The 144,179-nt window shown below is 40.1% G+C and overlaps 3 protein-coding genes across 3 annotated transcripts; 2 read left to right on the forward strand and 1 right to left on the reverse strand.

Annotated features, from left to right (window-relative positions):
• Positions 1-24,036: 24,036 nt before the first annotated feature.
• Positions 24,037-86,538, forward strand: LOC149287574 (neurobeachin-like protein 1). The gene is made up of 55 exons (XM_089492768.1): positions 24,037-24,087; positions 37,620-37,711; positions 38,158-38,319; positions 40,265-40,346; positions 41,138-41,265; positions 41,822-41,904; positions 42,013-42,098; positions 43,242-43,548; positions 44,138-44,244; positions 45,280-45,366; positions 50,712-50,795; positions 50,891-50,989; positions 51,212-51,777; positions 51,995-52,127; positions 52,287-52,406; positions 54,290-54,593; positions 56,473-56,558; positions 57,025-57,114; positions 60,027-60,189; positions 60,437-60,570; positions 60,991-61,150; positions 61,893-61,995; positions 62,308-62,455; positions 62,689-62,847; positions 63,602-63,761; positions 64,412-64,500; positions 64,625-65,206; positions 65,587-65,762; positions 65,949-66,102; positions 66,333-66,461; positions 67,135-67,440; positions 68,064-68,213; positions 68,980-69,137; positions 69,485-69,609; positions 69,797-69,917; positions 71,569-71,717; positions 72,277-72,410; positions 72,631-72,732; positions 75,231-75,326; positions 76,113-76,237; positions 76,697-76,837; positions 78,577-78,707; positions 79,038-79,147; positions 79,244-79,361; positions 79,475-79,572; positions 81,285-81,401; positions 81,685-81,774; positions 82,075-82,181; positions 82,689-82,861; positions 83,220-83,314; positions 84,647-84,763; positions 85,160-85,321; positions 85,513-85,661; positions 86,008-86,143; positions 86,440-86,538. Exons 1-55 carry the CDS (start codon positions 24,037-24,039, stop codon positions 86,536-86,538), a joined length of 8,133 nt encoding a protein of 2,710 aa, XP_089348894.1.
• Positions 86,539-93,755: 7,217 nt separating this feature from the next.
• On the reverse strand, positions 93,756-101,865 carry LOC149287575 (alpha-aspartyl dipeptidase-like). Its single transcript, XM_089492790.1, has 8 exons — positions 101,762-101,865; positions 101,304-101,392; positions 99,216-99,290; positions 98,512-98,591; positions 98,147-98,320; positions 97,511-97,570; positions 94,595-94,677; positions 93,756-93,819 (listed from the first exon to the last, which is right to left on the reverse strand). Exons 1-8 carry the CDS (start codon positions 101,863-101,865, stop codon positions 93,756-93,758), a joined length of 729 nt encoding a protein of 242 aa, XP_089348916.1.
• Positions 101,866-103,359: 1,494 nt separating this feature from the next.
• LOC149287576 (cytochrome P450 20A1-like) lies at positions 103,360-118,454 on the forward strand. Its single transcript, XM_089492769.1, has 13 exons — positions 103,360-103,431; positions 106,677-106,726; positions 107,209-107,375; positions 108,027-108,172; positions 108,998-109,165; positions 109,644-109,722; positions 110,849-110,964; positions 111,982-112,036; positions 112,317-112,437; positions 112,733-112,844; positions 117,123-117,187; positions 117,448-117,537; positions 118,295-118,454. The coding sequence occupies exons 1-13, from the start codon at positions 103,360-103,362 to the stop codon at positions 118,452-118,454; spliced, it is 1,401 nt and encodes a 466-aa protein (XP_089348895.1).
• The last annotated feature ends 25,725 nt before the right edge of the window (positions 118,455-144,179 follow it).

Here is a 144,179-nt window from a genome sequence, read left to right on the forward strand (position 1 = left end):
TCCCTTGTATATTATTTATATATATATATATTAAACAAACACCTCTCTGAGTAAAAAAAAAATGGTCATAGTTATTTGCACTAAAATAGTTGAAACTTGAAATTTTAAAAAGAAAAAGTGTCTTGAATTTAAAAATACATCATTTACATATACTTCTGACAGTATTAGAGAGTATAGATTTTTCTTTCAAAGTTGTAAGGTGTTTTTTTTTTTTTACCTTTTAATATACCCGGTTTGTGACATTAATAACATATGAAATATCTGCAATGATGAATAATTTTGGGTAGCAGATGTTCCAGAGTATTTTCCTAGGAACATTTAGGCACTTGTTATTTAACCATTTCCCGTCAATTTCTGCCTAACTTTGCCGTAATATTAATTTTCTGTGCCCCCCCCAGTGTTTCTTGCACAGGTTAAATGCAACTGCAGATTACAGAAATGCCCCATATGCATAGGTTGTTTCATGATATTTGGGCTACGCAGGCCAAAAAATCAGAAGCACCTGAGTGCGGGATATTTTTGGTACCCGACAGCATAGGTGAGCATGACTAGCAAATATATGATTGTAAATATAAATATGCACACATTATAATTTGGCAATATACCTTGGATGTGGCTACTGTCCACATTTGTTATTAACCTGTATACACCCCTAAGGATCTACCAGTAAGTCCTTAAAAGGATTTTGATGCAAAATTGGTTGCAGCGGCAGGAATGCCACTGTCTTTGCTGCTCCTTCATGTTTCCCATTCTGAAATGTATATCTATTACATTGCCCACCTATCTTAACTGCCACCTTCTTCTCATATATTGTTTTAGGGTATTTAAAAACATTTCTCACCCATGTGACATGGAGAAACAAGCTATGTTACTCACATCTAATCCTTGGCACAATTTTATGAAACAAGTACTGTCCAGGAACAAAGAAAGTATCCTTAGTGAGTTGAAAACAAAAACAAAAACAAAAATTGTCATACCTGCCAACTATTGATACCTTTATTTTCATATCCTGCAGACAGGTTGTAGTCACCCACAGCACTGTTGTACTAGTTTGAGCTATTGAAGTGTTCAACTGGAATCAAGTTCACTGGAGCTTACTGAAGAATATCTGATGGCTTGGTGGCTGAAGAGAAAAGAAAAAATATATGAAATGCACCGTTCGAAATCTTGGGGCTCGAACCACCCACATTATAGGGTCACTAGGCCATAAAGCTCACAAGGACCCAGTCCTGGCTAGTAGGTTGTAAGGGCCAAAGAGGGAGGAGAGTGACCGACCTGGGACATCAAGAACTCCTGCACGCCCGGGCCCCATACATAGGTATTAGTTTTATCAATTCTCAGTTTATTGCATAAGTGGTAACAAACGCAGGGCACAAAATAAGAAGTACAGAGTAACAGCAAGAGATCAGATTACCAAACAGCATAGGAGGATACTGCACACGGTACAAACAAAAGTAGAACCACGCAGGTACATCAGCGGGAAAGAGCCATCCCCCAGGGAGACAGCACAGTGTAATACATGGATAAAACAGGGTACCCAAAATCACAGTGCCACAATGCATTACATGAGAAAGAAACCAAAACAAAATAAAACATGTCCGTCCCAAGGTCTATCGGGTAGCTCCAATACACAGTCGCCCAATGAAGGATACCGAGAGCCAACACAAAAGATGAGAGAACGACCCAGAGAGAGTGAGTCACAACCCCCTAAATGGAAATAGGTAAAGGGCGGTGTTCCAGGGACGTGACAAACGTCCTCCAGTGAAACCACCGAAGCTCAACCCTGTGCCCCGCACCCCTAGCCGACCCCACCAAAACCTCCATCTGGTAAACGAATTCGACCTGGTTCACCCAGGCCAGAAAGGGGGGAGGAGTGGCTGACTTCCAGTGGCGGGGGAGAACCACATTGGCAGCATTAATCAGGTGAAATGTCAAGGACCGCTTATAACAGGAATAAGAAAGCTGTGTGTGGTGGAGCAGAATGGACTCAGGAGAAGCCTGAAAGTCGGGATCGGCCACATCACGGATCACCGCAGTAACGGAATCCCAGAAGGGCCTAATAGCGGGGCAGGACCACCAAATATGTAACAAGGAGCCCGGGTGGGTCCCACACCTCCAGCAGCAAGGGGAAACCTGGGGAGCGAACCTATGAATATCCAAGGGAACCCTATACCATCTAGTAAGAATCTTAAAAGACGTCTCCTGCATCCGGCTAGACACCGTTCCCTTGTGGACAACAGAGAGGATCTTAGACCAATCCTCCGGATCGAACGAGCAGGCCAAATCCCTCTCCCATAGGCTAAAATAATACGGCTTAGCGACCGACTCAGGGGAGAGCAAAAGTAAATACAGCTTAGACAAAAGATGGGGGGATTCCTTCGAATCCAAACAAAGCCTCTCCAGAGGAGAGAGAGGCTGGTCCATGCGCGACAGGACCGCCAAGGACGAGACAAAATGACTAAGCTGATGATAAAGGAACCGGAGGGAGAAAGAACAGGGTCCCGGACCCGACAGGGCCTCCAGAGGCTTCAAGGCTGTCCCAGCGACCACGTGACACAGACGCAGAGTGCGAATCCCCGGAGGGAGGAAAGCTTGTATGCCCCTCCCCGCCAAACCCAGGGGAAAGTCCGGGTTACCAACCAAGGGGGTCAATGGGCCGGGGACCCTAGCCACCACGCCAGCACCCAGCAATCTACGAAGAACCCGTAGGGTGGGGAGAAGGAAAGGATGGGCGGAAAACGTGACACACCTCGCGGGGACACGGATCCACGGTAACACGGACACCGGACACGTCAGGAAAGACCCCTCCACTAATACCCATTGCTTAACAGAATCTACGGACCATTCAACAACGCGGCGCAGGTGAGACGCCTGCCAGTACAGTTCCAAATTTGGAAGACCCATCCCCCCCTGTAGCCTTGGCCGAGTCAGATAGGAAAACGCCAGGCGGGACTGCTTACCCCTCCAAACGTATCGCAGGAAGACCCTCCTGCATCTCTGGAAAAAGGATCTCGGGAGAGCGATGGGAAGCGTCTGAAAAAGGTATAAGAATCTGGGCAATAGGTTCATCTTTATAACTCCCACCCTCCCAAACCATGAAACATGAGGAAACGCCCATTTACGCAAGTCCGATTCCAACGCGGAGAGTAAGGGCTCAAAATTAAGAACTCGCAGCCTCGAGAGGTCCCCAGGGATAAACAAACCAAGGTACTTGATAGAGTCCTCCCTCCACTTAAAAGGGAACTCAGTCCGAATGCGGTCACGAAGACGCGCCGGAATGCGAAACCCTAGAATCTCGGATTTGGACAAATTAATTTTGTAATTGGACAATTCCTGAAACCTGTCAAGCTCCGACAGGACAGTCGAGAGGGACCGAATAGGATGGGTGAGAGTCATGAGGATATCATCCGCAAACAACGATAAGGCATAAGACCGGGGTCCAATCTGAACCCCCGTGATATCCGGATGGGCTCGGACGGCGTTCGCAAAGGGCTCAAGTACTAGAAGAAACAAGAGAGGGGAAAGGGGGCACCCCTGTCGCGTGCCGTTCGCCAGCGTGAACGGGTCCGACAACAAGCCATTAACGGTCACCCGAGCGGTCGGAGAATCATATAATGCCTGGACACAAGTCAAAAAGTTAAAACCGACACCAATCCCGGACAACACCCCAAAAAGAAAGGACCAGGACACCCGATCGAACGCCTTCTCGGCATCCATCGAAGCCACGACCAACGGAAGGTCACAGGACTGGGCATGAGCTATTATGTTGATCACCTTAATTGTATTATCCCTGGCCTCGCGTCCAGGAACGAAACCCACCTGGTCGGAATGGATAAGATGGGGTAAAAAAGGTAATAGGCGATTGGCTAAAATTTTGGAAAACAGCTTCAAATCAACATTAATCAAAGAGATAGGGCGAAAACTACTACAGAGATCTAAATTTTTGTCGGGTTTAGGGATGACCGCAATATGCGCGGACAAAGCCTGCGGGGCAAACGGAACACCCTGCGCGATTGCATTAAAGCACGAAACCATATGAGGGCCCAGAACAGAAAAAAATTTCTTATAATATAAAACGGTAAAACCATCTGGACCAGGGCTCTTGCCAGCGGGAGAAGACTTCACAACCTCGGCTACCTCAGCCAAAGAAAACGGTTGGTCAAGGAGAGCTCTGGCCTCGGGCGGTAGGGTAGTGGAAATAAATTCAGATAAATAAGCCGCAGTGGCCGCTTCCGACTCAGAGGAGGGAGATCCCGGACCCGGCAAATTATACAAGGAGGCATAGTACCGTCTGAAACAGTCGGCAATGTCCTCCGAACGAAAGCGAAGACGGCCAGCAGAGTCTCTAATACGCGGAACATAAGTTTGAGCTCGCTTCGCCCGCAGCGCCCGAGCCAGGAGCCTGCCAGGTTTGTCACCAAATTCGTAAAACTGACGCCGTACCAGAAGATAATTACGCCTAGTCCTATCATCCAGAAGCGCCGCCAATCTCGTACGCAATGCAGAGAGCTCCACCTGGGCGGAGGGGAGGAGGGTCAGCTTATGGCGGGCCTCCAGACGCGCAATTTGCTGCGTAAGGTTTAAAATAGTTGCCGCCCGGGACCGTTTAACTGAAGCACCCAACTTGATCAAATGACCTCGCAAAACTGCCTTATGGGCTTCCCATAGAGTCGGCTTCGAGACGTCCGGGGTGGCATTCTCCGCGAAATATTGGTTAATATGAGAAGTCAATTGGGTAACGTGGTGAGGGTCGCTCAACAAATTCTCGTTGAGACGCCAATGCCAAGAAGACCTAGGGAGACCAGAGAGGGCGAGCTTCAGAAAAATCGGGGCGTGGTCACTAATCGTTGCCACACCGATGCTAGCCGAACGCAGGACCGACAAATGAAAGTGAGACAGGAAAAAAGCGTCAATACGCGAATATTTACAGTGGCTAGGGGAAAAGTAGGTGTAATCCCGCACCGTAGGATGGAGGGCCCTCCATACATCAACCAGCTGGTTCAAGCGCAAATGGTGGGATACTTTACGGATCATAGAAAAGGGGATATGGGAACTCCCAGAGGAGGTGTCCATTTTAGGGTCCAAAACCATATTAAAATCTCCCCCCAAGATGGTGATACCCTCCTGGAAATCAGCCAATTTAGATAGGGTCGAGACAACAAAGCGGGCTTGGTTACTATTAGGAGCATATATATTCGCCAAGGTGACTTTATGAGAGCCCACAAAGCCCTTAACAAACACAGCTCGCCCCTCGTCATCTTTCCACGTCGCAGAGGGACGAAAGCGGATACACTTATGTATGAGGATAGCTACCCCTTTGGTTTTAGAGGAAGGAGAGCTGGACAGAAAGGAGTGGGTAAAGTGCCTATTTAAAAGAGGAAATTCCCTGTTAGTAGAAAAATGCGTTTCCTGCACGAAGGCGATATGCGTCTTAAAGGAGTGAAAAAACGCTAAGAGTTTAGAACGCTGTTGAGGTTTATTAAGGCCCCTAATATTCAAGGAGACCAAGTTAAGAGACTGAGGAGCCATACAAAAAAAGTAGAGAGCACCAGAAAGAGTACAACCTGTACCCGGGACCCTTGGGACATGCAAAAAACATAAGAAAACAAAACATAAACCAAACTGTGTGAAATGTGTGTAAGGTGTGGTGCGATGCAAGGGAAAACATCCCTAGTAATATTGCTGTAGCAATATGAAGGGTGAGCACGGGGACTGCAAGCAGGCCCAAATCAACTGTCCACCTACGGACAGGAAAGCTCTGGGGGGGGGGTGCCAAAAAGAGCACAAAGGAAAGGACCGTATCGGTCACAGGGAACAAAGGTGGCGGGAGCCAAACCAAACGTCCCCATCTACGGGACAGGAGCTAAATTAAATGAACCGCGCAGAGGAAGAGAGACCTAAGAGCTATAGCGTCCACTGACGGTCGCCGAAGGCAATAAGCGCTCAGCAGGTAAGTATTGCAGTATATATGAAAGTAAAAGGCAAAAAAGGTGAGAAAAAAAAACAAACAAAGTGAAGAGCAGCAGAGAAATCACAAGGCCATGAGACAGCAAACCTCCCATAGAACAAGGGACCTGACAATGCAAAAATACGGAGACTGCAGAGTCACGGCGCAACGGACAACAATAGTGTAATGTGGTGCACGAGGGACGGCGAGTGCACAGCGAAGAACCGGAACGAAACGGGCGGGCGCGAAAGAAAAAGAACTGAAAAAACAAAACAAAAGTGCCGAAGTCCGAAAAGTCCGAAGAATAGCGTCCAAAGTTCTCCATCCGGAGGGGCGAACAGGAGCACAAACACCAATGCCCGCAACTCCACCAACTCACCACCCAAACCGGCGAAAAGTCTTAGGCAAGGGAGACCGCCAACCAAGACGCAGGAACCAACGAGGGACGGAACGTCGCAAGCGGGGCCAATCCATCAGGCATCTCCCTCCGGCAGTGGCGCGGCAGACGCGGCCCGCCGAGACCTCTTCCTACGCTGCACCGGAGCCGTCCAGGACATAGCAGGGTTGGAGAGTTGTTTCGGAACCTCCAGAGAGAGTTCCCAATCCGGAAGGCGAATGGCTGGAAGGTCAAGGTGAGTAAGGAAGTCCTCCAAATCGCCGTGGTGCCTAAGGGTAAAGACATCCTTGTCCTTACGAGCAATAAGGACGAACGGGAAACCCCACTGGTAGGGGATACCCGCCTCCCGAAGCGCGGCAGTAACGGGTTTGAGGGCCCGGCGTTTCTGAAGGGTGATCGGGGACAAGTCCTGGAAAATCTTGACCTGTTCCCCCTCGTAATCCAAGTCGCCCGAGAGGCGACATGCCTTGAGCACAGCCTCCTTGACGGAATAGTCATGTAGACAGCAGACCACGTCCCTCGGTGGAGCCGAGGGAGGGCCTCTCGGACGAAGCGCCCGATGGGCTCGATCAAACTTTATCGGGGTATCGTCGGGCTGTTGAAGGAGCCGATTAAACAGGGTCTGTAGCGTCATACGGACATCATCGGCCAACACTGATTCGGGTAGGCCCCGGACGCGCATGTTGTTACGGCGTCCCCTGTTATCCAGGTCCTCAAGCTGTCTGCGTAGGGCAAGGAAAAGTTCAGAGTGATCCCGGTGCATCGCGGATAAAGCATCCACCGTTTCACAGGTCTTAGCATGGTCCTCCTCCAGCGTTGCAACCCGATCACCAATATGCTGGACGTCTTGCTTAATCGCCGTAAGATCAGCACGAACTCCCTGCAAGGCCTGGTCCAGGGCGGCGTCAATCACGGAGACGAGATCTGCCTTCGTGGGAAGCTGCTTCAAAGCGTCCTGCCAGGTAAGTGACACCGCCGGAGGATCCGAAAGCGTGGTATCCTGGTCGAGCGAGGCGTCGTCAGAGCACTCGCTCGCACGGCTCGATGGAGACGGCGCCATCTTGGACACATGGCCGCGAGTCTCGGAGTCTTGAGAGCCCCGAAAGAAGTGGCGTACCGACGACGCCGGAGGTCTCTCCCGAGTGCCAGGAGCTTTAGGGGTACCGGCAGCGCGGTTCGACTTCCCCATGATCGCGGGAGCGTAAAAAAGGCTAATAGTCCCGAGACGGTAGACGGAGCTGCGAGCTTATGCAGCCATCTTGGTTCAGCGCCGGCCCCGCCCCCCCATACATAGGTATTAGTTGTATCCTACTGATGGCAGACCTCATCAAATAATTGGGTACACAATAATCAGACTACTAACTGCAGTATAGAAACATAATAATAACAAAATATGGGTGTATAAAGAAATACAGAAGTTGATGGATGGACCATCTAGTCTAGTATCTTTCGCACAATTCTTTATATGCATCTAAGAGGGAGATAAACACAACATTCTGGAATAAGGAGAAAGCCTATACATATGTACAAAACCTGGATAAAGCTGTGCTTACATGCTTCTTTAAGACCACCCCAGCCTGTGATGTAGCAGTCGGTCATTTTGCTTAGAACCGCTTGTTTGACAGGAAGGCAACCTGGCTGACTGTATTCATCATACAGTATATGATTGGCTTATTTAGCCTGAGCAAGGTGATGTTATTGCGTTCAGTTTCAGGGCTTTATTTCTCGTGTTGAACCTTTTCTTGTATAGTTCATACCTGAGTCATTGTTTCCATATTTGATAGTTGGTTGGCGCCAAACACAAGCCTCCAGGTATAATATTCACTGAATAAGTGAACTAAGTAAATTTTAAGATCTAAGTGATCCATGTTGATTGAGATGTTTCTTTTGTCTCAAAAGGACATACCCCTATTAGCTATTTATTTTATCCAAACCTGGTATTTATTGACATGTAGGCATGTCTGAGTTTCCCTAAAAAAAATAAAAACAGGAAACAAACATACTAGTGTTTTCTACTATAGTATGAATGACTATGGTTCTAAAAGATCCCAATTTGTTGTAATACACAATTCATAGTTGCACAGTCTCCTAAGCTACCCTGTACATTGTTTGTCACGTAAAGATTTGGTTACTTGTTGCAATTTCCTGCAATGTGCAGCTGTCAAAACCCACAAATTGTTCTGGACAACACCTCCACATAAGTGAAAATAAGCATCTTCACTGTACTCTGAATACTGAAGATCCATAGCTAGTTTCCAGGCTCCGCAACCTTTACCCCCCTACAATGTGGGAGCCAAAGGATATCCACCACTAGTGGTCTGTTTCCACTAAAAAAAGGCATTTGAGAAACAAGCGGCTTTGCTTTGAAGTGAAAATACACATGCTGGTAAAAAGTAGGAAGAGAGAATTTTATGAAATACTAGGAAGCAAAACAATGTGTAGAGGGATAGATATAACAATACTTGTTTTCATCTTTTCATCTTTGCATTTTCACAAAATACATATACAATGTCCCTCTTTTCATAAAAGGTCAATTGTAAAATTATATCAGACAGATGCCTAGGATCATCTTTGAAAATACCATAGTTCTAACAATATAATTCCCGGTGGTGACTTGGAGAAGTGGCACTTCACCTGGAGTCTCTAGGCAAAACCAGAAGATATCCCAGGTGTGGTATACAATGATCTATGGCCTATATGTTAATTAAAGAAGCACATTCAAAAACCTTGTTATATTAATAAGAATAACATGTCTTTCTATTCTATTTACCCCATTGGAAAAAATATGAATATAGAATAGACTTGTGCATCCAGATTCGTAGGAACATTTTAATGAAAATTGTATGTTTCGGGTGTTTGTACAAATCTCTGGATAACAAGGAGGGAACCAATAAAACAAAGGAAAATTAATGGCAAAATCGTTGTTTCCCATGCTATAGATTAATCATCTCTCCCGGTCACATTGTCTGGGACGGTTGCCAATAATTACAATATGTTGCTTTATCTGTGGTCATCCAGCCCTAAACAAGCATGTTTGCAGCAGTATTCCTTGAAAAAGTGGTTAAGATTGAAAGTGGGTACATGTGGTGCCAGATCAGCGAGTCGCGATGCAGGCACAGGATAAGGCCCAGAGCATGGCTGAACACCAACAGATGGTGATGTATCCGAATCAGGGCAGCTGCCTGCTATAGCCTTAGTCTTCCGTTTAGGAGCAATCTCTGGGAAATATGGAAACAGGCAGGATACAGACTGTAGCTAAGGCACACGGCTTGGAAAGTCCTCAGGCAGGACGCTGTGGCTGGACTGGCGTGGGCCCGTCCTCAGCAAATAAGTATCAGAATTCAAGCAAGGTGGATAACTCAGGCAGGGCTCCAGACACACCACAGGAAAGCTCTCATGGAGGGCACTGGACATGCTGCAGCGGAGGCTTGCTGAAACGTTGGCAGACAGCAGCATACCAGCAGGTGGTAGCAGGCTGTAGTGGACTGTGACAGCAAATCCTGGCAGGAAACTGCCAGATGAAACCAATGCACAGTACTGAGAATGGTTTTAGTCCAAGCCAAAGGTCGGAAACCAGAATATCATGGCCAGCAGGGTATAAAAGGACAAAAACTAGAACAAGGTCATAGTCCAAAGCAAGAGGTCACACGCAGAAGACAAATCAGATGCAGCAAATCACAAGATTCGTATTCAAATAAAAATACAAATCTCAGGGGTCCTGTGGACCTCAAGCTTCTCCTGCTGGCAAACTGTTCCACATATCCACCACCCGCTTAGTAAAGTAAATATTCCTTACATTAAGTTAGACTATTCCATTAAAGAAAAGTTGTCAGGTGGACCTAAGCTTCTTCTATTAGGAGGCTGTTTCACATATCCACTACCCCCTTAGTAAAATAAATCTTCCTTACAAGTAAAACCTTAAAACCTTTTACATTAAATAAAAGTAAAAATCTCAGGAGGAGCACAATTAATATGCAGATGATATGAACCATTTCCCTGCCTGTAGGGAAAGCTGTGCATTAATTTAGCTCTGCAGACAAGCAAGGACTATATTATAACTCAGAGTAACCAAATTTTGTAAAGTTGATGCCTTATTTGGGTAAGTGGTATTTATAGGGTGGCAAGCTTTCAAGACTATCTAGGTCTCTTCTTCCCTTCCCATAGAGTACTGCGGTACGTCCACTGTGCAATACGATGCGCACGTAAGTTTTGCAGTAGTCAGGCAGCCGTGACAAGGCCAAATTAATTCATTGTTTAGCATGCACCGGCAGGTGGCGATTTTTCGTTGTGCCCAGGGGAGGGCTGGATGCCTAAGGCCTGGGGGGCAAGTCTAGTCAAGTGGTCCCTTGCGCTACCGAATCAGCCCACCATCCATGCCCATCTTTTCCTGATTTTCTAACACATATTGATGTAATGTGATGGTGTTAGGGACCAGGAACCAGACGGACACAAAACGTAAAATGCAATCACCTTTATTGTAATGACAATAGTGAACAAAGCCAAATCGTGATCCAAAAGCATATACCAAAAGACAAGCCGGGGTCAGGAACCAAGACGGGTACTCAGACAAGCCGGGGTCAGGAATACAGAGATCAGCGAAGTCAGGAACAAGCCAGGAATCAGGAGCTGGGATGGACGTCAGAGAAAGCCAGGTCATACACAGGAACACAGGAACACAGGAACACAGGAACACAGGAACACAGGAATAGCACTTGCAGCCGGAAACAACACAAGGGCCAGGAGGAAGTGAAGTTTAGCTGCTTAAATAGCCAAAAGGGGTTGGCTGTGGGCTGGACAATGGGCTGAGTCACAGGAGTGACAGGAGTGTAGCCATGGCAACCCAGCCAGGCTGTAAGCCTCCAGCAATGCAGCAGAAAAGCAGCTAGACCATAACAGATGGTATTGGGAGTTCATCAGTACACTAAAAAAAGCCATCATACATGGTGCCACTATATAGTAAATAGCCTTTTGAAATGACTACAAATTCAGGAGGGCGTTTTATCTCTGGATAAGTAAAAATCAACTAGTTCAATTTATCCCTAGAGTAAGGAAGTGTCAGGAAACAGATGACCAAATACATACCAGGACAGGCTGTGCCACACCGACCCCCAAACACACGTCAGAACAGGCTCTGCCACATCGACACCCAAACATACACACAAGGACTGATGCGGCCACACTGACACCCACATCAGTACAGGTTAATCTACACAAAGCATAAAAAATGCTTCCCACACTGGTTTGTGTGTTTTCCCCCCTTATATATTGATGCCCCAGCCAGGGGCCCCTTTAGTTTTAATGTATTCCCCCCACACCCCTGTGTATTGCCCCATGTGTATTCGTGCCCTGACACCCTTGTGTATTGATTTATGTGATGTCCTCAGCCAGCCCCCCCCTTGTGTATTGATGCCCCCTTTTGTACTGGTTTATATACCCATGTGTATTGCCCCCAGCCACCCACCCCTCTTTGTGTATTGATTTATGTGATGCCCCAACCACCCTGTTGTGTACTTATACTCCTCAGCCACCCCCTTTTTGTATTTATTGTCCCAAGGCACCCCGCCCCCTTTGAATTGGTACTTAGGGGCCCAAAACGTGCCAAGAAAATGTCCCCCACACCACTACACCCCCAACACCAGCCTGAACCGGTAATACAAAGCAGGATGGATCCATGCTTTCATGTTGTTTACTCCAAAGTCTGACCCTGCCATCTGAATGTCGCAGCTGGAATTGAGACTCATCAGACCAAGTAACGTTTCTCCAGTCTTCCATTGTCCAATTTTGGTGAGCCTGTGTGAATTGAAGCCTCAGTTTCCTGTTCTTAGCTCACAGGGGTGGTTTGGTCTTCTGCTGCTGTAGCCCATCTGCTTCAAGGTTCAGCGTGTTGTGTGTTCAAAGATAGTATTTTGCATAGCTTGGTTGTAATGAGTGGTTATTTGAGTTACTGTTGCCTTTCTGTCATGGCAACAGCGGCGCCTGCCCAGGACTTAAAGTAAAGAATCGGTGTATTTTTTTTTAAAACTTTATTTAACATCCTTTATGTTAAATAAAGTTTTAGAAAAACCAAACGGCAGGGGCGCCGAGCGGTTGCTCGTGAAGTTTTCAACAACCGCTTGGCGCCCCTCACTCTCCGTGACTCCGTCGCTGTGCAGGCATTTCATGTTGAGCGCCGGCATATGACATCATATTCCGGCGCTCAACATGAAATGTCCGCCCGGCGGCAGAGCAGGAAGACGGATGCCTCCCGCTCCCACCGCAGGACTCCGGCAACAAGGTAAGTGAGGATAATGAGAAGTAGGGAGAGGGAGTAGATAGTTAGAAGGGGGAGGGGAAGATAGTGAGAAGGGGGCTGTAGTGAGAAGGGGCAAAGGGGGGGTAGTGAGAAGAGGCAAAGGAAGGGGTAGTGAGAAGGGGCAGATAGGGGTTTACTGAGAAGGGGCAGATAGGGGGGTAGTGAGAAGGGGCAGAGGAGGGGAGGTAGTGACATGGGGCGGGGGGGTAGTGAGAAGGGGGTGCCAGATGAGTAGTCCACACAGGGCGCCAGAACCCTTAAGGCCGGCTCTGTCCATGTGTACCGGATAAAGAGAACATCAGTGCGAGGCAGATAGTATAAGATGTGATAGGATTGGGAGTTAATCAGTACACGGGACGCCTGAAGCCACAATTTAGTGCCACTAATCCTTTTTAATAAAAAATATGCAGCTTGAAATAGATTAAATAACACACTTTTTCTCTCACTGATTGCTGGGCCTAGAAAGTTTTGTCCTCTGAAGTGAGAACAAATTTAAGAGTGCGTTTTAGCTCTAGATAAGTAGTTAAATTTATTCCTACAGTAAGTAAAGTGCCAGGAAACAGATAACCAAATGCACACACCAGGACGGCTCTACCACACCCAAACACACACACCGACACCCAAACACACACATATACACACCGACACCCAAACACACACCGCAACAGGCTCTGCCACACCAACACCGCAACAAGACAGGCTAAGCTAACAATATTTTTTTTTCCACACTACTTATGTCTTTTGTGTTTTTGCCCTCTTCTGTATTGCCCCCAGCCAGCCCTATGTGTATTTATGCACCCAGCCTGCCTCTCCCTTTGGTATTAATTTATGTGACCTAGCTCCCCCCTTGTGTATTGATGCAGCCAGCCCCCACATTTATTTGTGTACTCCAGTGAGCCACCCATTTTGTATTTATGCCCCCCCCGGCAGCACCACCTTTAGTATTGATTTATGTGATGCCCCAGCCAGCACCCTTTGTGAATTAATGCCCCCACATCCTTGCGTATTGCCCCCAGCCAGCCCCGCATTGTGTATTTATGCCACACAGCCAGCCCTCCCTTTAGTATCAATTTAGCCCGGGCATCCAAATTGCATCCACAGGACCTGCCTAGCACCCAGATAGGACTTGCCATCTTTGCCCCCCACAAACAGCCTTCTTGTGGCATATTTGCCCCAAAACAGCCTCCCTGTGCCATGCCCCTCCACACATCACACACATATTCATTCACTCACAGATATTCATTCATTCACAGATACTCATTGGTTCCCTCATTTAGATACTCATTCACCTATACTCAGTCACAAATATTCATTCACTCCTTTATAGATACTCATTCATTCCCTAACTCAGATACTCATGAATTCACTCATTTATTCACTCAATCTCACATACTCATTTACATGGCCTCCCCCACCCCCTTACCTGAACTGCAGATGTCTCTGTACCACTCACAGACTTCTGCAGGGGCCCACTGCTTCCTTCTGTGTTGCTTGTTTTTACAAATGTATGATGAGTTGTACTGTGTAAAACTGACACTTCTGTGTTACCTGGTGGGTCAGAAGCCTGTGAATATCCAAGCGCGTGCTACCCAGAGCCCTCTCTTTTTGGGGTGGGGGCGGAGTATACCACTGACATTGTGGGCAGTCTTCTGACATCACTGGGCTAACCCCACAAGCAGGAAATCATTGTGGTTGGAGAAGAAGTGGGTGGCGCACCGCTCTGTGATCTGTAGTTTCTCCATTGTGACCCAGAGAAGCAGTGCTTCATCTGGAGTCTCCAGGCAAAACCTGGAGAGTACTCAGGTATGCTGGCTATTCCGACCAGGTTACCTGAATAGCCACCCATGATGCTGCTACCTAAGTAGTAAAAGAGGGGATGGTACCTGGAATAGTGGGACAATGCCCAAAAATGATTAACACTATAGTGAGGTGACCACATTTTATTTCTGCCATTCAGGGACACACTATTAAGCGCACGAGACTACACACACAGGTGTGTGTGTATATATATATAAATATATATTTTCACCCTTCGCTGTCTGGGCTTGTTTAAACTTTGTGCTGCTCGTTTTCATTACCAACCTCTAGTGGCCACCCTTGTCACTCTGAACCACTCAGAGTGATTATCATGTCCAGCTGCACTTTATTACCTGATCAAGACAGCCTAGATAAACCTGCCCAGCCCTTCAATCTGGGCCTTGACATTGACATTATAGGACTTCCTGCTTTGGTTTCTGATCTGTTCCTGAGTTACGGCCAGCGCCCCACAAGTGGACTCCAGAGCCGTGTGCCCTGCAAGTGGGATATCTGCCGTGTGTGCCCCATCCAGAGGGCTTCCTGCCGTGTGTGCCCCATCCAGAGGGCTTCCAGCCGTGTGTGCCCCATCCAGAGGGCTTCCAGCCAAGAGACTTTCCTTGTTTATATGTTGTTGTACCATCATCTGCAATACAACTATTATCAGCATCTTCTGTCTGTGATTTATTTCCTGCTCCTGTCTGTACCAACCCCAAGCCATCATGCATCGTGGGGTACAGACAGAGCCCCTCGTATCCCCTGCACCTGGGCTCCTATCAGACCTGATAACCCTGTCCGTGACAGAATGTCAAGGCCATTACAAGGAGTCCGTGGGGATACCTGCAGTATTGGAATTGTTGGCGGAATGTGTACTCCAGTTATGCAAGTCAGTAAGGACTGTGTTAGAAGCTGATTGCATGGACACCAAGACCAAGTCACAGACACAAAGAAAGGCTGCTAAAAATAGCTTTAAGAGAGAGACGCTCACCAAAAAGGAAATACAGAGAAGGCAAGAGGACGACCTGTGCTTCTATTGCGGAGGGACTGGCCACAGGATAACATATTGTCCGCACAGACCGGTCAAGCCGTCTGCAACCCACATTGAGAAACCCCATGCCCAGGAACCTGCATATGACATCAGCAACGCCACAAAGCAGGAGCATACCCTGTCGCATCCACAGACAGGTAATGCAGGGGTTAACCAGTCCTCAGCACCTGAGAATCCTATGCCCTCCATCGTAATGTCAGAGGACCTCCAGACCTTGTCTGACGCCCCCGAGTGGTCTGATATGGACAGTGCATCATCTGAAGCAGGTGTAAGGGACACATCCATGGATATCAACCCCCCGGCTGTTTGTGCGGTCAGGAACACCACTCCTACCACTCACAGGAGGAGGAATAGGACACTCCAAACTGCACGACACTCCCTAGGGGCTCCTGGCAACGTCCTTGCATCAGATGGAAAGATTGTACACAGAACAGAACTGATACAGTACGAACAACGTCTCCATGACCAAAGGTCCAGTAAGCGTTCCTCCACCACACCTGCAACCCAGCCCTGTCTTGGTGCTATTCAACACTGATCGGAGGAACTCTGTGCATAGGGCGAATACCTAACACCCTGACTAATTCACGAGTAGGACAAGAAAAGCACTTGCCGGTACTCATGCACCTATTCATCCGGTATCTGGGGTCTATGCAGCCCAACACAGCACAACAGAGGCACCGCCACCAGATCTTGTAGTGACTTCTAACGGTAATGTTATATGTCGTGAAGATCTGCATGTTTTTGAGAAAGCGCTACGTGCTAGAGAGAAAAGGTCTCACTGCAGATGCTGAGACCACCACTCCAGTTTTGTGAGCATCCGGAGGCTTCTCCTTGCGGTGGGGGTATGTAAAGTTTCACCCTTCGCTGTCTGGACTTGTTTAAACTTCGTGCTGTTCATTTTCATTACCAACCACTAGTGGCCACCCTTGTCACTCTGAACCACTCAGAGTGATTATCATGTCCAGCTGCACTTTATTACCTGATCAAGACAGCCTATATAAACCTGCCCAGCCCTTCAGTCTGGGTCTTGACATTGACGTTATAGGACTTCCTGCTTTGGTTCCTGAGTTATGGCCAGCGCCCCACAAGTGGACTCCAAAGCCGTGTGCCCTGCAAGTGGGATATCTGCCGTATGTGCCCCATCCAGAGGGCTTCCGGCCGTGTGTGCCCCATCCAGAGGGCTTCCAGCCAAGAGACTTTCCTTGTTTATATGTTGTTGTACCATCATCTGCAATACAACTATTATCAGCATCTTCTGTCTGTGATTTATTTCCTGCGCCTGTCTGTACTAACCCCAAGCCATCATGCATCGTGGGGTACAGACAGAGCCCCTCGTATCCCCCTGCACCTGGGCTCCTATCAGACCTGATAACCCATGACATATATATATATGCGTTAGACATGCATTTGTAACTACATTATCTCTTCAGACCCTGCTGCTGATATATATTAATAGTAGCCCCTGCTGTTATATATATATATATATATATATATATAATATACATAAATATTAGACCCTGCTTCCAACACATTTTATATTGAAAAAATTGGACCCTGCACAAGCATATAATTGGGCCCTCACTCCACGCTCCCTAGCATGCAATCACTCCCTCCGCTGCCGCACCAAAAAATATTTGCCACACTGACTAGTCAGTGCAGTCTTTCCTCCTTCTGACCCTACCATGACATTGAGAGGTCCTCTCCCCCGTAATCATCCCAGTGTCCCCTCATTCACTAAGCCATTCCTCTCTTTTACTTACTCCCTGTAGTTCAGGTATAGATCAAATAAACAACACATGAAACAGCACTTGCATGTATAGATCAACTGAATAAGACACACAAACCCTGTATTTGCAGGTAAACATAAATAATGTATGGAAACATAGCATAGCAGGTATAGATCAACACATTAACACACAAAACACAGCTTTGTATTTATAGATCATTTGGAATTCACATGTGAACTCAGCACAGAAGGTATAGATCAAATAAACAGAATCAGACATACAAATCATGTATTTACCGGTATGCAATAATAATGTATGGAAACATAGCATTGTAGGTATAGATCAACAGAACACACAAACCCAGTATTTCAGGTATAGATTAACTGGAAATCATGTGCACAGCACTGAGGATATAGCTCAAATAAACAACACATGGAAACAGCACTGCAGGTATTGATCAACTTAATAAGACATACAAACCCTGTATTTGCAGGCATACATAAATGATGTATGGACACATAGCATAACATATATAAGTCAACAGAATAACACACAAACCCAGCTTTTCATATATAAATCAATTGGAATTCACATATAAAACTCGGCATTAAAGGTATAGATAAAACCTTAAATTGCAGGCATAAATCACAGGTTGCACACCCCAAAGCCAGTCCTGGCGTCCACACTGCCCACAAAGATCCTGACCAGCACCCAAATTACACATACAGGGCTTGCCATCTTTGTCCCCAAACAGCCCAGCATTAGTCAACTTTGTCCCCAAACATCCCGTCCTATGCCATCTTTGTCCCATAAACACCCTGCCTGTGCCATCTTGGTTCCCAAGGCTCAAACACCCTGCTTGTGCCATCATTGCCTTTCTACAAATCAGTTACACATCTATGATACATACAAATACTTTTATAGTCACCCACTAATTCACAAAATTCATTCACACAATCACTTATTCTCACTCATTCACACATTCATTAATGCATTCTCAAAAATTAATCCACACATTAATTCATACTCACTCATTCAGACAATCCACCCACACACATGGGCGTAGGAACCCCTAAAAATCTGGGGGGACAGTATTTTCCCCCATCAGATGCCCAGTTTCTCCCCATCACTTTTTTTGCAAACACGTACAAGAAAAAAATAACTTGAACCACTGGTAAAAATAATGTATGTTTAATACATTAAATATACGAAAAAACAGCTAATCTTTTTATCAAAAAAAATTTTTTTAAATATTGAAAAATTGGACCCTAGACAAGCATTTCCTTTGGCCGTGCTCTCTCATGCAATCACTCCCTCCGCTTCCACACCGAAAAAAAAATATGTGCCACACTGACCACAGATTAGTGTCAGTGCTGTCTTCCCTCCTTCTGACTACTGCGTGACATTACATCCAAAATAGAGAAGCAGAGGCTCAGCACTGAAATGGTAAGGTGAGTTTATTTCACACAGGCAATGTTTCGACACATAGGTCTTTTACGTTGCCTGTGTGAAATAAACTCACCTTACCATTTACCCCCTTCTCACACTATCTACCCCCTCAACCCCCTTCTCACACTATCTACCCCCTCAACGCCCTTCTCACACTATCTACCCCCTCAACCCCTTTTCTCACACTATCTACCCCCTTCTCGCACTATCTAAGCCCTCTCACACTATCTACCCCCTCCCTTCTCACACTATCTACCCCCTCCCTACCCCCCTTCTCACTAGCTACCCTCTCCCTACCCCCTTTGGTCACTTACCCTGCAGTCCTGTGATGGGAGCGCGAGGCCTCTGTCTCGCTGCTCTGCCGCGATACGTACAGCTTCACTGCTGAGCGCCGGCATATGACCGTGACAGACGCCTTACGCTCCCAACACTGCAGTCATCTGTGATAAAGAGCGGGGTACCGCTTGAAACGCGTCAGATTTGGGGTTTCCTGTGTACTGGATGCACAGGTGTGAACTATGCTTTTTAATCATTAAGTAAAATAAAGCTGGAAGTTTTTTTTTTTCAAATGCTGGATCGATCCCTTTGTTTTTTTTGGGGCAGCGTTGAGGCAGGCGGCGGAGGCACCCCTCTCTTTCCTCCTGTGGTGTTTCTATTGGGGGGGGGGTTCCTACGGCCCTGGCGGGGATTTCTAAATTATCGGTCCCCCTGTATGAGTTACTGGGGGATCTGCCCCCCCCCGGTTCCTACGCCCATGCCCACACATTAATCCATACTCTCACTCATTCAGACAATTCACCCACACATTAATTCAGACTCACTCATTCACACAATTCATCCACATATTAATTCATTCATTTTCTCACTCCTTATTCATTTCAATACTCTTACTGCCCCCTTCCTTACTATCTCCCCTCTCCTTTCTCACTAGCATACTTACCTTGTAGAGGTCCTACGGTGGGAGCGGTGCGCGCTGCTTCACTGCTGAGCACCAGAATATGACGTCATATTCCAGCGCTCAGCATGAAATGCCGACACCAAGACCAAGTTAGAGACGTCGCGGAGGAGAGTGAGGGGCGCCGAGTGGTTGCTGAAAACTTAATGAGCGAGCGATTGGCGCCCCTCTCTCTCTCTTCTGCGTCAAAAAACTAAAACTACGGCATTTCAATTCCGGGACAATGCATTGTCCCGGAATGAGGCTGCCCGGGACATAGTGTCCCATTGCGGGACTTCCCGGGCAACATGTGGTCACCCTACACTATAGTTTTGACCTAAATAAATTTTTCAAAGAAGGCATAACTGGCTAGTACATATGCAGTTCAGTAACATGGGGAAATCACCGATGCAATCATCCTACTCTCCCCATGAAAACAATCTAGTGTGAAAATCTTGGGCACGGCCACTTTATTAACCTGAGACAGGTCGGCTGCTTGGCACGCATGCGCTGAGGGAACAATTTCATGAGAAATGGTGGGCGGGTGTCATGGGGTTGCATCACAGGGGGTGGGAACGGCCGCCTGCTGCGCGCTCCCGAAGTGACAAGTCGTAAGTGTGCACGCGGAGGTGACGGTGCCGCCCCGGATACACCGAGTGACGGTGCCCTGGGAAACAGGAGATACTACGGTGATAGGGAGAACCACAGAACGGGTGAGGAGTTATTCGGAATGAGACGGCTTCCGGGAGAACCAGGCCTGCAGGATGATGTGAAAGTTAGAAGAGTAGCGACTGTCGCTATGACTGTGGGATTAACACATATACAGGGAATCTAATGGAAAGTGAGTGAGTATGAGAGACGTCCCTGGGGGTCACACTAAGTGGGTCACAGACACATACATGACCTGTGCGTGAGAGAGACTGACTGTGTGAGTGGGGCTCTATTCGGATAATTACCAAAGTAACCCTCGGATACTGCGTGCGCTGCAAGAGCCTCGGGGAAGGAATATGGATTTATGGTGCGCTCACTGAAAATATGAGGCAGAAAAGTTCTTGCAGAATGAGACAGCCAAGAGTGACTTTAACTCTTCACGTACAAAGTTGTGAGTGTGACACACTTTCAAAGATTGTTAGGTGGTTGAATAGGACGGACTCACAATCTCAAGTAATGGTTGTAGGGTCACAATGTAGCCAGACTTTAGTGATTATTAATATAATGCTTGTGCAAAATGGTGCACCATAAGAACCAGTGTTTTATTTAATGTTCTAAGACATTTTGGAGTTGTGTGTACAAAAAAAGTCTAGTTCAAGGTTCAAAAGTTATTCTATCACTGTAGCAGCCAATGAAATGGTCCTGCTGATTGGATCACTGAGTTGCCATGGTAATGGATTTATTTTTGAAGGTGACACCTTTTATTGAACCAACAGAGAAGAAGATCTAGAGTGGAATCTGTTGGCCCAATAAAAAGGTATCACCTTTATCACCTTTTGTCTTGGACTACCACGGCTACAATCATTTTAAGGGTTACAGGACCGTAATAGAATGGCAGGGTCTTGGGGGAAAAGATTGTCGAAAGTCACAGGGGAAATGTAAGTATGGCAGCAGTGGACATATTTAAAAAGCAAGGCGCGGGAGCAGAAGTTTATAGACGTAAAAGAAAAAAAACAAAAAACATGCAGCCCTTGACTGTACTGTATGTATGTTCAGCTGCTTTGCAGTAAGGATGGTTTACTCAATAACTAGTGGACAGTATCTGCTGAGCTAAAGTGTTCAGTCAGAATGGCAGATTAGTTTAGAATACATGTTCAAAGCCTCATTACCCATGGCGTGATCCGAACTTTGCTCCTTAATTTGTAGAGCAGCTTTCTGGTGTCAAAATAATTATTCAGTTAAAACATATTAATACGCTGACGAAAGAAGTGCTTAATTCCCTTTATTAGCAACTTGAATGTTCTATGCATGTGACAAGTTTTCTTCTAGAATGTACAGGCGAATTAAGAGTTAAAAGTGGAAGTTTCACTGTTCTAATTACCCCCATCTCCCAGTGCCTGCCATGCTCTCAGCTGATGCAAAGGAATTTACTGGGTGTTACAAATATTTTTCAGTCTTTGTCTGTAAAAGTTTCTGGCTGGCAGTTTTTTTACTTAACTAACGCTATTTTCCATGTTTATTATGAGGCTCTCAGAATCAATGATGTCATTTGTCTAAAACACTGACTTTTTTGTAGCTTAAAGGCCATTGGTAAACTCTGTTGCTCATCCATCAGAAGCGCTATAGCAAGTAGACACAAATAGGTCGATAGACTGGACGTTTGGATTGCGTGGAAGGACTTGCTCCAGGGCTATGATGTTAACGGTTTAAGAAATATGAAAGGCCCCTTGTTACATTTAGTAAACCTCTTCTGAAGGCCAGTTTTTCTTGCATCATGTTTTACATTTTCATCTTGTTATTCTCAGAGTTATTTCTCTGCAGTGAATAATGCAGGGAACACATTATACCAAAAAACAAATACCGTATTTGCTCGATTATAAGACGAGGTTTTTTTCAGAGCAAATGCTCTGAAAAATACCCCTCGTCTTCTAATCGGGGTCGTCTTCTAATCAGACCTCAAATAGAGGTCTGATTATGAGACTAAGATCCAGATCCCCCGCACCGCTGCAGGGGACCTGGATCCTCCTGTCTCCCCCCCCCACACTTACTTACCGGTGCTTCCTGCTGTATTGCCGGGGCAGCGGGTTGACGTCTACGCGATCCGCGTAGACAACGTCCGCTGCAGCCGGAAGGAGGTGTGGCTAGCAGCGGGGGTTGTCTGCGTATGTCGCGGATACCTTCCCCGACTGTCAGAAATCAGAGTTCCCCGCACAGGTGCCGGAACTCTGATCTCTGACAGCCGGGAAAGGTATCCGCGACGGACGCAGACAACCCCCCGCTGCCAACTCCACCTCCTTCCGGCTGCAGCGGAAGGAGACGTCAACCCGCTGCCCCGGCAATACAGCAGGAATTTGGAAGCACCGGTAAGTGTGTGTGCGTGTGTGTGTTAAATGGGGGACAAAGGGCATTTCTGGAATGCCTTATACCCCTATATGCCGCTCTGGCACTTAGGGGGTTAAAAGGCATATTATGGGGCAGAGTGGCATATAGGGAGTTATAAGGCATTTCAGGAAGCAGAGTGGCGTTAAGGGGGCATTTAATAGAGCACTCTGCCTCCTGAAATGCCTTATAGAGTGCTCTATACAATGCCTTTTAACTCCCTTAATGCCACTGCCTCCTGGAATGCCTTATACCTCCCTATATGCCACTCTGCCCCATAATATGCATTTTAACCCCCTAAATGCCAGAATGGGATATAGGGGTATAAGGCATTTCTGGAGGCAGAGTGGCACATAGGGGGTCAAAAGGCATACCATGGGGCACAGTGGCATATAGAGGGTTAAAAGGCATATCATGGGCCACAGTGCCATATTGGTGTGGCAAGCCTGGGGGCAGATGTGCGTAACTGGGGGACAGGTTGGAAAATACAAGGAAATAAAAACAAAAAAAATATTTTTCTCAATCATAGCTTTTATTTAAAAAAATAGTTTACATGAATTAACATTTACTGGTAAAACTTTTTTCCTTTAGGGTCGTCTTATATTCAGGCTTTTTCTTTTTTTCCTAAGTTAATATTCAGATTTTGGGGGGTCGTCTTATAATCAGGGTCGTCTTATAATCGAGCAAATACGGTATATATTAAGGTTTAATGCTAAAGATATTTAATCGGTACATGAATAAAAAATACATTTTTGGCAAATACATGTTTTTTTTGCTGTACATAAGTATTGAGCAACAATGTTCCAGAATATGGGAAGAAGCCAGAGATTAATAAACGTACCCTTGAAAGAACTTTGTGCTACTATGTTGGCAATGAGTGAAAGTACAGAACCAATTGCTTGTTTTTTTTTTATTCTTGCATCCAGGTGTATACTTCCTTAAATAATTGATGTCTCTTTCTGTAGGTGACTCGCCATTTAATCCTCATCCCAAACTTGGAGATCTTCCTGATGCTATTGTCAAAATTTTCATTGGTGGATATTTCAGCCAACCTTTCATCATACTGCTGCAGCTGAAGTGTTGGAATTGGAAACAATTAAAATGAGTTGGCTTTGAAAATTAAGTCTCATGAATGTTGCCGGTTTTAAAAAAAACAAAATATAAATTCTTTTGCTCGTACTCTGAGGATTCTAAAAGCGTATCAACCTTGCCCAGCTTTTCAGTGTCCTGTTGAGCTGGTTTTGCACTGGTTTGATCTGCAGGAGACTCGCCTTTTGTGCCTCTCTGCATTGTTTGTTTTGTGCAAGGCTCCCTGTACATTTGCAGGATCTTTAATGTAAATGACCGAAGGCGTGAAGGCAATGGTTACTGACACAGTCTGAAGTATTCCCCTGGAATTGTGGAGAGAGGATCAAGATATGGCGTCCCGAGAGAGGCTCTATGAATTGTGGATGCTATATTGCAGTAAGGTAAGTGTTCCTGAACCAACTAGTAAAGTACTAAAAGTAGTAGTAGAAAATCTTGCATTCTAGTTCACATAAATTATTATTAACCCCTTAATGACAATTGACTGTCCGGGCACGTCACCTGAAAACAAAGGGTTAACGACAATTGACTTGCCAGGACTGTCATGACTTCAAACGCATTGAGCAACACCACGATCAGCATCAGGGGCCACCTCCATGGGGCATCAACGTCTGCCAAACACTGTATGGCGGCGGACGGCTGTTTTAAAAGAGTTCAACTTCAATGGTGTCGACTAAGTGCCCCGGTCACGGTCTGTGAGCAGGATTGAAAGTGGGCGTTGTGCAGCCGCCGGCGCCTTATGAAATTAAAGGCTTGCACGCGCCGCCCAATGGCCGTGCCTCAGTACTTCGTCCCACGTCTTTAATTTCATGAACGCCGGCCTCCACCCGCTGCCCCCACCAGACACCAGGGAGTCAGAAGCAGTGTCAGAGTGCCCCATGAAATGCCTCTTAACCCCCTTTATTCCAGTCTGCCTCCAGAAATGCCCTTTAACCTCCTATATGCCACTGTCCCATGATATGCCTTTTAACCCCCTATATGCCACAGTGGCATATAGTGGTATAAGGCATTTCTGGAGGCAGTGGCATATAGGGGGTTAAAAGGCATATCATGGGGCAGAGTGGCATATAGGAGGGTATAAGGCATATCAGGGAGGCAGAGTGGCATATATGGGGTATAAGGCATCGCTGTTGAAGGAAGGAGAGACACCAAACGTGGGAGCGAAAATGGTGTTTCAGAGACCAGCTTTTTTCATCGAATTAAAGTGTGGCTGGTGCTGCAATCATGTGAACACCATACTTAACAGTTCATATATTGTTGCAAAAACTCTCCAGTGGAGACTTAAGCAACTGAGGAGGTATTCCCTGTGTCTGCTGCTGTTTTTAGAAAAGGATGCTGGGATTGCAGAAAGCAGAAACCCTGTTGCATCTCCCTAACATCTTTGTAGTTGTGCTAAGCCAATGCAGAAATATGGTGCTGTTCTAGAATATTGGTCTAGAATTGTTTATACCCGACTAAGTTTCTTGATTCCAACTCCCTACTTGACCCTCTTCAATCTGATTTTCGCCCTCTACACTCTACTGAGACCGCCCTTACTAAAGTTACGTATGACTCACTGCTAATCAAAATAGAAAAAGGCTCCAGGCACTCAAGGGTTCCACTTAGGCAGGTTTTTTGAGGGAGGAAGGTTGTCCTTCTCCCTCAATAAACCTGCCTGAGTGGAACCCTTGAGGGCCTGGAGCCTTTTTCTATTTTGATTTACTGGGGAGCTGGCCCTTCCTGGCACAGCTAAGCACCTGAGTTCCTGTGGTGTGTGTGCAGATTCCTGATTCTGGTGACTTACTCACTGCTAAATCCAAGGGTCACGACTCCATGCTAATCCTACTGGACCTTTCTGCTGCTTTTGACACTGTGGACCACCCTTTTCTCCTTAAAACTCTTCATGCTCTTGGTCTCCGTGACACTGTTGTCTCATGGCTCACTTCCTCTCTGATCGTACCTTCAGCGTCTCTTTCTCCAGTGACACTTCCCCTCCCCCTCTCAGTCCTAGGACCCCTTCTGTTCTCTCTGTACACTTTCACACTTGGCAAATTAATCTTATCCTTTGGCTTTCAATACCACCTGTATGCTGATGACACCCAGATCTATCCATTATCTCCTGATCTCTCTCCCTCTGTCTTAGATCGTGCAACTAACTCGCCTCTGTCTCTACCTGGATGTCTGCACGTTTCCTGAAACTCAATCTCTCCAAAACCAAACTTCTCATCTTCCCTCCCTCCAACGCTAAGATTACCCCATCATTTTCCCTCAATGTTAATGGTGCTATCATCTCCCCGTCTCCTCATGCCCGCTCTGTTGGTGTCACCCTGGAATCCGACCTTTCGTTCACCCCCCACATTGTCTGTCTCTAAAAACCGTCACCATCTTAAAAACATTGCCGGCATCCGTCATTTTCTAACACAGCATGCCACTAAGGCTCTTGTCCATGCCCTTATTATCTCCCGCCTTTATTATTGTAATTCTGTTTTAGCTGGTCTCCCTCTCAAGCGTCTCACCCCTCTACAATCCACCATGAATGCTGCTGCCAGGCTTATCTTCCTGTCCCATCGCTTCACAAACACCTCTCCCCTCTGTCAGTCTCTTAACTGGCTGCCCTACACTGTATTTGGCACAATACAGAAGTTGAATTATTGTTCAAAGAGTACAAACATTGTTTAAGATTTAAATCCGTTCATACAATAACATTGATGGGGTTGGTACTAAATACATGCCATTGCAATGCCACTGGTATTTAGTGCCACGCGCTTGGATACAGCTGAAATCTTTTCTTAGGTTTCAGGCACAATGTTTATATATTGTGGTAAGCTTGCTACATACCAACTGGAAAATGCTTAGCATTGCTATCATATTATCTGGTGTTGTAAAGATTTCGTTTTTTCTTTCAGTTCGATTGTTGTGATTATCTCTATTTCACCTAAACAGAGATCTCCATTGTTGTTTATTGGCTTTTACTAGGTCAGATTCAAGATGCTTCTGGTCTGTTTCCCAGATTACCAAATTATATGACTGATTTTTGTGCAGAAAATGTAATATAATTTAAATGCTTATTTCAATTTATAGTAATAGATTATTTCATTTTGGAGAGACTATGATCTGTATCAATAGGTGCAAAATTAGCTTAGCAGCTTCTTCTCTTTCATTCCTAACATGCCTGGTGTAGACATTCACAGTGGGGCTTGGTAAATTAGCATAGACTTACAATTTGTATGTTTAAGGAACAGGCATGTAAGAAAAAATTAATGTGAGTATTCATTTGATAGATTGTGATGCAATCTGCATATCCAAAAACTTGGGCTGCTGGTTTTCCTGGAGAACTGGTTTGAAAACCACTGCTCTAATGTGTTTGATAAATTATATTTTATCAACAAGAAACAGGAGAAACAATTTAACCAATATATTAATTGTTACACTAGCAAGGTAAAAATAACTTGCTTACATAAATATTTTATAAGTGCATTTCTATGTAATTTATAGGATACAATTTTACGCTATACATCTCATACTTGGGTTGACATGCATTTAGGGTAAATCAAATTTTTATTGTATTTTTCAAACAATAGAGGGAGGGATACAGAAAAGATAAAAGGGAGGGGGGGACATAGGTAGCATCACAGTAGGTTACAGGAGTAGTTCCCAGCATGCCGAAGCGTAACAAAAGAAGGGCAATAATGAAATGCAATAACAATATCACACGAAATGACATATGTAATACCAACGGAACAGGGGACCAGGCACATGTCCAGCAAAGAGAGGATACAACAATGAGGAATCCAAAGGCACGCAGGTGAATGTTCTAGAACAGCAGAGCAGGTGGACACCATGTAGTAGCGCCGCCCGGCCACGGTGTAAAGAGAGCATCATGTAACGTGTAAGTGGCAAATGGGTGAGAGAAAGAAAATGAAAATAGCAATCCTTAGGGTCGCACAAACGGACCATGAGACAAGGCCCAGGACCAGCGGGTCAAACGTGCGATAGACGTGCATTTATATGCCATAAGCATCCAAGAAAAAGTTAGGAAACTTAGATGCTGGATCTCGAATAATAGGTGCACCCGTCATGATACGTTTATAAGTTTAAACTAAATTAGCTGCCCTTGCATTTCGGGGCTTCTTGCTAGTATTTTGTTTTTGTATCCTTGTTTTTTTTAAATGTCCCATCACCAGTGCAGTGTGCATTAAAATCAGTTTCTTACCCACTGTTCAACCTTCATATGTAACTTCAATCCCATTTGTCATTTATGGAGCTAGCGTACTTATAAATGTGTAGGATGCCCCGAAACATTTCCACAGGGCAGCTTGTTAAAAGGGTGGCAGGACCTCTGGAGCTGCCTGTGTTTTTGGTGTGTGTGTGTGTTTATGTATGTATGTATGTATTTATGTGTGTGTATATATGTATATGTGTGTGTGTGTGTATATATATATCACACACACACATGTTTCTTTTTATGGTGTTCTTTTTATCAGAAAAAAAGTTTGATATCCTAACAATAACATATGTTAGGTGAACTGGGAAGAGGAATTATTTTTAATTATTAGCTTAGTTACTGATGGCTCAGTTGTTCCTTGTAGACGGTTGCACAAAAAACAAAGCAGGCGCGTAATATCTGTGAAACAGGGTCAACAGGTAACTCCATCTACCTAGCAATTAACAGTGGTTAATATATAATCCTTCTTTTCGTTGCCAAAAAAGCAACAGTAGTCTATGGGAGAGAGTGCATTGTTCTCTCCTACCAGATATTTTTTTCATGTACCTCTTTCACATGACTCTCAGAGACATTGTTTACAACAGTCATATGTTTCTTGTTTTAGGAAATTGACCTACATATGCAAATGATTGAGTTCACTTTGTGTGCACATTACACACAGTAGGAGCTTAGACGGTGGGAGGCTATTTTATAGGGTAGCCTTTTAGCCTCCAGATTCTGTTTGAGACCGATTGCTCTCCTAGTGGCTTAGTGGAAATGACCAGGAGAACTACACCCTGGCATTTCCATTAAGTGAACTCTGGGTCATGGAACAGATTGGGCATCTGACTAGAACCCCCCTTTCTCCTTTGATTGGACAGTCTATGTGTGTTAATGATATACAGAAACAAATATTTTATTTATAAGTAATTGTTACATGTGTGTCATGTTTTAAACTATACACACAGGACATTGGGGCACATTCTTCTGTTATAGGACCATGTAAGTGGGCTGTAAATTAATATTTTTTTCTTGTATTAGCTGCTCCCCCCCATAGAATGAAGCAGGGAGTCATGGCTGAATAAGTGTAAATGCAATGTTCACCCAATTGAATTGGAAACAGCTGAAATCTGAATCAGAGAACAGTGCTTCTTGTTTGCCTTGCGCACATTTATATGCTTTTGAATGCTCTCATAATGTCTGTTACTCTTTGCATGTTGCTAATATGATCATATCAGAATTATTTTCTATCACGAACAAAGTCGCTCAGCACTCCATTAGTTAAGCGAGGTGTGTTTAATTCCACAACAAGGGCAACGTTTCGACCTTACAAAGACCTTAAGGTCGAAACGTTGCCCTTGTTGTTGAATTAAACACACCTCGCTTAACTACTGGCGTGCCGAGCGACTTTGTGATATTTTGGGTTGCTGGTGGAGCCCAATTTGATCACCAGAAATATTGGAGTGCTGTTTCTACATTAGAATTATTTTGTAGCTATATAAATTTCTATGGGGTCTGTTCACTAAAGTGAGATACTGTAGGAAAGAGGGCGCACTCGTTGTGCCACATGCTTTAGATACCCATCTGGTGATATAAAATACACCATACATCATTAGAGTAACCTAGCTCAGAAGAATGGACTTTTATGTATCAAAGGAATAATTTGCTTCTTTGACAAGTGCTGAGCCACTTTGGTTTCAGCTCCTTGTTTTTGCTATACATTATGAAGGGCTGCAGGGATATCTTGGCTCTGTATGATTTATAGATAAATCAGTGAGATTTCTGCAGTGACAGCTCGGCCCTTCTTGCAGTAGAAACATGCCAGTGTTGCCCTTTATAATGAATAGTGACGTAAGGAAGATTAAACCACAGCACTCCCTTTAAATGGTAAACTGTTCATTTAATTAATATATTTTCTCAAGGTCCACAATATCACGATTGTACAGACTTCCATTGGTCCTCAAGTGGTAAATAATTATTAGTCCAATAAATTGATTCTTATTTCTCATGAAGTAGTGTTTTATACCTGTTATGGGGTTTTGCAGGATTATTATTGCCCATTAGAATTTTCCTTCTCTTGTATTCAGTATCTCCTCCATTTTAGTGGCAGATTGTAAGCCTTTCACATGTTAAATTACATCACGTTATGATTTGAATTACAACTGTTATATAGGTTGCAACCATTTTGACAGATCATGGCTTGACTGATGTAAAATACTTTAACTCTTTCAACTAGTATATCCGAAGCATCTTCCCATAAGTAGTACTGGCAGCTACGGTAAGCTTAGCTGACTGTATTACAGAATGAAATGGGCATCACTGCCTCCTTTAATGCATTTATCATTTAGACAAAACAGGGTAATGCTGCTCAGAGATCATGTGCATTTGCAAATTTCTTACATCATACTTCTTAAACCATGCATGCACATTTACATAAAATATACAATACAAGTGCTATCAGTCACATCAAATTTGTATTGTGTATATTGAATTTTTATGAAGCATATTAAAATAATCACCTCCCAATAGTGGTTCTCGTGGAGTGTGTGATTCTAGCAAAACAATGGGGATTGACACTTGAGATGGTCTCATAGGAATGGCGAGCAATAGATACATTATGAATCATGCTGTCATTATATTTCACCCATACTAGACGTGCCCTTGCTTAATGGCATATTTTTGTAAAAGGATTGTTGAAGTGACCTTTCTCTGGCAATATAACAGGTTTTACAGGTTCTGATGCCTTATCAGATCATTTTGTTAGCCTATTAAAAGCCATTATGTTTACTGATTTCACTGTACTTTCACTGCAGGGAAACCCATAAACAATTGCAATAAAAATTATATTTTGTGTGCTTTAACTTGAATGCATCACCCCTGGAATATTTCCATCCAATATACAGTATCTCACAAAAGTGAGTACACCCCTCACTTTTTTGTAAATATTTTATTATATCTTTTCGTGTGACAACACTGAATAAATGACACTCTGCTACAATGTAAAGTAATGAGTGTACAGCCTGTATAACAGTGTAAATTTGCTGTCCCCTCAAATATAACTCAACACACAGCCATTAATGTCTAAACCTTGGCAACAAAAGTGAGTACACCCCTAATTGGAAATGTCCAAATTGGGCCCAATTAGCCATTTTCCCTCCCCGGTGTTATGTGACTCGTTGGTGTTACAAGGTCTCAGGTGTGAATGGGGAGCAGGTGTGTTATCGCTCTCACACTCTCTCATACTGGTCACTGGAAGTCCAACATGGCACCTCATGGCAAAAAACTCTCTGAGGATCTGAAAAAAAGAATTGTTGCTCTACATAAAGATGGCCTAGGCTATAAGAAGATTGCCAAGACCCTGAAACTGAGCTGCAGCATGGTGGGCAAGACCATACAGCGGTTTCACAGGACAGGTTCCACTCAGAACAGGCCTCGCCATGGTTGACTAAAGAAGTTGAGTGCACGTGCTCAGCGTAATATCCAGAGGTTGTCTTTGGGAAATAGATGTATGAGTGCTGCCAGCATTGCTGCAGAGGTTGAAGGGGTGGGGGGTCAGCCTGTCAGTGCTCAGACCACACGCCGCACACTGCATCAAATTGGTCTTCATGGCTGTCGTCCCAGAAGGAAGCCTCGTCTAGTTTTCAAAATTAGATTGTTTCATTGGGCCTTCTCTTCCTAACCTCACAAGTCTCTACTGGATAGATGAGCATTTTTGCTCACAGAAACTCTCCAAAATCTTGTGGAAATCTTTCCCGGATGAGTGGAAGGGGGGACCAACTACATATTCTATGGCCTATGCGTGTGGAATGCAATGTCATAAAAGTCCTTGTCTCCCAATACTTTTGTCCCTTTAGTGTGTATTGTGTCTTGTAGGGACTATCCAGTTTCCAGTTTGAATTGTTTGTGTTCCTGTTTAATGTGGTTAGCAGACTTTTTTTGTGATATAGACTTTATAACCTTTTTTTTTTATAGTGAAGTAATTACTAATTAAATATATTAAGAAGTGACTGCTTCTGATTTTCTACAGAAACAAAAATCTGTGTGATTTCATGTATAAAGTTATCTACGGTGACAGTTTAATACTGTAGCTTGTACGTGGCAGGATTATCTGAATAGGTGGTGTTTAGTTATGCACTGGGTGTTATGCTTTAATACAAAACTACTGTCGAGTTTAGCATAGCAGGCTGTCTCTAGTTATAGAAGCTTTTTGTTTTTTTTAAGCAGACTAAATATCAGGAATGTGAGCTTGCATAACTGTAGGCTGTTTTCTATTTAATATTTGGAAACCTCAAAATCTAGACCTCAGTTAATGCTTTAAATTCAAAATATTATTAGTTTTCTTTTTACATTTAAACTTTGTCGCCATCCAAGGTTTCTCAGACCTGTTTGCTTTCAGAGGTTCTTCCATGTAGGCATTTGAGACAGAAATAGTGAGATACTGTAGGAAAGAGGGCGCACTCACTGTGCCACATGCTTTAGATACCCATCTGGTGATATAAAATACAAAGGTCTCCAGAGTAGAGTAACTTAGCTCACAAGAATGGACTTTTATGTATCAAAGGAATAATTAGCTTCTTTGACAGGGTCATTGATAGCTGAACGTTTCAGTGATACCGCAGGTTACCCCACTTTTCTAGCAATGGTGCTAATAATTTGCCGTACCATTGAAAATAGAATCAAAGATTATATTATCACAGTAGAATCTGACCGTGAGACTGGAGATTGAAAGTCACTCGCTAAAAGACATTGGCGTGTTTTTATGTGTAGCTGGTTTATGTTGGTAACATAAAAAAAGAACAAATAAAATAATCAGCTTAATTTTTGTTAAAGCTCTATGAACCGAAAATCAAAAACTACTGTAATATTTTTTATTCTACTTTTCAATTCAGTTTTGTAGTTTCTAAAAAAAAAAAAAATGGAATTGGTGTCCATTGTTGGCTTGCAAAACAAGCATTACTTCATAGTTGACTCTTTGAAAGGAATTTGGATTAGATTGGTAATATTTGCTACTGAGAAATTTAAGTACTACCAGCTCTTATCAGAAAGGCGCGTATCCATAGTTATTTCCTGCCCTTTTATGTAACTCCTGTATGGTCAGCTTGTTTAAAAGATGCTGTCAATGTCTGTGACCTCTACAAACATGTCATCCCTGAAAACCTGATTTTCTTGAAACCAAAGAATGATGATTAAAGGAATGCCTATATTACCAATTACTTTAATTGGCAACAGAGAAGCAACTGCACAGGTATGCAACACATTCTGTAATGCCGGTAACTTTACTTACAACGTATAAACTCGATGCCACTTCTTGTATTGGTCTGGCTGGGCAAAAGGGGAATAGTGCAAGCCAGAGATAAAAAGGCTTAACCCCCCCTCATTGATAGTGTGCACCTGCACTTAGTAAGAGGGTTGATGAGCTGATCTTGGGCTCGTGCATTTCCAGAGCCAACTTCATGCCCAATTGTGCATTACTTCGATCACTTCCAACACGTGATCATGTAACCTAGAAATTACACTTTTGATTTCCTCGCTTGCAAGGCAGTCCCTGGTGCTTTGAACCACTGTAGCGCTCACCACTACTTATCTATCTTACCATCGCTCTACTAAAATCTTTTCACTGGTTGCTCGTATGCTTCAGGATTCAGTTTAAAATCCAGACTCTTGCTTTCAAAGCACTTCATAGTTTCCCTGCCTACATCTCCTCACTGATATCCAATACTCTCTTACCCGACCTCCCTGCTCATCTGACATCTTTATCTTTCTTCCGCTCTTATTTCCACTTTTTATGCACACTTACAAGATTTCTCAAGGGGCTGCCCCATCCTCTGGAATGCCCTTCCTCAGCCTATCAGATCCTCCATGCCTTCAGTCCTTCAAAAAACCCTTTAAGACCCACATCTTTAGAGAAGCCTAAATCCTTAACTGCATCCCTTCCAATAAGACTGTACTTATGTCCAGAAACATAGAAACATAGAAAGTGACGGCAGATAAGAACCAGTAGGCCCATCCAGTCTGCCCAACCTCTGAGTACTTTCTTTTAGTACTTGCCCTTATCCTATATCTAGCTTGGCCTTATGCCTATCCCATGCTTGCTTAAATGACATTACTGTATTAACATCTACCACTTCAGCTGGAAGGCTATTCCATGCGTCCACTACCCTTTCCGTAAAGTAATATTTTCTGATGTTACCATTAAACCTTTGCCCCTCTAGTTTATGGTTGTGTCCTCTTGTTGTGGTAGTATTTCTCCTTTTAAATAAACTCTCTTCCTTTACCTTGTTGATTCCCTTTGAGTATTTAAATGTTTCTATCATATCCCCCCTGTCACATCTTTTTTCCAGGCTTTATAGGTTAAGATCCTTTAACCTGTCCTGGTAAGGTTTTTAGTACCCAGAAATATTATATATTCATCTAGTGTTTACACTGGATTACACTAACATTACTGGTCTATCTTAATGAATGACCTTTTACCTTCTGTGTAATATTCCCTAACTTCTTTTTAGATTGTAAGCTTGTTTGAGCAGAGCTCTTCTTTACCTTTTGTTTCTGTAAGTGAAAATTATTATGTACCATTTATGTCGTCCTGTACCCATTCTACGGTGCTGCAGAATATGATGACGCTTTAATGCCATGTCGTTCCTTGTCCTCTCAGGCTATAACCCCCACTGTTTTCATGGCATGAGCAGTCATGAATGTGTGAAAAAGTTAACATAGGTAAAAGCTGATTTGGTGTAGTTATTGTTTAAGCAGCTTGTGTGCTTTGCAATATGTAATAGAATTTGTTACAAGAACTTGTTTTGAGACACAATATGCAGGAAAATCCAGACAAATTTTTGCATGCACAGAAAGCATTCCCATTCATTTCTAGCATTCAAAACTGCCACCAAAGAGTGGAGGGGGTGGCAGTCGCAACATTGTCACCAGGAAGATGTTTTGTTTTCCTAAGATGTCCATGATGCTCATACGGAGATATAACGCCTCCTTTTCCTAGGCAGTGAAGAAATACCACATAATACCCCAGAACTCCCATTACACTTCCTAAGGCAGGAGCCTACCTTACTTTTTTTTTCTCCAGAAGTAGCGGCTTCCTCGTAAAAAGGTTACCCCTGAGATTTTTTTATCAAACCCTTTTGAGAGCCCAAGTTTCAAGAGTCAGTGAAGAGTCAGTCCATACACCGACATTATGTGCCCTTCTTTTGCTCCAGGAAAGGATCCAGCTCTCTGGGTTCTGCAGAATATCCGTTTAGGGTACACTTCTGAGTTTGCCTCTCTGTCTTACCTTGGGGGAGGTGGGGGTTCGGCTGATTATAGATAGATTGATGAGGAAAGAATTTAACAATTATACATCAATTGCACCATCCTGCAAATTAGCAGTTAATTGAGCTTTAGCCCATATGAGAGTGCTTCAAAAATTTCAAAGAAATTGGGACTGCTCTCCCACGGCTTTGGACAAGAGGATTCAGTTCCCAACAGGTGTAAAAGACCCCTTAAGATGGTGGACACATAAAATTTTCACGGCATGGGTGGAATCAGCAGACATTCTGCTTAGTGCTGTTTGTAAAGATGCAGTCTGGAAGAGTTTCTGGACCTTCTCCAGACATTACCGTTGTCATCCTTGTGATCCTTGAGGATTCTATGTGTGGTTGTGGATTTCTTGAGACTTTTGTCCCCTATGTGCTACTGGGGACAGCAAGGGAGACAATACATTTCTTTCCCTTGCTTATCATCCACTAGCACATAGGTATTTCCAATAAAGTTTTCTTTCTGGCAGTTGTTGGGTTTTGCTGAGAGGGTAAGGGGAGGTCTTGGGGTATTAAAGTGTTTCTGGCCTGCCTAGGAAGAGGAAGAGCTATATCTTCCAATCTGCTACCGAATGATAAGCAAGGAAAATAAATCCCCAGGTTATTCCCTTTTTCATTCCTTTGGTTTGTTAGCATGGCTGTATGGGACATTGGGTGGTCAGTTTAAACGCTAATGGAAACGGATCATAGGAAGAAGGTTTTGGCATGTGTCAGAAGGACATTGTGATTCAGTGACCAGCACGTAGACTTTTCCAGTGGCACTCTCAAGTGAAAGCGGCTACATGTCGTTGAATTTTGCACAAGACGCTGTTGTTTTAAGGGAAAAAAATAGAACAACCCACGTAATGGGAAAAAATAACCAAATGTCACCACGGAATTCAGATGTAATAAACTCAGGCTCAGTAGTTTAAAGTAGCAAATATAAAACTGAACAGCTCTAAAGGAGAATGATTACTGTTTTTTAGTACTACTACCAAATAAAAGTAACTTTTTTGTTTTGTTTTGTTTTTACAGATAGCTGCATGTTAGCTATTTGTAGGTGTTCTAGCTCTGTTATCCAGGCAAATCTGCTAGACAACAATCCCTACTCCTCTTCATACTGCCTGTGGTAGACAATACAATGAAAACCTATGGATGAATAGACTTCATTAGCATTGCCATAAAGAATGAGCTCAGTGTGGTGTTTGAGCAGGAGTAACTCAAAATATCATGAATGACAACAAAGGCAGTCTGCAGAGGAAGTTAAACCTAGCAAAAATACATAAAACCGTATTTTTTGTCGATGTCAACCTAAAGTTGTGTATACATTACTGTAAAATATATTTTCTTCTGTAGAACTTTCCCTTAAATTTTTTTTTTTATTATTTTATCCGCTGGCATTCTTTACATAAACATGATCTCATTTAGACTTTTGGAACCTGGGTATTGCGTAGCGAAGATTAATGTTGCAATGCAACACGGAAGGAATTTATGCCCTGCCCTAGATGCAATCCCTGTTTTGGCTGAGATCCCAGCCTGCCGGTCCCCAGGAGACTTTGTTTTCTAGTATGACCAAGTATATATAATTTGACCTTGAAAATCTTGTCACAGGAACCTTTCCTGAAGTTGATATTTAATGAAAACTTAAAATAACAGTTCATTAATAATTTGTGATGATATTTGTTATCGTACAAAGATGTTGCGTGTAGTTGTACATATACTAATACAACTTATTCACCACAGACATTTGAAAGATAAACTATAATGCAGTAGCATTCAGTATGAAAGAATGTACTGTTATTTTAAGTAAATATATTTGAATTTTCATTCTGCTAATTACTGTATGTCATGTGGGGAACATGCCACAGCAGCTCATTGTAAACCAGCATTTGTCAGGATTTGTTGAAAATCCTGGATTATGCACTGAACATGCAGTTCATTCTTGCTGAATCTGGCAAAATTTGCACCCTATGATGGAAAATAGTATCTTATATCTGTTAAGGTGTCTGGGAACTTTCTATAAGTTGTACAAGAAAAAAGTTCATCACCCAAGAAGTGTACAGGAGAACTTAGTGACTTCACTATGTGCTAATTTATAAAGGGCTAACCTCGGTGAGTGTCCCTTACAAGAGCAGGGGTTGCCCAATATAATTTGGTGAGCCATCAAAATAATGTAACTCTTCATTGTGTGTGTGTGGGGGGGCTTGGCTCTTGCGGGTGAACGTTATTAGGGTTGGCCTTTTATAAACCAGAGTAAGGATATTGTATTTTTTTGCCAACAATTTATGATTACATTAGTTTGTGTGTTAATAGTAAATATATTGCATAACTTGTGTGCAGGTCCTTGGTTGTTGTCTGTCATGGTTTTTACAACCGTATGTGGTTTCAACTTATTTTTTTCCCCCGGCTGTTATTTCACTGTATCATTTTACTCCTGTTCTCTGTGTTGTAGAAAGATCCAGACTATCTCCGCCTATGGTTGGAAAGCTTTGTATCTAGCTATGAACAATTTCTTGATGTTGACTTTGACGAAATGCCAACCAGGTACTACTTTCAGCTAACCTATTAAAGTGAACTGAATACCTTTTTTAATGTAAGATCCAAGTATTTGGTGAAATATCTCTTGGGAGTACCTGATAGGCTTATTCAGTTCAAAGATGATTGATATCCTTCACCTAATGTATTGGTTTGTCCTAGTCTGTCAATTCTAGTCTTGTCAGACCCCTTGAATATGTGTATTGGATTAAGCGCTGCGTAAACTGTTGGCGCTATATAAATAAAAGATAAATTAATTTTGTACTCATTATTATTATTAACATCAACCTGTTACATGTTGTAGAAGGGCTTCTGGGCATTAGACATTTTTTAAATCTACATGCTTATTCAGCTGATTAGTATTTGCCACACAACACACAATTGGCAAAATGGCAGTATAGTGTGTGTCTAATAGGCTCAATAATTCACCTTGTTTTGATTCCTTTTTCCTCTAGGGTTGATGATGAGCCACCAGGATTATCTCTGCTTCCAGACCATATACTGCAAGTACTTCGACTTCAGCTGCTATACTGCGTGCAGAAGACAGCGAACGGCTTGGAGGAGGAACAACAAACGCTATCACTGTTGCTTGTCAAATTTTTCATCATAATTTGCCGGTACTGCACTTTTCATTGCCAATGTGGTGTTATGTTACGTGTGGGATTTATAAAGATATTCTCTATACAGACAGGAGATGACATTTTCTGTGCCTTGTTTATGGCAAAATGCTAAGTCTGCTAATCACAGCAAGAAGTCTTCTAATCGTAGTTTGATTAAAATGTTTCACTAAGCACCTTGGGTTTCTCTGGATACAGAGATGCCAAAGGGCAGCTCCTCGGTTTATGCACCACATCATATAACAAAGGGGAAGTAAAGCAGGCCAAAAATACACTGCAGTCCAAAATATAAACAAGATTTTTTGCTTTTCATTCAACAGTTTTGCAAATTTGCACAGTCTGTCTTTTGTGCATAATGCATGAGCATTATCAACCTCTTCCAAACCGCACTAATCATTCTGTATCTTTTTAAAATATATATATTTTTTGGGCATGTCTATCTGTCTCTACAGCCTGTTGGTTTCAAATGGTTAACTTTTGATAATTTTTTCTAACTGTTGATATCTGTGTGAAAAACCTGCTTCCTATATGTAACCCAATTAATTTATTACTTATGAGGAAGTCCTATATAATTCCCAGCCTTTGCTCGGAACAGCACTGTAGCTGCACATGTTTACTCCTAAGCGAGTGCTTCACATGTGGACAAATTAGTTAAACTGGATGAAAACCGAAACACCATCTCCTTTTGGTATCACTAGGCAGAATTGACTTAGCTGGCTTTTTCCAGCTGTTGTAGTTTCTTACTTCCCATTCTGCCTCGCCTCTTATCTCTTCCTCCTCATCATACTCCAGGAGACATTAAACCCAACCTTGATCCCCCTATGCCTACCCGTTTCTGTCCTTGCAGTTTTCATAAGAAACCAAACAACCATAATGCCATTCATTGTAATCCCACTATGTAATGAATGATATGCTTGCAACAAATTTATTGTTGCCCACCTTTACAGGTTTTACTCTTCTGTAAAATTAAGTCTTGCCAGTTAAACATTTTAGAAAAAAAAATTAACCGGCATCTCACTAAAAATATGGCATAACAAAAGGATTACTTCTGTGCAAGATCTATTGATAGGAAGGCTTTAATTATTTACATATTAATAGTATACTATGTTTAAGGTAGATTGAGAAATCTCAAGAACACTGGAAATTATTTTTGCCATAATAAAGTAAATAGAATATTCACTAGTTTTAGAATAAATCCAATTCAGAGATGGTCATGCCCCCTCCCCCGTGATAAGCAAGTGGGGAAAAAGAGTTTAAGATAAATACCTCAACTCTAGATTACTTTATACAAAAGGGTAAGAAACTATATGTTGCCTAAACCTGATTAGATTTCATTAAAGCGTTTCTACTTTACTATACATTGCATGATGGTGGCAAAACTTTTGATCGCACGCTGTTGGAAACAAACCTCCACCCATAATAAATTCCAGCTAAAAAAACTATTAATATAACAAATATACATGGAAAAGGTATCAGTTGGTATGCCTCAAGCCCAAACAAAGCAAACATGATTTCCGATGATTAAAAAAGTAGAGAAAATAAATTTGGCCTTCAAACACACATTCAAACAAAGAAAATCTATATTTACCATACACCTACCCTGGCAATTGTCTGTATAATTTTTCTCTTTTGATTGCGTGAAATATATATTGTTGTTTTTATTTTTTACTATAGTAACAGCCAAGTTAGCTTATATTTGACTTCTATTGGAGCCTAATAATCATAACATCAACTGGACAATTCCCAGCTGTAATATTCTACTGTTCTTCCAGCAGCTTTGTTGTTTTTATTATATCTTTCCTGATAGTCGCAAATAAAACTAAAAAAGCATTTTACATTTACAACTTCCCTAAACACTGGAGGTTTCCATTTTCCATTATGTATTAAAGGTATATTGTTCATGTTGCATTTTTCGATCTAACACATAATAAACATACTCTTTCAGAAACCTGTCTAATGTAGAGGAGATTGGATGCTGTTCTTACATTAACCATGTGATCACAATGACAACACTTTATGTGCAGCAGGTAATATCATGTTAGTTTTCTAGAATGTGTTTGGATTGTACTTCCATAGTGTCAAAACATTTTTTTTTTTTTATATTAAATAAATGCAATTGGTAATTCAGCATAAAGCACCAGGCTTATACGCCTGTGGCTACAGTTCTGCTTCTGATCAGTAGGACATTTAGACAAAAATAATGTGCTCCAGTAAAGCCATGTGGCTAAATGGGCACTGGTTAAACCATTTCAGGGAGTATCATGTGTTTGAAGGTATTCCAAACATTTACATACATTTTGTATGACCCCGTGTATTTCCTCTGGCAGCTCCGGGATAACGTTTCTCATCTGTCAACTGTTCAAAGGTGTCTTAAGCCAACGCAATAAATGTTTTACAAGTGTGTGCGTAGTGATATTATAAACGCCTATTTAGGCACAAGTCTAGTAGAAACTCAAATGTTGCCTGTTAGGCAATACATTTTCTGCCTTCGTTCATGCATTTCATTTTCTCTTAATACATAACGGCAGCCCACTTAGTTGGTTGCCAGGAGTAAAATTCCAGTGCTTGAGAACTCACCAGTTCAGAGTAGCAATGGAAGCTATTAGCCATTAATGCAAGATGCTTGTTCTGTCTGCCCAATCTTTACTGAATGGGCAGAAGCATCAAGGCACATTAGTTTCTTAAGTCCAATGTAATAAATAAATTAATCCAAATAATTATGCATTCATATTTTAAGGATTACAATTATCAAACATTTAAGTTGTAAAGATACTTAAAATTCAGAGTTAAATGTTTAAAACCTGATCTGGATTTGCAGTTGAAAAGCAAAACTAAAGAAAAGGAAGTGATGGATCAATCATCCATTGAGGACTTTGTAAGACATGCCTTGGTCTTTTGTGAGAGCCTGTATGATCCATATCGAAACTGGAGGCACACAGTTTCAGGGTAAGTTATTTTGTCAGACATTGAAACGTTACATGTAACCTCTTCTTTTATTTTCATGACTTACTTAAATGCTTCAATAGAAATTCACATGATAAACTGGAAATATATATATATTTATATATACCATATTATTATTATTATTTACATACAACCATTAATTTTCATCACACTTAATACATTAGCAAGACAGATTAATTAAAAAATGTAAACCATTACTATTTTATTTTTTATTACACACATTATTTTACATTTGACGCTTTTCCAAATTTTTTCACATCCACACTGTGGTGTGACAATTGCCACCACTGATTGGTAGCTTGAGGGGCTTTACTTGCTCACCAGGCAATAAGGTGCCACATTACCCTTGAGTGGGAGGAAGATGAGTTCATAAAAGGGGAATTAATTTGTTTTAAAACATTTGTGCAGCATAAGTACCTATTTAAAAGGAAAAAACTATGTAAGCTGTTTTGTAGATGACTGTGTATGGGCATATTGTTCCAGAATTATTTGTATAAAATAAGCAGTTTCGATAATGTTATGCTTTGTTGCCTCACAGAAGAGTTATAAGCCCAGTGGAGAAGAGCAGACAGAAGTACAAAGCAGCAGGACTCACTGTTGAGTTTATTCCTTTCTTTTACCGTGAGCATTTCAAATTTATATCTAACTGGATGCAAAAAGTTGCTGAAGTTTGAGTTACCAAGTAAATTTAAAGCAAGTGCTTTAGATGTGTCTGTGTTCAATTTGCAGAGTGTTTCCAAGAAAGTGAACATCTCAAAGAAAGCTTAAAGTGTTGCCTGTTGCATCTCTTTGGAGCAATTCTGTCTGGGGGACAGGTAAACACATCTAATAAATACATATTTATATGTTAATACTGTCTGGTTACTGTGTTGAACAGTCTGGTATCTTTAGGCACAAGGATATTTGGCTTCTTAGTCGCATAAGCCACACTCACTCCTTTCCAATGGCAACCTTAGAAACAGATGAAGACTCCACTAGATACTTCTGAGTACCTTCAATTTCCACAACAAGCTTTGACTTTCCACCCAAGCTTTTTAGTGTACTAGTATTAAAAACTAATTCTGCACACAAATTTCCTGGACATGTCTCCCCACTCTTTATTTTGTTCCAGTCTTCTCTACACTTGATCACCCCTGCACACAACGCTATCCAGCAGGCCTTCCCCCACTGCAACATGCTAGATGCTCCTTCAGCTAAGGGGCTGGCTGAGGAGTATGGGAGATGTAGTCCTGCAGCAGCTGGAGGGCCGCAGTTTGAGAACCCCTGTGCTAGACCTTCTCTCAGCACAAAACATTAGTTGGCAGTTCTTCCTGCACACAACACATTCAGGCAGAGAGCCTTGGTTTGAATTGTCAGTCACGCTGGATGGGCGTACAGTTAAGGTCCCATCATAGCGCGCTGCTTTAAGCCCCAGTAACTGTCAATTCCAAATGATATAAGGGTTGTGTATGTTTGTGTGTATATATAATATATATAACAGATATTTGACATTGTGCACCTTTCTCCAATTGGATGGTATAGATACTCTGTATATGTGTAATTATTTTTGATAACAGATTTTGACCTCTGTAAAGATGCTGGGTATGCAGTTTTAAATTTGGAAGTTTGAAAAGTTCAGATCTGTTTATAGGAGCTAAATTGAGATGTTTAAAAAAAATAAATAATTTATGAGATAAAATATTGTCATGGTGGAATTTCCACCCTGTGTGACTTCTCAGTAAGGTTATTTAGTGCAACAAAAGTAATTGTAGTCTTTAGTATGCCAGAAGCTTCCTTTACAGTGTATTGTTGACTGCAGTTAATTTTGATTAAACACAGGTTATTTACTATATTTTATATTGAAGAAATTAAACATGAAATGTACAATACCTGTAAAATATGTTCTGTGTTCTTTATCCTTTTTTTTTTTTTTAAATAAATGTATTTATTCACATTTTTTTTTAATTTTTTTTTTTTAGAGAAATGCTCTCCAGGTCATCTCTCCTGCCACCATGGAGGTCCTAATGCGAGTCCTAGCAGACTGTGACACTTGGGACCACTGTGATGGCAATGAAGTGAGTCGGAAGGCCGAGATAACTCTCAAATGTTTGACTGAAGTGGTGCACATCCTGTTGGTCAGCAGCTCAGACCAGCGGCAGGTGGAGATAAGCACGCTTCTAGAAAACTATTTTAAGCTACTGAACTCTGATCATTCAGCATTACCAAGCTTGAGGAGATCCAGACAATGGGAAAACAGATTCATCACACTACAAATCAAGATGTTAAGTAAGTTTCTTAGACTAACAGTTCTTCTTACCTTTTTAATGATCTTATGAAGCTGTGTGGTATTGACTGGTTATTTAATGAATGGTGTGATTGCATTTGTTTTTGTTGGGAGCATAGGTGGGAACACATGGAACAGCAAATCGGTGTAGTATGGAAGAAATTGACACAGTATATGGAAGTTGATAGGCCCATAATTTGGGATATGTTTTTCTGTAAAATCTGTATACAGTTTCTTTTTGGGTACTTGCCCTCCATGATCCCACTTCCTTATATGTATCAGCCCATACCCAAAAACCTTCACCCATACAGCACCTGATATCCCCTTTCAATGCACAACAGTTTCTGCTTGCTTCTTCCTCTTTGCCATGCCTAAAATATGGTATGACTTGCCCCATGCCACTGAGGATCTATTGCCCAAAAAAGGAAAAAAGAAACTGAACTTTTTAAACATTCATTCAAAATTCACAGTTTATGCAACTAATATTTACCCTCTATTGAGTGTCATAGGTATCAGCCTTGCATAAGTACATGTTTGAGTGGAATTTCTTTGTAGTAATCTGTCTCTATGTATGTTCTTTGATTCTTGCAGAATGTATGACTGCCATGTTAAATTGTGCAGACAGGCCTGTCCTTCAAGCTATTTTTCTAAACAGCAATTGTTTCGAGCACCTCATCCGGCTACTTCAGAATTGCAGGGTAAGTTTGAAAGAAAAATGGGTGCGTTTTGGTAACTTCCGTTTTGGTATCTGTCTGCCATGTTCATATTGACCATAATGATCCTTTAAAGTCAAAAGAGATAACAAAGTAAGCAGGCTTGGTTTGTGGACAAAAAAAGTTAATGCGGTGTAATGCTCCTCTGATACCGTTGAAAAGTAATGCATTGGGCAACAAAATGGTAAAGCCATGACCTACCTAAACAGCAATATGTAATCATCTCAAACAATGTTTATCTTGTGGCTTTATTAAGGAAACATTGACACACAATTTCAGATTATTCCCACCAGTAGGAATGCATTATAATCTATCCATCAAAAGCAGTTTAAAACTCTGGAATGATGTGTGCTAAAATGTAATTGCAAGTGGGCACCATTCCATATTGATCTTAAATATTTATCTAAACATCCCTAGCGTGTGTATGGATTTTTGGACTGAAATACCTTAATGGGTGATAACAGGCTTTTATGATCATTTCTGTGTGTGCACCATCCCGGACAACATGCTATAAAGTCATCCAATTTATTATTCGTGTGTATGTGTGTGTATGTATATATACGTATATATGTATGTGTATAATGTGTGTGTGTATAATTAAATTTATGTATGTAACCCTGTAACACATTTTTTTTTACTGCTGTCAGTTTAATGGATGGTTCTACCCTTTCACTGACGAAATCGATTTGCATGAAATGGAGGAATAAAATAAATATTTCCGAATCTTATATGACTCGTAGTAATCAAATGAACAAAAATTTGTACAGGGGTGATGTAACAATGATTTATGTTCTTAAGGTTGAACTAAATTGTATTCAAACTTAGTGCTGTTGTAATAGATCTAAAATTATATAATCAAACTGGAAAAAATGCAATCCAGAGTTCCTGCAGACTTGCTGAAATGGGTAAATTGTAACATGCATGTCCTGTTGAGCCCCCGGTCTGATAATCCCTCTCATTTAGTGGCTGCTGCTCACAGTTAATCCACCTCTCTGCAATGTTCTTGTCTCCATCCCGCAGCTTTTGTTAAGCGCTAACACTACAGGGGCAGACAAGAGTGAAAAAGACCTTGCCAACAAATTACTGACAGAAATGAATGAAAATCAGGTATATGTAGTCTACAGCTGAAAACCGTCTGAATACCCTGTAGACTAAAAATTCTACCACTTTACTTTAACTCAGCTTAAATACATACTCTTTACTCTTTGTGTTATTATTTGTGACTTTTGTGATTACCTTTTTATCAATACTACATTTTTCTAAGTGTTTTAGGTGTTTTTAGAAAAGTCCTAGTAAAGTATGTAGCACATAACACAGAATAGTTTCACAAAGTACACCTTTGCAGTGACAAAAAATGTTTAATTCGCTAAACATTGGAACACTCCTGTGTTTGCTGATCCAAGTTTACGTTTCGAAGGCTAAATAATCATTAGAAAACCCTTTAGCAATTATGTTAATTTAGCAATTAAGGTGGTAGGTAAGTGGTATCTAGTCTTTTTATGTAGTTGCTCAAAATTTCATTGAATTATTAAACCTTAATCTAAGGCATGTGCTGACAGAAATGAATGCAAAGTGTAAATGTTGAAGTCAAGACAAGAACTGTAAGAAATACATCAAACATTATGAAATAGTCATCAGAAAGAACGCTCACTTGTGATTTTATCACTAAAGTTAATATCTGAACTATTATACCTAGATAAGCATATTAAACACCATGGTTACAGTCACCCTAAATATGTTTCAGAAGGAAAAAAAAAAACATTTGAAGAACAGAGCGGCTTGCCAATGTTAAAGGAACAGTCTAGTTCCCGAATTTATATTATTTTTAGTGACTATTGAAGTCCATTTTGCGTGGATTCCAATGCATTTAGGTGCAAGCATTATTTAGTTATTAGAGTAAGCCCTTCTCATTTAACAACATTTGACTAAACATCAACACATCTTGGAAGCTAATGTCCCATAGCTGGTGAAGAAACTTGAAGCTGAAAAAAGTTGCATGTTATAGCATGGCAATGATTGAATGGAACCATGAACTGTTTCAAGAAATTAAAACTCAAAATTCTATAATTCCTATAATTCTCTAGACACAATATTACTGAAAAAATATGGGTAGATCTCAAACATGGAATCCATACAAGGTGGCCTTGTATTTCTGAACTAGATATATTCTGCAAGGATACTTGTGAGGGTATCTTAAAACAAGTATGGACAGACTGTCCATTTTCATTTAAGAACACCCAAAAAAATTCTAATTTGGTCAAACCTTTGTACGCAACTTTGATTTCTTGATTTTTCTATCTGTACATCAACATTTTTTTTTTCTTCCATAAGCTGAGTTTATGTAAAGTGATGGGTAAAAGATTCAGACTGGTACTAGCAATAGTAGTTTATAATTTCAGTTTTCCTGCCTTGCATTTCCGTGGATTGGTATTCTGGGCTTCTATGTACGTATTCTAAACTTGAGTGTTTGGTGATGGTGCTTGGTGCTCTTGCATGTTTCAAAAATCAATTTTAGGTTAATATATTTGGAGTTATTTAACACACATAAAAACAGTACTATGTGTTTTTCCCAGTTACCCTCCAAAGTGAAAATATTACCTTGTATTCATAAATATTTTAGTATGTTTTCATACGTAGAACCTGACCATTTGCAGTTGTTACCGGGATAAACTAATAAGCCTTTAGCAATAACATGTTACTTTTTGTTGTAGTCTCAGCTATTAATGGTAAATTTCCTTCTCTGCCATATATTATGCAATGCTAATTTTAGGAATTGCCTATAACTGGTTACATCCAATTTATGGCAGACTATTTGGTGTAGCTCAGTTTAAATTCGATGTTGCACAGATATACAAAGAAGAATGATGGTGATGAATGTAGAAGTGAAATATTGAGAAAAACTACCCATCGCATAAAAAGCTTCACAGTGAATCTGAAATGTATAATGAAAACAGATTAAAATTCTACTTTTTTTTCCAAAAATTTGAAGACTTTTTTTAAGCATCTCTTTAAGAGCCAACCAGCATGTTTATTTTCGCTGAATTGTAATAGACTGGCCGAATATTTTTGGAAAGGAACGTTATGCCCGTTTCTTTCTTATGAAATTGTGTTATTCCGTGAGTAATGCATATGATTTGCATACTTGTGAATTCCTGCTTACCCACTAATGTACACACAAGACTTTTTTTTTCATATTTTACAAGACAATATTAACTACTTGAAGAGTAAATATTCTAGAACTTTTTTTACGGCAGTTAAATGTGCTTTATATCCTAAGGCAAATGTTTTTAAAGTGAAAATCCTATATATTTTTCTATGAGTTTTATATAAAATATTGTATACAGTAATGCAGCTTGAGTTTAGCATGAAATACAACTTAGTTTTGTTTCACAATGTATTTAAAAATTATGGTTACATTACAATCTCAAACACCACACTGGATTGATTCTTTATGTCAAAGTATGTGATTTATTTAGTGTAGTTTGTGAAAGTTTGAAGGGACCATTTACTGTTTGTGACAGCCCACCCCCCTGTCAGTACTTTAATATGCATTCCTTATAAAAGGGGAATATATAAAAACAGAAACCCTTAACTGATGTGGAATCTGCAGAATTCCATCTTTATGGTCGGATAATTCCTGCCATCAGTTTGCAGGATGAAGCAGGTAGGATAAGTGCTTCTGTTGAACTTAACGGGGGCACTTTCTACACACGTGCTCCAGAATCTGAAAAGACCTCCACCCACAGTGTTAGCTGAGACAGCGCAGGATCTGACTGATGGTAAATATATCGCATGCATGGAGATATGTTCGGCAGATCACATCTCCTGCACAAAAAAACCTGGGGGGAAATGCCTTATCCCCTAGTGCATTTCAGCACAGCATGAACACTTAAAGAGACCGTGTTAAAAATGCGTTTGATGGCTGGAGTGTCTCTTTAAGTGATACTAGTATTAACCCCTTCGCGACCTTTGCCGGTTCAGGACCGTCATAACAAGAAGATCACTAAATGACCTTTGACGGTCCTGAACCGTCAAAAAATTAAATAAGCTTAGAAAGTGATCAAGGATCACTTTCTTCGCTTAAACGGCCTTGCTGCAATGCCTCGATGTCGAGGCATTCAGCAAGGCCGAGATCGGCATCGGGGGCCATGTCTGGCCCCTCCCCGGGGCGTCAACAGCCGCCATAACTTATCGCCTCCTAAACTTAAATGGTGTCGCTGGAATGCCTCGATCAGGAGGCATCCAGCGACACCAAACACTTACCTCTGGGTGGGCTGTGACCGCTCCGGAGAGCGGTCACAGCCGCCGCTGCCGGTGATCTTCGCCATCAAGCAAGATGGCGGCGGCCCGGGAAATAAAACAATAAAGACGAAAAAGTTCGCTAGAGGGTCTCCAGACCCTCTAGAGAACTGGCTCCACTTGCTGGTTGAATACAGGTACTGCATTCAACCATGCAAGTCAATGGAGCCCAGCTTTCTAATCACTATGTGATTAGTAAAATATTCAAAAAAATAAAATAAATAAAAAATGGAAAAAAAATTTTTAAAAAAAATGTGCTAACATTTAAAAATAATTATGCAGTGATGTCACTAGATGAACCATCCAGTACCAGCAAAATGTGTAAAAAAAATATAAAAAAAGTATTAAAAAAATAAAATAAAATTAAAAAATAAAGTTTATTATTTTGAGCAAGTGCTAAAATTTCTCAAAAATCTCAACAAAGAGTTAAAATAAAAGCACTTCAAATACCCAAGGGGTGTCTAATATATAAAAAAAATGGCTGATGGGGTAAATTGGAGTGGCCTAGCTCAAAGATAGGGCATAGGTACAGACTGACCAAAATGGAGAAAAAAAAGCGCACTTCCCAAATGTGGCATTTTAAATCTGAAACAACCCGACAAACCCATGCATGTCTGGTATCACTGCACTCAGGAGATGTTCCTGAACACACATTGGCGTGTTGTTTGACAGTGGCATATACCAGGACCTGTATATCTATAACTAAAGTACAATTTGTGTGAAAAAAAAATAAAAAAAATTACTATTACAAAGTTTGACAAAGTGTAGTTCTATAATTGGTGCATGGAAAGGTTTAAAATAACAGCATTTGGAATACCCTGGGGTGTCTAGTTTTCAAAAATATATGGTTTGAATGGGTTAAATTGAGTTAACCGGCTTCAAAGATATTCCAAAGAGGAGAGGGAGGCACAATGACCAAATGACCACCTGAATTACGCATGCCCCAAAAGTAGCCTTTTACCAGCCAAACAATCTGACAAACCCATGCATGTGGGGTATCGCTGTACTCAGGAGATGTTGCTGAACACATATTGGGGTGTTGTTTGACAGTGACATATACCAGCACCTGTATATCTATAACTAAAGTACAATTTGTGTGGAAAAAAAATAAAAAAAATTACTATTACAAAGTTTGACAAAGTGTAGTTCTATAATTGGTGCATGGAAAGGGTTAAAATAACAGCATTTGGAATACCCTGGGGTGTCTAGTTTTCAAAAATATATGGTTTGAATGGGTTAAATTGAGTTAACCGGCTTCAAATGTATTCCAAAGAGGAGATGGAGGCAGAATGACCAGATTTGTTAAAAAAGATTTGGAAATCATAAAACGCTGCTTGTACTTATTGCCCTATAACTTACAAAAAACAGCAAAAAAACATAAAAACATTGGGTATTTCTAAACTCAGGACAAGTAGTAGAATCTATTTAGCTAGTTTTTTTACTTGCTTTTTTAGGTGAGTAAAAGATTTTTCAAATAAAAGTCATAAAATGTGTTTTTTTTTCAATTTTGCACCATGTTTTTTTTATTTTTTTTATAGTAAATAAGATGATACGATCATAATAATGGTATCTGAAGAAAGCCCATCTTGTCCTGAAAAAAACAATATATAACTTATGTGGGTACACTAAATGGGTGAGGAGAAAATTACAGCTGAACACAAGCACCACAAAAGTGTCAAAACAGCCTCGGTCCCACAGGGTACAAAACGAAAAATGAGCCCGGTCCTTAAGGGGTTAAGAAGGATTCCTCTATAAACATAAAATGTAGTAAATCAGAAATTAGAAGGTTGCCATTTGACAGATTGCTTCTTATGCTATTGAATTCCATTTTTTCTTATATAATATCTTGTTTCTCCATACATCTTACATTTTAAGAAGTAGTGCAAAAGTGTGGTTTTGATGTAGGACATCTCAGAGGAAACTAAATTGTTTGCCCCAAGAGCATGTGTGTTTTTCTTTTTCCCTGTCATTGCTTTATTGGCCTTTTTTTCTCCTGGTGCTGGTGGAGGGACTTGTGGTGGTTGTCTGTTAGGTTACATGAAATTCAGAATTTCACTGAAGATGTTTGAAATTCATAAAATGGATCCAAATCTAAGTGAAGTTTAACTTTTTGCTGTTTGCTCTTTCCTTGTTTTTATTTTCATGAATTGTAGGTATTTCAGGAAAGACTCGACTGCTTGACAGTCAGCACTATTCAAGCACTTACAGCTGTAAAGCACAAGTCTCCTGCTGCAAAGGTAAATTGTGATTTAGAAACACAATTTTAATGGAGGTGTTTTTAACTTTGTAATTTTGAGTTCTTACCACCAAACTGTATTTTTTTTCTTTTAAGGAAGTATTTAAGGAAAGAATTGGGTACACACACTTGTTTGAGGTGCTAAAGTCTTTGGGTCAGCCATCAAGGTTCTTGCTGGAGGAGCTTCTTAATATGGTAGGTTTACTAATGTGTTATGTATGTTTGTCTTCAAAGGAACCATGTACTTTTTTGGCGCTTCATGGAATTTACTGTGAAATAATTTATAATGAGAAAAATGAGTCTTTGCTTATCTGTTCCATAACTATATTTTATTTTCTTCACATAAACACGCACACACATATTGCTACCCATGGTATGATCTAAAAAAAAATACAATTCATATAATTTAACTTGCAGGCTGTCGAAGGAGAACATACTTCTGTTGGAATTCTAGGCATCAGTAATGTCCAACCCTTGCTGCTGCTCATTCGGTGGCTTCCGGAGATAGAATCCCATGACTTACAAATCTTTATCTCTGACTGGCTGAAAAGGATCTGCTGCATAAACAAGCAAAGCCGCACAATGTGCGTGAATGCCAGCATGGTCATTCGCATCATAAACACTTTAAACTCTCACCTCTCGCTGCACCGGTGCTGTGCTGAGAATTTGATTGCCCTCCTGGGTTCGTTGGGTAGCCTGTCGATGAGTTCAGAGGAGCTGTTCCATCTTATTGGAATACTGCGTGTTGATGATCACAAGCAGAGCTACCCTTACGTTATTCCTGTAACACGTGCCTTGCTTGCTATTGCGCGGAAGCAAGGATTGGAAAGTGCCTTGCAGTACTTTAACTTGTCCCATAGCTTTGCGGGGATTGCTGTGCCCACTATTCAGAAATGGCCTGGATCTGCATTCAGCTTTTTTGCTTGGTTTTGTTTGGATCAAGATCAGTCAATTATTGGGGGGAAGAGGAAACAGTTATACAGGTATGTATGTCTGAGTACAGATTTAGATGTTAAATTAAATAGCTAACCTAGGTACTAATTACCAATAGAAATTAAGGGCTTTTCCACTTAAAACATTTAATTTTAGTATGCCAAGTAAATATTCTTTGCTAGAGCTGTCATTTTATTTTCTCCTCTGAGCACCTTTTAATATATATCTTTTTAAACTCCAGTGTTAAATCCTACACCATTTTTTCAGCTTTTTTACAGATAGCGGCATGGGATTTGAAGCTTTCATCTCATCCACAGGAGTTCTAGCTGTTGCAGTTTGCACGAAAAAAGAATATGCAACAGTTATGCTTCCTGATTATTGCTTTTGTGATTCCCTGTGGGTAAGGTTCACTTTAAGGATGTATTGTGAAAATCCCATATTAACAGACCACATCCTAAAAGCAACATTTTCACAGTAGCTTTAAACTGGCATAAAATACATACAAAATAAAATGTAATGTAATATATGTTGTTTATTTTTTATTGTACTGTTTTAACAGCACAGTATAGCAATAGTACATGTGCCTGGAAAAAGACCCTTTGGACAAAGCCTTGTCTGTATTTATGTGAATGGACAACAGAAAGCCACTGCCCCGCTCAAGTTTCCATCAATGAGTGAAGTAGGTTTCAAAGATTTCAGCCATTTCTTTGGTTTAAAACTCTTGACTATCCCAGTAAAAGGACTTGTAGACATCTGTGTAACTTATATGGAGTCCAAACAAGAACACTGAGTCTTGTTTATTAAAGGTCCAAAAGCTGACTTCTTACAAACATATAAAAAAAAATCTATACATATTGACAATAAATTGGATAGCACAATCTATATGTGATATCTCCCATGATTTAAAGTGCATTGTTGTGTTTTATGAAATTTTATATGACTGTAATTGTGTACTTGTTGCTACCAAGAACACTCTTTACCTGTAATCCTGTATTACAGGGTCACTGAGAACCTTATATAAACACACAAAAGAATATTGCTGTATTAGTCTCAGCAACAATTTTTATTGTTGATGATTTTATGCTGTTATTTTCAATGCAGGGTTGCATAGCAATCCTGATGGCTGTGTGATCAGCAGCAGTTAGATTACAGAAGGGGAGAGATAGAGTAGAGAAAAAAGTTAAAAGTAATTACCGTATTTGCTCGATTATAAGACTACCCCCCAAATCTGAATATTAATTTAGGAAAAAAAAAGAAAAAGCCTGAATATAAGACGACCCTATAGGAAAAAAGTTTTACCAGTAAATGTTAATTCATGTAAACTATTTTTTTAAATAAACGCTATGATTGAGAAAAATATTTTGGTTTTATTTCCTTCTATTTTCCAACCTGCCCCCCCCCCCAGTTATGCACATCTGCCCCAGAAATGCCTTATACCCCCTATATGCCACTGTGCCCCATGATATGCCTTTTAACCCTATATGCCACTGTGCCCCATGATATGCCTTTTGACCCCCTATGTGCCACTCTGCCTCCAGAAATGCCTTAAACTTTCCTATATGTCACTCTGGCATTAAGGGGGTTAAAAGGCATATTATGGAGCAGAGTGGCATATAGGGAGGTTTAAGGCATTTCAGGAGACAGAGTGGCGTATAGAGAGTTAAAAAGGCATTTCTGGAGGCAAAGTGGCATTAAGGGGGTTAAAAGGCATTTCATGGAACACTCTGCCTCCAGAAATGCCTTATGCCCCCCATTTAACGCTCCCCCGCCCAACTTACCGGTGCTTCTGATTCCCCTGTCATGCAGCCGGGGCAGCGTGTAGATGTCTACGCAATTTGCGTCCCCTGCAGCTGCGGGGGATCTGGATCTTAGTCGTCTCATAGTCAGACCTATTTGAGGTCTGATTATAAGATGACCCCGATGCAAATACGGTATTAAAACAAATACTTATACGGACCCCAGTGATGTCACCATGACACACTGGCGTTACAAGAGGGATCCCTGAAGTGGATCTCTATTGCTTTTGCACTGCTTTCTGACTAGGACAGTGTAAAAAAGTACAAGTAAAAATAATTAAAAAATATGTAAGGAGTTTACAAAACTAACCAAAAACTTTGTTCCACTACAAAATTGTATTTTTTTTTTTATTTTTTTTTTAAATGATGGCCCCAACCCAGAAGTGTTGAAAGAATACAAAAACAGTTCTGTAGCATTTTGCCCGTGCCCAAAAAGAAAAAATGCATGTGGAGTATAATGCATATAAATACGTTTTACTTTGATTTACTCCCAGCAGACTCCATTAAACTAATTAGATTGAATCTGTTGGTTATTTCAGAAAGAGTGAGGGCAGGATCTTTGACCAAAGTCTTTCTGCTTTTTGTAGTCTTAAAAGGGTCAATGAGTAATACTTCTGTATTTATTAGAAATGCAGCTGCCCAACTGACCAACCAACCTTTCTAAAAATATTCAGCACAGAAGTATTTTTAGTTAGGGGAATGTCTTGGCTTTAGAGTTTGGCAGATTTAGTCATCTTTGGTTTATTTTCTTTGTGGTCCCTTCTAGCCTTTCACCTCATGTTGTATTGGATCAGCTGGTCAGAGGACCAACACTCCACCCCCATCTCAAATTCCAGACCCACCTGTTTCTCCTCCAAGCGGGAGCAGCAGATCATCGTTGAGTGGGATTCTTTCATCCTCATCATGGACTGGATCACAGGGGAAGGCAGATTTTGTAACAAAATCTATTTCAGCTGGTACCCAGGATAGTGAATGGGGGACTCCCACATCACTTCAGGGGCACCTTGGCTCTGTTTTCATTCTACACGAGGCACTACAAGCAACCCAAGTTAAGGCTTTGTACTTGGCTGGTAAGTAGGCCAGCTACTGTGTCTTAATGTTTTTGTAATAATAACTAAAATCCATATTTTAATATAGTTGTATATAGCTGCAGACACATAACAATAACTGGCAATAGTAAAGTGCACATATACAAAATACTGAATACATATTGAATACATATTCAATGGCAAAAGTTAACAGACAAAAGCTGCAAAATACAAGATAAAGTTCTTTGAAATTAAGTTTACTCCCTCCATTTGCTTTTCCTAATGACCAGAAATTGCATCTTCAGTGACATGAAAACATCAGTTGCATGGTGATTACATAAAAAGTACATCATCAATGCCCTCATCAATTACCTTATCGGTGGCATCACTGGCAACATCAAATATCTAGTACTTACCTAGCACCACAATACCAGAGAGAGCAAGAGGCAGCATTAGAACCTACATAAGTGTTCTCCCAGTAGTAATAATGAACCGATAAAAAAACGTACTGTAAATTTAACGCCTCAGAATCGGACATTCGAACAGTGCCCCTGATAGCCCTTTGTCATATTAATCTTCTCCTGAAAGTTCAGCTGCACATAGACTACAAGAATGACCACACACACACACACACACACACACACACATTCAGGTTCCACACTGCCTCAAAACACAACCCCGAAAGGAACAGATGCAGATTGCACCAAAACATAACTCTGGAGAGAAACAAATAAAACACAACACAAAAGACACACTGAAGCAAGACCCCACCTAAGTATAAGCTGTTACAAAAGTGCAATACATCATCATCATCATCATCCGCCACTGACACATCTTACAAATTCCTAAATCGCATAATGTAAGGAAAAACTGATAATAGCTGCTAAAGAGAATGGAACTACTATTACAAGCAGTTTAATGAATTTCTACACCAAGCCTGACAGCAATGAAAAAACCTAACCTGTTAAAAATAAATTTTAGTCCGTACAGTTAAAACACGTATTAGTAGAAAATGATACTTGTAAAGAGGTTGAACTGCTATACCCAGTGAATGCTCCAATACCATATAACAAACACACAATGAAAAGCAGTCAGAAAAAACTGTGGTAAGAAAGCATTTACCTTCTTTTGTCATAGTAATCCTATTCTGTTTCGGGATAAGTGGCGTAAATACAGCAGTCGCAATTGTGATGGGGCCCATCTCTCTAGTCCCGGGCGATCTCCTCATACCGATTTAAAATCGTTCAGAAAGGGCCCTTCCAACCTTGTTGCTTGGGGGCAGTGATGGTGTAGAACAGCTGTTTCGGGCGAAGATGGCACAGATAAGCTGTTTTGGGGCACTGACAAGCTGTGGGCAAAAAATGGCGCAGGCTGTTTGGGGGTTAGGACGGCACTGATACGTTGTTTGGGGCAAAGGTGGCACTCGCAAGCTGCTTGGGGCAAAGGTGGCATTGTGGTTCATGTAGCTTGGTGAAGGTGGGGGGGAGGGGCAGCTAGGAACATTTTTGCACCAGGGCCCTGTGGTTTCTAGTTACGACCCTATTAGGGATATATCTATTATCAGTTTTAACTTACGCCATTTTTTAGGTATTGCATTCTTTAACTCCTACTGAAATAAAATATAACATAATCTGACTTTCAACTTTTAATGCCATTGATTATGTCAGCTGTTGTTATTAGCAAAACCACATGGGGGAGTGAACTTAATTTTAAAGAGATTTCAAGGACCAGGAATCCAACATTTCAGACCGTTTGCAGCATTCAATAGTTATGGGCAAAGCTAAACTAAGGAAATCAATCGAACCTTTGTTCAAAATTAAATATTGAAATCGCTACTGAGCTTTCGGTAATATATGTTCAGTTTTTTTGAGTTACGTTAAACAATAAAAAAGACAAAAATTATATGTTTGTTTTTTTCCAGGCCCAAACTGTTTGAGTCCATGGAAATCACAGGAATCTGAGTTATCTGATTTACCCAACAAACTGCTTATATGTTATACTCCAAAGGTAAATTCAATTCTGAAAATAAAAAGATGTATATTTTTTTCATACTTAGTAATTTTTAAGTCACTGCTGCTCCCCAATCAATGACTTTTCAATTAACTATTTGGGAAACACCCTGATAGTTACCAGAAGTTACCAATTTTTGGGCCTTTTACTCTGGGTAGAGTGTGGTTCTTTACAAACTCTCTTTAGCTGAAATTCTATTTGCAGACAGATATGCCTATAATTCTTGCTTGTATTGCCTGCATATTCACAGCTTGTTAGTTCTGTAATGTCCTTATACTTTTAATAGTGTAAAGATAACATTGGGAGTTGATTTCTTTTAAGAAAGAGAAATGTTTTGAAATGTAAAGGATATAAAGTAGGCAAGAGACATAACAGAAATTTGTAGATAAATTCAAATGTTTAGATTGTTGGACTTGGCACCCACTGCTTGTAACGCAAGTTTTTGATAAACCTTTCTGCATAGGCATGCAGAAATCCTATATGTCTGGACTTGTCACCCAACCTTTTGCATGGAAGATTAACAGGGAACGAAGTTGTGAACTGGGACATAAAGGTATTGAGTTGACTGTGTTTTCGATCTCTTACATTATAGTGTATCTATTTTTATGTGTGTATATAGTTTTGTATATAAAGTAAAACATATGAATAGGTATACTCTGGGGACAGTGGGTCACAATTTACTGTTAAAAGAACAGGTAAGGTCAGTCTATTCGGTTTTATTACATAACCCTTTCTCACAAATTGTATTGTTGAACCATCGAACCTGCCTTATTTCACAATAAATTGTGATTCACTGTTAAAGATTGGATAGTGCTCATCCTTTTTGTACCTTATGGAATAAATATATTGTTTTGAGCTTCAGATCAGTTTGACAGGAAGGTAATTTATCAGAGGAGATACGCACTACTGTAACTGCCAACAGCTTTAGATCACATCTTTGGGGAGTGTGTAAGGTTAATTATGGTGGAATGTAAGGATTTTGACATGTGACAGGTTTTGATCGTAGGAAGTATTTTGATTATATGTACTTTTTTTTTTTTTTTTTTTACTTAATACATTATTACTTCAGTGGTTGTGAAGCAATGCGCAAAGGCCTGTTGCCTCCTTGTAAAATATTTTCTATTAACCCCTTGATGACAATTGCCGGTCCGGGGACGTCACGGAAAAACATGTCGTTAACGACAAATGACGTGCCAGGACCGTCATTTGTTAAAACGGGTAAAAAAAATCGATCCGTGATCGTTTTTTTATTTATTTTTTATTTTTTTTAACCCAAACGACGTCGACCTCGAGGCATTCAGCAACGCCGTAATCGGAATCAGGGGCCATGTCTAGCCCCTCCCCGGGGCGTCAACATCCGCCATACATACGTTTTAAAAGCGTTTAGGAGGCGATCAACGATCACCTCCTAAACTTAAATGGTGTCGCTGGAATGCCTCGATCAGGAGGCATCCAGCGACACCAAACACTTACCTTAGGATGGACTGTCGCAGCTGCCGGTGATCTTCGCCATCAGCAAGATGGCGGGTGCCCGGGAAAAAAAAATAATAAAGATGAAAAGGTTCGCTAGATGGTCTCCAGACCCTCTAGAGAAACGTGAACTAACCTAAAATCATGTGCTATATAGAAAAATAAACAGCAGCCGCAGCTGCATGCAGTCTTCACCATCCGCAAGATGGCGGCGGCCCGGGAAAAAAAACAAAACAGAAAAAAAAGTTCGCTAGAATGTCTCTAGAGAACTCTGGCTCCACTTGCAGGTTGAATACAGGTACTGCATTCAACCATGCAAGTCAATGGAGCCCAGCTTTCTAATCACAGTGTGATTAGAAAAAATAAATTAAAAATAAAATTAATAATAATTAGAAAAAAAAATAGTAAAAAACCAGTAAAATGTGTAAATAATTTCCCTCTGATGTCACTATCAGGGGAACCTTCAAGTTGAAAAAAAATGTTAAAATTTTTTTAAAATAGGCAAAAATTTTTTAAAATATATATATATATATATAAAAAATATATTTTTGTGAGCAAGTCCTAAAATTAGCACATTAGCTTAAAACAATTCTCGCATGGAAAGAGTTAAAATACTGGCATATTAAATGCCCATGGGGTGTCTACTTTTGGTAAATTGGTAAATTGAATTGGCCGGGTTCAACAATGTCCCAATTAACACGGGGGGAAGGATGGCCACACATCTAATTTCCAATTAGAAAAATGCACACATACCAAATGTGGCCTTTTAGTTCCCCCAAAAAATGACAAACCCATGCATGTGGGGTATCACTGCACTCAGGAGATGGCATATACCAGGAGCTGTAAATTCATACATAAAGTAGGTGTGTATGGGAAAAATACACACACAAAAATACTACTGCAAACTTTGAAAAAATGCTGGTGGTAAAATGTGTGCATGCAAAGAGTTAAAATACCAGCATTTAAAATACCCTATGGTGTCTAGTTTTCAAAAATATATGGTTTTGTTGGGCACACTGAAATGGCCCGGCTCCAAGATGTACCAAATAGGGCATGGGCAGTGGATCCCCAAATGCCAAAGTTCAACATTGAAAATGCGCATGCCCCAAATGTGGCCCTTTTGCCCCCAAACAGCCAGGCAATATCATTCATGTGGGGTATCACCGCGCTCAGGAGATGTTGCTGAACACATATTGGGGTGTTTTGTGATAGTGACATATACGAAAACTTTTTAATTCATCCCTAAAGTAAAATGTGTGTGACAAAACAAATGCAAAAAAATGACTACCATAAAGTTTGACAAAGGCTGATGGTAGAATTAGTGCTTGGAAAGGGTTAAAATACTAGCATTTGGAATACCCTGGGCTGTCTAGTTTTCAAAAATATATGACTTGATGGGGTAAATTGTATTGGCTGGCTTCAAAGATACCTGAAATGGCACATGGGGGGAAGAACTGCCAGATTTGGAAAAAATGGCTTTGAAATAGCAAAACGCTACCTGTACTTATTGCTCCATAACGTGCAGAAAAAAAGCAAAAAACCGTAAAAACATTGGGTAGAATCTATTTAGCAGGTTTTTTCATTACCTTTTATAGATGAGTAAAAGATTTTTCAACTAAAAGTTAGAAACAGTCATTTTTTTCTAAATTTTTCACCATATTTTATACTTTTTTTAATAGTAAATAATATGATACAATCAAAACACTGTCATCTAAAGAAAGCCCTTCTTGTCCTGAAAAAAACAATATCTAATGTGTGTGGGTTCAGTAAACGGGAAAGAAGAAAATTACAACTAAACACGAGCAGCGCAGAAGTCACGAAGGGTACAAAAAGTAAAATCAGCCTTTGTCACGAAGGGGTTAAGGAGAAAGTAAATGAATTAGACTTGAAGCTTTCACATTGTCACTTTCAGCAATGATGGAGAGGATCCAGATTTATTTTTATCACAAGCAAAATCATAGCATATACCAATGCAATCATTTTCTGAATTTTTAGGACACAATTAACTGCATTGGCGGCTTAAATACATTATTTCCGATTTTGGAGCAAATCAGCTGCCTAAATGAGCCTCCCCCACTTGACTCCATTGCTTCAACTCCAGAACTTTCAACACCTACAGAAGGGGATTTTGTGGTTCTGTCATCTACAAAAGCATCAGGTATATATATATATTATAGTAGAAGAACCATATAATTTGCTGATAGACTGGTACTTATTTAACCCCTTAAGGACAATGGGCGATCCCAAACCCCATTGAAAACAATGCATTTCGAGCCCGTACATGTATGGGCTTTGTCATTAAGGGGTTAATATATGGGTTTATAATTGAATAATGCTATGTATCAATATCATAATGTTCCTCCATTGGAGTAATGCTTATTATGATTTGTATTTTTGGTTTGCAGAAGCACGGCTGGAAAAAAATATTGTTGCTACTTTTGTGTTGTTGATCAAACACTTCATTCAGAGACATCCGATAAACCAGGAGAACCTCATGCACTCTCATGGAGTTGCCACATTAGGGGCTTTGATGCAGAAGGTATTCAGGAACTTCTGTGTGGTTCTGATGTTTAGGCTCCTTGCTTTTTCTTGTTTCTGTTTATGACCCATGTAATAATGGTACTGAACTGAAGCATATCTACTCTACTACTCATCAGACTTTTCCCAAAGAGTTCCATTCTCAACTCTGTGCACTTTGTTGGCGATAGACCCATTTTTTCACTTATTACATCATAGCCATTAATATATAGAAATAAGTGTTTTTCTTAAAATATATTAATAGGAATGGTAGCTTAGAATGAATAAACACATCTTATGAGAGAATATACATTCAATTTTGTTGATATCACCCCTGTCCTATTGTCTACAGCGCGATGTTACCATGTTAGTCAGCGATTGCGAAAAATGCAACTACTTTGAATATTGACCGTGTTTTAGGATTTTCTTTTACTTCCATTAGGCACCAGGTAATTTTATGGATGTGAATGTGCTGATGGCAGTGCAGTTGCTGATTGAGCAGGTATCTGTGGAAAAAAACACCCCATTACAACAGCAAATGTACCAACATTTGCTGTTTGATTTCCGCATATGGAATCGTGGTGACTTCCCTTTTCGGATTGGTGAGTAGTTTTTTTTTTATAGGTTTTAAGTATGTCTTATGTTTGTCTTTATATTTGTAATTTAAATGTTACATTTGTATTCTGCAAGCATCGTTGTAATGCTAAAGATTCTGCTGGCGCTCTAAAAGTAGGATATTTTTGAAGGTTAGTTACAGTGAATTCACTAACAAAGAATCTAATGAATACATATACTTTTGATAATTTTTGCTTACCTGTGGGCAAATTGTAAGAATACTTTACATTGTACGATGTATTCAAACTGAGCATGTTGATGAATGCAAACTTAAAGGGGGACAAATAATCCATATTAAAGCACTTTGAAAGGGGGAAAAGTGCCTACCTTGCAAAAACGGATCTGGAGCTGTAGTGAATCCTCCCAGCAGTCAGAGTAATATGCCGATATTGTCCGCTTAAAGCAGCCAATCGCTGGGAGTGCACATGCTTGCGGGTATCTTGTTAGACCCCTTGAACTCTTGTGCAAGCCAGCACTAGATCCGGTGGTGAGAATACCGCACGTACATCCTGCTAAGCATGAAACATATTTGAACATATCTCCCTCAAACCAAGGAGTAGAGGGACAGGAATAGGGGGCATATTCTTGGGGGGAGTTCTGATGAATCCCTCCATGTATTTGAAAGGGGAATATAATGATAAATACAGGGAACAATCTGCTGTCACGTATTAAAGTTTGCTTTTTAAAAACATGCTAAATTTGTATCCTACGTTCCTGACATTGTTATAGGGCACATACAATACCTCTCCACCATGATCAAGGACAGCAGAAAATTATTCCATAAGAAGTATGGTGTTCAATTTCTCCTGGACACAATCCGAATTCATTACAGGTATGAAACATTTATTTTCATTTTCTTTGAAACTTTTATAGCCGCTATGAATGCCAGTTAAACTAAGCACGTCTGTAATTGTTTTACCATGTCTTGTGGTGAATCGATAAGATATTATTGAATAATTATTACAAACCCGATGCCCCTCCACACATGCTTGCAGCAGCACCGCAAAAGACATAAAGGATCTTGCAAATGAAATCGTCCAAAACACAAAATGCTTCCTGTTTTCTTTCATTGGCATTAAACTGTTGGCTGTGTAAATGTAAAGTCACATTTATACATTTTTTTTCTGTTCATCTGATTGAACAGCAAGGAAAGTTCTTTGGCATCTGATGATTTGACAACAATAAGGACGTCCCTGTATGGGCTGATTAAATACTTTTTGAGTAAAGGTGGGACTTATGAAGACATACAAAGCATAATCGGATATGTAGCTGCCATCACTGATGAAGAACAGGTAATTCTACTTTTTATGGAAGCATTTCATTTGGGGGGGAAATCAAGTGTGCATGGTATATAGACATTTAGTTTACATGTTTGTGCCATGGCATTAAGCTGTAAATTTGCAGATAATATGAATTGGATATGCTTTGTTGCACGGTTGGGGGAAGTCAATCTTATACATCTAAATTAATCTCACTAGATAATCATTATGTAATTAACTCCCCATTCCCACTGTGTCACTTTTAGCTCTGTGGGATTCTAGACGTGATCCTTCATCTTCTGATGAACGGCTCAAATCGGGACCAACTATTCCTGCTTCTCTTTGAGCCAGGATGCGGAGACCTTTTTTATGCCTTGTTGCTAAATCAGAGATATTCTGACAGACTGAAAGAAAGAGTCTTCAAGGTAAGGGGCTGATGACACAGCCAAATGTTTACACATTGTAATTCAGAGCAATAGCTTCCACCATTTTATCCTAACCAAACATACCTATAGCATTGAGCCAAATGTTCCACAAGTGCCCCTAAAGACTGATTACTCTCAGGTGGCATTTTTTTACAACATGTTTCAGTATATATATATATGATCGTTCATCTTTACCTAATATAATTGCTGGTTTTAACCCCTTAAGGACAATGGGCGCTCCCTAAACCCATTGAAAACAATGCATTTTGAGCCCCATCTGCAGAAGGATATAGATAATCTGGATAGAGTTCAGAAGAAGGCTAATGATTTATGTGCAACCCATTCAACATTTATCAGAATTGTGTGATGTACCTAGTTTTCAGTTTTCTTTATGGCAGCTGATGAACACATTGTAGGTTAAGTTACACTTTGTTTTTATAGAGTGAGGACCCCATACTAAAGAATGCATAAACTGAGCCATTTGCTTTGCAAAGAGAAAACTATGGATGGCTTTCAATTTAGTTACTTTTTCAGGAAGCTATGAGAACCAAGGTGTGATACCTTTACTGGCTAAATGAGCAATCTAAGCTTATTTAGTTCTTTGCAGGTATGCTCAACTAAGAAGACCTACATTCGCTTGAAAGATTAGCTTGCACTTTAAAGCTAGTTAGTCAGACAATAAAGGTATCTCGTTGACTTGTTTCATTTATTTCCATGCCTAACAAAGTACCACTCTCTACCTAAATATTTTCAGATATTTGAGCAGATGCTGAAATGTACCAAGGTTTATGAAAAGAGCAAACAGCGCATCCGGCTGAGTGAAGTTGGCTACTCAGGGCTGGGCTTGTTAATGAATGATACTTCTGTTACCAATGTAGTAATAAAGGGACTTCTTAACCAAATCATCAGTGCAGGTAAGGAATGTTTGCTGAACATGTTGGACTTCTCATATGTTGTGATATCATGAATGTTTAGTAGAATAATGGTGATGAATACAGCTATGTTAAGTCAACTCCATGTTGTGTCTCCTGTTCTTTGTGTTGGGCAGCCTTTCAAAGAAATCTAGAGCATATACACTTTTTGGTTAAAATATCCATGTTATTGTTTCCCTATTTTTACAGTATGTAGCATACTTGACATAGCATATGTTGGTTAACATGAGATGATGGAAGAAATATGTATAATATTGTGAAATACAATACAGTTCTATGCTTAGTGTGTTAGATACTTGGGGCCTTGCTAAGTTCATTATTTGCCCAGAGTGGGCCTTCTGTAAAGCTGTTATCACGATTGTTTCCTGCAAAATATGTTTTAAAACTTGTCATGGTACAGCAAGATGGCTTCTCACACGTATTTCAGAAAATAAGCGGTAATGTTACAATACTTACGTTTTATAGGGAAACCGTTACACTTTCATTAACTATTTTAATGTGTTGATGGAGATGGTCAATATTCACCTTATTATGGCTAAAAGCTTTAAGCAGATGTAAAGTGCGCAATTATTATTTGGGCTGTAGAGTCCTGTTCAGTAAATGGTCTTTTTTTCCCCTCTCTGCACCAACAGATGCTGCTATAAATTACAAAGACCTGCTTGCAGTGGTGCACTTATCTCACAGATCAGACCTTACAGTTCGACTAGCCATCTGCAGGAAGGTTTGTTTACCTTAAAAACAGCAACAAAAAAACCCAGCGTTGATTACATGTTTTATAATAATGTTGTAACTGTTAGTTTATCTTGGATTGTGATATTTTTCTTTTTTATTTTCTTCTTGTGTAGATATTTCAGATTTTACAGTTTCAGCAAGATGCTGCTAATCAGATGGTTCAGCAGTTAGGATGGCAGGAGACTTTGGTAAGACTATTTCTGAAGGAAAACTCTGAGTGTAAGACCAGCACTAGAGTGGCTTTTGGAGATAACACAAAGGAAGAGGAAATGAAAACCTTCAAAGAGGACTTGCCAAAGATTTATCCTGAAAGAGTACCTGTGGACTATAGTCTCTCCTCCAATGATAATACATGCAACAGCTGGTCTGTTGAGAGCAGATCCCTTAATTCAAGTATCCAGTCAGCATGCACGTTACTGGATGATGAAAATGTTTCCTTTAGTGAAGCACAGCTTAAGGTGGAGGATCAAGATGATTTGTGGCCTGGGGACCATTCACGTCTTACTTTGGAGCTAACTCATTTCGATCTGGAAGAGAATGAAAACCAAACTCCAGGGAGCTTGACCAGTACCCCATCGCCTGTAGAGGTCTCAAAGCCATTTAGTGTTAATCAGTCTGATAAAGAATCCAACAACTCAAATGACTTGCTTTTCAGAGACAATATCTCCCTAAGTGTAAACTTGGAAAGCACAGAGGTGAGGGTTAACTTTTTTTTTTATTCCAAATCTGGAAGGTAAAAACAAAAAACTCATTTGGAATTTTTTGTATTGGGAAACATTGGTGTAAAGATGACTCCTTTTTATTTGACCCTTGTTACTTATTCCATGTACTATATGCATTTTAGGGATACAGAGGTCATATTTGCAACACACATGCAGAGTGGAAATCAAACTATTAGTCAAGTGTCATAAATCATGCTACTTTATTAAAAGAACATCGTGTAAATTTCTCTTTTCCTCTCTTTCTAAATTGTTGACTGTAATTATTCTCCCTTTATGACCTGTTTATATTGGCCTGAAACTTTTGATTGCATTAGGTAAATATTTTAAGTGTGAATGTTTTAACTTTCATTCAGGACTGTGAGGAGGAGCTTGTACAATTGTTGACTGACATTCTGCTTTGCCTGATGTGGAAAGGTCTTGATAGATCAGATGCGGCAACCTGGAATGAACGAGGCCAAGTGTTTTCAGCTCTAAGCCATCTGGGGACCACCAATGAGTTGTTGCGACCATCAGATGAAATTAAGCTGAAGTAAGCACAATTTGACACACTCTGTGTTAATTTCCAGCATGTAAAAATACCTTGGATTATTTTTCATTTATTTGCTTGAGATTTTGCTAAATGATAGCTCATTGCTATAATTGTGCGTGATCTGCCGAAGAAGCTATGCTGAAGAAATGTGTTCATCCAGATTGCATAATCTGTTTTTCTCTGCAGTTTATTAGAAAAGATGCCTGAATGGGCAGTAACAGAAAACAGAGAACCAAAATCTCAACCCCTTCATTCCGAAAACGCCAATCGGTTGCTGCACATTGTGCAGGATTTTTTGCAGTCAGAGGGACTTGTCAATTCCCGCATGTGGACTGAAAAAGTGAGTGTGTCCAGCAATGTTACATCCTCAGTGGAAAGCTGCTACGCATTTTGGAGTTTCCATTTGCAAGTGCTGCCAACAAACAAAAAATACGAACAATGCGCCTTTTGGATTTGGATGCTGGTTTTCCCTGATTTACAGTTATTGTCCTTGCTTGAGCTAATAAAACATATACACATATGCAAAGGTCCAAGCTAATATATGCTGTGTGTTTCAATCTTGTTCAATAGCTGCTGGAGGAAATCGTGACACTAATGGACAGTCTCTCAGTGTGGTATTCTGCTGGCCCAGAATCAGAGACACTTTCACGAGTAGAGATTCGTCTTTTACTTGGTTTCATTGCTCAGGACAATCTGCAGGTCAGTTATTGAAAATCGATAACATGTCATGCACTTTTGCATTTATTGTTTAATGAATTACACATGGAGAAACCAGTGTGAAGGGAACACATATCTGAAGAAGAGGCATACAGGCCATTTTTTTTTTCTTCATTTTTAAAGCTGTGTTGTTGATAGAGGTCTGGCTGGTTAGAAGAATCTGGTTGTAGATTATCCTCACTTACTTTACGAAAAAATCCTAGATGAAGTGTAGGAAGCATGTGAATCTGCAGTTGTACAGCTAATGAAAATGTAATCTCTACAATAAACAAAACGCTTCTTTTTGCATATTTTAAATTTGTACTGCTAGTATGCTTCTAAGCAGAATGGTCACATTTTTATTAGTAGTAATAAACCAATTTATTAAAGATCTGTATTTTAAAAAAAAATGTAAAAAATGTATGTCGATAAATCCTCTTTTCCATCTATTGTTAAGTGTACCAATATACTGATCCATTTAACAATAGATCTTTAATAAATTGGTTTATTACTACTAATAAAAATGTGACCATTCTGCTTAGAAGCATACTAGCAGTACAAATCCCAGCTCTGGTGAAGAGTCCTCACTATCAGAGTCTGTCTCTAAAGCGTAGGACTTTATATGTTTTCCAACCCATCTGTTGGTATATAATTGAAATCCTGATGTTACTTGTAGGTGTGTGCCATGGCTACAGCAAAACTCAACACCTTGCTACAGACTAAGGTGATTGAAAACCAAGAAGAAGCATGTTACATGCTGGGGAAACTGGAAGGCATCCTTGGCAAATCCATCCGGGAGAAAAGCGAAACCTACTCATTCCTTATCCCTATTGTACGCACCCTAGTAGTCAAAATCTATCAGCTGCTGTACATGAACCTCCACCTGCCTTCTCTCCCAATCACAAATGGCAGCCCTTCATTTTATGAAGATTTTCAGGAGTATTGCAAGTCTGATGAATGGAGAGTCTTCATTGACAAATATGTAAGTCTTTTCTGTAAACAATGGATATAATGCTAATGTACTTAAAACATAGGTGAATTAAAGGTGAAATAATGTTGCTGGAATTTTATTAACAGCTATAGAATCCCCCCCCACCATTTTCAGCTGCCAACTGCTGGTGGTAACCCATACAGTAGTAGGGAAGATGCCTGTACCCCAAATACAGTACAGGTATTTACAGTTGTCACAATCAATGGAATATTTTTTTTCTCTGAGCGTTATATACTTATGTATAATATGTTTCTAGTCATGGAATTGTTTTGTTTAGAGTTATTATTTATTTAAATTAAATGTTATATGCACACCTGGAGGTTGCCATCACAAGTGGTTTATGTGATCTTTGGGTGGCACACTGTACTGTACTGTTTACTACTATTTATTTATTACAATCCATCGGCAGTAAGAAAAGAACACACCAGGCCATACATCAAGTGTTTGTAGCCTTATAGAGGATGAAGTATAGTTACCTAACTTAGAGTACAGCAAGAATTTTTACACCAAAAACTAAATGTAGTTAAAAGATTCTAATTAAATGGCGTGTCCTATAAAGGAAATCCCATGACTAATGTCCAGTAATGTAATCTGCCATGATTCACTTACCCTAGATTATACCATACATGAAGCAGTATGAAGTGGACACATTTAGCAAAATTCATGAGACTATGGCTTTGTACTGGAAAGAATGCTATGAAGCACACATGGTGAATGTGCATAAACGCGAGAGGGAACGGGGCGAAAGTAAGCTGAGATTTCAGGTAAGTGGCAAAAAAGGTGTGTGTATAGCAACATAGACCAGAGATGGAGCCTTGCACTCATACGACTTACACTCAATTCAAAAAAAGCAGAAGGGGTCTAATACTATAGCAGTTCCAACAGGGTACAGTTCAAGCAATACAGGCATACCCTACATTAACGAACATAATGGGACCAGAGCATGTATGTAAAATGAAAATGTACTTTAGATGAAGCGCAGCTGTTTTTCCACATATCAGTGCATGTACTGCATTGCAATTTTCAGGTCATTTCCACCGCAAAACGCTCAAAAGACGTAAAAGATGGTTGCTCTGTAACCATGTCCTTACTGTCCTTAAAGTGAAGGTCCTTAAAGCGGGCTATGCCTATACAGTATGAAAAAACAAGATCAGCCAGAACCTGTTGAAACACTACATTCATTTTCTACATTAAGTAGATAAAAAAGTGTAGTGTACATACAGTACACAGGCATGTGTGTAATGTATTTTAAAAAAAAAACAAACCGGCAGTTTTGGTGATATGTGGTTCTACCAGATATAATTACATGGATCAAACCTTAATAGATATTTCCCATATGTAAATAAATAAGTTTGGCTACTGCCACTTTCCTACTTATATTTCCTTACATGTCTGTATGTACCATTTGTATTTTCTTCACAGTACAGAGATTAAAAGTGGTTACAATATTTGTAAATTGTTTTTTTTAATTGAAATTTTTTTCATGGATTTTTTTTTATATATATATATATATATATAATTTTCATTCAGGAATTCTTTTTGGAGCCGTTCAACAGGAAGACACGCCAAGAGAACTTGCGTTATAATAGCATGCTGAAACAAACAGCCAACCAGTATACCACCACATTAAGGCAGTGGAAAGCTGCACAAAAATACCTCTTCTGTGAACGTGGGCCATGGGCTGACAGGTTGGTTTTAAAAGTCCTTATACTTCTTAAAAACATAGTTGACGTTTATCTAGTGCATCTAACTTCCTGATTCTTCATGTCCATTGCCGCCATATCCAGACTAGATACCTGGCAAACTGGGCAAATGCAGGGGGGCTGGTGATTAGGTTTCTTTAATTAAAATCAGAATCATTATTATCATAGGGTCCAGATGTTATGGAACGACACAGAGGATAACAAACACAGTATCAGCATTGCCTTTTGCTAATGTTTTATCCATTTATTAGTTTGTATTTACAGTGTAGATCACGTTTCCATTGAACATTTCCCACATATTGTGAAACAGTATGAAATATTTTGTTTTATAGGGAACAGAATGTGGATCGATGGAAACTGTCCAATGTGGAAAACTACTCCCGAATGAGACTCAAGTTGGTGCAGAATAACAACTTTGACCCTCATTTAGAGGCCAGTGCATTTAGGGACAATCTTGGTAAGTGATTAGAAATAAAATGTTGAAGTAAAAAATGTATTTAAACCAAAGAAATCATTCCTGAACTATACCCTTAGCTATTTCTGGAGAAGTCATTTTTATTAGTTTTATTTAAAATGTGAAACTATTCCTTTTAAAGAGATTTTTTGTAGACAAATGAAAACAGACTATGTTCATCCTCCTGCAGGGGTACAGCAGACAGAGCCCTCGAGTGATTCATTATTACTGGAAGTTGTGAAGCAAGTTAAAGTTAGTGACTTGGAAGAAGATGGGCTTGATCTCCCGGAAGAGGAAAACCCTCTTAATATGTATGTAAATCAGAATGTATCTCCATTTCTTCCAAAAATTACTCATGAAAGTAAGAGTTATTTAGGAAATGAAAATCAAAATCAATTGTTGCCGTTTGAAGTCTCAGTTGGAAGGTCGAAGGATTTTTAATGCAGTAAAAATAGTGAATAGGTTATACCGTATTTGCTCGATTATAAGACGAGGTTTTTTTCAGAGCAAATGCTCTGAAAAATACCCCTCGTCTTCTAATCGGGGTCGTCTTCTAATCAGACCTCAAATAGAGGTCTGATTAGGAGACTAAGATCCAGATCCCCCGCACCGCTGCAGGGGACCTGGATCCTCCTGTCTCCCCCCCACACACACACTTACCGGTGCTTCCTGCTGTATTGCCGGGGCAGCGGGTTGACGTCTACGCGATCCGCGTAGACAACGTCCGCTGCAGCCGGAAGGAGGTGTGGCTAGCAGCGGGGGTTGTCTGCGTCCGTCGCGTAGACCTTCCCCGACTGTCAGAGATCAGTGCCACACCGGTGCAGGGAACTCTGATCTCTGACAGCCGGGGAAGGTATCCGCGACGGACGCAGAAAAACCCCCGCTGCCAACTCCACCTCCTTCCGGCTGCAGCGGAAGGCGACGTCAACCCGCTGACCCGGCTGGAAGCACCGGTAAGAGAGGGCTGAGGGGAGAGAGGGGGGAGAGAGTGTGTGTGTGTGTGTGTTAGTTAAATGGGGGTATAGGGTGTGTGTGTGTGTTAAATGGGGGCATAGGGCATTTCTGGAGTGGCGTTAAGGGGGCATTTAATAGAGCACTCTGCCTCCTGAAATGCCTTATACCTCCCTATATGCCACTCTGCCCCATAATATGCCTTTTAACCCCCTAAATGCCAGAGTGGCATATAGGGGTATAAGGCATTTCTGGAGGCAGAGTGCTCTATACAATGCCTTTTAACTCCCTTAATGCCATTCTGCCTCCTGAAATGCCTTATACCTCCCTATATGCCACTCTGCCCCATAATATGCATTTTAACCCCCTAAATGCCAGAATGGGATATAGGGGTATAAGGCATTTCTGGAGGCAGAGTGGCACATAGGGGGTCAAAAGGCATACCATGGGGCACAGTGGCATATAGAGGGTTAAAAGGCATATCATGGGCCACAGTGCCATATTGGTGTGGCAAGCCTGGGGGCAGATGTGCGTAACTGGGGGACAGGTTGGAAAATACAAGAAATAAAAACAAAAAAAATATTTTTCTCAATCATAGCTTTTATTAAAAAAAATAGTTTACATGAATTAACATTTACTGGTAAAACTTTTTTCCTTTGGGGTCGTCTTATATTCAGGCTTTTTCTTTTTTTCCTACGTTAATATTCAGATTTTGGGGGGTCGTCTTATAATCAGGGTCGTCTTATAATCGAGCAAATACGGTAAATATGAATATATAGAATAGTTAAATAAGATCATGGATTTAAAACAGGTTTTTAGAATCATATTACTTAAACACAGCTGAAAATGTAAGAATATATTTAAGTAGGTTTTTTGTATATGCATCTTTCAAAATGTTTTAAGCTTGCTTGGGTGTGGGGGTGTGGGTACGATAATATATAATACATTTATATATTGGATTTTTTGTGCTTATTGCCATAATATCCATGGCCCCCTTTTTTGTTTTGTTAGAAATGAGAAGGAAGAGCCGAGCCAGAAGGAGAAGCTGGTGCTTTCGGAGGACTGTGAGCTCATCACAGTAATGGATGTGATCGGTGGGCGTTTGGAAGTCACCACTCGGCACATTTATTTCTATGATGGAAGCTCTGAGAAGGAGGAGGGTATGATCCTTTTCACTTTTTAGAGGAATATTTGGCATATATAATAATATTATTTAGGTACTAGCTAAAAAATAAAATGCACAAGTGGAGAAAAAGTAATGAAAGGGATTTATCAAGTATATCATCATAGTTCCTGTAAATCAAGCTTCAGTTTTTAAGAAAAAGAATATGACACAAATATGAAAGGGGAAAACCTGTCTCTATTTCTTCTTTTTTTTTTTTTGCATTTAGGAATACACATTCACTAAGCAGCTGTAAAGCCACTGGGGATTTTTAGATTGCCTCTGTATATTTTCCCAGTTAAGATGTGTGCAATACGTTATGTATGACCCTGACTTACTACTTTCCTAGGCACAGATATTATAAATGAACAGGTTTTATTCAGATATATTGGACTCACCAGGTCAAAGATACTGAACTTGGGGCACTGTTTAATGTTCCCTGCTTTAATTCTTAATATACAACCTATTGCTAGAGTTAAATGCTTTGGAATACCCTGTGTTGTTTCATTAGATGGTGTACTTTATTTAACTAACATTTTTTATTGTTTTGTGTACAGGTGTGGGCTTTGATTTTAAGTGGCCTCTTTCCCAAATTAGAGAGATTCATTTGCGTCGGTATAACCTGAGGAGATCTGCCCTGGAGATATTTCTTATTGACCAAACAAATTACTTTTTGAACTTTAAAAAGGAGGTAGGAATGTGTACATTTGTAAAAATGTGTTATAATATATTGGAATATTGTGGAAAAGCTATGAAGCAATACAAGCACTCCAGTTCTTACAGAGCTATCCTATTAATGATGAAAGATTTAAATATTTGTTGGGTTCCTAGATTCCATAGATTCCTTCTGCTATTGGATCTGAGTAAACAATATTTTATATTTGTTAATATATATATTTTTTCATGTCTAGGTTAGAAATAAAGTGTACAGTCAAATTCTCTCTCTTCGTCTGCCAAACCTGTACGGGACACGAACCCCCCAGGAGCTGCTGAAGACGTCAGGATTAACTCAGGTGAGAAAAGACCATGAATGAACAAGGAAACATCTAATTAAAGCTGCTATACTTTAACATCAGCACTACAGCCCACCTAGTAGGATAAAATGCCAAGGGCATGGACATGCAACTTTGTGATCATTGTTTAACCCACAAGGAAAAAACACCTTGCTCTCAATCCCTTTGTGTCAGCATGAGTAACCGAACAGTTTTTGTTACTGTAACACTGAATAACTTTCACAAAGACAATAAAGCAATCCGGTTTCTTCACTGGTCCTTGAAAAATAAATCTGACTCATGACTTGAGAACTAGCACTAGTTAAGGTAGTGTGATATTTATTATTATTATTATTTATTGTTTTATATAGTGCCATCAAATTCTGTAGTGCTGTTCAATGGGTAGACAGAACATAACAAGTAGTATGTAACATAACAAATTGACTAACAGAGACAACAGGTGAGGAGGGCCCTGCTCAAACAAGCTTACAGTCTAGAGGGAGTAAATATAAAGTGCAGCACATTCCCAGAGCCTTTGTTGTACTGTTCAGTGTTGTTGATAAATCTATGCAATGATTTTGAAATTAAAATAAGGAAGCGTATATGAGAAATTTACCTTATTTCTAACAGTTACGTTGGCAATTTTAATTGTTTTTTAATGATTCATCGCCTTGTAGATCCTCCCCATTGATTATGCCATTTTTTTTTCTTCTCCTCTAAATGCAGCACTTGAGATGTCATTACTAGTAGTATGGAACAACCAACCCCTTCTCAGTTCTTTAATCATGTAAATTCTTTCCAGGCTATAGCAGCCTCTGCAAGCGGAACACTATAGCTGGCTTCCACTTCTTCCATTGATGTCAGTAGGGCAGTGGCTCAGCTCTTACCGATTTCTTTGCAGGTGTTTACAGTACATGTGCAGAAGTATAATTACATTTTTTATGACCTGTAGTTTATGAAAAGATGTCCCTACAGGAATCATGACATAAAAATGCTCCCAAGTTGCTGCAGTCACATTCATGGAACAGTCAGTCTAGAGCAGATGCCCTGCAATCTCTGCATGTGACCGCTTCTACAGCCAATCATATGCATGGGTACAGTTAGATGAAAAAAGGCAATGCTTGTAAGCACCTCCATGCAAGAAGATTTATATTTATATACCGTATTTGCTCAAATATAAGACATGTTTTTTTCAGTGCAAATAGTCTGAAAAATACCCCTTGTCTTATATTCGAGGTTGTCTTATAATCAGACCTCAAATAGTTTGACTATAAGACTAAGATCCAAATACCCCGCAGGGGACCTGGATCCTCCTCTCTGGCAACCTCCGCTGCTGCTGGCACTTCCTCCGTGGCCGAGCGCCAGCATGACGTGAACTTCTGGTGCTCCACCATAGAAGCCCTAGCGGACGTGAAGGGCAGAAGTGGAGGTTGTCTGTGTGCATAGCTAAGGCATTCGCCAGCTTGAGGGCAGAGTGGCATATAAGGGGATATAGGGCATATCTGGGGGACAGAGTGGCAAGCCTGGGGGCAGATGTGTGTAACTATATGGGCAGAAGTGCATAACTGGGGGACAGAGTGGTAAATAAAAGGAAATAAAAACAAAAATACATTTTTCTCAGTCATAGTTTTTATTAAATATGAAAAAATTGTTAACATGTGAATTAATATTTAGTAGTAAAACTACCTAAAGGGTAGTCTTATATTCAGGCTTTTTCTTTTTTTCCTAAATTATAAGAATAATAATATTATAATAGAGCAAATACGGTATATAATCTAATTTGTGTGAGTACACGAAATGAGGCACATAGCAAAAACACAAAAATTGCTTTGGTCCTCTAGTGTAAAATAGGCCTTGTTCTAAAAGGTTTTAATGAATCCTTTAACTGGCGTTTACAATTGCTGCAATTGTAGAACAAAAGCTGTATTTTTTTTAAAAACATGAGTAATTCAGTTTCTTGTAACTAATTTGTTTCTACATGACCAGAAGTATGGGGACACCCCTCCTCCTTCACACCCATTGCTAACAGGTGTATGAAATCAAGCACATAGGCAGCCATCTCCATACCCAAACACTGGCAGTAGAATAGGTCACACTGCGACCCGTGTCTGTGAAATTTCTGCTCTGCTAGATCTGCCCTGGACTACTGTGAGTGATATCGTGAAAAGGAAGCACCCAAGAGTAACAGCAGCTCAGCCACAAATTGGTAGGCCACTCATACTCGCAGAGTGGGGCCACCGAGTGCTAAAGTGCATAGCACAAAAGACATAACCCAAAATCTCGTGGAAAGTCTTCCCGAAAGAGTTAAGGCTGTTATAGCGGCAAAGGGGATGGGTTAACTTCATATTAATGCCCATGATTTGGAGTGGGATGTCCAACAAGCTCAGCTGTGGCGCTCAGGTGTCCACATACTTTTGGTAAAATACTGCATAATAGAAATGACCTTATTATTTTTACCTTTTTTGTTTTTAATTGAAAGTTTTTGATATAAAAACTGTGATATATATTTTTTTTCACAGAAATGGGTGAATAGAGAGATTTCAAACTTTGACTACCTCATTCAGCTAAACACAATAGCGGGAAGAACATATAATGATCTAGCTCAGTACCCTGTGGTAAGTTGTTGAGCGGTACCTGAAACAAAGGCCTTAATTCTAAAACCAAGTGCTCTATTTGTCTGCATATCCTTCCATGTTAGCTTGTGTTATCAGTCTTTACCTGACTGTGCTTGACAGACTTGTGAACATGGACCAAAAACAAGAAATTTTGTTTTGTTTTTGGTTCATTTTTTTCAGGCAACAAAATTCTGCTCCTTTGGGTTCGGACATAATTTCGAGGGCTTTTTTAATTCGGAAACAAAGTTTGTTGTTACTCCCTCCCTTCCTCTCTCATGCCGTCCTCAATCTTTTCCACATTCTCTCTCAATGTGTCTGTTTTTTCTTCTTCTCTGGCAAATATGATTATAAATTGTAGAAATCTGAATGCGCAGGTCTAATGCTTGGATCTAATGATCATCTGTGTAAGGAAAAAATGTATGGGTGGGTCCCCTTCACCACTGACCTCTGTGTGGAAATGGTTGAAGGACATTGAATAAGCTGAGCTGGATCACCTCATGCCTATTAATATAAATCAGAACCTGGGAAAACACTGGATCATGCTGAACCAGATGATTGCTTAAGGTCTTGCTGTCTCACCCCTCTACACCACCCAATTTCATTATGTAGCATACAATAGATCAGAAATGTAATGGTAGAGTGTATCCAAGTCAAAACAAATGAAGAATAGTCACACTCTGTAGTGCTCTGTAGAACAAATGCACCTTTTCTGCAGAGACACACATTACTGAATCATGTGGTTTATTTAAATGTATGAAATGTTTAATGCTATTGTTTCTCTCTTAGTTCCCATGGGTAATTCAGGACTATACGTCAGAAGAGCTAGACCTTAATAACCCAGCAGTTTTTAGAGATTTGTCCAAACCCATTGGAGTGGTGAATGAAAAAAATGCAGCAGTTGTTCGTGAGAAGTAAGTACTTGGTTACTGACAGTCAAGAGTGACAAAAAGATCCATAAAACGTATATGAACAGTAACTGCTTCATTTCTCTGTGTAGTATAGAAAATAAAGACATGTAGAAGTCTTGTGGTATAGAAGTCTGGAAGAAAATACAAGGCTTTTGTATTTTCTCTTTAATGCCATCAATAAAATAGGAGCTTTCCTATGATACTGCTATGGCTTTCTTGTTTAGAAGCCTATAAGTACTTTGGGGCGACCATAATTTAATGCTTGTCCATAATGTTTCCTATTAATCCTCCATTTGCCATGAAGTGTGAGATGTCACTCCATACTATAGAATGAAAAATTATAATTTATATTCATAATAATACATGTGTATGATTAGCCTGGATTTTGTCAGTGGTGATAATCAGTCTTTATATGGGTTAGATGGAAAAAGGTGCTAAAAAGTACATCTTGTGTGATTGCAGGTACGAAAATTTTGAAGACCCTATGGGGACCATTGATAAGTTTCACTATGGTACGCATTACTCCAATGCTGCTGGTGTAATGCATTATCTGATACGAGTGGAACCCTTCACAACCCTACATATCCAGCTCCAGAGTGGAAGGTACTCTAACTCTCATACTGCCAGAGTGGTATTACTGGTAGATATGGCCACACATATAATGGGATATTGCAAAAAGGCAATATCCTCACAACTGCAGTAATGTTCCAGTACAAATATACATACACATGCACAGAGCCAAGATGCAAAGCTCGAAGAATGGTGCCTGCAAACACCTACTATTGTAGATATTGCTATAAGAATATATTACATTAACATACACTTGTGTTCAGGCCCGGACTGGGACAAAAAATAGGCCTGGGCATTTAAGACTGAGCAGCCCATTTTTATTTATTTATTGTTATAGCCTACCCTTCATGTACCATCTTTGCATTTCCCCAAATCACTTAAACATTCATGACAGACACAAACACTCACTCATTCACACAAATCATTAGCACGTATTCATTAATGCAGTCTCACAAATTATTCAAGCAATTCATCCACACATGAATTCATTAATTCTCATACGCATTCACACACTTCATCCACACATTTACTCATTCATTCTTGTACGCATTCACACTACCCCCTCTCCCCATCCCCTTCTTATCTGCCCCTTCTAACTATGTTCCCTCTTATCACTATGTACCCCCTTCCCCATTTCTCAATATGTACCCCCTCTCACTATCTATCCTCTCTACCCCTTTCTATCTAACCCCTCTCCCCCCTCTGCCCCTTCTCACTGCACCCCTCTCCCTTACCCTACTTACCTTGTTGCCGGAGTAAGCATCAACTGCGACCGGGCCCGCAACTCTAGGGGCCCGGGCAGCCCCCACCAGGGCCGGCCTTAGGGGTGCGCGGCCGCACAGGGCTTAAATTAAAACATCAGTGTTTTGGTTTTTTTAACTTTATTTAACATCCTCCATGTTAAATAAAGTTAAACTTTTTTTAACATGAAAGATGTTAAATAAACAAAAAAAAAAAAACCCCCGATGTTTTCATTTAAGCCCTGTGTGGCCACACACCCCTAAGGCCAGCCCCCTAGAGTGGCGAGCCCGGTCGCAGTTGCTGCGGGCTTAAGGGGCAGGTGCCCCTTATGCCCTGCGTTAATGCGGCCGCATAGGCCCAGTCAGTCCGGTCCTGACTGAGCCTATTTTAAGGTAGGGGCCTGGAGCTGCAGCTCCATCAGCCCCTACGTCAATCCGGCTCTGGGCTGCCCGGCCCACCGGGAAAATGCCCGGTGTGCCCGATGGCCAGTCCAGACCTGCTTGTGTTCTTCCAGATGCCTTAAGGCCAAAGTAAATTTTTGACTTTGCATGGTGGTAGGGTGCAAGACAACATTGGTGGGAGTAAGTGAAACCATGAAACTCGTCCCTATGGCCATCAGTGCACTCCTACAAACATGGGTCTACTGGCATATGCCTACGTGAAAATCCTACACTGCTCTAGCTTGACATATATATATATATATATATATATATATATATATATATATATATATATATATATATATATATATATATATATAAAATCAGCATTTGTAAAGTGTTACACTGGGGTATGTAGGATGGCCAGCAACGTGTGAAATGTGTATAATGACTAATATAGTCACTTTATCATTATCCCAATCTAGACAAATCTTGATTAGTACAACTATTTTTTGGTTTATTACTTGGCGTCGTCGTATGGCGTAATGCATTTTAGTATGATAGATATATGTCGAATATACACCTAGACCAGTATATATAAGATACTGTGCCAGGCAAGACAGTTACATTGCAACCACATTTGTTGCGCAGGTTTGACTGTGCCGATCGCCAGTTTCATTCCATTCCTGCCACCTGGCAAGCTCTTCTGGATAATCCAAATGATGTGAAGGAACTGATTCCAGAATTCTTCTATTTCCCAGAGTTTTTGGAGAATCAGAATGGTAAAACATTTTATTTAATGGTTACACTGGTTTTAATACATCCATGCATACCTAAGCATGTAATTAAACTCTATAATGTCTCGATATGTGTAATTTCTTCATTCCTCTTAATCTAGTAAAAAGATCTTTTAACTTTTCATGTTCCACAAATGATATGAAGAGATGGCCTAAACGATGTCCTTTTTGGAAGCACATATGAGTTCTAGGGAAAACGTTTTTTAACTGGAGGGGTAAAGATTGTCTAAGTCACCAACTATTTTGAAAGTATGGTCCATGAATTTTAAGACCAGTCTGTTTCTTTTTGATTGTACATGAATGCATTTTTTCCAGGTTTCGATCTAGGGAGATTACAAATAACAAAGGAAAAAGTGAATGATGTAATTCTTCCCAGATGGGCCAAGTCACCTGAAGATTTCATCCGAAAACACAGAAATGCACTGGTAAGATGGAGCATTATGTTATATTATGCTATAGGTGGTTTGTGGATTATGCCAGAAACACTGTCACTTGGCTTACTTTTTTTTTTTTTAACCCAGGAGTCAGAGTTTGTTTCAGCTCACCTCCATGAGTGGATAGATCTGATTTTTGGGTACAAACAGAGGGGACCAGCTGCAGTGGACGCTCTCAATGTCTTCTACTACTGTAGCTATGAAGGTAATTGACAGTTCTCAGCAGCACATCAAATAAAAAAGCAATGTCCATGTCACAAATGACTGACCTTTTAACAAGCAATATTTTTTTTCTTAATCCATAAATGCTAAATCCAGGGGCTGTGGACCTTGATGCTATTGCAGATGAAAAGGAAAGAAAAGCATTAGAGGGGATGATCAACAATTTTGGGCAGACACCTTGTCAGCTGCTAAAGGTATTTTTTGCCATGTAAATCAGTCCACGTTATTAACATGGGTTGACTGATTTTGTGGTACATCATCATTTGCATTTAGCTGTAATTCCCGTAGTGATCCATTCACAAAACACCAAGTTGTGAAAGGTTCACTCTTTAATTGCTCATTGCTAGCTAATAAATACATGGTTCAAAAAGTAGTCTTTCCACTTTTTATTTTATACAGACCACCTTCATTAAACACTATAGTTTGTAATTAGTTAGAAATTGAAGGAACATTGTTAGTAATTACATCATTGGACATTGTAAACATTGTTGTAAAATAAATATTAAGTGAATGACAACTCTATTATAACTATAGTCTGCAATCATAAAAATAGTTTAATACAAAGATTAACATTATTATTAAATAATTGACTCTGCTTTTCATCTAGTCCTTAAGGACACATTTTCATACAGAAAGGACCACAGGGCTAGAGTGTTTCCCTACAAAAACCAAACCTATACAACTCTAAGTCACTTTATTGTGAAAATTGTAAAATTAATATTTCAGAGATTCTAAAATCCGGAACTTCACCCATCAGTAGAGTGCCAATCATCGAAGGACTTGTTTGCCTTTGAATTGTATCAATCTCCAGGAGGATAGTTTTATTAGTAATTATGTAACCAGCATCAATTTCGTTACATAATGTTTGTATAGCTAGCACTGTTACAACAGAGAAAAATAACTTAGTCACATACAATAGCAAACTGATACAAAATGATAAGAGGGCCCTGTTTTTGAGAGCTTACAATCTAGTCACTAACATTTCTAATTTAAGGCTGCTGAGTTGTGAAAAAACCAAATGTTGTGATTGGCCATGAAGATTAATTTATTACCTACATTTTTATTCTTTTTCCCACCATCCCTTTTTTTTAAAAAATGTCCAAAGAATGTTATCTGATTAAATGATTACATTTGATACAAAACGGCCTAGGGTTTGAAAACAAATACCCTTTCTCTCTTTTGTGCTCCAGCTTCTATGTCACACGGTGATATTACTGAATCTCTATGTTCAGCAGTTCCATTATTAAAAGTGCAATGTCTCAGAGCTATTACACGTGCCTAGCCACCAGATAAAATATAATATATATGGTGAGGGCCATCATGCTGGCGTGCAATAATTTTTGATGTGTCCAGCATACTTCTCACAAAGGGTTTTATTTTGGTGGTATTTGGTACCCTGAATATTAGGAAAATTCTAGCTTATCCTCGTGAATGCTGAACTCTTCCCTCCACAAACTGGTCTAGTATGTTATCCCGTATTGTGTTTTCTTTATGTAGTTACAACCAAACCCTAAAATATCTGTTTTATTAGTCTCTTCTATTCGAAAAGAAAATTGGGCTGGTATTTGCTGATGGCCACTAAACTATGTACAGCCAGATGATGGAAAATTCAATTATCCCTTTCACATGCATTCGTGTTTTTGCTCGTTTTAATATTTTTAAGTTTAATTTTTTTTTTTAATGTGTATGCCTTCTGAAACCTAAATTAACCTAAAAAAAATGTAATTTTAATTAGCTTTGTAACATGGTTGAAATATGTTTTCAGAAAGTTCATAGCATGATATGCTTTGTTTTCTCAATGAAATAATCATATAAAATGTTTCTGTGATTATTTTTTCTTTTCATTTTCTTTTCCTGTATATCTATGATTAATGGACATATTTTTCATTGTCATGTTATAAAATAGGAGCCTCATCCAGTACGTCTTTCTGCAGAGGAAGCTTTGCTGAAACAGAGCAAGTTGGACACCGCAACAATCAACCTGTTTCAAAACCTCCCTGACCTGAAATCCTTTTCTATAATAGTAAGACACCGTTTTTCACAGCTGGGTTAGAAATGTCAGTATGATGATGTTATTATGATGAAACTATATTTTTTTATTAAATTAAGTGGGTTTTTTTCTTCAAACAGGAAAATGTGATACATCTAATGCCCATAACATTTTACTTAATAAATCACTTTGTTAGTGTGTGAAGTAAACATGAGTGGGGTATTTTTAATGACCCCTCAGCACCTTTTAAAGTTATTTTGGGCTGAAATAGATAATACATACAATATAATCAATTATGCTTGCATTTATTTTTCAGGTAACAAGTGAAGAAGTCTCTGTTGTTAAGGCCATTGTTCCAAAGAATCAGCTACGGTCTTTTATGTCTCAGGGAAGCCCAGAACAACTGGTGAGATTTTCTTTGCGCTACTCAAAACCACATGAAAACTATAAGCCCCAGCTTTGCAGGCCATTAACTTTTAATACCTTTCTCCAGCAATGCTGTACATCAGATCTTACACTTATCATCAGATCCTCTCAAGTACATTTAAACTCTGTTACCTTTTGAACACTCAGTGACATAAAAAGCATTATGGTTAATTACATACTGAGAACAATTGCAGGCTTTGTAGACACTTCCTCTGGTAGTAAAGATAAACTAAGGATTGTATGTCATTCCTACTGGTAATTTGGGGTTTTGTCTTCTTAGGTAACATTAAGCCAGAACCTAATTATTGGAATCCATGGTTGGCTGCCTTACAATAAAAATCCCTCCAACTTTACATTCATCAAGGATCAGACTGTCACTAATCCAAAGTGAGTAAAACAAAAGCATGTTTATTAAACAGTTCAGTTTCCATTTGTCAGCCCAGGAACAAAAATTCTAGATTTAAGATTTTCTTTAGAATGGATGAAAATCTTAAAAAAAAAAAAAATAATAATAATAAAACCTTGTATAAAAAATAATAAAGACTGTTTGCCTAAGGGACTTTTTACTTAAAATATTTAAGGCTTTGGGTTTTAAGGACCGCTTGTATAATATAATAATAATTATGACTTTTAATTGTTCTATCAAAAGATACTTGATTAGTCAAAGTACCGTTGTCTTTGTATGTAAAAATGCATGAGGTGCACATGCATGTAATTCTAAATATACAAATAACTAAGAATGCGACAGAAGTCTGTGCCTAGTAAATATTTCAGTCTAACTTTGTTCAGATATGCTTGATCCTGCTGTTGTGATTATTAAATGATATGCTGCTGCACAAGATCTTTGCCTCCTCAAAAATGTCAAGTACATTTTTTTGTGTATCCCAACTACAGGACTCAGCGTCTCCTGTCAGGTCCCTTTGCTCTGGGTCTTGAAATTACATCCAAACTGTTTGTGGTGTCCCATGATGGAAAGCTACTGTTCAGTGGTGGTCATTGGGATAACGGTATCCGTGTAACATCGCTCACTAAGGGCAAAGTGATTGGGCAACATATCAGGCACATGGGTGAGCTGAAGTGTGTTTGCATGTGTGTATGTGTGTTTTTAGCTTTTCTCGTTTTCTCAATTAATAATTATTTTGTCTGTATATTTTGCAAATACATTTAGTTTATAGATCTTATTGCTTACCAGAGGCAAACTTTTTAACTCCACGGGACTAAATTTGTGGGACTTTCATTGCTTTGAGATTACAGAGATACAAGATTTATTATTTAACCATCAGGTCCACTGCACCCTTTATGTAGCATTGTGACCATGGATATATCTTTGTTGCCAGTTGCTAAAAAAATATATTTAAGATTAACCTTTATGCACCATTATGCAATACACTAAATAATCTCAATATCACTGTGTGTTCCCTTTAGACATTGTGACGTGCTTATCTATCGATTACTATGGCATCCATCTCATTTCTGGCTCTCGAGACACAACGTGCATGGTTTGGCAAATAGGACAGCAGGTGATTTCCTTTCAAATATTTAAACATTTTACTGTTGTGTTTTTTTTTCTCTTAAAGGTTACCGAATTTTGGTCCTGAAATAAGATTGATTTACTTATGCTTTCTAATTAAATTGTTTCCAATAGGTATAAATGCTTTCACAGGGCTGTTAATAGTATCAACTATTTTTTTTTTAAGGTATAGCTGACTTTTCACATCATTTATAAATGTAAATATGGGTATTTAAAGTTATTAATTCATAAATAGCGTTTATATACATTTATTTATAAATATATTTATAAAAAAGATGAACTGTGAAGTAATGTTCCATTAACTAGAGTAATTTTTAATGCAGTCCTGTACTATATATTTTTATTAACATCCCCACTTAAAGAAGTCTCTTGGTCATCCTATCATCATCTTGGTTTAACATTTATTGCATATGGAAACCAGTGAATTTGAAATAGTCTTATGAAATACATATTACATATAAGACTTTGCAAATAGAACAAAGGTGATTTTCATTATTTCTTTGCTTCATTATTGGTCCATTTGCCTCGGGCAACAAATTTAGTTTCCTGCCCTAACGCTTCAGACAAAATTCAGAGGGCGCATTCGCGTTAGCTCACACTCTCTTCCATGCCCGTCTCCTTTCCCACAGCTCAGCTTCTCTTGCCCCGTCTCGTTCTTCTTTCTTTGTCTGCTTCTTTTTGAACCGGGCCTCAGAGAGCACTTAGACAAAGGGTGGGGCCTTTAGGGCATACCCTCTCTCCTGATTGGAGGAACAATAGAGAGGCTGTCCCCTTTGCCTGTTCCTCCAGTTGGGGGAGAGGGTGTCCACAGAGGCTCCACCTAATTGGAGTGTGCCTGGAGACCTAGTTCAGAGAAGCGAGGATGAAGAAAGAAGACAGGAAAAACAAGAAGAGATAAGAGATGAAGGTGAGCTGCGGGAAAGCTAGAGGGACGCGGAAGTGATTGGCGGAGATGATAGGGAGACATTAAGAGAGAGTGTGAGGGGAAAAAAGGCAACGAAATGCAAGTGAAAATTCAGAGCTCTGCATTGTTTTGGTTTGTTTCATTGGGGTCCCTCCTCGTTTTTGAACATTTGTACGAATTAATAAAATTGGTAAATTTCGTTAAAATTTAAATTTGTACGAATCCGAATGCAGAAGTCTCTTATGTATGTCAGCTGCTTCCTATACCGTCACAGAAAAACTTGCATCAAGCTCAAAGCATTATTTATTAGATTTACTTTGTACTAGAATCACTTTGTATATGTAACACTCATAGTCTAATAATCTATAGGCAGTCTAATAACAGCTCAATGTCTATTTTTTATCTATTTATGGATAGGGTGCAGGTTCAGGAGACATGTCTGCAAAGCCTGTGCAGATACTTTATGGTCACACAGATGAAATATCCAGTGTTGCCATTAGCACAGAACTGGACATGGCTGTATCTGGGGCCAAGGTATGCACTATTTATTTTTACGTAATGTTTGTACGCATAATGCCACTTGTACCAAAACATGAAATCTGGCTTTTAGCATTGCTTGTTTTCCAAGCATTCTGTGGTGCTTAAATGATGAAGAACTAGCCTGCTCAAGTGTATCCACAGAAATGTATTGAAGAGAAGAGCAAAAGTTGTATTGCTCCTTTCCTCACTTCTGTGCGCTCTCTCCCTTTTAAATGATATACTAGGTACATTTTTCTTCTCATTTTAACTCGGTTTCTTAATTATACCTGGTTGCCTTCTGTCATTTACAAATTGCCCTGCAGCTTCATTGTGCTGCGGATGGTTGCCCAGAAAGAAGTTTTGGTATTTAAACTGTACTCTATAGTCAGTTGACAGTTATATTATTTGTAGGATGGGACTGTGATTATTCATACGATTCGGAGAGGACAGTATATGAGGACGCTGAGGCCCCCAAGCGACAGTTCACTTGTAATGACAATACCTAACTTGACGGTGTCCTGGGATGGACACATTGTTATCCACAGCAGTATTGAAGGGAAGGGAACTCTTAAGGTAAGCATGGGGAATTTTTGGGAAGCCTAATTTTGTCTTAGGTGCTGTGCCTAGGTAACATATTTAGCATATGATTTTAAGTTCGGTCGTACATTCTGCAGCGGTGTCGGAGTATGGTCAGGAATGACTTTATACTGGACATCAAAGCATAGTTTTAGATGTATCTAGTTTGACTGGATTTCTAATTGCAGAACAAGAGTGCATTACATCTGTACAGTGTGAATGGGAAACACCTGGCCTCCGAGAACCTAAAAGAACAAATCACAGACATGTGTATTAGTGGGGAGAACATTGTGCTAGGAAGCAGACAAGGATTTCTTTCTGTAAGAGATCTTTACAGGTTAGTACCCCGATGGTGTAATTCTCTGCATTGTGTGCAACTAAAGAATGAGGCCCTTTTCTCTTGTGGTTCTTTTCCATTTTTCTTTGTGGTTTCGCTCGAAGATAATTATATGAGTGTTATATAAAGTACAATTCTGGTGCAGTGGCAACCTTAATAATTGCCATAGCAACATGTGAATGTTCTTGCTAGTTGCATTAGTTTGCATTTAAAAGCTCTACTCTATTACTCCTAATACTCCTAATACAGTAATGTAGACTTTAAAATACAGGTAAAGCAATTTAAAAAAAAAAAAAAAATCTGAGGTATCAAGGTCTGACTTTTGGTGCCTTATTTTTGTTCCCAGCTTGAGTCTCATCCTTTCCCCTTTAACCATGCGTGTTCCCATACATTGTGTTTCCGTGACCAAAGAGAGCAGTCACATCCTTGTGGGTTTAGAAGATGGCAAATTAATATTTGTTGGTGTTGGAAAACCAGCAGAGGTAAGTGTATTCAGAATACATTCTGTTAAGCATACCTATAGTTGAGGCTACACTAGCAGTGATTTGCAATGCTAAAAAAAGGTTAAGGTTATTTTATTTTTACTTTATATTTTTGTGGCTATATCCTATATAATTGAATCCTGGCAAAGTACGCACTGCCATGCATGTATTTGCTTCTTAATACAATGCAAAAAATGTAACAAAAATGTGGGAGTTATTAATGAACATTGTTATGTTTAAATCTAAATTTTTTTATTTTTTTTTACCATGTCTGACTGTAACCATCTTTTGAATAGGCAAGATCAGGCCAAATCTCTCGAAAGCTTTGGGGCTCTAGCAGGCGGATTAATAGTATCTCTTCTGGAGAAACGGAATACAACACACAAGAGATCTAACACTTTAATACAAGTTTCTGGAAATGACCATTCCACTCCAATGGCGTGATCGCTGCAGAGACATTTCTGAAATAATGATTGTAACGGACTTGTCATGGACTCACAGGCTCATCTTGGAGCATCTTATTTGAGATTTTTCTTTAAAAAAAAAAAAAAAAAAAAAGGAAAATAACTAAAGTGCAAGAAATATTAAAATATGTACAGGCTCTTAGAAAAAAAATGCAGAAAGCGCACAAAATGAAAAAATCATGTGCCATTGAAAGTATTTAACTTGTATGTGTGTCAGGAGCTGTACATGCATATTCATAAAGTTAATATAATATACATTCACTACTATGTATATAATATGTGGGTTTGAAAAAATTTACAACACGGGTGTTTTTTTATCTTGGCTCTAATCTGATTTGCTGTTTAGCTCATTGCAGTACTCTTTGGCGGTACAATAATAATTTACAGCATAAGTGTACATAAATACTATGAGATAGGTTGGGTAAAAAATTCCATATTTTAGATTTAGATAAAGAATTGTGTAAACTATATGTTGTTTGACTGGCCGAATATTTAACATTTAAAGAGTTATTTTATTTATTGGTTTCAGGGCATCCAGCCTCCTTAGATGTGGGACTGAATCCATTCCTTAGGCTTATAGTAAATACTGTACCCTACTCAGTTACTGATGATAAAGCCACCAGCATTTCCATATGTAATGAGCTGTTCAGAAGCCACATATCTTCCAGCAGGTTCTGTTGAGGCAATGCATTTTAAATTAAATTTTTAATATTGTACTTTAAATTTATCGGTGGTATGGTTATTCAACATTCTAGGTTATTTTCGGTGTTTTGTTGAAATGATGGGGTGTTTGACCATTTATGTCAATTTATTTGAAACGGGACCTATTCTGCTATTTCTTTTTCATTTGTAAAGTTAGTTTTGGTAAAATTAGTGGAATATACGGTTAAGTATATGTACCATAATGCTCAGGATCTGCTAGATAATGTATCAAAAAAATCATCAAGGCCCATCAAAGCTATAGGGTCCCTGGCACAGAGATACTGGATAGGCAAAAGGTGCAATCATTCACTCTTTTGCTAATCCAAGGCTAAACGGAGTCATACAGTGGAGCAATATCATTTGTTTTATAGAAATGGAAGGGGCTCTTGAATTATCAGTTTGATGGCACAAGTCCCTGATTTATAATTTCCACAGCCAACACATTCCTCTGCCAGGTTACTAAACCATAGGGCTCTACAGACAGAATTTGCACCAATGCACACAGTATGTGGAGAGATGTTGTAAGGTGCCTTTTTTACAGTCATTTTAAAAACTTATTTATTTTATTTGCTTCTTATATTACTCTAAGCAGTTCATTTACTTACAAGAGTGGAGATGTTTCATGGACCTGCATAGTGAGGTAAATAGATAAATATCTCGATAGAACAATGACCCATGTAGTGTCAGCTTGGAACACCTGAGACGAGGAACCAGTAAGTCTGTGAAATATTTAAGTTAATAAAAGAATGAGGTTGAATTAAAAACTAAATAAAGTAAGTTAAAATTTCAAAATGGATTCGCATCCGTTTTGGTTCCAATCAAACTTCACATTTTTAAAGATGTTTTTACACGTTGGCTGGAGCAATCCACATTGAGGTATTAAAGACCAGATATATCACAGACCATACATTTTTATTCTCCAAAGAATTTTATCCAAACAGCATTTTCCATAGTAAGCTAGCTGTGGATGCACAATAGTCATATAATGAAACTACACTGCAAGCAAGAAAACAGCCAACCAAACCTTTGTACATTTTTATGTACTCCTCTTAAGAGCCACACTTTGCTGCTTTACTAAAACACACCTTTACATATTGCCTCTAACATGGCAGTAGAAGGTAAATTAGACCCATTTCATAAAACTATAAGGTTTAAATTAGGATTACCACATTGCACCTAAATTCACCTTATATTTTTAGATCATTTAACAAAGGGTAATGCTATGCAGCCCGGATTACTCTGAAATGTAAAGCCTCCTATTTTGTTACTTCATAGATTGTAAAATTAGATAAATATCCTATTCATAAATTCCAAATGATGTATATATTTGTTGTTCTTTTCTGTTATTTATTTTCACCTCTTAAATTATTGTGAGCAAGTTAACACTAATTTCTTCTTTTTATTTCTCTTATTGAGCCAGTAAATCCTATCCTATATGAATTGGGTACACTACACATTTTATTTCAGGATATGACAACCTATTAACAAAAAGGCAGTCCATTTTAACACCATCATTTAAAGCATTTTTTAATGCATGATGCTTTGGGGGGGGTGATTTGGACGCATTTTGGTATTGTCAATACTGCTGCTTTAATTGTGTTACTTAGCTCCCATCTCACTGCATTTTTATAAAAAAATAAAACACTAAAAGGTAATTGAGGATTCTTGCAATATGTATGGTAATTTACATTTTTAAACTATTATCAGTGTAAAGAAAACACAAAATAATGATGCTGTTAAATGTATTATATGTGCATAATGGAGATGTGTATATTATGTGGGATGATGAGCTATTTCAGAGTGGTTATAATAATGTAATATATATTTACAGCTAACAATGGATATATGTAATGATACATTCTTAATTTATCCTTATCTTTTTTATATGAATGTTCATATGTTAAGCATTTTCACAGGTGTAGAACATTTACTTGCTGCTGTTTGCTAGTAGCAATTGAACTATTTCCTGTACTTAGCAGGCATTTTTATAACAAACCGATATTGACAAACCTCAGTACTGAAACACAATGTCTTCCAGCATTGGATTTAGAAAGGGCTTAGTTTAGTGAGCATTACCTAAATTACATGTTTCTGCTATTCCATAAAGAATAGTCTAAAACATTCCCAAATACATATGTAGGTAATTGCTTGATGTATCACTTTTCGCGTTAGGAGTAGTATCTGCTGTGTCCAGCTGAGTGTGGGAAACCGGAAGTATTCATATGAGCAAGTGCAAAAGTAAAAGTAGTCCCACAGCACTGTTGCCATTTCAACAGATGTCTAATATATATTTGCTATATGCGATCATCCAGCACAGGGCCATGACTGGCCATCGGGAGGTTGCCTATGGAGACACGATCTTTTACCTAGCAGCTGGATTTTGGGAGAGCAGACAAGCATAGTGTACAGGGGCACATAAGTCCTTTGCTGCTGACATAAAGTGACAGGGCCACCCTTCATCTTCGATCTGGCTTTGTCCTGCATACAGCGTGTGAAAACTTTCAAAGTCATCAACTTTTATATTTTATAATGTTCTGTAAAGCTATTTCTCAAGTTACTTCATAGCAGAGAGTATGGTAACATTTGAACATTTCACTCTGTTTATTCATTAAAAAAGGAGAGTTGACAAGAGAGCTGTGTTCCATTTCCTTGACTAGACTTTACATTATGAAATACCAAGCCGGTTAGTGTATGCTACGGGCTAGGCTAGACCTCTGTAAAGCATGAAATCATTAAGGTTTTTTTTATTTTTCCTGCACGTTGAATTATGCAAAAAGCCTTGCCAGTTCAGACCTTCTTGCTGGAGTAACTTGCCAGTGTTGGCCCTTCAAAATAAATGCAAAGCAAAAGAGTCAACACCACAGCTCTCCTGCAAACACTCCCTTTATCTGTTATAGGGATTTATTCATGGTTAATAATGACAGTTTTATCCCACCTCGTTAACTGTGCATTATGCAGCTGTAACCTGGCACGTATTCTGGCCTAGGCTGACTGGACCCAGGATCGGGGAGGGGACAGTCCATCTGGTACAAAACTGGCAGGCGATAAAATTCCCCCGGTGTCCCACTGCAGAATGGGCCGGTTACATGAGAAATCTTTGCTCTCCTCAACCAGCCTATTTACCTTATTACCAAGGGCAAACCCTAGTGAACTTCTTCTGCATGGAGGTCTGAGTTGACTGTTATAACTCTCCTCGCTTATTTTGCTATGCATTAAGGCCAGCCTGAGGGAGAAGCTAACAACGGTTTGCCCTTATTAATGTATAGCGATATCAGGTAATTGACATGTTGCCTTGTCAAAACACAACAGCAACGTAATTTAATAGGTAAAATAGTTGTTTTGCGTTATGACCCCTGCTCCAGGACTCTACTGAAAATTGTTCTAGAGGTGGTCTGGCATGTTTTGTATACAGACCACAAATGTTCCATTTTTGTGCCTTAAAGGGACTGAACCTTTTAAAAGGTTCAGTTGTCCCACGCCCGAGCTAATAATGGACACGCTAAACCACGTTCCCTTAAATTAGGTTTGATGTCCTCTTTGTAAACCTGTATAAAAAAAATAAATAAAAACTTTTGTACTGGAATTTGTCACTCATTCCCATGTGTTCTTATTACAGTACCTTTTATAACTTTTGTGAGTTTTGTTGAAATACTGCTATTTTAATGGTTTTGCCTATTGTATTGTATATAAGGCATTGGACATAACCCTAAGCCTTATTTATTTTATGAAATCAGACAATATATTTTGTGCTGTTATCTACCTTTAAAAAGAAATGCATTTTGAGAAGTCTGAATTTCTCAAACTATTTGAAATAATGTATCTTTTCTATTTTGTATTAAACTCCCATTTGTCTTGTGCAATCTTTGTTGTGGATTAGTGCATGGTTGGCAGGGCAAATCTACAAATTGATGACTTTTCATATACATTTTAGTAAATATACACTTTTAACAGAGGTGCCTATAGCTTCTTGAAAAGTGTAAGAGGACCCTATGCATCAGCTCTATTTTATGTACAGGGCAATTAAAATGTTGATGTTTTTAAAATGTTTTGCACTTTTTGGAAATTAAAGTTTGTAAACTGTGTTTTGTACAACAATTGATTTGAATCTTGTACATATTGTAACTACCAATTGTGGGGGGAAAAAATAAACTTTTGAATAATGCTTGAAATTATTTGCTCCCTTGATGCCTTTTTCCAGGTTAGAAGCAGTTTGCCATAGAATGGTATATTAGTATAGGGTGGCCAGACATCGCAGGTTTCCGGGGACAGTCCCTGGGTTAAGGACACTGATACATAATGGCTTGAGAAAAACCCTATTGGGTTGAAACGTCGCCAATCGTGTGGAAATAAAACTGAACTGATTTACTCACATTGCTGAGTACCTCGTGATTCTTTACTATCTTAATCCAGTACACATGGATGCTGAGGAGTTAAGATTCTAGCTATTTTATTTATTTCCATAAAAAGGCCCACCAAAATCCTCAACACCCATTTACACCCATGATGCTCTTAATCTGGCCCTGCCTAAAAGATTTTAAGAAGTTTTTTTTGTTTTTTTTAATCTCATGGACAATATATGAGAAATAACGTGTATATATATATTTTACAATCCCTTCATAAACATACCATTTGCCAATTAAAAAGAAAATGTCCCCATATTTCATTTAAAAAACCTGGACACCTTATAGTAGTAGCTTCAACAGCTGCATCCGTAGGTACTATAGAACATTAGGGCGAGGATGGGAAAAGAAACCTTAGCAAATAAACCCATAAAGGTGAAGACAAGATTTTAACCTTGCAACCTTTCTTGGGAAAGAGAACAACATAGAGTCTTGACAATGTTGTAAATATTTCATCTGGATACTAAGTGGGCAATGTACATAAAGTGATTCTGATGCAGTTTTTGAAAGTGCTCTTATCATATCTATAGTTTTACATATCAGGACATAACAATCATCTGTTCCTTAGCAGGTCTAAAAAAGGTAAATACAGCCTCAGATGAACAACACGAAGTATTACACTGTGTCATGATTTATTCAACAAATATTAAGCCAAAATGGAGAAGCCATGTGTGGAAAAAGAAAGTATGCTTTGATTCAGCTTGTTGAAGCACCTTTTGCAGCAGTAGCTTGAAGTAATCATTTTCTGTATTACTTTATCAGTCTCTCACATGGTTGTCAAGGAATTTTGGCCCATTCTTCTTTATAACGTTGCTTTAGTTCAATGAGGTTTGCAGAAATTTGTTTATGCCCAACTCTCAAGTTTCCTCTACAGCATTTCAATCGGGTTGAGGTCTGGACTTTGATTTGAACATTGCAACACCTTGATTATTTTCTTTTTTAGCCATTCTGTTCATGGTTCACTCAATGACTGCAAGGTCCCCAGGTCTTGTGGCTGCAAAACAAGCCCAAATCATCACTTCACCACCACTGTGCTTGACAGTTGGTATGAGGTGTTTGGTTTTTGCAAAACGTGGCGCTGTGCATTATGGCCAAACACCCTTACTTTGGTTGCTTCTGTCCAAATGACGTTGTTCCAGAAGTCTTGTGGTTTGTTCAGATACAACTTTGCAAAGCCAAGCTGCGCTGCCATGTTCTTTTTAGAGAGAAATGGTTTCTCCTGGCAACCCTTCCATACAAACCATACTTGTTCAGTCTTTTTCTAATTTTACTGTCAAGACCTTTAACATTTAACATGCTAACTGAGGCCTGTAGAGTCTGAGATGTAACTCTTGGGTTTTTTGCAATTTCTCTGAGCATTGCATGGTCTTGACCTTGGAGTGAATTTGACATCCACCGCTGGGAAGATTAGCAACTGTTTTCCACTTTTGAATGATGGACTTTAAATTGTTTGGAGATGGCCTTATAACCCTTTCCAGATTGATGGGCAGCAACACTTCTCTAAGAAATCTTGCTGAAGTCTTATCTCCTTGCCATTGTATTAACACACACCTAACTACTCCAGACCAGCAAACTGCTAAAACTTTGGCTTTTATAGAGGTGGTCACACTTGCTGGTAATCAATTCATCAAGGACATTTGATTAGCAGCACCTGTCTGCTACTTAGCTTCTTAATTCCTATGGAAACAGTGTACTTAGATTTTCACATATGGCTTCTCCATTTTGGCTTTATTTTTGTTGAATAAATCACGACATTGTGTAATATGTAATGTGTTGTTTTTCATCTGAGGTTTTACTTCATTTTTAGACCTGCTAAGGAACAAAAAGTGTAAAGGTATGAAAAATGAGCCACTATACTGTAGATGACCCGTAAAAAAAAAAACACAGAAAAATCACAAAAGAAAAAAGTACCATATAAAGCAACAAACCTTTTTATTTATTGAAAAATGTCCAAACAGTACAGGAAAAAGGTTTGGACTGTTAGAGAGGATGTATTATTTGGCAAATTCAGGTTGTAGTACATGAGTGTATCTTCTCTGCTTGATATTAGCTCTGCATCAGTAAAAAACTGAAGTCCTGTCCAGGTTCATGTTCAGATGGAGGTTTCCCTCTAAATCCAGAAAAAAAACAAAAAACATTAATTCAATTTGGGCATACTAGGGGTCACCAAAACTACAGGTAGCTAATTTATTTGAATCATGATATTGTTTAAAAAAAGTGGGAACTAGTTACATTTTACTTTAAAATGCCTTGGCAATGAAAAACAAAAAAAATTAACTCTTGTAGAGGGATTTCATTCCTGTCGGAGAAACGTCTTATTTTGCATAATTATGTAAGTACTTTGGACTTTTATAGATGTATCATCTTAAAAAAACAACATTACAGTAGTACAGTGTTTTTAAGATGTGCTTCGTGAGAGTTTTTAAACTCATGTTGGCTGATGTACGTTTGCATTAACGTGCAATGTGAATTTTTATATCTGGAGACTCACACTGATTATTCTAGGAATGTATTTCAATTAATGTAGACTGTTTGTCTTTTCTCTTTAACCCTTGTGTATTTTGTATTAATTTTTGTATGTCTTCTTTTACCATTACTTTCGTATAAGCAGTGGGACTAGTTTTACTCTGATTAAATATAAATTAATTCGTTCTTGTGTCTTTGTGCTCCAAATTAGAATTCATAACTTCAGGCATAGCCACAGTTATTAAATAATTTTTTTTTCTAATTTGGACATTGTACGTTTTTGGGTAAACTGGGTTTTCACTTGGTGGCAGTGAGGAAAGTTTTTGGGGTATTTACGAAATACTTTAATATACCTTCTTCATTGGCGGGTCTAAGATTATGAGAATATAGATTTGTTTTTTTCCTGAGTAATGCAATACCTTAAAAATAAGCGTGCTCCTGTTACACCGAGGAGAGTCGCTTTGTTACCTTCCACTAAGAGCATACTACCTTCTCGCAGACACTGAAACACAAACAGTGGTAAGCAGGTGCCATATCTATTAAAGACAACAACAAAACAGCTCGGCTTATGATTTTGTCCACATATACATTAGTTGGGTGTGCTGAAATTTTTTTAGGACTACCTTGAATACATTTTTTTCTGTGTAAAAACACATGAAGAAGACCCCTAAGAAGTACACTAAACAAATGCACTATAGTACAATTCAGACAGTTTATAATGGTATTATACTGTATGTTTGCGAAGATAATGGCTAATCGTTGATCTTTTTTTGCTTCTTCCAGGTAAAAAGTTAACTATTTCTTGATGGGGAAAATGTGGTTAAAAATGACTTTACCTATACAATCCACAACAGGGACATTAACAGCTCTATCAGTTGAGACCCTACAGGTCTGGGATTGGACCAAAATTTAAATCCATCACAATCACTTGCATATGCAATACTGCATGAACAAGCACCCCAAAAGCTCTAATAAAGATCTTATTAATTATGTTGTATATCTCAAGCACATCATCATAATCATAGATGAGGATACAGGTGTATAAAATCAAGCACATAGGCAGCCACCTCCGAAGACAAACATTGTCAGTAGAATTGGTTGTACTTTTACTTCTTAGATACAGAGTATGTCATATTACAACCCCACAAATATTACACCCACCTCTTCTTTCAACAATTTCTGCAAATTCTTGCCGCGTTCAAAGGCACAAATGTTGAAAGTACTGTAGCTGCAAAAGGTATTGCTGACAGAGCGGAGATGATATAATAGCAACATTATTTTGTGATGGGTGGGGGAACCACTGCTGCAGGTCTGCCCAGATGTTTTGTTCTGAAAGCTCATTTGTGTGTTATTGTTTGTGCATCAGCTGCTACATGTCATGCTCAGCATAGAGTGCCAGAACCCTGGAGCAGAGACTGGACTACAGAGAAGCTGTGTACTCAAGATGACTAACCAATGGGCCATTAGATTGAATAATGCCAGACAAAGGCAGGAACTGGGAAGATCCACAAGAAACTGCAAAAACACAGTATCCAATTTCATCGACAAGGGAAGCTGGGTCAGCAACAAATAGCAACTGGACAGGGAAAGCCAAAACAGCAGGTGGAACCAGGGTCAAGAACAAGAACTCTCTGTACAAGCTTAGCAAGAAACACCGCAAAGGGCAAGGTGGAATTGCAGCAGTAATTATTATATGTAATACAATGTCTTTTCCATGCTTTACTGTAATAAAACAAACTTTGCCAGTCGGTTAGTTGTAATCTACCAGTTTAACTGGAAGGCTGCTTTGAGTCCATAATACATTAAACGTCTATTCTAAAACCAAAGAATATGCACAACCTGAGTCTACCTCATTGGTGCATGTAGTAGTAAAACCTTAGAGTATGTCTTCTGTTCTTTATTATGTCCTTCCAATGTATTTCTAATCCATTCTGTAAATATCTGTGAACATTTATCCATGATTTGGGGCATTAATATGGTGTGTTGACTTTGATATTGTACTCTTTCTGCAGTGATATGTTTTCTGCAGAGACTCTCTATAGGACCTTGTTGCCTTTATAGCAAACAGCATTTTGGAAATGACATTTACTATGCATATGTTTGTCACCACAACTGTGACAAGTCCCTTGGAATGGAACTGTAGCAGTTTTTTGTTGTTGTAATTCTCTGTTTTCTACCATAATTCCAGATGTGTTACATTTACTGAATGAGGGTTGTATGTCTTTTGAATGCAAGTATGCAGCCTCATAGGTAAGTGCTTCTTCCTGTGCAATGGTAATAGTCGGGTTTTGTTTTGCTAATAGCTTGCATTGTAGTGCTTCATCATGTACTTCACACACAAGCCCGTCTCCTACCAAGGATTTCAAATTGCTACCAAAGCAGCAATTTTCTGAGTCTGCACAGCTTTGCGATGTATGCGGCAATACCTTCACCTGGTTGTTGATTATGTCTGTTAAAACTGTCTCAGATGGGGTAGGGAATATCACTGAGCATACGATATCAAAGGTCTTAGGGCCGATGATACTCGGCAATATCGCTCTCAATATCAACATTGGTTGCCTTGTTAGCTTCAAGAAAAACATAGTCCATCGGTATATGAATATACTGCTTGGGTTGGCCATGTCAAACTCATTTATGTGCTCCAGAGAAGTCATACTGGAAATATTGTATTATATTATACACAGGAAAAATGACAACTGCTTTCCTCATTCAAGATGAATATTGGATGCAGCGTTCTACTCGCTGTATCCCATCCTCGTCGCCAATTTACCATATTGGAATATTTAATATAAGAGAATGACTGCACAGACAAAACGGCTGCAAAAATAGGAACATTAACTTTTTCTAAAAACAAAGAAATAACAACACGAAGTAGATCAAACATTTCATAAATAACAAAATAGCAGGTATAGCTTGACCAGGCTGGCCATGCACTCAATACATGACAACTAGGCCACCTAGAAAGGTAAATGGTGTATCTCTGGAATCTTCAAAGGATATGCTTTTAGGGAATATATAGTTTTATGAGGTTAAGTTGGGACTTGCACTGTGCCGCAAATGAGACATGGGCCGAGCAATGTTAACACTATTAAAACACACTCCAGACACACACTCCAAAATCTTGTGGAAAGTCTTTCCAGAAAAATGGGGGCTCTCATAGCAGCAAGTAAGGTAGGCAACTCCATATTAATGCTTTTTGAATGGGATGCCCAACAACTATGGCCAGGTGTCCACATACTTTAGTCATATAGTATACATAACAATGTCTGAAAGTAATGCAATATGGTCAATTTCTGACTTTGGTTGTCACATAATTCAAATAAACTACAACTCACAAGTACAGGCGGAGTATTGGGTTCTTCATGGTATTGGGAAATCCTCTGTTCCCGTGTTTCCTATAAAAAACCCCCCCAAAAAAACCCAGTAGATTTTACTCTCTTAAACAAACCTAAAAGATTAATTATAGCAGAAAATAAATACATTCAAGAATATATATTTTATTACCACAAAACATGGTAGCGAGGATTTGGCTTTTTCCAATTGATCTTGTATATAACAGATCAGCTGGTAACATGCTAGCCATTTTAGATTTGATGCCATCATTGTTACCAAGTTGGTCACAGTAGGCTTCTCCCAAAATAGTTTAGTGTGTAAGAACAAATGCAAGCATCTACATGTGTACTTTTAAACCCACAAGACTTCCATGGGTGAGCTAAGGGAAGGCTGTAACTCCACTACATTTAAAACAAGTAATACAAAATAAAAATATTAAAGGATAACTTTCATTGATTACAGCAATTGTATTCTAGTCACAGTGTAAAGTTTGGAATTTAATAAATATAATGAAGGGCAAATATCATTAGTATTATATCTCCAAAATCATATTTTGCTGTGTTTTTAGTGTTCTCTCAATCTTCTCATGTTCCATTGGTTAGGATAAAATCAGATATCCACTTCTAAAAAAGCCATACCCCCATATGCTTGCTATTGGCTTCTGGATCCAGATAATGAGGGTTTATGTTGAAAGGCACCAAACCTAGAGCATGTAGTGAGGGTGGGTACACAATTGGCATGTCATTGGTGGTGTGAATGCTGATTGTAGCCACATTTGTACCAGCACTGGACCCAATGTATGGCACCCCATCCTAGAAAGAAAAAAATAGACAAAAAATGTACAGTTAATGTGGGAAAGTTTATTGAACGTGATTTAACTATGCATTATTTAGGATCAGATTATCTAGCCTTGCATGAAAAGCCCATAGGGCTGGGATTTGCAATGCATAGTGAAATCATTGGGTTGAATACTTCGCCTTTCCTGCAACATATCATACAGTACCTGAAACACTTTACTCCTTATAGCAGAAATCAAATCATTATCGTATAGAGCCTTCAAGAGCCGAAAAGTGTTACCACCACCTGTAAGCACAAATAGGTAACAATGTTCAGAAAGGATGGTCACAGAGATTCTGCACCCTATGGGTATTTGTATCAATTGCAGCAATTGAGTTCCTTGTGTCCCATAAGCTTAAATTACCTAGGTTTAAGCCTCACCATCCCACTGAGCACGAGATGGGGGCGGAGTGGTATATTGTTGAGTTCTGTATGAAAAGTTAATTGACCCCTTAGGTTAATATGGGCTCTAGGAGGAGCCTGTTTGCTTGTTTCTAAATTTAAATGTGAGTTTTCCCTTTATTCTCACAAAGGTTGTCAGATTAGTAAACTCTCAATAGGAAACTCTTAAGATTCTATTTTAAGAAGAGACCCCTGAGGCCCGAAAGCAAATCCCATTTTATATCTTTTTCTATGTTGGCCCAATAAAAGGTAGCATCATTGACTAAAAACAACATTTTCTTTTGGGAGAATTTTTTCTTAAACACACCTTTATTTTCTATTTCTGATTTCTATAAAATGTGACTTTCCAATCATGTCAAACAAGTAATGACAGTATACAGATACTGCACCGCTCCATGGACCTTTGTACTACAAGGATGTACAGTGCGCATACAAAATTAAACTGCAAACAATACAAAACGTAGTTACCAATAAAGATGGCTTCAGATTGTTGGACAGCATATACTGGGTTGGGAACTTCATGAACACTATCCAGACCATAACCTGCAGCAGTAAAATAAGACAATGTCACTGTTCACATATATTAAAAACTACATAAAATAGGTTAAATGATGATCGCCTATAGAAACTGTCACTGCATTTGGCATATTTAAATTTATCTAGTAAGACTACCGGCAGCTGAGGAAAGAACATACTATTGTGGAGGCAGGAAAACACAAGAGACAAAAAAAAGATGCTTTATATGTTTTCTAGTAAATAATGCTTTGTCATAAACTATGAATAAGGCTATTATTATTATTTATTGTTTTATATAGCGCCATCAAATTCGGTAGCGCTGTAAAATGGGTGGACGGGACAAAACAAGTAGTATACAACATAACAATTTGACTTACAGAGACAACAGATGAGGAGGGCCCTGCTCAAACAAGCTTACAGTCTAGAGGCTATAAGTCCTAATAGGTGTGTCTCTTTTTTATCCCATCTGGTGTCCTGTTTTACTTTTGGGAACTGGATGGAGTGGTGCCTCTACTCTACTCCACAAATAGCTTGCTTTAGTTGAGATAAGAGATAGGAACACAAATAGGTGATGTAAAGCGAGGTTACCTGATCCAGCGGTAAAAGGTGTAGTAACAGTGAGGTAAGGGTGAAGGTGAGAGGGAGTACTTTTTAATGAATATATATACTAGTTGAGAATGAGAGTGTATTTGTGTTATATTTTATATGTGTATGTGAGCATGAATGTATAAGTGCTTGTGTATAAGCATGTGTGTGTAAGCTCCAATTCTACCTCTCTGACCATACCTTTAGTTTCCCCTTCACTGGAACTTGCTCCTCTACCCCTACCGCTATCTTTTAGTGTTTCTTAGGGCTCAGTTTTTGGGCCACTACGCTTCTCAATTCACATTTCTTCCCTTGGACAACCAGTATCTTTATTTGGCTTCCAATATCACCTACACATTGACGTCACCGTAATCTACATTTCCTCTCAAAACCTTTTACTATCTCATCTTTAACCATTCTAACTCGCAGACTTTCTGGAATTGCATCACGGATGGCGTCCCTTTAACTGAAGCTCAACATCTCAAAGACTGAGGTTACGGTTATTCTGCCATCCCCTCTGTCCACAATTTCTTCCATCTCTATTACTGTTGACACCTCCACTATCCTACTAACAGAGCAAATTTGGCATCACACTTGGCACTTCATCCCTCACCACAATCTGCTGCCTTCACCTGAAAAACACCTTCCAAATTAGCCCACTCTTCACACAAGAAACAACCAAAATTTTAATCCACTCCCTTGTAATATCCCATCTCCCTACCAATCCATCCGCAACACTGCAGCTAGCTTAATCTTTCTCTGTCACCATTCCTCATTTGCTGCTTCTCTGTGCTAATCGCTTCATTGGCTACCCATAACCTCCAGAATCAAATACAAGCTTCTTCAAGCTACAGAGCCCTTAACAATTCTGCACCCCCCCCCGCATCTCTACCCTCTTATCCAAGTATACCCCTAACCACCCTCTTTGTTCCTCTCATGCCTTGCTTCTCTCTTCCACCGTCTTTAACTCTTCCCATTTCTGTATTAAGGATTTCACACGAGCTGTACCCCTTCTCTGTAATTCCCTACACCGTTTCATTAGAATTTTTACCACGTACAATGAAAAAACCCACCTTTTTCAAGAGGCGTACAACCTTTCCTTCAAACACTCAGCCAGCATCCAATCCAAGCCATCTGAACGACCAACAAACTTTACAGATCATCCTGACTAATTTATTTCCTTAGAACTAAAAGTCAAAGTGGAAAGTCTCCAGGATTGACCCAGAGTCTCCAGGTGAAGCGCTGCTTACCAGGTTCTCTGGGTCACACTTCACTTTCTATCAGAAAAGGGAGAGCTCTGAGTAGCCTGCCATGGGAAGTTCCCAGATATGCTTAAATATCAGGATACCCAGTCAGTTTCTGCCGGCTGTGTTTGGCCACTGTGATTCATTTGGCAATATTTTGGCAACATATGTTTATTAGACTCAAATGAAAAAAAATTATGTTTTCACCCACCCAGGCTTTCAAACTTCTGTCTTGCCATTTTCGCATAAGCATCTCTGTCATGGAGCGCATACGGAATGAAAAGGACCCTTTTGATTTGTCTAAAGAAAAGTACATATTAATATAGAACAAGGCCACACTTTCTTTTTTCAAGTCCAGTTGCCTGATATTATAATGCTATCAATTAACTACCCATCATACAGCACTGTGGAATACTAATAGTATAAACTGTTAATAAAAATACTTCTTTGTTGGCCAGTGTCTTTATTTCCCAGTGGATTTTGCAATATCATAGGTCAACCTGGTAATGAATAAGTTAAGTGGTTACTGGTTTACTTAGCTAAAAGGTTACAGTGTAGAATTTTGTGAATGTTTTTCCCTGCTTATAACCCGTAGACTCTCCAAGACAGAGCAACACAAACACAATATATGTAATGTTTATCTTGACCCAAAACAAGCAGATTACTTACTCCCCTAAAAACTTTTTGATATGGTCCTGGCAGTGCCCCAGATATCCCCCTCCATGTAGTGTGGAGTTGGAAATAAGCAGGAGACGTTTCTTGGTGGCCATCATAATGAAGTGTCGGATCAAAAGTGATTCAAAAGATCAAATTTGCTGGAGGAGGAAGAGGCGGAGAATGGTAAAGTCTGTGAATCACTCCTAACAAAACAACTGTGATTGGCAATTACTATCTCTGTACTTTGTAGCACAAGAACAAAGTTTCTTGAGCAAATTACTGCATCGGTTCCCAGTGGGATCAACATAATCTATGTTTAATATAACTACAGTTAACCGCTGATCACTGAAAAGTAGACTTTTCAATTCATATGCGGGATTTATGTGAAATGCATCATCCACACCATAAAAATATTTTGCTAACTCAGCTCACTAGCAAAAAGCAGAATCAGCATGAAATAAAAATAATGAACTTTGTGCTGGACTTAGATTTCTTAACAGTACTCTTAAACTGGTAAGAGAAATCAGCCAACAGGCACCCCCATCACATTGCAGAATGTGATATGATCGCTCTGTACAGGGCTTAGAGTCCCACTTTATAAGATAATACAGTGCTGTGAAGATGTATTTCTTCTACTTTTGTATATTTGTCACAATTAAATGTTTCAGATCATTCAACTAATTTTAATATTAGATAAGATAACCCGTGTAAACACAAAGAGCAGTTTTTAAATGATGATTACATATATAGAAGGGGGGGCTTTGTAACGCCAAAGATCCTGCATTGTTTTCTAGACAGAATTTGCTTGGGAACCAGACTGGGACTCTATCCACTGTGGCTCATTTTCCTCATGGATCACACATTTGGCACAGGTCATGTCATGAGTTTTTTCCAAAACTCCAAAAAAACCTAAAACTTTTGCCTTGTTTCTACCAAAACTTCCAAGACCTACAAAATGTTCGTAACAATAATGGACTGGTTTTAATACTGCATTTTCCTTTCTTTTAATGTCAATTACAAATCAGCAATAACACACATTTTCAAATAAACTGAGCAGATGTTCAATAATAACCTTAACAAGTGCACAAAACAATACCAGAAAGAGTTAAATGTTCTTGCTGCAATAAGTTAAAAACTCCCTGCACTGATTTGCAGTAAGATACACTAGAGGCGTGAAAAATTAATTTAACGTGAAACATGCGCGCCTTTAATTATCTGCGAAATCTGGTTGACATTTCTCATCTATTTGCACTACTATTCACAATGAATGTGTGCCCATTAATTTTGCCAATATTTTTTATTCCAACATTACGAATGATATTTGATGGTTTAGAGGATTTTGCTTGTGCGCTGGAATATCATTAATATGAAAAAGCTCACTTAAATCGCTTTTTTGATGCACTGTCACCGAAAGCTTCCACTTCCCTTGTTCCCTGAAACAACTTCCCCTCCCTAGACAGAACACGTGTCAATCACCAAGGGTTCCACGAAGCTTCCGGCTTTATGCGGCTGTCTGCTTCAGTCTGGCAGGCGAAAGCAATCGATGATCGAGTTCGTGCAGTGGATCGCTGACGTGCACGGCTTGGCGGGGCACTTTGTGGAGGTGTAGGATGTTGGACTTCGCTATATTCGCGATCACCTTCCTCCTAATTTTGGTGGGAGCTGTGCTGTATCTTTATCCGGTAAACAGATAATCTAATATGTCTTGTTCATGGATGTAAAACGCGTTACAGCAATAAAAGTATCAGCAACAGGTCCAGTGGGATGGTAGGGTAAGTGGGGTAAATGATTGCAGAGTGGTGAGCCTAATAGATTTTACTGGAAGAATTGTTGCAACAGTATAGGCTGCATACGAGAACGAGGGGGTTTTCTATTTCTATTTAGGGGGAACACATATTTTTTATATTTTCAGCCAAACACAAACACCCTGCAAATGGTATACTGCTTCCTGTCAGCTCTGGTAACATAGTAACAGCAAGCCCAATTTTAAGTATTCTACCTATTCTTCCTGCTTTTGATCCAAAAGACAAAAAAAACCCACCTCAATTACCGATAAGCTATATTTTGGATTTTTTGGTGCTGGTTAGTGGAATGATGCAGGTGGTAGTCCCTAGTGGAAATGTGTGAAAGTGATCAGAGAACTTTCCTGTCACCGATTGGCTGCTTGAAGTGACGGGAGCACTTTCCTGTCGCCGATTGGCTGCTTGAAGTGACAAGCACTTTCCTGTCACCGATTGGCTGCTTGAAGTGACGGGAGCACTTTCCTGTCGCCGATTGGCTGCTTGAAGTGACGGGAGCACTTTCCTGTCACCAATTGGCTGCTTGAAGTGACGGGAGCACTTTCCTGTCGCCGATTGACTGCTTGAAGTGACGAGCACTTTCCTGACGCCGATTGGCTGCTTGAAGTGACGAGCACTTTCCTGTCACCGATTGGCTGCTTGAAGTGACGGGAGCACTTTCCTGTCGCCGATTGGCTGCTTGAAGTGACGAGCACTTTCCTGTCACCGATTGGCTGCTTGAAGTGACGGGAGCACTTTCCTGTCACTGATTGGCTGCTTGAAGTGACGGGAGCATTTTCCTGTCACTGATTGGCAGCTTGAAGTGACCGGAATACTTTCCTGTCACTGATTCGTGGTTTGAAGTGATCGGAGTACTTTCCTGTCACTGATTGGCTGCTTGAAGTGGCGGGAGCACTTTCCTGTCACTGATTGGCTGCTTGAAGTGGCGGGAGCACTTTCCTGTCACTGATTGGCTGCTTGAAGTGGCGGGAGCACTTTCCTGTCACTGATTGGCTGCTTGAAGTTGCGGGAGCACTTTCCTGTCACTGATTGGCTGCTTGAAGTGGCGGGAGCACTTTCCTGTCACTGATTGGCTGCTTGAAGTTGCGGGAGCACTTTCCTGTCACTGATTGGCTGCTTGAAGTGACGGGAGCACTTTTTCCTGTCACTTCTTAGCAAGAATAGTCGTGCCAAGGAAGAGGAGGGCAGCTGCTGCACGGCTGCATCTTTTGTGTCACCTGAGTGCTTACATTTTTTCTGTCCTGGAAGAATTCATGTTAAGGTACTCACGGTATTTTGATATGCGTATATCTATAGTGAGGCTGACGAGGACATTGAACTGTCCCTTTAATATCCCATACAGCCTCATCAACAAATAATGCATATTATTTTAGTATGCATTGTAGATGTATGGGGAAAAAAATACTTTCATGTCGTTAGTAATGGTTTAAGTGTCCCTTTAACTAGACACAAGACTAAAAGTCAGCAATTACTTAAGGTTGCTGTGCTGCATGGATTAGTTACATTGTATCCTGGCTCCTGCCTCACCTTTGAAATGTAATGGTGCTCTATATGTGAAGTTACATTATCTGTCAGTGAGGATGCGCCAATGCTGAGCTCCTGCTGTCAAAGGGGAAACCAGGATTTCTCCATACTCTATAGATCCATACAATAAACCATAGACCCTGATCTTATACAGTCCTTGTTCTTGTGTTAGATTCAGTATTGCTTTATGCCTATCCAATGGGTGTTTAAATTCCCTCACTGTATTAGCCGCTACCACTTCTCCTGGGAGGCTATTCCATTTTTCTAACACATCTACAATTAAGTCCGATGCCAATGAATGACCTCCTGTTATTTTAGGTTCTTAGTAATGAACAGATCACTGTATTAGTTTGTATTGTCCCTGTATACATTTATAATGTTGCCATATCCCATCAGATGTCCTTCTCTCCTGTAATATATATAGCTTTTCCATATGAATGAGTTAATTGCACACTTGACATTCCCTTTTGTGCTCAGGAAATCTTCATAATCTATACTAGACAATCGGTGCTTAGTGAACACTTAATAATGTGTTGTGAAACAAATAACCTAAACAAATTGTAAATCTTCTCTTTTCTGTACAGCCACAGTCTCCCCAGTCTTTAAGAACTTCTAGTATTATGAACTTCAAATCCAGGCCAGTCACACATGAAAGGAAAAAACAAATAAAATATAGTGCAATGTTGCTGTAAAAAAGGGGGACCTATGTATAGATCACACTTAAAAAAAATATTATACATCCAGCTCTTCATATCACATCCCAGGTGTCCTATTCTGGAAAGAAATGTGTTTGTATCCTGGGTTTGGAGTGTCTAATGTATTCTGATGACTGACTTGGAGAACCTATTATTTTCGGACACTAATTTAGTGGTAGAGTAACGATAAATAAGGAGCTTTGTTAATTGGTATTAGGCTATTATTATTATTGCTTTTCATCTATTAAGCACCAACAAATTATGCAGCGCTGTACAATTTAATTGGGGCAGTTAACAGATACATAACGAATATACATTAATACATACGGACATTGTGAGCTCTGCCCATGAGTTTACCATCTAGCATTGTGGTGCTTTTATACAAAGTTCCTGGCAGGAATGGTGGGCTTATGACAGCCCCGCTCGAGATCTTACAATCTAAAGGAATAGTGTGCGGAATTGAAACAAAGGAAGAGGGAGTAGCAGTGCTCTTGCAGCAATAAATAGGGCTAGGTGGTTTTGGGATGCAGAAGAGGATATATAAATAAAATGAAAATGCAGGTTGGTGCTTGGTTTCAGATGGTGGATTGCAGATGGCTTGGGGTCTTTCAGGAAAGCTGTTGCGTACAGTGCCAATTTTCAAATCAGAATTACTGGTATCTTTATTACCCATACTGTGGTACAGCTTTTACCATTATGTAACGCCATACATTAACACAACAGGCCTTCTCCCAAACTAACCTCTGATTTTAACACGCCAGATTGTATGTACATGTTTTCACACTCCAGATTGTACCTGGTAGTCAAAATAAGCCATAATACTGTTCCTTAATACTGTTCAAACTCTGTGCATTGGAATACGTTCATATAAAGTATATTTTCTGTTGATGTATTTTTCCTCTCTTTAAGTCTTCCAGGCAAGCATGTGGCATCCCTGGACTTGCTCCTACAGAAGAGAAGTAAGCTTTCGTGATTTTTTTTTAATGCCTTCTCACATTTGGCTCTGTTAGTGATGTCTAACTCCAGGAGAAATGGCTGAAACCAAGACTGGTTTAGGCCACGCTATGAACTTTAATTATATCCTTTGCTCCTTTTGCCTTGCCTAACAAATCCCAGACATAAGAATATCTAACTTTACATTTCTTCCACATTGGTTCAATTAATGGTATCAACTCCATTTTATCTTTGACTAGTATGATTATCATTTTATCTTTCATTCACTAATATATGCCCCCCCCCCTTAATTTTGGCATCACACACTAACTTGGTGTATAAAATATACAGTGGCAATACGTAGTGATTCTATTTCCATGGGCTCTTTCTGATAAAACACATTCTATAAATTTGCTAGCCCTGATACTGAACGTTATTAATCTAATGCAGTCTAGTGCACCTATATTATGTTTCTAACCGTTGATTACAATTCTTGCTTTCTTCTTAGAGATGGGAACCTTCAAGATATTGTCAGCAAAGGAAGTCTGCATGAATTTCTAGTCAACCTACATGAAAGATTTGGGCCTGTTGCGTCCTTTTGGTTTGGTCGTCGACTTGTTGTTAGCCTAGGGTCTTTGGACTTATTAAAACAACACATCAACCCCAATAAGACCTGTGAGTTTTCTCTGAACATTAAATATGATCTATATAAAATGTAAAGGGACTAAGCATCTATCATTGGCAGTAACATTTTTTATGCTACAGGACCAGAGCAATTTTCGTGTTCTTGCCATGGCATCCCTCAACCGTCATGTTCCTCTTTCTCGCTTGGTGTACCCATACAAATTACTGCATTGCTGCACGAGAACAATTGTGCAGCAGGAACCCTCCAATGCTGCGATTGCAATGACACCATTATCGCATTGAAGGGGTTAATGCTTTTGTCGTCAGTTCCCATTGGGACCAAACAATGCTGTGCTCTTATGAAGTTTATGAGTTAAATTAAAAAAAAAGTTCAACAGCACTGACCATATAGTCACTGATACGTGACATTTTTTTTCTATGAAAAAAAACAGGTATATACATTATACACAGCATAGTATAAAATGAAAAAAGGTAAGGTGAATCAAGCCCCTTTATCTATTTTTAGTTTTATTTAAAGATTATATATAAAACAACTGAGAACACATTTTGCTTTCTGGAAGCTTAGTTTGGTTTAATATTTTATTAATATTTAACATTCTGTTAACATTCCCTAGCTGCTTTGTTACTGAGTAGTAAACAAGAAATCTGTTTTATTTCTTTTGCAACATTTTGATCTTGTAGCGGATCCATTTCAAATGATGCTGAAATCTTTATTGGGATATCAGTCAGGAGTCATTGGGGAAGCAGCCGAAAATCACATACAGAAAAAGCTTTATGAGAATGCAATCAACAAAGCACTGCAAAGCAATTTCAGCATAATAGTTAAGGTACTGTGTTGTCTGAATAGTCTCGCACCTATATGGTAAGTTATGATAAATAACATCATAGTAATTGGCTATTTCTGCAATTTGTCCTGTTACTAAAAAGTTTGACAGCATAGTTGTTCCGTCATAAGACCATGTTGTAAAATGTTTTGTTTTGCCACAAACACCCTGCTCTCTTTTCAGTTGTTTACATGCCATGAAATCTATTTCTTTAGTAGTAAATGGATACTTCTTTCCAGCATGTGCCATTTATGTTTATGCTAAATTGTTCCTGTGATGTTTGTGAAGTGTGCTCCTGCTTCAACATTTGTTATCCTCAAATCCGATTCCTAAGTATGTTATTTTTTTTTCTCTTTTCATGGCCTCTAGACTTTATTTAAGTATTGTATGTTTATTACGATGACTATGATCCACAAAATGACAATGTACACATCAGCCAATGAGCAACAGACAGCCTTTGACATAAACAGCAAAATAGTTGGCTTACACATTGGCAGGGCCAATCAGTCGGTGAGCTAGTCATGTAACAGCCTTAAATAAAGAACATAATTAACCAGTGCAAACATGGAAAAGGAAAGGACCCACACTGCGTGTAATGTTGCAATGTAAAAATGCCCAGGGCTTCCCCTGACTCTCCACCAGCTACCCCTCCACCATTGTGCAGGGGCCACAGTGTCCCAAGTATGTTTTAATGACAGTGCCTTCTTGAAGTGTGTTGATGTGCCCTTTAGAATCAACATGTTGTAATGGGTAGCTGTGTCGGCCAAGCAGTGTTCAGTTTTCCATTGAAAATATCTAAGAATTGCTGTTGCCCTCTATTTCTTTCAGCTGTCAGAGGAGTTGTTGGCAAAGTGGAATTCCTACCCGCAGTCTCAGCATGTGCCTCTATGCCAACACATGATTGGGTTTGCGATGAAAGCAGTTACCCAGACAGCCATGGGAAGCAGCTTTGAGGATGATCAGGAAGTTATCCACTTTCGCAGAAACCATGATGCAGTGAGTGATAAATCAAGTTGGACCAACAGGGTTACTTGTATGTTAAAACAAAGTAATTAACACCCATATTAGCGATAATTGCATGTTGATTGTATTCAAAACAATATGTATATAAATGTTTCCTGCAATTTTAAGTAAATACTATGCAGGTATAATTGAAAATTTACCAAGCAGGATATTCATATTTTATCTTCAAATTAATACATTGAAAGTACATTTTATAATTAAGGCCAGCCTATAATCAACCATATTCGTAAATATAAAATATTTCCCTGTCTACATAATATGAAAAAAGGTATATTAGCTTTCATCTTGTCTATAACAATTTATTGTTCAGCATTTAGACTAAACTCTTTTTTTGCGTGACTGTGTCCCTTAAGGGTAATTAGCAGTGAAATTATGGGGATGTTAAGTGTTGCACTGATATTCTATTATAACCTTATTGTCAAATAATGTATTCCGTTTTTGTTGGTTTCAGATATGGTCTGAAATTGGGAAAGGTTTCCTGGATGGATCAATTGAAAGAAGTCCTAATCGTAAAAAGCTCTACGAAAAGGGTTTGTTTAATATTTCTGTTACAGATGTGCTATTACATTAAGACTGATTACCTTTTATATATTGTTTATATGGTTTGTATAATTACACAATGGAATAGCTTTGCAGGGCAAGTATCTACGTTCAGTTACCATACATGTATTATTGTATTAAGTAGCTGGCTTCATATAGCTGTGATCTTAGTACAGTAAATAAACAGTATTAGTTGATCATCTATATTACGCTCAATCGACTTTATGGGACAATTTGGCATGGAGAGATTATTCTTCACGAAGGGCAAAGTTCTACAATTATGCCATATAGTAAATATGGTTAAATGATATGTGAAATATTTCATTCACTTGCTGTTTAATGAAAGTAACCTTTATTGAGACTTTATTGTCATCCCTATATTTACAATCCACACTGTGCTGATTTATTTATGAGAAATTGGTGGCTTTTTGTAAGATATGAAATCATAAGTGTCTGAATGTTCACTGCAGAGTTAACAGCTGACATATTGTAGGCTTTTGGTATTTTTTTTTTTTTTTTTATGTTTTAACTTAGAAACATAGAATTTAACAGAAAAGAACCATTCAGACCACCTAATCTGCAGGTCTTTCTGATAAAGATGCTCAGACCTTAATTAATCATTGGCCTTGTCCTAGAATTAGAAAGCTTTATGCCACTATATTAGCCTCTACCACTTCTGATGAAGTCTGTTCCATTTATCTACCACCCTCTCAGTAAAATACATTTTCATTCCATTACATCTAAACCTCTAATCCTCCAGGGCTCTTGTCCTCGTATAAAACCAACTTCTCTCCGAACTATGCATATTAAGTTTGGTGCTGAAGGTTAACGTGTGTGATTTGACCAGATAGAGGACTAAAGTCATGTTTATTTAATGTATAGATTTTCACATTAGAAATTGAGCACTGGTTGTTTGTAATTCTTTCATAAAATTCATGTCATTGCTGCTCTCCGGTGAACTGGGATTGAATACAGATCTACCGTGCCCCTTGTCATTCCATTCTGCAAGGCATACTACTTTCCCTTTTTTGTAACCCTTTTATATAAATTTTAATGTCAGAAAAGTGCCAATAATAATAAAGTTTTTAACGTTTTCCCCATTGTCTGTCCGTTAAGCCTTGACAGAGATGGAAACAGTTCTAAAGAAGGCCATAAGGGAGCGCAGAGGGAAGAACCTTGGTCGTCATGTATTTGTCGACTCTTTACTTCAAGGGAACCTTAGTGACAAACAGGTAATATGATCCTTTAAAGCACACAGCGAAGTACACTTTACATGGCAGTCCTGTTGCACCAACAAGGTTAAAGGGACTGAGCCTTATTCAGGGTGATCCCATCCTTATTGTGGCACAGGACTAACTGCAATGATGCCAACAAATACATAATATAAGTTGTTATAGTTCATTTTGACACAGGTTTTAACCCCTTCAGGACCAAGATTTTATTTATTTATTTTTACCATGTTTGCACTAAATGTCCAGAGCAGTTTTTGTGCTTTTGCTATGGCTTTATTCATTGCCCACTAACTAATTTAGTGCACCGACACACATAACATATTGTTTTGTTTCAGCAGAAGTAGGGATTTCTTTTGAAATAATAATAATGATATATATAAACCATCACTTAGTATGAAAAAATCAAAAAATGTGGGGAAAATTAGGGGAAAAATGAAATATTGTCACAGTTTCACCTACAAAAACTATAAATAACCAGTGCAAATGCAAAAAAACCCTCCAAAAGTGTATTGAGGTATTTGTCCTGTTCTTGTGGGGACACATATTAACCCCTGCAATGCCGCGATCATGTCATACACAATCGTGGCATTGAAGGGGTTAACCCTGCACGATCGCTCTTAATGGACCAATCAGGCAGCATGAGTGGGTTGGCCCCTGTCCCTGAAGCTGCCTCTGGCATCAAAGACACAATAGCCAGTAAACTGTGATTGCGGGTTAGAGCCTCTCTGATCACTCCTGTGGGGGCTCTTTTTTGCTGTTTCTAGTCTGCCTGGGTATTGAAGGGGTTAACTCTGCTCTGTCGCTCTTATGCAGCAGGGGAATGCCAATCAACACACAACCCCCTTCCCTGAAGCTGCCTGTGAGTCTGAATTGCTCCCCTAGAAATGATCAAAGGCTCAGGGGAGGGGGGGGGTTGTCACAGAACCAATGAGCCCACTCGGGTATGGCGTACCTGCTACGTCACCGGACGCGAAGGGTTAGAGGTTGATAACAATATTGTTTTTTGTTTTTTTATAGGTCTTAGAAGACAGTATGATCTTCTCCTTGGCTGGTTGTGTGATTACCGCAAACTGTACGTAACCCACATAAAGTGTTTCTTTGTCAAAAAGCTATAAAAATGTTTTTTTCAATTTCAATTTATTCAATCACTCTGCTTTTACATAGGTCTAGCAGTGATAGCAGCACGTTTTAAGTAGCAATGCTTTTGTACCACATAGTGATATTCTACATATAACAGAGCCGGCACATTTGATCTCTTGCTGAACTATGTATTTGTTTGCAATGCTTATACCACAATCAATTCTTTAAACATCAAGTGACTGACCAACAACAACGACTGTTATGTTTCCTAGTGTGTACATGGGCTATATATTTCCTGACTTCATCAGAGGTTGCTCAGGAAAAGCTGTACAAGGAGGTGACCAGAGTCTTGGGGAAGGGACCCATCACCTTGGAAAAAATAGAACAGCTCAGGTTGGTATTGGTTTGTTATTGCCTAGAAGAACAAAATTGAAAAAGTGTTTGTGAAAACAGGACTTTGAACCAATCCTTAGCTTTTGATGTATTTTACTGTTTGTTGTAGCAGCAGTGACATCACATTACTCACCGTAAACCTAGACAAAAATGTTGTAAACCATAGAAGAGTGCAGTTTAGTATATTGACAAATAATATAGAAAGCTGAAAATAAAAATCAGTATTTTGTTATATAATCTGCATTGAATTACACATATTTTCTGTTTGCCAACATTCATGTACTTGTCATGGCAGCTACTGCCGGCAGATTCTGTGTGAAACTGTACGTACTGCCAGCCTCACTCCTATCTCTGCCCGGCTTCAGGAGTTAGAGGGGAGAATCGATCAGCATGTCATTCCTAAAGAGGTAGGAGCTTTTCCAAAATGCATCTGTTTTTATGTGTTCTAATTGTCCATTATACAAATACACTTATGTAAATCTTATATTTTAAATTAAAATTACATCAAACAAGAAGCAATGCAGGTACTTGGGAGACTCTTAACAGCTGCCAGCCCACTGGGCATTTTTGACAGTTTGTCCAAAGGGCGGACCAGGCCTACCATTAATATTTCCATTGTCCAAATTAACATTAACATAAGCAAATGTTAAGAAATACTAACTGACAAACATTATGTGACGCCTGACTATCACACCTCTATGAGCTTGTTGGGCATCCCATTTCAAAACAATGGGCTTTAGCATTAAGTTGGCTCCACATTTGCAGCTATTACGGCAAAACTCTTCTTGGAAGGCTTTCCACAAGCTTTTGGAATATGTCTGGGAATTTGTGCCCATTCAGTCAAACGATCCTTTGTGAGGTCAGGCACTGGTGCTGGACAAGAAGGCCTGGTTCTCAGTCAGTATTCCAATTCACCCCACAGGTGTTCAGTGGGGGTTATGGTCATGGCTCTGTTCTGGCCATTTTAGTTACTCCACTTCGAACCTTGCTTTGTGCACAGCGGCACAGTCATACTGGAACAGGAAAGGATCATAAAGTTGGAAGCATACAATAGTCTTTATTGGAATTAAGAACCCTGAAAAGCACCCCAAGACTATTATGCCATATCTATCAAACTTTACAGCAGGCACTATGCCTACTAGTAGGTAGCTTTTCCTGGCATCTCCCAAACCCAGATTCATCCATCACACATCCAGATAGTGAAGCGTGATTCATCACTCTAGAGAACACATTTACACTCTTCTAGAGTCAGAATCGGGATCTTGGGATCTTACAATCTTTTAGGAGATTGGATATAGGGCACCAGTGGAGGGATTGACACAATAGGGGAGCTGATGAAGAGCGATGATATTAGAAGATTTGTCTGGCATAGTTGTTCATGATAATAATGTTTGGTTACAGAGAGAAGAGGGAGAGACCAGTTGGCAAGGAGTAACAATAATCCAGCCAATATGTTATGAGGTAGTGAAAGAAAGAAATTCAAGAGAAGTTTGCAGATTAAGGCGTCCTGATTTATGCCAGACTAGAGTCTAATGTAACATCGTGTAAAATGATGAATTTGGGCTTTTTGGTAGACTGTGAAATTATCAACTGTTATAGAGAAATAAGGAGCTGGTGATAAAGGGGATGGGGAAATAACCAGTAGCCCAATCTTTGAAATGTTTAATTAATGGGCAGTTTTGTGTAGGCGGTGAGGCGAGTTAGAAGAGAGAAGGTGAAAGATCGTAAGGGGGAGGTTAGGTTAACGTGGAGTTGGTACTGGAATTAAATAAAGACACTCGTTTACCAAAGTAGTAGGTGTACACTCGCTGGCCACTTTATTAGGTACACCTGTTCAATTGCTTGTTAACACAAACAGCTAAGCAGCCAATCACATGCCAGCAACTCAATGCATTTAGGCATGTAGATGTGGGGAAGGCAACTTGCTGAAGTTAAAACCGAGCATCAGAAGAAAGGGGATTAAAGTGACTTTGAAAGTGGCATGGGCTGAGTACTGCTGATCTACTGGGTTTACAGAGAATGGTCTGAAAAAGAGAAAATATCCAGTGAGCAAGGAGTTGTGTGGACGAAAATGCCTTGTTGATGTCAGAGGTCCGATGAGAATGGGCAGACTGGTTCGAGATGACAGTAACTCAAATAACCACTCGTTATGACCAAGGTATGCAGAATACCATCTCAGAACCTTGAAGCAGATGGGCTACAGCAGCAGAAGACCACACTGGGTGCCACTCCTGTCAGCTAAGAACGGGAAACTGAGGCTCACACAGGCTCAGCAAAATTGGACAATAGAAGACTGGAAGAATGTTGCCTGGTCTGATGAGTCTCGATCCATGAAAGCATGGATCCATCCTGCCTTGTGTGAGTGGTTCAGGCTCGTGGTGTTTTGGTTGGGGGGGGCATTTTCTTGGCACACTTTGGAACGCTTAGTATCAATTGAGCATCGTTTAAATGCGACACCCTACCTGAGTGTCGCGGGCCCAGGTCCGGTCGCGGGCCCGGGTCCGGTCGCGGTCCCGGGTCCGGTCGCGGTCCCGGGTCCGGTCGCGGTCCCGGGTCCGGTCGCGGTCCCGGGTCCGGTCGCGGTCCCGGGTCCGGTCGCGGTCCCGGGTCCGGTCGCGGTCCCGGGTCCGGTCGCGGTCCCGGGTCCTTGTGTACGATGATCTGCTCGCGGGTCACGAAGACCCGAGCTGGAGAGCTCGGGCTCCATCTCCGGCGGGCGAACGTCGGCACGTAAGTGCGGTGGGGTCCGGAGTTCCCGATCTCCCTGCACTGGCGATTTGCAACTCGATCGCCGGTGCAGGAAGCGGGAAGGCAGATCTGGGGATTCGGCAGCGATCAGAATGAAAACTGCTCGCTGCCTAAAGAATCCCCAGAGAGGTTTACTTACCGGTTCGCCGGTCTCCACTGGGGGCGCAGCCAATGGAGCCGTGAGTCAGAGGGACGTCTCAGGGCACGCCCCTGACGCTCTGTTGGGGGCGTGGCTTTCTGTGGCGCCAGATTTAAAAACCCTGCAGATCTGTCCACAGGCACCCTGTTGTGGTCTTTCCTCCGTTTTGAGTTTGAGTTTGCTTTGTTGCTATTTGGTTGACCATTGGATTTCCTGACTACCCACTTGCCTGCTGATTTTGTACCTCTGCCTGTGACCATCGTTACCGACCCCTGGCTTGTCTTACTACCTGCATCGTGTACCTGACCCTGGCTTGGCTGACTATCCGCATCGTGTATCCGACCCCTGGCTTGGCTGACTATCCGCATCGTGTATCCGACCCCTGGCTTGGCTGACTATCCGCATCGTGTTTCTGACCCCTGGCTTGGCTGACTATCCGTATCGTGTTTCTGACCCCTGGCTTGTCTGACGTCCGGCATCGTATATCTGATCCTGGGCTGCTCCCATATCTGCTACTTCTGCACCTCGCTGCTTCAGCTCAGTATCCACCATTTGCAGCTATCACTGCAGCTTCCTCACTGTTGGGATCATCCTGAGTTCCTGTTGATTCCTTATTTTGTAGATTTCCTGCGGTGAGTGCTTTTGGTGTTAGCAAACGTGACACTGAGTATTGTTGCTGACAATGTCCATCCCTTTATGACCACAGTGTACCCACTGATGGCTACTTCCAGCAGGATAATGCACCATGTTACAAAGCTGGTCCAACCCGGTACTAGCAAGGTGTACCTAATAAAGTGGCCAGTTGGTGTATATAGACAACAGAAGAGCCCCCACAACTGAGGCACACCAAATGTAGAACTATAGAGGAGACCAGAAAACAACCAGAAAGACAGTTTTGGTTAAAGTGGTAGGATTTGTGCCAGTAAAGGGTGGTGGAAGAAGATAAGTAAAGAGAAGTAAGCTTTTGTACCCCCTTCCCCACTTCTCAATATGTATCCCCTCTCCCCATTTCTCACTATCTAACCCCCCTCTGCCCCTTCTCACTGCACCCCCCTCCCTCACCCTACTTACTTTGTTGACGGAGCAAGCAGCAACTGCGACCGGGCCCGTAGCAGGGCCGGATTGACATCAGGGTTTTTTTTTTAACTTTATTTCCCATCCTCCATGTTAAATAAAGTTAACAAAAACTTTATTTAATATGGAGGATGTTAAATAAAGTTAAAAAAAAAAACCCTGATGTTTTAATTTAAGCCCTGTGCGGCCGCACACCCGTAAGGCCTGCCCTGGTGGGGGCCGGGCCCGCGGAAGGGCCGGATTGACATCGGGGTTTTTTTTTTAACTTTATTTCACATCGTCCATGTTAAATAAAGTTAACAAAAACTTTATTTAACATGGAGGATGTTAAATAAAGTAAAAAAACAAACCCCCGATGTTTTAATTTAAGCCCTTAGAGTGGCGGACCGGAAGCAGGTCCCCCTTAAGCTCCGTGTTTAATGAGGCCGCATAGGCCCAGTCAGTCCGGTCCTGACTGGGCCTATTTTAAGGTAGGAGCCTGGAGCTGCAGCTCCATCAGCCCCTAAGTCAATCCGGCCCTGCCGCGGCCCGGCCCACCGGGCAAATACCAGTCCGGGCCTGATTACTGCTAATGTATTAATATGTTTGGGTTTATTTTTCTACTGTTTCTTTGTATTCAGTTCATGTTTTCAAAACTCAAAATAGCTGTAGGGGGAAGTAATTTAATGTATATTGCTGTATCTTTACAGCATGGTATGTGTAAATAATTGACATCTCATTACAGACTCTTGTCTTGTATGCCCTCGGAGTTGTGCTTCAGGACAGCAATGTTTGGCCATCAGCCTACAGGTGAGAGTTTAATACATATAGCCCTGGATCTAATTGTATGGATATTTGTGGAGCTTGTAATCGGTTGCCAGTCTGTAATGCATTTGTAAAGTATGTAAATTTGTTTTAGGCTGAATGACTGTATGAGGAGTGGATAGGGGTGATTAATTACAGATCCATTGCAGATGGTGGATTTTTTTATTGTTTATTAATTTGTTCAATTCTGTACCTATAAATTATTTCATTGGTTCTTTGTAATCGCTGCCTTTGTCTCCCTTCAGATTTAATCCTGATAGATTTGAGGATGAAACAACCAAGCAGAACCTTATTTTGCTGGGTTTTTCAGGAAGCCAGGCATGTCCTGAATTAAGGTAATATTTCATTCTTGTCATCATAATAAATGAACCATAGCCCTATAAGGTGGTGTGTACTTAACCCCTACCTCTTGATCTGTGCTTACTAATACTTTCCTTAAACTGCAAGCGACTCTTAGCTCTTGTGTGGCTTGATTTATGCCATGCCACCAGCTCGGTCACCCACCTCTACATACCTGTGGCAATGCACTTGGTAGGTGGTGGCTTTAAAATAAAAATCTTCCAAACTTGTTAAACCCATTTAGGGTTTAATATAGATACCATGTACATGCTGAAAATCATTCTAAATCTGAAGTGTACAATTATTAAAAACACATAACTTCTGTGATTGTCACCATAAAATACTAGTTTGATAAAATTTTAGACATAGCTTCCAAGAGTGCATCCAATATATTTACACCTTTACTCCAATGACAATCCAATCCATGAAGATAAATATGATACCTGCTTCATTGGGAATGGGATGTCAACCTGTACTATGGTGTGGAAGTGAACATTGTGGTGTCCTGCTGGAGAGTAATATAGAGTAGAGGTCCTTAGTGAAGATATTTTGAAGTGTGATATTATTACTAATCAAGGCAGAGACCAAACATCTTTCTGAACCATATTTAGAGCAGTTATAGATTCATACTTGTTTGTCTCCTGCATTATCTTAGGTTTGCTTTGTCAGTGTTATGATCTTCATGATATTATCAATGTGTACATTACTGTGATTTGACCGTTGCCACTTTCTCTTTTCATATTCTTCCTCTAGATTTGCCTATATGGTGGCCACTGTCCTTCTTTGTGTCCTTGTAAGGAAACTCCATTTACTTCCAGTGGAAGAGCAGGTAATGGAAACAAAGTATGAGCTTGTGACATCACCAAAAGAAGAGGCCTGGCTCACAGTGTCAAAGAGGAACCCAGCCAATTAGTTACCCATTTGGAAAAGCCAAAAGCACACCGAAATGTATCCCGTTACTGCCAGAGACCATGTACTGTGACCTATTGCTTCCTATAAGAACAGTGAATGTTTGAAACAGTAGCACCCTACAACTAAGACGCTGGATGGTTGTGACAGACCTGTTTTCTCTACTCAGATGTTCTACACTACAGTGTTACTCTGTTGAACTTGTGCACATTTTAGGACCAAAACTATGTTAATTCATCAGATGTCTATAGTAGGTGCAAGTTATAAGGCGTGTGGTGATTAAATCCATCTAGATAGTATGACGGTTTTTCTTAAACATGATAATACCAGTTCGGACATTTAGAAAGAAACAGTCATTTAGGGCATACTGCGTAATTAAAAAGATTCTCGTTTTGAAGACTTTTTTACTCTCTAAGGCCTTCAGTCTCTTGAAGTCATGTACAAGCGCCAACAGCTCTCCTTTACAGCATGTTCTGTAGAGGTCAATTATGCCGGAGAAGATCATGAGAATCACACCCTTTCTGACTTAGTGAAGCCTTTACAGGTACAACAACGCACACATTTTATTATCTTGCCAAGTATTTCTGTGTATTCTCAAAAAGGGAAGATGAAACGCATTTCTTTTGTATTCAATTTGGCAGTTTCTGTTATAATTTAGATGTGTACCTTCTGTGCCTTTTATTCAGAGATGGGATTTATGTGTTAGCAATTAGAAATTTGTCACTGCCACATAAACTGGTTTTAACTGTGAAACAAGTTCACAAAAGTGGATTTTTTTTATTGCAGCACTCTAGATTTCAATTTCAAACAAGTTGCAAAAATAGAAATCATTTCTAAAAAGAAACACAAGCTACAAAAGCAAGGGTATCTAGAAGAAAGTTTGATGCTGCATGTTGTAGTCATGGATAATCACATAATTGTAATTGGGAGTACGAGCAAAAGTGATCCAACCTTTCAGTCTGCTATGACATCAATTGAACTTTTGCTCTAAGTGGTCCAGGACAAAAACTGGACAAAAAAGGTGCTTAATGGAGCGCTTCCTCAAAAAGGTGGTGCCTGAAGTGTTGTGGCTCTGCCATTTTGTAAAAGTACTTCGAGAGATCTGATAAATGGAGCTGGGAAGAAGTGGACAAAGAGAATACGCGGAGCTGCAGGACAGGAGACGGGCAAGGAAGCCCTCTCGACTTGAAAGCGAGAGGGCACCCAGAACAGACCCCCACCTACAAGTACGCCACTGCTGCTACATAACAGATTCTGCAGCATCATGTAAAAAGCTGCCTCACAAGGCAAGTCTGTTCTATTCCTCAATAATCTAAATAGGAGACAATTTCTCAGGGATGCACCAGAAATGCAAATATATTCCAAATTTAAAAATTCTCTTCCAGACAAGGTTGCTATGGCAACTTTTGTTGCTATGCGTGTGTGTGTGTGGAAGAAACCAGTGCCATTTGCTAATTTTTGCTTTCTGCATGCAAATTCCTTTATAGTCTTTGAGGAACACTATACACAGTATGTGTGAAAACTTTGAGTATAGGTTTTAATCTTGCGTTGACCTCAGACCCACCAATACAGGATAATGTTTTTTGCTGTGAAAGAAAGGATCTGCAATTTATTTATCAATATGCAAGGATTAATTGGCTTTGTTATCCAAAATAACAAGGCATACAAGCAGATAAGGCAGTAGTGATCATTGCAGTACTAAAGTGTGACCACGTTACATAAACTCCCTTTCACTGTGGGTACCAGATGGTGCGCTAATGACTGTAATGACTATTCTTGCCCTTGCTTATTTATTCATGGAGCTTATATTAAGCAGAAATTAGGAGGAGCATCCTATCCTAGCACTCAGCTGTAGAATCATGAGTGATCACATTATTTGATCAACCAGTGCTGCATATGGCCTCAATGAACCACCTGAAAGTGTTTGGGCCTATGAAATGTGAGCATATTTTACTCATGTTTTTTTTTGTCTTGGTCTCTTGCTCAATGCTAAACCAATTTTATAGCAAATTGTATTTGATTGAGGTTTATCGACTAACTGATAGCTGATGAGCTGTAACATGTCCTTGCTGACTGCAGTATACAGTGTCAATTTTGCCTGCCATGCAGGAGAAACTTGCTATGGTTGACCCTTTCAAGACTTGTCATCTTTTGATCAGTTTATGGTTTACTGAATTGACCCTAAATACCAACTGTGGCTAAGGGGTGGGTTTTATTTGAGCTGCACCCAGGGGTCCTCCATTATGGCTAGCCCTGTTCTCACAGTTGGTGATATGTTTGTGCTACTAGGACATGCGCTAATCTGTTGTGTTCAATTTATTTAACCCCTTGATGACAATTGCCGGTCTGGGCACGTCACGGAAAAACATGTTGTTAACGACAAATGACGTGCCAGGACCGTCATTTGTTAAAACGGGTAAAAAAAAATCGATCTGTGATCGATTTTTTTTTTTTTTTTTTACCCAAACGGCGTTGCTGTAATGCCTCGACCTCGAGGCATTCAGCAACGCCATGATCGGAATCAGGGGCCATGTCTTTCCCCTCCCCGGGGCGTCAACATCCGCCATACAATGTATGGCGGCGGACGCCCGTTTTAAAAGCGTTTAGGAGGCGATCAACGATCACCTCCTAAACTTAAATGGTGTCGCTGGAATGCCTCGATCAGGAGGCATCCAGCGACACCAAACACTTACCTCTTGATGGACTGTGACCGCTCCGGAGAGCGGTCACAGCCGCAGCTGCCGGTGATCTTCGCCATCAGCAAGATGGCGGCGACCCGGGAAAAAAAATAATAAAGACGAAAAAGTTCGCTAGACGGTCTCCTGACCCTCTAGAGAACGCTGGCTCCACTTGCAGGTTGAATACAGGTACTGCATTCAACCATGCAAGTCAATGGAGCTCAGCTTTCTAATCACAGTGAGATTAGAAAAAAATAAATTAAAAATAAGATAAAATTAATAATCATTAGAAAAAAAATAGTAAAAAACCAGTAAAATGTAAAAATTATTTCCCTCTGATGTCACTATCAGGGGAACCTTCAAGTTGAAAAAAAATCTTAAAAATGTTTTAAAAAAGGCAAAAAAATATTAAAATATATATATATAAAAAATATATTTTTGTGAGCAAGTCCTAAAATTAGCACATTAGCTTAAAACAATTCTCGCATGGAAAGAGTTAAAATACTGGCATATTAAATGCCCATGGGGTGTCTACTTTTAAAAAATGTATGATTTGATGGGGTAAATTGAATTGGCCGGATTCAACAATGTCCCAAATAACACGGGGGGAAGGATGGCCACACATCTAATTTCCAATTAGAAAAATGCACACGTACCAAATGTGGCCTTTTAGTTCCCCCCCAAAAATGACAAACCCATGCATGTGGGGTATCACTGTACTCAGGAGATGTTGCTGAACACAACTGGGGTGTCGTGTGACAGCGGCATATACCAGGAGCTGTAAATTCATACATAAAGTAGGTGTGTGGGAAAAATACACACACAAAAATACTACTGCAAACTTTGAAAAAATGCTGGTGGTAAAATGTGTGCATGCAAAGAGTTAAAATACCCTGTGGTGTCTAGTTTTCAAAAATATATGGCTTTATTGGGCACACTGAAATGGCCCGGCTCAAAGATGTACCAAATAGGGCATGGGCAGTGGATCCCCAAATGCCAAAGTTCAACATTGAAAATGCGCATGCCCCAAATGTGGCCCTTTTGCCCCCAAACAGCCAGGCAATATCGTTCATGTGGGGTATCACCGCGCTCAGGAGATGTTGCTGAACACATATTGGGGTGTTTTGTGATAGTGACATATACGAGAACTTTTTAATTCATACCTGAAGTAAAATGTGTGTGACAAAACAAATGCAAAAAAAATGACTACCATAAAGTTTGACAAAGGCTGATGGTAGAATTAGTGCTTGGAAAGGGTTAAAATACTAGCACTTGGAATACCCTGGGCTGTCTAGTTTTCAAAAATATATGACTTGATGGGGTAAATTGCATTGGCCGGCTTCAAAGATACACGAAATGGCACATGGGGGGAAGAATTACCAGATTTGGAAAAAATGGCTTTGAAATAGCAAAACGCTACCTGTACTTATTGCCCCATAATGTGTAGAAAAAAGCAAAAAAACATAAAAACATTGGGTATTTCTAAACTCAGGACAAATAGTAGAATCTATTTAGCAGGTTTTTTCATTACCTTTTATAGATGAGCAAAAGATTTTTCAACTAAAAGTAAATTTTTCACCATATTTTATACTTTTTTTAATAGTAAATAATATGATACAATCAAAACAATGTCATCTAAAGAAAGCCCTTCTTGTCCTGAAAAAAACAATATCTAATGTGTGTAGGTTCAGTAAACGGGAAAGAAGAAAATTACAACTAAACACGAGCAGCGCAGAAATGTTAAAACGGCCATTTTCACGAAGGGTACAAAAAGTAAAATCAGCCTTTGTCACGAAGGGGTTAAGAGTGATTCAAGGGTGATATATGCTGCTTGTGGGTTTTTTTTTGGGGGGGGTTGGAGTGTGGTCAGGGGCACTGTGGCATCTCATACTCATCGTAGCTTAAATATGACATAATCGGTGAAGATAGCGGAGGGCATACTGTAATGTTAGGTCCTCTGGTTTTGTGGGTATTTAATATTACTTACTTTGTTCTTAAGAGGTTCAACTAGTTATCTATGGAGCGCTTTACTTGTCTAGAAAAAATACAAGGTAGCAGAGTGTAAGCCATCTATAAAGTTGTCTAGTATATATATCACTATAGCTAAACTGTGAAAAATGCCCCAACCTTTCTACTTGGAACTGTTCACATTTTTTCCCTTAGGAACATCAAAAGAAAAACATTTTCAGAGATTTTTTTATTGCGGGTTTTTTTGGGGGTTGAAGGAAAACAGCAATTCTAACTCATATCTTTTTAAATATTGTAAGCAAAGCGAGACATTTGAAAGGATTATGCTTCTAGCTAATTAATTCTACATAATATGAATTAAAAACAAGCTTTCAGAACAAAAGGATTGAATTGAAAGTGTGTAATATTTTTGTCTTTACAAACTGTTCTTGGTAGGTTATATAATTAGTGACACGTTTGGAGTGGAATAATCCTATTAAAAAACAAATGTTTTATACATATAACATTATATTTTTAAGGCGTGTATAACATGCTCTCTTTCTGTTGTATTTCATCATGCATAATGCTCTGCAATTAGCTACTTATAAAAGGGAGATTCCAAACACATTTTAAACTCCTCTATGATCTAAGTATGGAAATGCAACCAGTTCAATGCTAGCAGAACAGGAGCCCAGACAAATGTGTCCATGGATTATTCAGAAAGGCCATGGCTGTTAAGCTATACCAGGGATGGCAGTCAATTTGTAGATGTTTCTTATTGGCATAGCAACAGACTTCCCAGGATCAGGGGAAGATGACGTACTGGGCAAGGTCAAATACCACTTCCCACCTTCTGATTAAATACACTGATGAGGAGCGTTGTAATAAGTTTTTCCAGATAATGCTGTAAAGGCAGTCATCACATAAATCTTCTATCCGCCGTGCCTGCCTTACCCTTCCCAGGGATAGAAGTCTCATTTCTGAACAACCTCTGTAACTCAGCTGTTGCATCATTGATAATTAAGAGGGCGATAAATGAATACTGGAGATATAACAACATCTATTATTCAGCTGCTGATTTGGTTAATTCTGAGGGTGTGCGCTAAAAGTGATTTCTGTCTCACTGGGAGAAGGGTGATACACTGATCAGCAATGACATTATGACCACCTGTCTAATACAGTGCCTTACAAAAGTATTCGCCCACTTGGCCTTTTTTACTAATTTGTTGCATTATAACCTGGAATTAAAATTGATTTTTATTTGGATTTCATTTAATTGGCATACACAAATAAAGATAATATAAAAAAATGTATTTACCTGCTTTGCTAAATAAGATCTGGTGCAACCAATTACCTTATCATAATTAGATAAAGTCCACCTGTTTGTAATCTAAGTGTCACATGATCTGCTACATGATCTCAGTATACCTCAATATATATACACCTGTTCTGAAACTCGCTATAATCTGCAACACCACTGAGCAAGGGGCACCACCAAGCAAGCGCAAGCATGAAGGAGCTCTCCAAACAGGTCAGGGACAAAGTTGTAGAGACGTAAACATTGGGTTATTAAAAAAAAAAATAAAAAAATGTTGTAATTGCTGTCTGCCGTAGCAAGCCTCTTGGAGAAGGAGACCGTGTGGAGGAGGCTTTTGTCCCCTGGGCGCTGGGAGAGTATCACCCCCACCGTCTCTGAGGAATCCGCCTCCAACAAGTCTGGAAGGAGGAGGATGGTGGCAGTGGTGAACTTCCGTTTTGAGTGTATCGAAGGCTTGTTGGACTTGTGGGGTCCACTTAAACCGGATCTGTTTCTTGGTCAGGCTGGTGATAGGGCGTATAATGCGAGAAAAACCGTTGATAAACCACTGGCAAAACCAATGAACCTCTGGACTGCTTTGACTGATGTAGGAATCGGCCGTTGCAAAAGGTATTCACCTTTTTTTTGATCCATCTCTATCCTTCCCGGATGAGGACAGATCCCAGAAACTCCACCACAGTTGTCTCAAAAGTTAGGCAAACAAGTGATTCTGTTGCAGCCGAGCCGGGACTAGTTCCGTGTGTTTTCGGTGTTCGGGGAATGACGAGTAGTAAACTAGTATGTCATCCAAGTACACCACCACAAAAGAATCAAGCATGTCTCGAAAAATGTAATTTAGAAATCATTGGAACGTGGCGGGGGAATTGCAGAGACGTTACATTCGTAATGTCCGCATCTCATCCGGGAGGTGGTCTTCCGCTCCCCCCCCTTCCCAATACGAACAAGATTGTATGCTCCTAGGAGGTCTATCTTTGAGTAGATCTTCACTCCCCTGAGGCGGCCCATCAGTGACCTGGACCGCACCAATCCAGGTCAAAAGGGCCCTTTCTTTCGTGGATGTGAACGTGTGTGTGTGTCACAAAGTTCTTGAGAATACAAGTGAGGAACCCAGTATGCAGAAAAGGCACTGATGAATAGAAGAATCGTCAGACAAGCCGGGTCAGGAGTGGAGAAGACAGCGAAGTCAGGAACAGGTACAGGTCAGCAACGGAGATGGTTATCATACAAGCCGGATCAGGAGTGGAGAAGGCAGCGAAGTCAGGGACAGGCACGGGTCAGCAACAGAGATGGTTATCATACAAGCCGGGTCAGGAGTGGAGAAGGCAGCAAAAGTCAGGGACAGGCACAATTCAGCAACGGAGAGACAATCAGGTAAGTATACTTGTAAAGGCACTGCTCAGCTGGAACAATAACCGAGCACTGAATGGAAGTCAGTGCTCGGCTTTTGAATCTGCCGCTTGGACCAGGCTCCGCCCCCAACGGATGACGTAACGCTAGCTACGTTACGTTGTCTCCCGGGAGGCAAGCTATAAGAGAGGGGGCGTAGTTCGCCCCCGTACGTACCACCTATCACTTGTGATGGGGATACCGGGAAGGACCTGCCCCGGGTGCTTGCTGGATGCCGGCACCTCAAAGCGAGGTCCCGGGACTGCGGGAGAGGTAAGTTTCGAGTACCCGCTAGCCGTGGGTACTCGGGGGAATCGCTACGTTGCGGTCCGTGTTGCGGACCGTGACAGGGTGTGTGTGTTTGAGCATGCATGTGAACTTGTGTGTGTTTGAGCATGCATGTGTACTTGTGTGTGATCATGGATGTGGACTTGTGTGTTTATTTGAGCATGTGTGTGGGTATAAGCATGGATGTGTAATTGTGTAAGTGGGGTGAGATGGAGTGTGTGTTAGTATGAGTAGGTTTGTGTAATTTTGTGTAAGTGTGTTTAAATATGTAGTATGTTGGAAGAGGGGCAAAGAAGGCACAGACCAGTGGGGGCAGTGATGGCACAGACCAGCTGTAGGTGTTCGGGAACCTGGTGGTTTCTAGTTATGCCCCTGCGTAGTGGGCAGTCATACAAGCCAAGGGTCCTTATGAGTCGGGTAGTCAGACAAGCCAAACTTGTGCTGATTTTGCTTCCGGGGGCAGTTTAGAACTCTGTAGTGAGTGATTTTTACATGCTATGTGCTTTAACACTGTGGCCCCACTTTGTGAGTGTGCATGGTCTATCACTTTGTGGCTGAGCTGTTACTCCTAGATGCTTCCATTTCACACTAATAGCATATACAGTAGACAAGGGTACTTCAGAAAATCCAAATCCAGCAAAGACTATATTCACTATAAATTCATGCTTTGCACCTACAACTCTCTTGCCAAACAGCTCTACTTCACTCTCATATCCTCCCTTTCTTCCAACCCGCGATGCCTTTTTTCCCTCCCTTCTCTGTCCCTCCATACCCACACCGCAAACCTCTCACTGCCCAAGATCTTGCTACCCCATTGAAAGACAAGAACGAGACTATAAGACAAGACCTCTCTTCTTTACAACCCCCTCCTACACCACCCACCACCACTCTCTCCACTCATCCCATACTTAACTGCCTTTTCCCCAACAACCTGTCCCCTTGACCCCATCCCATCACACCTCACCTATTTAATCTTTCTCTGTCACCTGGAACTCTACCAACAGCCTTCAAGCATGCGCTAATCATACTCATTCTAAAAAATCCTTCCTCAGATCCCATCTGTCTGACTAACTACCGCCCTATCACTCTGCTTCCTTTTACCTCTAAGCTGCTTGAACGGATTGTGTAAAATTGCCCTACTAACTTCCTCTCCTCTTTTTCCTTCCTTGACCTGCTACAGTCTGGTTTCAAATCCCTTCACTCTACTGAAACAACTCTAACAAATGTCTCAATGACTTGCTCTCTGCCAAAGCAAAAGGTCACTTCTCCATTCTAATACTATTGGATATCTCTGCTGCTTTTGATACTGTTGATCACCACCTTCTTCTTGACTCACTTGCTTCTATAAGCATTCGAGATACAGCTCTCTCCTGGATCTCCTCATATTTCTGTCTAACTGTTCCTTCTCTGTCAGCTTCAAAAGGAAGGAAAAGCGGTGAACAGGTGACAGGGTCATGGGCAACCAAGAGTCATTGAAGCATGTAGGAGGCGAATGCTGGCCTGTGTGGTCAAAGCCAGCAGACTAGCTACTGTAGCTCAAATTGCTGAAAAAGGTAATGCTGGTTCTAATAGAAAGGTGTCAGAACACACACAATGCATCACAGTTTGCTTTGTCTGGGGCTGTATGTCCTTAGACCAGTCAGGGTGCCCAAGCTAACCCCTGTCCACTGCGCCTACAATAGGCATGTGAGTATAAGAACTGGACCACAGAGCAATGAAAGAACGTGGACTGATGAATTATGTTTTCTTTTACATCATGTGGATGGCTGGGTGCATGTGAGTCGCTTACCTGGAGAATACATGGCACCAGGATGCATCTATGGAGGCCCCACCTTACAGGACAAAGGATCTGCTGCTAAGATCATGGTGCTAGATACTACAGCACACCTTTAGAGGTGTAGTGGAGTCCATGCCTCAATGGGTCAGGGCTGAAATACACAATACACAATATATTATTATATTAGGCAGGTGGTCATAATGATATAGCTGATCGGTGTATCTCCAAGTATGTAGTCTGTGTATGTCCCATTCAGAAGGCACTATTCTTGAGATGAGAAGATTAACTGGTTGAGCCCAGCAGTTTGCGATGTTGCATTGATGAATAAAACAAATGGAAATCTTCTTTTATATATATTGGTAAAAGTAGAGAGGTCTGCAAATTTCCTGAAGTTTTAGAGCAGCGGTTCTCAACCTCTTTGGGGGTTGAACGACCCTTTCATAGGGGTCGCCTAAGACCATCAGAAAACACATTTTCCGCAATATATAATTACATAATTTTATGGTTGGGGGTCACCACAACATGAGGAACTGTATTAAAGGGTCACAGCATTAGGAAGGTTGAGAACCACTGTTTTAGAGCATTTGTTGAACCTTTTGCTGTGAATCCTCGTGTGATCTCATCTTTGTAATTTCATTTTTATTTAAAGAGATGTATTGGATAACGGTATTTAATGATACCTTCAGGAGTATGTCACCTTTGTATTGACCTGTAAGTAAAATAACAGCTAGGTAACCACAGTATCTTTCACTTTTTTTTTTTTTGTTCTGGATTGCAGATCATTTAGTTTTATTAAAGAAATGATTAATTTAGTTTATCTTTTATTAGATTAACCATGTATTAAATTCACATGCAAACAAGGAAAGTTAACCCCTGCACAGGTTCAAAGAATAAATGCAAAAAAATCACAGTACAACAGGAACAAGGCCAAGTGGATTGCTTTTTTGTGTGTTTGAAAAGAGTAAAATGACATAAGGAGGACATGTCTATGACAATACATGAACCCTTCGATCCTTTCATAAGTAAGAGTGAGTCATAAAGCAATTTGTGTGGGCATTTCACAGCAGTTTGTGTAATTTAATGCAAAAGGAAGAGAAAAACGTACAAACTTTTGCCTGGAGAGAGAGGAGGCGTTCTCTGTATCCCACTGTTTAGATTCTGCAAATGCTGCTTGATGAGGTGCACAGTAAGCCTTTTCTGCTGATCATTGTTCTCCTTGTGGGTATACAATCTCTGAAAATTAGTTTACACTGTGTCCTGAAACTACAAGAAAAAAAGGAAATTTCTGGTATGACCATTACATACTCCTTAGCTACTCTGTTACATTTATATTTTCATGTTAAAAAAGCACAACAGTTCTATATTTTTTACATGAGAAAAAAGTTGAAATTAATTTGATGCACCTTCCCCTTGTTGGTTTTCTGCGGGATCTTGTATAGCTATAAGGGGTGGGTTTGTGGATTCTATAGTTTTGGTCTTGATTTTGATGTAATATGAGATGTATGACTTAAAATGTAAGTACAGAAAACAGACTTTTGTTTGTTGCCCCACTCCTAAATGACAAGATCACACTGATGGCTTTGTGGTATCCTGAATTGGGGACTTTTTTAATACACTTTTAATATTATTATTATTTATTGTTTTATATAGCGTCATTAAATTCCATAGCGCTGTACAATGGGTGGACAGGACATAACAAGTAGTATGTAGCACAACAAATTGACTTACAGAGACAACAGGTGAGGAGGGCCTTGCTTAAACGAACTTACAGTCAAGAGGGAGTTAGGGTGTATTTACACAAAAGGTAAAAGTGCTGTTGTTAGGGATAGACAAGCCACACTAGTAAAAGTATTGCAGGAGAGTGACTAGGAAAGGTGAGCTAATATGGGAGGGCATTAGTGTGCTATGTTGTAAGCATCCTTAAAGAAGTGGGTCTTGAGGGATTTTTTGAAGGAATAAAGGCAGGGGGAGTGACGGATAGACCGGGGGAGGGCATTCCAGAGTAGAGGGGCAGCCCTTGAGAAATCTTGTATGCGGGCATGAGAGCTAGAAATCAGAGGAGAGGATATAAGGAGATCATTGGATGAGCGGAGAGACCGGTTAGAAGTGTATTTAGAGATGAGGGAGGAGATGTAGGGAGGGGAACCGCTGTGAAGGGCTTTGAAAGTAAGAGTGAGGATTTTGAAATGAATCCTGAAGCGGACAGGCAGCCAGTGAAGAGACTGACAGAGGGGAGAGACGTTAGTAAAGCGATGTGAGACATAGATAAGTCTGGCAGCAGCATTCATGGTTGATTGTAGAGGGGTGAGACGGTTAAGAGGGAGACCGACTAAGACAGAGTTACAGTAGTCAAGGCGGGAGATAATCAGGGCATGGACAAAAGCCTTAGTGGCATGCTGTGTTAGGAAGGGACGGATGCGGGCAATGTTTAGACACTCCTCCCAGTGTTTTCCTGTTTGGGAGGGGGGCCATGACAGATTCTTATGTCTATCTCACTCTGTGCTTGTGTGGATTATTCCTGGGGACGCTTCCACCGCTGTCATTCAGGGTCCCAACCTGATCACGTTGCTTTTTGGAACAATAACATCTTTGGACTCTCCATTGGTACCCTGGGATTGACGCACCCCCCCCGCGCGGGATCACCCCAAAATAGTGACTTTTTGTCGGGCGAGCATTGCTGGCCATTGAACTGTATGGAGGTGCCGGGTTGTCTGGTAGTGATGGGATTCTACTCCTGATCTAATTATGTGTATATAAATAGCTGTGCTGTTCCAAATAAAAATCTTGTTTTCCACCTCAACATTAGTTCTGTCTGATGATGGAGGTGGGCTGGTATGACAACTTATTGTCCTTTCCAGGACAATATTAGCACCGTGTAGCTAAGCTCCAGCTAGCCACAGTGCCAGCATGGCTAGATTGTATTGTGGTCCAGCTTCATCTCGCCAGTGTTAGTCTCATCCAGTGCTGAAGGGGTTAACCACTGGTGTCTCGGCAGAAGAAAGCATGATTTGGCAGGTGTACCCTGTCGGGTTACAGGTCGTCTCATCACATGTGTTCTGTTCTATTCTAGTTTATTTTAAGCTGACGGTCATACCTGGGAACTCTCCGGGTTTGGCCCAGAGAACTCAGCAAGGAACACCATAATCCTTCGGGTCACGGGGTCTTGACATGCCACACTCCCTGCCCGTTTCCTTTTTAACAAGGGGTGCTTGTGCGATGCCACCAGGACTGCCCTCCGACATCAGTGGGCAGTCCTAGCCGCGTCCCGCAAGGGTAGGCTCTGGGTAGCCGGAGCCCACAAGTTCCAAGGTATGCTGATGGTGCTGCCATCCATGATAAATCTCCCATATATGGTGGCCTAGCTAAGCAATGATGAATGGAGGAATATTTGTGAAACTACAGCATCAATTTTTGTATCAACCATAAGCAACATGATTAGGCTGATGTATGTACCAAAGTATGTTGAAAATTAGGTGGGTAGAGAGGGAGTTGTTTTCATGTATAGTGAGGTTGCAAAAGCTTCCACAATTTTGGTCATCAATTTCAATCTGTTCAGACTGGATTCTTGCTAAACCAATTGCTGAAGTCTCTGCCCCTCTTTTTTTCTTCTTCCCAATGTTATTAATGAGATTTCATTTTGGAAAGAGGCTGCTTTATGCCTGACCTTATTTGTATTTTGTATGGTATGCATGGGCGTAGGAACCCCTAAAAATCTGGGGGGGGACAGCACTTTCTCCCCATCTCTCACACTATCTACCCCCTCTCACACTTTCTTAGTATCTACCCCCTCCCTTCTCACACTATCTACCCTCTCCCTACCTCCCTTCTCACTAGCTACCCTCTCCCTACCCTCCCTACTCACTAGCTACCCTCTCCCTATCGCCCCCTTCTCACTAGCTACCCTCTCCCTACCGCCCCCTTCACACTAGCTACACTCTCCCTACCCCCTTCTCACCAGCTACCCTCTCCCTACCCCCCCTTCTCACTAGCTACCCTCTCCCTACCCCCCTTCAACATCAGTGGGCAGTCCTAGCCGCGTCCCGCAAGGGTAGGCTCTGGGTAGCCGGAGCCCACAAGTTCCCAGGTATGCTGATGATGCTGCCATCCATGATAAATCTCCCATATATGGTGAAAAAGGCCTAGCTAAGCAATGATGAATGGAGGAATATTTGTGAAACTACAGCATCAATTTTTATATCAACCATAAGCAACATGATTAGGCTGATGTATGTACCAAAGTATGTTGAAAATTAGGTGGGTAGAGGGGGAGTTGTTTTCATGTATAGTGAGGTTGCAAAAGCTTCCGCAATTTTGGTCATCAATTTCAATCTGTTCAGACTGGATTCTTGCTAAACCAATTGCTGAAGTCTCTGCCCCTCTTTTTTTCTTCTTCCCAATGTTATTAATGAGATTTCATTTTGGAAAGAGGCTGCTTTATGCCTGACCTAATTTGTATTTTGTATGGTATGCATGGGCGTAGGAACCCCTAAAAATCTGGGGGGGGACAGCATTTTCCCCCATCAGATCCCCACTTTCTCCCCATCTCTCACACTATCTACCCTCTCCCTTCTCATACTATCTACCCTCTCCCTACCCCCCTTCTCACTAGCTACCCTCTCCCTACCCTCCCTTCTCACTAGCTACCCTCTCCCTATCACCCCCTTCTCACTAGCTACCCTCTCCCTACCGCCCCCTTCACACTAGCTACACTCTCCCTACCCCCCTTCTCACCAGCTACCCTCTCCCTACCGCCCCTTCTCACTAGCTACCCTCTCCCTATCCCCCTTCTCACTAGCTACCCTCTCCCTACCCCCCCTTCTCACTGTCTACCCCAGGGGTGTCCAAGTTTTTTCTGCAGTGGGCCACTTCATCAGAATTGTATACGTGCGCAGGCCGCACTCATTTTTCACTGTGAGAAAATATGGCCTTTAATAAAATATGCAGATTAAAATAAAGTAAATGACACAACACCTTTACTTTTCCTCTCACTGATTTCTGGGCCTAGAAAGTTTTGTGACTACAAATTCAGGACTCATGATAATTAAAAATGAAATAGTTATATTTATTTTAGGGATGCACCAAAATGAAACTTCTGGACCAAAACATTAACGTTCACTTAGCCAAAACCCCCCACCTTTAAAAATAATAATAAAAACTCACATTTTTAATAAAAGTAGGTAACACACCACAATTGGACAAAAAAAAATAGCAATATGACTTGGCATGATAGGAGTGTGATTGCTAACAGCAATCACACGCCTATCATACCCAGGCAGCCAGTACATGCTGGAACAGGGTGGCTGTAAGTGATGTGCAGACCCCATATTGCTGGCAGTATCAATACACAAGGGGGGCAGCTAGCTAGGTTTCAGCATGTACTGGCTGACTTGGCATGATAGGAGTGTGATTGCTAACAGCAATCACAGTCCCATCATGCCTAGGTTCCAGCACTTACACATCCAACCAGTAAATGCTGGAACCTAGGCATGATGGGACTGTGATAGGAGTGTGATTGCAAACAATTAGCGGATTAAGTAGCTTTGTCTAAAGGGGCCTTTTGGCGTATGTAGGATGAGTGGGATAGTTATATCCACAATTATTACCCATATTTATATATCACTGTTGTGTTTTATAAGTGTTTTGTTGTTGTTCTTGTTTTACATGCATATAAAATATACAGAGAAACCAAAAAGCAGACAAAATGTGGTAAAAACAAACAAACCCAGCTTACCAGCACAAATTCAACTGCAGTTCTAACAAGTGGACAGACAGGGTATTTCATGTTATTGCCATTATAAAGGTCTCTAATGGCAATAAAATGTTGAACTTGTTTTCACTGTTAAAATTTAATTTCCCATTATGTTCTCGCATAAACCTTTTCTTCTCAAACAATATGTCCACAGTTTAAATAGGAATGGTCAATTATCCCAGACAGGTAGGATCAATAGATCTGTCTCTTGTCTCTTGTTTTTTTGTTGTTGTTGTTTTTCTGGGGTTCAGAAAAGGAAAGTTAACAACAGATACTTCAAACAATTAAAGTTACTGGGTTTCAATGGGCCAGGGAGATCTTTGATATCTCTAACCACGTAACAAGCATATTTACACTATGAAGGGCTGTGTCTAGCTGAAGGGGGCTTTTGGGGGTTTAGCCTCGTGTCAGGCCTTGGTTGGTGCTGAAGATAAATACGTTGCTCGTGGTAAAATCGCAAAACATATCAAACCTAAAGTAAATAATGAAATAAACTATAACTATTACAGTGTCGATTATAAGACGACCCCCCAAAATCTGAATATTAATTTAGGAAAAAAGAAAAAGCCTGAATATAAGACGACCCTATAAGAAAAAAGTTTTACTGGTAAATGTTAATTCATGTAAACTATGCAAACTATTTTTTTAAAATAAAAGGTATGATTGAGAAAAATATTTTTTTTGTTTTTATTTCCTATTATTTTCCAACTTTCCCCCCAGTTATGCACATTTGCCCCCAGGCTTGCCACTCTGCCCCAGAAATGCCTTATACCCCTATATGCCACTCTAGTATTTAGGGGGTTAAAAGGCATATTATGGGGCAGAGTGGCATATAGGGAGGTATAGGGCATTTTAGGAGGCAGAGTGGCGTATAGAGGGTTAAAAGGCATTTCTGGAGGCAGAGTGGCATTAAGGGGGTTAAAAGGCATATCATATAGCACTCTGCCTACAGAAATGCCTTATGCCCCCCACTTAACACCCCCCCAAACTTACCGGTGCTTCTGACTCCCCGGTGTGTTGTCCTGGCAGCGGGTAGAGGTCTACGTGATTCGCGTAGGCAACTTCCGCTGCAGCCGGAAGGAGGTGCATACATCCTCCCACTGTCAGAGAGAATTCCCGCAGCGGTGCAGGGAACTCTCCTCTCTGACAGTTGGGGAAGGTCTTTTCCAACTTTATTTTTTTTTAAAGGACACGCCGTAAAACCACTCGCAGTGACGGTTGTGACCACTCTCCAGAGTGGTCACACCGTGTCCTGGGGTAAGTGTTCGGTGTTGCTGAATGCATTGTTATTGAGGCATTTCAGCGACACCATTGAAGTTTAGGAGGCAATTGTTGATCGCCTCCTAAACTTTTAAAACAGGCATCCGCCACCATACAGTGTATGGTGGATGATGACGCCCCGGGGAGTGGCCAGACATGGCCCCTGATGCCGATCTCCGTGTTGCTGAAGGCCTCAACATAGCGGCATTACAGCAACACCGTTTACGCGAAGAAAGTGATTGTAGATCACTTTCTAAGCTTGTTTAATGAGATGACATGCCAGGCACATCATTGGTCGCCACCTGACCGTTTTTGTGTAACGTGCCTGACCCGTGTCAGTGCTAGTACCGTATTACTATTTCAAATCTATTTTACAAATCTAGTCATCCTGCAGCCTTGTCCTATTTTGGACATCTTTGAAGGCAGACAAATCAATTCATCCCGTCACATCTTTTTGAAGGCTAATTTGACGACCTGGCTTTGTCAAAACTTGTGGTGGCACTTTTTATGTTTTTTTCTCCCCACACATTTTACTTCATGTATGAATTTACAGCTCCTGATTTATGTCACTGTTATAACACCCAATATGTAACACCCAAAATCTCCTGAGTGCAGTGATACCACTCGTGTATGTGTTTGTTGGCTTGTTTGAGGGGAAAAAGGCCACATTTGGGACTATTCCGTTTGAAATGTGGTCATTTTGCCCAATGTCCTATTTGGGACGTAGAAGACATAGTTGTGGCTACATCTGCTACACGCTAGACTCATTCCATAACTCTCTACAATGACATGTAACTTAATGCGCATTATGCATACTTCTCCCACTTCGCTTTTTTCGAATGGGACATACGGAGACTGCAGATTGATCTAAATGTGGCCACCCCGGCACAGATCTCTTCGATTGTTTTTGGCCGTGGCCCCAGTTGCAACTCTATTGGGGCACAGTGTTGACATATTACAACTTTTTGAAACCCCCCCCCCACTACTATCACACATGAGTTGGCAATACTGGGGATTCTTCCTGATTTATACAGGGGGAGCCATAACCTGCTCAGGGTCTTTATGGCTGTTGGCAAGAAGACAGTCCTTCACCAATGGGTCCAGATGGTATCCCTGACAGTGACTTTGTTAAAATCTAAACTGCTATTCCTCATGAGAATGGACTGGCTTGAGGCTGGTCTGGAGAAAGAAGCCCATACAATTATTTTTTTCCAAACAACGAACTGACTTCATTGGGAGCTTGGATGATAATGTTAAGGGCCAGTTCAGAGACATTTTCAAATATACCGCTTGGTACTGTACCCAACTTGTACTGCATTGACCCTGAATTATTTTACCTGGTGTGGGATCATGCGACCCTCCACAACACCCTGAATGATAAACCCTCCTTTCTCCCACCACCTATATCGTGCAACACTTTAGAGGAGGGCCTAATGTTGACAATTCTCACAGGAACAAAGTGTTTTGTAAACCCAGATTTTGAGATTGACTAGACAGAGAGTTACTGAGGCACTTTTCTTATTTTTCTTGTTCACTGTATTAGTGTTTTTATTGTCATTATACATTTTTGTAAACATACTATTAGTGGTGTTATTGTTTATAACGTCTCACCTGTGCACACAACCTTCAGTAGATTTTTCTTGGCTCCAGCGGTCACCATGAAAAATTTTGGCTGCTCCACAACCGAAGGAGCCTAATAATGTCACAGAGCCGTAGTAAAATTAAAATGCAGGGGATTTATTTTCCAATTCATCGACAGCAAGTCAGGAGGCTTACTATAATAACTTTCTGACCACCTGCTCTGTACATGGAAGCCCGGTCTTGTTGGTGGACTGTGTAATGGGTGGGAATAATGGTGCAGATATAATAATGTCTGTACTTATGTTATTTACCTGGATGTAACAAGACTGTCTCTCTGCCTGTGGATTTCTGATGGTCTCCAAACAAAAAATAAAAAGTTGGCCATCATTAACTACTGGGACACTTTGCTGATATTCTTATCGGTCAGGATAATCTTGCAGGCCAGTGATTGTTTTTTTAATATTCTCAAGAATATATAAATACTTTTAACCCCTTCAGGACCGGGTTTTTGTTACTAAGGTTGCGCTAAAAGACCGGAGCCGTTTTTGTGTTTTTGCTATGTCTTTCTTCAACTGTAATTTCTCTCTTCTCAATTAGTGCACCCACACAAATCATATATTGTTTTTTTCAGCACAAGTAGGACTTTCATTTGAAACCATATTAAGCTGGGTAGTACATTGTTTTGTTTGAAATAAACTTGAAAAAGTGGGGGAAAATGAAAAAAATGAATTTTTTTTTACAGTTTTGTATACATACAAATTGTACATACATTAACCAATGGGAAAAAATTATCCAAAATATATTCATTAACTTGTCCTGATTTGGAAACCACTCAATCAAGCCAGGATTTTCATCTATTTTGACCAGTATAGGGCAAATATTGCAAGGCATGCATCACAGTTTTAAAATGTAATTTTTTTCAAATTTGGCATGGTAGGCTAATAACTGCAATAGTTGTCGCAGATACTGATTATCCCCCCAAAATTATGTTTTTATGAACAGTAGATAAGTCAAGGTGTACAACTAGGGTCATTTTGACACTTTTCAAACAGGGATTTTATCACCAAATGTTGCAATGTTGCTTTAGATTTCATATTATATTTTGTATAGAATATGTGCAACTGCAGAAAAAAAAAATTGTAAAAATTGTAATTGAATTATATGTTCACTTTACACAGTGTGTAACTGTGAATTGCTCAAAAGATTCAGTCTGGAAATCTTTAATGGAAGATTTAATGCTGTTGATTCAACATTCCATGTTTTACCTCATGTTTACCCATGTTTGTAATTCTTTCTGAAATACCAGACATGACACAATGCTGACCATCTGCAATTGCTGTGCAACTCAGAGATAGTAGTTTCTGCTGGTAAATTGCTGCAAACAAGAATTTTGGATTAGTTTGTACATCTGAAATGCTAGAGGGTATTAACAATGACTTCATGTGGGGCATTGAGGCATTGGCCAGCTACAAATGCAAACTTTACTTTGGTAGGTTATTTAACAGTAAATGTCACCATGAAACTCTTCAGTGAAATAATTCATGATACCTAAGTATATAATTTATAGCATTTAACCAAGAAATGTTGGTAGCCTCAAAAAAAGTAAAATCTTCACAGTCATTATTAAAAATGTTCTTTGAGGGGTAGTCATTCCTAATTTATTTTAAAGATCCGTGCAATTCAGGTACCGAAAATAATGCTCTGTTTTCAACCTAGCAGCCACCTCCTGTTGATGAATATTATGAATAAATGATAATTTGAATAAAGGTTGCAGTGATTAATAAAGTAAGGGAAATTTAAGCAACCATGGGATGGCAGAGGACCAAGGACAAAGTAAGGTTTGAAGTTATACAGCACAAACAAAATATCGGAAGACTAAAGTGGTCAAATTGCTTTTACTAACTGTGACATTTTATATATTGAGAGAAACAGGCCCCACTGGTAGAGCATCTAATAGCATGACATTACATAATCCTTGAGTCAACCTGCATCAAGCTGTCCGGTCATAGAATTTTTACCGGAACCTCAAGAGAATATGTGGTCAAAGAAGCACTCCCTTAAAAAAAAAATACTGCAGTTTTTCTGAAGTAATACTGCAGTTTTTTGGACATGAAAAAACTGCAATACTGCACTTTTACTGCAGTATTACTGCACATTTACTGCATTTTTACTTCACTGTACCGCAGTTGTACTGCAGTTATTTTTGTACGGAAGTACAAATGCAATAAAGCTGCAGCACATTGAAGTACAACTGTTGGTTTGTAATATAAAAAAAAGTGCAGTAAATGTGCAGTAAAACTGCAGTACAGTGAAGTACAAATGCAGTAAAACTGCAGTAAATGTGCAGTAATACTGCAGTAAAAGTGCAGTATTGCAGTTTTTTCATGTCCAAAAAACTGCAGTATTACTTCAGAAAAACTGCAGTAATTTTTCGTAAGGGCTGGACACTTTGGTTGCGTATGTATTGTATAAAACACACAAAAAACTTGCCAATATCCATTGATTAGTTCTCATGGCAGTATGTGCCCAAGGGTTTCAGTTATTTATCAACTAACTGTACATAACAAACTACTATATATAACAAACACACATTATATAATCTCATCTACTTTGTATGCCTAACCAAACACAACTCATAATATTACAGTAAAATGCCCAGCTAAAATAATACTTTCTTGTTTGGGAAGGCAAAGTAATTATGCAGTAATCAATGCCAGCAATTAATTTGTTCAGAAACAATTATGGCTAAGCATATGCACTTAAAGCAATCCCTGTACTTGAATACAATAACCCAGACTGATTACCCATGTTTTAGTTCACGGAAAAATACTACAATGAAATAGAATAAATATCAGATATTACAATTGTTAAATTTTGGCCTGTTGACTCCTTAAGTAGATTCCATTGAATCACATCATGGTAAGAAACACATCATACATATGATAAGGTCTCTTCCAAGTGTCTAAGTACACAACATGTTCGGGCTTTAAATGCTGCAGATCTCCCCTGCCCCTCATTTCTTACCTTCATGAACATGGTGGTAGGATAATTTTTTCAGAAATCTGCAGTAAAACAAAATGTATTATTGAAAGTGTAAAACCAAAATATATAAAACCAAAATTTATAAAATTGCCCTGAAAAGCAGTCACCACATAGACACAATAGGAAAACATTTTCAATGACAGCATATAACCCAGAGGTATCTCAAATTTCCCCAGTATCCAGTGCAGCTAAATGTAAAAACTGTATGAACATTATGTCCGCATAATGGCTCTTCTCAAACAAAATGTGATAGATAAAAAGTTTGTTTTGTACATATAAAGATCATTACTGTGCTACTTTCAGGACTGAATGATTTTTTTCCTTCTCTCTTGCTTTAGAAATTTTAGAATTGATGAATTACTCTGTATGAGACTAAGCTGGGCTGTGTATATCAGTAAAGCTGTTACCAAATGTTCTTTATTCTGTGTGGGTGTCAGTCACAGAGACAAATAAAGTAACCATGATTATTTGAGAGGATATCAAGATGGAACTTAATGCTATGGTACTTACAGAGGTGAGTACACCACATTGCATTGGCAAGGGCACACTTAAAATATTTAATTAATTTATCTCTCATCCCAGGTACTTTTCACCTTCATCTACTCTCCCTACGTTTCTAGCATGTGCTCTCCCACTAACTTCTCTAGTTCCCCTTTGCCACTCTCTGACTACCACTTCCTGTTTTGCTCTCTCTCATGTTGCTTCCTACTCTCTCCCTTGTCCCCAACAACCTTACCTAACCAGAGACCTTACCTAACAACGCTACCGCTTTATAACTCCACTCCCACATCAGCTCTTAAGGATGTAGCCCCAGCTACTACTCGCTTTTAATGACATGCATGTTTCCAACCATGGTACATGACTGTAATCCGACACCTTCAACGTTGTTCCCACACGTAGTTGGCTGAAATTCCATGTCTTTTCTGCACTATAAATTCATGCTACACCCCTTTAGTACTTTTAATTCCCTTCTTCGATCTATCCCAACTACTCCTTAATGCCTTTTGCTTTGCCACATACTTATCAATAATAAAATTGAAACTATCAAATATGAAATTTCTGCACAGTCCCTGCCCCCGCCCTCCCTCTGACTATGCTCCCTGCCATTCAATGAACGCTTATTCCTTCTCTACAATAAACCAGTTCTCTTCTGTCACTGACGAGGAGGTTCATACTCTTCTTCTTTCCTCTTGTTCAACCACATGTCCCCTTGACTCGATCGCTTACCCAGTAACTTTCACCTACTCTTGTCCCTATTCTAGCTTATATCTTCAACCTCTCCCTCTCTACTGGGTCTGTCCCATCCTCCTTCAAGCATGCTACTTTAACTCCTATCCTGAAAAAGCCCTTCCTGGACCCAACTGATTCCTTCCCTCCAATACTAACATTCCCTCATCCGTTTCCCAATGGTGTTAATGGTGCAATCATCTTCCTGTCCCCTCACACTCGCTGCCTTGGCGTCACCCATGATTCTGATCTCTCATTCACCCCACATATTCAGTCTGTCTAAAAAAACTGCTGTTTCCACCTTAAAAAGATTGATTGCATTTGTCCCTTCCTAACACAAGATGCCACTATGGCTTTTGTTCATGTCCTCATTATCTCCCGCATTGACTATTGCAATCCTGTCTGAGCTGTTCTCCTTCATACCCATCTCGCCTCTCTACAATCCACCATGAATGCTGCTACACTTATCTTCCTCTTCCGTTACTTTACTAACACCTCTGTCTGTCTCTTCACTAGCTGCCTGTGCACTTCAAATTTAATGCATTTAGAATACCCACTGCAGAAAGGGGGCAGCTGGGGCGCTGCCCTGGGTCGGGCCTAGTGCTTCACCCAAGCTAAATAAACTACCGGTCATGGTGCTCAGCAATGTGTTGCCAGAGTCTGAAATCTCATGCAGATTTGTTGACTGCTGTCTTCCATGCATTACTCGTTTACAAGATGCTTTTTCCAGCAGTGGTCTGAAAACACATGCCTTTCCTGTTCTTCCTTGTAAACAAATAAATATGGCTCATAATAATACATTTAAACTGGCTTCATAGAAGGGATTTTCCGGTGCTATAATTGTGAATTCTTTTTCTATTGCATTACAATGCAATCCTGTTTTACTTATGTCGGGAACTGGTTTTAATTCTACATAAAATACATAATAAAGATACATTAAATGGAGAAAAAATAAAAAGAATATGGTTACATATTACATATTAGTGTCCAGCTGAGGCCTTTTGTGCAGTCGTGCCAGACTCAAGATGACCGCGAGCGGATGTGCTGTACAAAATTACATCATTCCTTTCAAACTTTGGCACCAAAAAGGAATTTGGCGCCTTCTCTCATTCCTAGCCTTATATCAACCCCAGTAACCCACTACACCTGTCATAGTGTATTCTGTCCTAGTTCTGGCGTCCTGACATCGTCTCTGCTATATTGATTACCCTGAACTCCGATTTCCTGACTACAGCTCGTCTTGTATATCTTGCCTTTGCACACTTAAAGTCATGCCCTTTCTCGGAGGATCATCAGAAAGTCCCGTGCCCGCTCAAACCCATAAGGCTCAACTCTAGGGGGAACTGGTCCGAGGGGGAAGATCATATGGCTTTTACTTGTGGCGACACAGTGTCCTATACTGCACCAGCATCTCCTCTGGTAGTCTGAACGTGGCAGAATCAGAGGGCCAACATGAGACCTGCAACGGTAGGACAGAAGGTTCTGACATGCAAAGGACGTACAGATGAATTGGACCAATTCACTCAGGTGCTACAAACCTTGTTCTAACGCACAGATCCAGCGTGACAAAAACCACAACATCTAGTAGCACCTGTTCCAGCCCCTGTAGCCCATCCATCCATTTGCCCCCACCTCCGTGTTAAGGTGGTGACCCTACAGCATGTCTTGGCTTTCTGAATCAAATGTGAAATACACTTCTAATTGATGCTGGCTTCATTCTATTCTGACCGTACCAAGGTGGGCTATGTCATCTGTCTCTCCTAACCGACAAAGCATTGCTTGGGCTTCATTCCTCTGGGAGAGGAACACTCCACCTGTCCATTTTTACAGAGAGTTGATGGCTGCCATGTGCTCTGTGTTTGATCTCCAAAGGGTGGAAGATAACTGCCTCCACCTTGTTGTTCACTATCTGACAGAATTCTCGGACTCTCCTGGACTATGCCATTGAATGCTGGACCCTCATGACTGAAGTCAACTAGACCAGCGAGGCTCTTGTGGCAGGCTTCCTCAATAGTCTCTCTGATTGCCTGAAGGATGAGCTTAACCCCGTTATAGACTGGAGAAGGAAAGCTGAATTCCCATTTGCCTAAAGAAAGCTCGCCAAACTCTGGACACAAACCGGCTACCCTGATCTGAGATGATCACTTTGGGTAACCCATGTAAGCTAAAGTTATCCTGAGCACAACAGTGTCCAGGGTCGTTTGCCATTCAGTATAGGTTGAAGGATGCCCATTGGAAGGTGTCACAGTGTCTTATTTTGGACACATAAATGATAGGCAGATGCAAAGGCAGTGACATCTGAACGGTAAATAGGCCACCAAAATTGTCGAGAGATGGACCATGTTAACTGGTTTTTACCTGGATGCCAAGCTGCTTTGGTGTTGTGACATGTGCTTAGTAATTTAATGCGGAGGTTATCTGGCACAAAACAACGACCACTAGGTTTCTCTGTAGGAGTATTAACTTGGGTAGCCAGATTTTTATGATCTGTGAAAATGAGCATTGGCACTGAAGTACCCTCAAGGAGGTGCTTCCAGTCACCAATCTCAAAGTTGCACTCTGCCAGGTTGAACTTCCGCACAGATGCATGGAACTCCCTGGGGTAGGACATTGAGACAGGAGGGTACGTACACCTTTTTCATATGCATTGACTTCAAGAATGAATGGTAAGGCAGGGTTAGGGTGTGCCAGTACTGGAGCTGAAGCAAAGGGGGCTTTGAGAGTTTCAAAAGCCTTAATGGCATCTGGGGACCAATGTCGTGGATTGCAATCTCTCTTGGTCATGTATGTGAGACGTTTGAACAAGGAAGAAAAGTTACGTTCCGATAATAATTTGAGAAACCAAGAAAATGCTGGATGGAGCGACAACCCAAAGGTTGAGGGCATTGTAGTAAAGTAAGTTTATCTGGATCCATAGAGAATCCGGTGGCAGAAATAACATAGCCCAAAAATTTTATTTAAACACACAAAAGAAAGCCCTGCGCTCAAACTCCCATCATTCTTGGGAGGCAGCAACAGCTATAGTATTCATCAGCCCAAAATACATAGAACAAACACCGAAAAATAGTTACCTGCGCACTATCCCAAACAATCCCCCAAAAATGTATTTGTTTGTGGCGGTGGTGGCTCTGATGATTGCAGCAGCTCCTGGTGAAATATGAAATGGGCTGTATGCTTTCACAATGTTGGCCCCTAAAGGACATACATATATCTGCTAAATTTCCCTATACTGTATATATCTATTACAATTTAAACAGCTATTTGGCCATTGTCTAAATTATTTTCCTTATCAATTCTAAAAGAATTTTGCACGCTATTTTGTGAAATATTCACTTATTCATGGCTCCTGGCTTTTAGTTACTCGCTTGTTTCGGGTAACTTTATTGTTTCTGAGGTATTCATAATGCTGCTCTTGGTGACGAACACGGTTTTCCATCCGTGGCCCTCTTTTATCCCAACAATTATTATTATTATTA

This window comes from Sceloporus occidentalis, unplaced genomic scaffold, assembly GCF_023333645.1.
Source record: "Sceloporus occidentalis isolate IW3139 unplaced genomic scaffold, rSceOcc1.0.p SCAF_59, whole genome shotgun sequence".
Taxonomy (NCBI): domain Eukaryota; kingdom Metazoa; phylum Chordata; class Lepidosauria; order Squamata; family Phrynosomatidae; genus Sceloporus; species Sceloporus occidentalis.

Bases quoted from the DNA above. Each gene is read 5' to 3' on its own strand.
- LOC149287576 (XM_089492769.1), top strand. From the start codon at position 103,360: ATGTTGGACTTCGCTATATTCGCGATCACCTTCCTCCTAATTTTGGTG. The intron at 107,376-108,026 runs GTGAGTTTTCTC...TTGATCTTGTAG, and splicing joins CATCAACCCCAATAAGACCT to CGGATCCATTTCAAATGATG. The intron at 108,173-108,997 runs GTACTGTGTTGT...TATTTCTTTCAG, and splicing joins ATTTCAGCATAATAGTTAAG to CTGTCAGAGGAGTTGTTGGC.
- LOC149287574 (XM_089492768.1), top strand. From the start codon at position 24,037: ATGGCGTCCCGAGAGAGGCTCTATGAATTGTGGATGCTATATTGCAGT. The intron at 71,718-72,276 runs GTATGATCCTTT...TTTTGTGTACAG, and splicing joins AAGCTCTGAGAAGGAGGAGG to GTGTGGGCTTTGATTTTAAG. The intron at 86,144-86,439 runs GTAAGTGTATTC...TCTTTTGAATAG, and splicing joins GTGTTGGAAAACCAGCAGAG to GCAAGATCAGGCCAAATCTC.
- LOC149287575 (XM_089492790.1), bottom strand. From the start codon at position 101,865: ATGATGGCCACCAAGAAACGTCTCCTGCTTATTTCCAACTCCACACTA. The intron at 97,571-98,146 runs GTATGGCTTTTT...GGTTTTTTATAG, and splicing joins CCAATAGCAAGCATATGGGG to GAAACACGGGAACAGAGGAT. The intron at 94,678-97,510 runs GTGAGTTGTAGT...TTTGTGTTTCAG, and splicing joins CCAATACTCCGCCTGTACTT to TGTCTGCGAGAAGGTAGTAT.